General features: G+C 41.3%; 1 protein-coding gene and 1 non-coding gene across 2 annotated transcripts; both read right to left on the bottom strand.

Annotated features, from left to right (window-relative positions):
* Positions 1 to 16,016: 16,016 nt before the first annotated feature.
* On the bottom strand, positions 16,017 to 120,146 carry LOC136875629 (inactive pancreatic lipase-related protein 1). The gene is made up of 10 exons (XM_067149170.2): positions 119,992 to 120,146; positions 75,702 to 75,825; positions 67,913 to 68,072; positions 56,983 to 57,086; positions 49,566 to 49,693; positions 41,452 to 41,595; positions 37,038 to 37,148; positions 31,816 to 31,936; positions 29,654 to 29,805; positions 16,017 to 16,313 (listed from the first exon to the last, which is right to left on the bottom strand). Exons 1-10 carry the CDS (start codon positions 120,047 to 120,049, stop codon positions 16,147 to 16,149), a joined length of 1,269 nt encoding a protein of 422 aa, XP_067005271.2. The 5' UTR covers positions 120,050 to 120,146; the 3' UTR covers positions 16,017 to 16,146.
* A 20,396-nt stretch (positions 120,147 to 140,542) lies between these two features.
* Positions 140,543 to 140,646, bottom strand: LOC136876607 (U6 spliceosomal RNA). The gene has a single exon (XR_010860637.2). It is a non-coding gene; the product is annotated as a U6 spliceosomal RNA (small nuclear RNA).
* Positions 140,647 to 144,179: the final 3,533 nt, after the last annotated feature.

Below are 144,179 nucleotides of genomic sequence, written 5' to 3' on the forward strand. Positions count from 1 at the left end.
ATAATAATAATAATAATAATAATAATAATAATAATAATAATACATTCCGTTCAGTGACATTCATGCATAGATCCACGGAGGTTTTATAACTAGAATGTTCGTCTCAAAACTTGAAGGGGGAAAATGTATAATCATTAACAGTAATGAGTTGTTGTACTGGCCATGACACTTAAGAGTTAAAGTAAATGACTATCTTAAACCTCCAAAAGTATAGCTGCTCTCGCGGTTTTACTTTAAATATTGAACAAATGAACATAATTCCACACAGCTATTCTTGGGGAATCGGATCATGTAGTCTAAATATCTGCTGTTTAATTTAGGCCCTGCCTGAGAAGAATCATCCATTCATACCTGGTAACTAGTCAATATAATTGCAATTTGTGTAAGGGACAAACTGACGATAATGCACCTGATAACCGCACTAATAGAAAACAAGTTGCTAGCGATGTGACTTACCGTCGTCCTCTGCAGCAACAATGGCGAATAGAGCCAGTGCTAAGAGGTGCTTCAGCATCTTGCGGAGGTTAGGGTTACACTGCGTGCTACTGTTCAAGAGCCGAAGCGCAGTGAATCAAAAACAAGTGATGCACAAGAAATGTTGAGGAAAAGCCAATCGCAGTTTCAAATAGTCAAATATTCTGATAATATCTGGTTCCGTTGTAGGTTATGCATGAATGACCATAGGGAACGGACGGATGTCATGATACAGTCAAATACACGACTCAAAGTACTGCAAGCTGTTTTTGAACTGATTTATAGATAGGCATGAATTCACGATATTATGTTATGTGAATGTAGATTAGGGCTCCCGATTGAATTCGTACTCCTGTAATATATCGTCCACTAACTAAAGAAATTCACTTTCGGGTGGTAGAACTTTGACTGTACCATTAATATTTGACTTAACCGGAAACACTCGGTTTGATTCCCTGACAGACCAGGGTTTTCTTTACCTGGATCTGAAGGGTGGTTCAAGGTCCACTCAGCCTACGTAATTACAGCTGAGGAGCTAGATGACGGCCCCTGTCTAGAAAGCCAAGAATAACGACCGAGAGGATTCGTCGTGCCGACCACATGACACCTCGTAATCTGCACGCCTTCGGTTTGAGCAGCGGTCGGTTGGTAGACCGTGTGCCTTCAAGACTGTTACACCATGGAAATTGGTTTGGATTAGTATTTGGACATCATTACACCCACAATTACGTAACAGACATATTTTGCTTCAACGCCACGAGATCAGCATAAGTGAATGGCATCGCCATGGGCTTCTCACCAACACAACCGATTTTTAAATCCCGGTGAATACCAATGGGGTTTTTCAATTGAATATCCATGCCCTTAACGTTCTGATTCCACATAAAACTAGCTACCCTTCGTTATGATTGCGGTATCAACAGTGATGTGAGACTACAATTGTGCTCATTTACTCTTTTATTCGCCTCATAACATCCCGAAAAGGTAGCTCCATATAATATGTTAATTTCTATCTTAAATTTTATATTTTCATTTCATGTACACTCCTGCCATTGTTCCTACCTGTCCGTTCGGCATATTATTCGTAATTAACCCCAAGTCCCGTAATTTTTTCCCAGGAAGCAAAGTGTTGCAGGGATCATTTGGTCTGCTAAACCATTTCCTTTTAGAATACAACTGATAAAACTGAAAAATAATTAGTGGCGCATCAATTAAATTTGGCCGTCACGATCCTTTCTTTTTTCCTCTCGACATAGGCAGGTTTTGTGACGACGATGGGATAGGATGATAGGGAAGCTAACCTGCCCTCAATTAATGTACAACACGAGCATTTACATGATTTGAAAATGGGAAACCACAGAAAACCCTCTTCAGTGCTGCCGCCAGTGAATTATCTCCTGAATCCAAGCTCACAGCAACGTGACGCAAGCCGTGTACCCAGCTCGCTCGGAAACTTCCTCCTGACTCCAGACAGATTCTAGCTGAGGACAGTGGTTAATTTTTTTCAATATGTTTTCCTGTTTTGCTGCTGTATTGGTTTTACGTCGCTCCGACACACACAGGAAGGGGTCGTAGCCTTAATTAATGTACATCCCCAGCATTTGCCAAGTGTGAGAATGTAAAACTGCGGAAAAACCTTCTTCAGTGCTGCCGAAGGTGGGGTTCGAACCTATTACTATCCGAATCCAATCTCACAGCTACGTGACCCAAACTACTTCGGCGACACGCTCAGTGAAGTCAGTGGCGTAATTAATGTGAATGAATGAATGAATGAATGAATGAATGAATGAATGAATGAATGAATTTATTGAACTGAACATAACAGGCTTTCGCCCAGTTACAATGTTCCAATAAAATAAACACTCACAGACTATTTATAGCTAGACACTAACTACTTACTACTTAACTACTTCTAAATCTACTTTGTAGCATCCTGCACATGGGCGGATCGCCAGCTCCACATGCAGCACACCACCTAACTAAACTAACTACTTTACTACATGAATATACTACTTAACTACTTCTAAATCTATTTTGTAGCATCTTGCACATGGGTGGATCGCCAGCTCCACATGCAACACACCACCTAACTAAACTAACTACTTTACTACATGAATATATACTAAATCTATCCTAAATCTGTCTGGCCGCGACATCACCCCTGGTGAGGAACTGCTACCACCCTTCCCTGGGATGTCACGACCAGACATGTCTCATGAGGCTCGGAAACCGATACCTCATAGACCCTTTAAGCTGTCAATGTTATTTCCTCACCACTCCTTCCTGTAACAACCCACATGTGAGCGGATTGCCTAGCTCTACATGTAGGCTATCACACCTATATTTCACTGCCGAGACGGATACCATAACTCGGCTCATCTTTCACTGTCTCATTGACAACTTACTTCCTCTAACCTAACACTATTCACTACTTTACTCTACTTTACATGTGCAGACGTACCGAATCAACACTTTAGCTTGAGATAGGTCAGGCCTATCCCCGCCTCTTCCAACTCCACTGTACGCCATCAGTCAAAAACAAATAAACTAACAAAACCAAACTAAAATAAAACCAAAATAAAATAAAATAAAACGGGCAGACAAACAACCAACAATCTCATTAGAAGGTAGCCAAAACAAACTAACTAACAAAACCAAAGAAAATAAAACAGGCAGACAAACAACAATACCTAAGGAACAAGGGAACAAAACTGAACAGATATGAAAAACGAAAATAATACTAAACTTATAATTATTGTCGCCCTTAGTTATTAGTGAGTTAAACTCTATAATGTTCCATCTCTGTGAATCAAAGTTGTTTTATGTACATACATGATTACAAAACTTCGTTATTATTAACCCATACAGAGATGATACTTCAGAGATAACTACTCTCCGTATGTTTTCTTCTACTGACTATAATCAATTTTAAACTTCTTATTCATTTTACGGATAACTGGTCGATTTGGAGTCTCCCTCTTCCAACTTCGGTCGTCCGAAGTAGGAGAGCCGAGACTTGGTTCATCCTGAAATACTAGCATGCATTCCTGTATGTGTAGCTTAAGTGTCCCATAATATCATTTTAACCATGTGTACTCGTGCTGATTACGCTGTTTCATCATATATTTTTTTCAGCAGCATGTACCCCTTCCCTCATGCACTAATTTAATTTTTTTTTCTCCCACAAGCTTTTTATAGTAATTAATGTGACAACACCATTAGAAGGCTGTCACATTTAAAGTGCTTAGGATGCTGGCAAACACAAGAACGAGATAAGGACCGGAATCGGCATTGCAAGAAGTATACAGTTGGAAGCTCGTTGGCGTGTCGTCAAGGTTTAAGTGTTACCAGTGCTGATTTACGGTGTCGAAGAAAAGGCTTCGTCAATGAACAGAACCGAATGTCCTTAAAATGTGGACTTATCGAAGAATGTTGAAAATATCACCAACAAAGATGTACTCCTTCCTGATCCTCGCAAAACCTAGATTAGCAGCCAATTTCGCTGAAGGCAAGAAGGGAAATGAGGGTATGGTTATGCTGGATGCGCAACTTCCGATAGTGATGCGATATCCATGAGAAGCGTAAAATAGAAACATTATTCCCTAATTATCTGTGAAAAGAAACCATAAGTAGAAGAAGAAGACCAAACCATCTCGATTCCTTCGTTCCCCCATAAACACCGTAGTCCATGGCAGTGTAATGTATATTTATCACTTAGTCTCGTTTCCTGATATAGGTAGGGGATGATATGAAATGAAATGAATATGACATTTGTTTGTGGCTGGCTGTCCTTCCTGACGTCAGCCTCAGTGCAGGAGCTAATGAAGATGAAAAGAATTATGGTGAGTGAAACTGCATAAGGGAGTGGAAGAAATCGGCCTTGGCCTATGAATGGGTACTGTCCCAGCATTTGCATGGAAATGAAAATTGGAAACCACAGGAAACCATTCACAGTACAATGCACAGTGGTCACATAGAATGTAAGATATAAATTCTAGAACTACGTCGTGCAGGTAGTATTGAATAATATTTCTTCTTCTACATACGTATTTCTGTAGAAGAGTATACTTTATTACAATAGAACACTCCCATCCTCTAGTTCCGTGTTGCCAGGTACTGAGGAGGGAGTTATCATTTATTGCAATCCAACTTTTTTGATTCATGCATGATTCTGTAATTAATTTATCTATTACTGCCTTACTCTAATACACTTACTTACTAATTACACCCAGTCTCTAAATTGTAGTTTCTAATATGTTTATTTTTGTCCTAGACGTTAACATTTTTATTTAGTCTAGGACAATATGTATCTTACCCCTATCAATTCTTCTTAGGTAAGTGTTTATTTGTGTCATAATTCTGAACAATGTTATCCTTAGCTTGCAATAGACATTATGAATGAATGAATGAATCAATCAATCAATCAATCAATGACAAAATGGATGATTTCCCTGATTGGATTGTACTGCACGACTCACTGCATGATGAATGAATGAATGAATGAATGAATGAATGAATGAATGAATGAATGAATGAATGAATGAATGAATGAATGAATGAATGAATGAATGAGTGAGTGATTTAATGACTTGAATGCTCTTCGCCTGCAGCAGGAGAGTATGCTACTTTGCTAAATCCCAGTAATGTAGCACTCCCTGCCTCAAGTTGCTGCAGCGTGAGAAGTTAAATAAACAGTGAAGAGATTGTCACATAGTCTTGTCGTGAGAAGACTGCTCAGAAAGCCGTCTTATGAGCACAAGATATTAAAGATGCATGCCAAAGCATCTGATTTCTGACCAGGTATGCTACCTCTGCTATGTCAGCATGAGAAGAAGATCATATAACTAGCGTAGAGAATACTGGATAGCCTTCTAGAAGAACGCTGTTTTGGCAGCGGTTTATTATAAACACGGAATACTATTTCGCATCTAATTCCTGTCTACGAGCTCCTAACGTAGCATTCTTCTTGTACAGAATGAGAGTGTCTCTGCTCTTCTAGATATTATATATACTTGCAGATAGTCATAAGCTTTAGTCTATCAACCCACCATGTTGAGCTACGCGGACAAGCTTGCGCGAGCATGCTACTCGGTTGGGAGCGGATGAAGCTATCGAGAGGATAGCATTTGCCCAGAAATATTTCCTCTTCAAAGAGTTGTCCGACGTAGAGATGCAAAGACTCCTCTCCCAACTTACTGAACATTTGTCAGTAGAAGAGAGTGTAAATATAATTATCGCCATGCTTACCTTCTGAGCAGGTACGTGACGTATATCGTACATCCTGGATGGCAGAAGATAGTTTGGATGTGCAGTCGTTACCGCAGCACAATTTTTTAGAATCTATCAGTTATTCTAGTTCTTTTATTTCAAACCATTAAAGATGTTTTCTTTGTTTAATATTTTTTTCAAAACTTGACAAAAAACATTTACTGCTCATTGGACTGTGTTGGTAAGAGTAATTTTAGTTCTTCTATTTCAAAATGTTACAGATGTTTTCTTTGTTCAATATTTTTCAAAACTGATCCGGCTCCATAGCTAAATGGTTAGCGTTCTGGCCTTTGGTCACAGGGGTCCCGGGTTCGATTCCCGGCAGTCAGGAATTTAAACCATTATTGGTGTTTATGTCGTCTTCATCATCATTTCATTCTCATCAGGACGCGCAGGTCGCCTACGGGTGTCAAATCAAAAGACTTGCACCTGATGAGCTGAACATGTTGTCGGACACTCCCGGCACTAAAAGCCATACGCCATTTCATTTTCAAAATTTGACAAAACGTTTTCTGCTCTTTAGAGTGTGTCAGTGGCAGTAATTGTGATGCTCTCCAGGAAACCATACCTTAAGTCGCGTGACAAAATATTACGCTACGAAGGGAAAAGGCGGAAAAGGTGAGAAATGTCGACTTTTAGATTTGAGCGCCATCTGTTAGCCTGAACCTTGAACTACGTGAGGAAAGGCGCAACAGCGACGTGACGATACGAACAAGTCTTCAAAACCTTGGAAACAAGCTGTGCAGTCTAATAAAACCATACATTAAGTCGCAATGGGAATTTAACTTTGGCGACTTAAGGTAAGGTTTCTTAAGTGAAGTTCCTGTATTGTTTTTTGTAACAAAATATGAAATAATCAGCTGTGTATCAAGATAAGGTATAGTTACAATTATATACATTTACCTGTCTGCATATTTTATAGACAACTTTTCGCCACTTAACTAAAACTAATAAACCTCTTCCTACATACCCCATACTACACCCTCCTAAACATCCACGCACTGACAAAGACAAAGCTAGCTGACCTATTTGCAGATTATTATAATAATAATAATAATGTTATTTGTTTTACGTCCCACTAACTACAGACTATTATAAGAACATATTTCCCCATCCTCAAATCCTGACTTTGTCCATCCTGCAAATCTGTAATTAATTAACTTGCCCTTCCTGATTTAGCTGAACCTCAACCCTCATTCCCACATTTCCCCCATGTTGATTATACGCACCCTTTAAACGCTCCTATTACACCTAACGACATTACCCACTTTCTGAAACATAGATAAAATACCTCCCCTGGCTCCTATCATATATACTACCGTCATATTCAAGAAGCCCCTCGTATCCTAATAAATCTCCTTAGTCTCATCTATACGTTATCCTATACACCGGCGCTTTCCCCCAACACTGAGGTAAGGCCAACATCCTCCTCTTCTCAAAGCCCAATAAACTACCATCTGACCTTCGATCCTACAAACGTATACCCCTGCTTCCTGGCTTTAGTAAGATTCTAGAAGGAATTCTGTATCTCAATTCCTTAGGTCTTCTACCACTATCCCAAGACGGATTCCACCCCCATCATTCCACCCATGACCATTTATTCCACATCTCTGCCTCTCTTCATTTCTTCTACGTCCTCAAAAATCCGCCGCTTTAGTATGCCTAGATGTCGACAGGGCCTTTGACTCTGTCTGGCATTCTGGGCTGTTATTACAACTTAGACACTTTCCCCTCCCTATTACAATTATTCAATCCATTTACAACTATCTAACATATCGAACATATCATCCACGGAATACGCTCCTACCCCTTTCCTACGACGGCGGGCGTAGCACAGAGGTAGCCATTATCTCCCCCCTCTTATACTTCCGTTATTTCTCACCCTGACCTTCCCCTCCGTCTATATCAATATCCGGATGACCTTGCTATCTTGGCTGTAGCTTCAACTACTACTAAAACACTGCAGAATTATCTCTCCACTCTAGAAACCTGACTCATTTCCTGGCACATCGCAGTTAACCCCTTCAAAACTCAACTAACTGTTTTCCGTAAACAAATCCCACCTCTATAAACTTAGAAACCGTATCCAACTATCCCTGTATAATATTTCACTAACAGAGACTAACTTGCTAACTTACCTTGGAATTAAATTTCAAAACAATCTTAAATGGAATCACCACATTACCCATGTTTGCAAAAGGCCCCCTCCAACGCTTCCGACCCCTGTTTATACTTATTGGTAATACGTGGGGTCTCAAACCTCCCCAAGTCCTCGAAGTTTACAAATCCTTTATCCGTCCGATAGTTACTTACGCTTCATGGATCTGGCTCACAAGTGACAGACGACTGCATACACAATTACTCAAACTGGACAGGCATGCTAAAGTATTGCATATCACCTACCTCTCGTCTCCCTCGAAGATTTACATAGTCACGATGTTAGGGCTGCAGTGGTGCATGCCCCCATTAGCTGAATGACTGAGGTTTTAGGGCATTAGCGTGCCACCGCTATCACCTTCACTTGCTGTACTATTATTTTTATTTCCCATTACTTATTTTATAATTCAATGAGTTATTCCCAGATCGTGTAACTCAGAAACATATTCTCTTTTCGTACTACTAGAACTCTTTCAGTATATACCATTATTATTTTATTTATTTATTTATTTATTTATTTATTTATTTATTTATTTATTTATTTATTTATTTACACTGACTGACAGAGCAAATGCAACACCAAGAAGGAGTGGTCAGAACTTTATGCCAATTGCAGGGTAGACTGACGTCACTGAGGTATGCTCATGATGTGAAATGCGCCGCTGTGCTGCGCACGTAGCGAACGATAAATGGGACACGGTGTTGGCGAATGGCCCACTTCGTACCGTGATTTCTCAGCCGACAGTCATTGTAGAACGTGTTGTCGTGTGCCACAGGACACGTGTATAGCTAAGAATGCCAGGCCGCCGTCAACGGAGGCATTTCCAGCAGACAGACGACTTTACGAGGGGTATGGTGATCGGGCTGAGAAGGGCAGGTTGGTCGCTTCGTCAAATTGCAGCCGATACCCATAGGGATGTGTCCACGGTGCAGCGCCTGTGGCGAAGATGGTTGGCGCAGGGACATGTGGCACGTGCGAGGGGTCCAGGCGCAGCCCGAGTGACGTCAGCACGCGAGGATCGGCGCATCCGCCGGCCGCCAAGCGGTGGCAGCCCCACACGCCACGTCAACCGCCATTCTTCAGCATGTGCAAGACACCCTGGCCGTTCCAATATCGACCAGAACAATTTCCCGTCGATTGGTTGAAGGAGGCCTGCACTCCCGGCGTCCGCTCAGAAGACTACCATTGACTCCACAGCATAGACGTGCACGCCTGGCATGGTGCCGGGCTAGAGCGACTTGGATGAGGGAATGGCGGAACGTCGTGTTCTCCGATGAGTCACGCTTCTGTTCTGTCAGTGATAGTCACCGCAGACGAGTGTGGCGTCGGCGTGGAGAAAGGTCAAATCCGGCAGTAACTGTGGAGCGCCCTACCGCTAGAAAACGCGGCATCATGGTTTGGGGCGCTATTGCGTATGATTCCACGTCACCTCTAGTGCGTATTCAAGGCACGTTAAATGCACACCGCTACGTGCAGCATGTGCTGCGGCCGGTGGCACTCCCGTACCTTCAGGGGCTGCCCAATGCTCTGTTTCAGCAGGATAATGCCCGCCCACACACTGCTCGCATCTCCCAACAGGCTCTACGAGGTGTACAGATGCTTCCGTGGCCAGCGTACTCTCCGGATCTCTCACCAATCGAACACGTGTGGGATCTCATTGGACGCCGTTTGCAAACTCTGCCCCAGCCTCGTACGGACGACCAACTGTGGCAAATGGTTGACAGAGAATGGAGAACCATCCCTCAGGACACCATCCGCACTCTTATTGACTCTGTACCTCGACGTGTTTCTGCGTGCATCGCCGCTCGCGGTGGTCCTACATCCTACTGAGTCGATGCCGTGCGCATTGTGTAACCTGCATATCGGTTTGAAATAAACATCAATTATTCGTCCGTGCCGTCTCTGATTTTTCCCCAACTTTCATCCTTTTCGAACCACTCCTTCTTGGTGTTGCATTTGCTCTGTCAGTCAGTGTATTTATTTATTTATTTATTTATTTATTTATTTATTTATTTATTTATTTATTTATTTATTTATTTATTTATTTATTTACACGCTTGTTCCCTTTAAGGAGAGCGATTCTAATTGAATACGTAATGTCATCTTCGGACGTTTGTTCTCTTTTCTTCCCAAGATCTCATCATCCTCTCTGAATGCTTCCTCTTCCGCTCCTCTGGCCACGTTTTCCCAGGTTATCGTGATATTCTTGTCTCAAATTTTACATTTGTGATTTTATTTCGGAACTCGGTGCGGTCCTCGAGACTCGCTATGTTGATCTATTGTAGGTCGCTCTGAACCTCTTTTAGCCATTCCGCACCGCATTTATTCTATGTTACAATGTTGAGTAGTTTCTTTGCCGTTCTAGATTTGTCCGTTCTGTAAATATGTGTGTAAAACTTTGCTCGGCGTTTTCTGATTTCATCCGTAATGGTGTTTATATTTTCATAGAGGTCGTTCTAGGGATTTATTTTCTGGACGTCTTTCGATATACTGGATTTTCTCGTAAGAGATTTGTAGTCCGGTTTTATGCGCAATTTCATGTAGTTTTTGCACTGCGTGTGTCACTTCAGTTCTGTTGTCTGTAATAATGGCAATGTCGTCCGCAAAAGCGAGACACTTGACTATAATTCGGTTCTCCTTTCTGATACCTAATTGGATGCCCTTCACATGAGGTTCCCTTTCTCTAATGATCTTTTCTAGGACAATATTGAAAAGGATAGCGGATCGTATGACGCCCTGTCCGACTCCAGTTTTTATTTCAAAGGGCTCCTATATTTCGCTCAAGAATTTCACTTTCGACACTGCTCCTTTAAGTGTCTCTTTGATTATATTTCGAATCTTTCTGCCAATCCCGAATTTTTCCATTATTTTGAAGTGGGTTTCTCAGTCTACTGAGTCACATGCCTTTCTGAAGTCGATAAATGTAATTACTGTATTTCTGCATTTCCTCATTTTTGTAGTATCGTCTAAAAGCTCCAGATCTGTTCAGCACATGATCACCCTTTTCTGAATCCGGCTTGGTAGTCACCAATTAGTGGAGTCGCTTGCGGATCTATCCTGTTTAAAAGTGCTTTGGAGAGGATTTTGTAAGCAATTAGAAGCAAGGAGATACCTATGTAATTGTTGATGTCCGTCCTATCATTCTTTTTGTGTAAGGGGTGAATTAGAGCACATTTCCAGTCTTCTGGTATACACTCTGTAGTCCATATGTCCGAAATTATGTTATGAAGTTTCTGCGTTAGTGTAGGGTCGTTTAGTTTTCAAAATTCAGCAATGATCCCATATTCTCCTGGTGCTTTGTTTGTTTTTAAGCTGCTTGATGATCTCTTTAATTTCGAGGTCGGGGCTTTTGAGTCCGGGTGTGTGAACACAGAAGAGATGAACACAAGTTTACTTGGGGTGGTTCGCAGTTAGTAAGGGATTTGAAGCATTTGCAGTTATTTGTTGTGTTGGTTTCCAATGATCCATCGCGTTTTTTGAAGCACAGCCTAGGCACCTGATATCCCTGTAGATTCTCTCTAAATGTCTTGTAGAAATATGGTGTATTATTTTTGGTGTAATACTGCTGAATTTGTTATCTTATCCTCGTTTTCCTTTCCTAATTATTTTTGAGGCATGTTTTTGAATTTGAAGAAAGTTCTCCCAGTTTTCCTCAGTCTTGTGACTGCTTAACTTCTTCCAGGCAGTTATGCGGTTGTCAATTGCCTGATCGCAAATTCCGTTCTACCAGCGATGTTTCCTGGTGTGAGGGGGTCGTCCTAGTTTCATGACTTCCTGAATTTTCATTGTTATTTTCTTCCAGTCTGTTGATTTTTCCTGATTAATTTGCATGAAGATTTTTTTCTTTGTTAAGTTTTAAGTAATCTGGATCTGGTTTAATAATTTTAGGTGGGCCTTTTTGTCTTCCATTGGGTTGGAATTTCATCTTTATTTGGAGAAGATAATGGTCCGATTCAAAGGATCCTTTTCGAGCTCTAACATTAAGAATTTCTTTTGTGTTTATCTTCGAAATAGCGACATGGTCAATTTGGTATTCACTCTGTCGAAGAATGGATGATCTCCATGTTTTTGCGAAGGTTTCTGAAATTGGGTACTCATGGTTTTAAGTTCGAAGTTTCTGCAAGATATTAATTTTTCACCATTCTTGTTGGTACGCTTGTGCTTGGTATGAGGCCCTGTGGCATCTATGAATTTTCTTCCTTTACCTAGCTGTGCGTAAAAATAGCCTAATAAGATTTTCACATGATGCGTTGTTTCTTCTAGAGTTTCGCAGAAATATTCCACAGTTTCAGGGTCAGTCTTGTTGAGCTGATTTGTGGGGGCGTGCACATTGATCAATATGTAAGCTTTATTAGCTGTTTTAACGGAAAACAGAGAGACTCTTTCGTTGGGAGAAGCAAAGTCAATGACTAAGTCTAGTACGGAATGGTGTATGGCGAATCCGGTTCCCAGGAAAGGTAGTTTGTCTCTGACTTTTATGGTACGTTTGCCCCTGTAGATTCTGAAATTCTCTGTATCAAAGTGTTCTTCATCCGTGAATCGTGTCTCTTGGAGTGCGGTGATTTTTAGGTCAAATTTTTCCAAGACATTGGTGAGTTGTTTCAATTTGCCTGTTTTTGTGAGGGTGTTCACATTAATTGTGCCAATAAAAATTTTACGTCTAGTTTTGAGAGTATGACAAGGTTTTGAGAAGCGCCGATTCTTCTCCGCATGGTGTCCCTGATCCCCCAGAACCCTTACCTGATCAGGTAAGGCCAGTCTGTCGACTGATGCCTGGGGTAGTGTTTCTAAGATCGCCTCTTCCATCATGTGCACAAGTTGAGGTTTGGTTTATGGGGTGATCTCAATTGGGACCACTGGTGTACGACTCGATTTTTGAGCTCGAGAAGATTTTAGTGCAGCCGCCTCAACTAGAGGATCAGACGCTGACTACCTTGCCGCTTGTTACAAATCAGACGCGGTATGGATTTTGCAGGATGGTATGCCTCTTCCGCCAGTTCCGCCGTACCGATACCTACTCTCTGCGCATTCACTACCGTTGAGGTCTTCACCGTAACCCTGGCAAGGGACCCTTACATGGGACTACCAGCCGGGTCAGCTAGACCAAGGAATTTTGAAGATGTGTTACTCCTCTATCACTCGCCCTTTTTCCTGACTTGTGACAGGCAGAGTCTGGATTCGCAGACATTGGGCCCAGGTTGGTGGGATTATTATTATTATTATTATTATTATTATTATTATTATTGTTGTTGTTGTTGGAATATCGTGGATTGCAGAGGTCTAAGAAGGTGCGGGTGTGAATGGGCGGACAGAAAAAAGATGAGAGCATAATTTAAAACACTAAATTCTGAAATCTTATTTCATTCCTTTTTTCTTACTTTAAACGTTGATGAACTACATCAAATAGCAGATAAATAGAATTACTATGATTTCGCCACTTGTGATAACAGGAAAGGCTTAAACCAAACTTCAAGTACACAATAATTTTGAAAAAATGAGCTTGTAGCTCCAATGTTACACTGTTTCAAAAGCACTTTTGCTCCACTCAATTTACACTCTAGGGCAGGGCCTCTCAAACGCCCAAAAACTCACGCGTGCAGATCGAGGCGCAAGAGCTCCGTGCACTGTGCATCGGAGCCGCTCGGTTCGACTCGGGCCAACGCTTCGTCTCTGGGCTACTTGGCTAAGCTCGGCTAAGCTCGGCTCTACTCGGCTCAACTCAGCTCGGATTTGGAGCGCTACGTAGCAAGTGGGGAAGAGGGAGACAGTGGGAGCGAGCGAGACAGGCGTAAGGAAAAAGAGAGTAAGCGCTATTGCTGCAAATCGTGGAGTGGGGGGGAGGGGGTCTGCATTCTGGTCAACCAAGGGAAGTCGTCTTTTGCACCGTGCACAGTGCATGCACCACGTGCATGCACCCTGAGAGGCCCTGCTCTAGGGCACTGAACTCCAAAATTTATTACAGTCCGGCCTCTCAAAGACACAAGTTTCCTATTCAAATTTTATATAGATAAACCTTGAACACAGTGGTCCCTGTCGTTTCAGCTCAACAGTCTATTATACACTCCTCCATAATTACTGACACTTTAAACAGACGCAATAAGTGGCCATTCTAAAATGGCCTTAGTGGTCAAAAGAAATGGTTTAAGAAATCAGCCATAAACAAAATGCTAGGGGGAGAAACAATTGCACTCCTTTTGAAATACACTTTCAAAAACACTTAAGATCCTGTATAGGTTTATCGCCCGAAGTTATAGAGACTAAGCCTATACTACACAGGGTGACTAGATGGTGAAAATATTTAGTTCCAAAATAGAGTTAAAATTTAAAGTTTTAGAAAATCATAGTCACCCCATACCAACTTGAATTGAAATTTAAAGAGGGTGACCACATTTTATTCCCTAAGTTACATCTTTCCCAGCAGGAATTTGAATAGAGTCTTATACTTGCTTGAAAATTTACATTTAATGAATGATATAAAAATTTAGAAATTTACATTAAGAATGATTTTTGAAACCTTCCCCTCAAGTCAGCTTTCTGGAGCTATCCCATACTTAAAAGATGTCTGACATTACCTTGAGCTGGTGGGCTTTCCAACAACGGGCAAGACTTTTCCCTGCCTCCACTAACCGTATGCACTGTAGACTAAAGCGATCAAGAAGACAATATAGCCCAAAATCTCCCAGCTTATATAGCAGAGGGGAAAATTCCAGAAATCTCTAGGCCGAATGCCTGTACACAACCCCGATTCTAATTGGTTACAAAAATATTTACAAAAATATTTACAAAAATTTCTGACTGATAATGACTGAAGGAAGAAGGAAGTGTCGGCACATTAGAAAACAATTTACAAACACATAAGGTTTACCAACTTAAGCACTAGCAATTTCCTTTCAAAAAATTAATTGTGTGTCCTCCCACCAGATAGTCGATAGTAGAGACATCTGAACATTAAAGGTCCAAACTTCTTTCAATACATAGTTTCAGATTGATTACACAGATGGCCTTCTAAAAGGCGGTCAGTTCAAATACACGGAGAACGTGTACCACCGAGACAATTAGTCTTATTATTATTCTTTTTTCTTTTTCTCCTTCTTCTTCTTCTTCTTCTTCTTCTTCTTATTATTATTATTATTATTATTATTATTATTATTATTATTATTACACCAAAAGCAAGAGAAAAAACATACTTTAGCCCAAGTAACATCACTACCACGGAAAACAAGTCTCTTTATTTAAAAAAAAAAGTCTTTCACCAAAGCATGAATGTTTGTTTATAAAATGATCAACGTGTTAAACACTCACTGGAGGGCGGAGTGGATATACAGTACGGTTTGTTCTCAGATGAGAGCCGTCTCTGTATTTCCGAGATGGCCGTAGGTTGGTAAGGAGGAGGCCGCTGTCTGCGGCGTCGACACACTAAATTTACACGAGGAGTTATGGACTGGGGAGGGATTTCCTTTGATAGCAGGAGCATTCTCATCGTTATCCCAAGAACCTTGACAGCGCATTTGAACGTGAGATTGGTGATTCAACCGGTTGTGCTGTCATTCTTTTGCAGTATTCGAGGGGTGCTTTCCGGTAGGATAACACTCGCCCTCATATCGCTGCTGTCACCAAACATGCTCTACAGAGTGTCGTCCAGTTGCCTTGGCCTGAGAGATCACCAGACCTATCGCCCATAGAGGACGTGTGTACATTATGGGATCCAATCCAGCATCATCTGATACCAGCATTAACCATTTCTAATTTGACTAATCAAATGCGACAGGCGTGGAACTCCATCCCACATAATGACACACGGCACCTGTACGGCACAATGCATGCTTATATTCAACATCGTGGCGACTACAGCGCTTATTATTGTACCACTACGTCACATGTCTTCTCGCGTATACTGGAATATGAGACCATAAAATTTTGAACAAAAAATATGGTTAGCCTACATTGCATTGCTCTAAACTATAATCGTTGCAATTTCATTTTCCGCCAATGTATTAACCAGGACATTAACATAAAATTTTAGAAGGATGAATATTAATGGATTTTATGGAGAGGAAAGATGGAGCAAACTCGTAATAAATTCTCGTGCTGCAAAGGGCTATGATAAAATATCAGCTGTGTTACATAAGTTTTGTATTTGTTTAACGTTATTATTTACAAATTATGTCATCAGCACCACATCATAACAAGCACTCCTTTGAGCAGTTCATGTTCATTGTAGTGATGGTGTGGGGAGGTCATCTTCGTCAACCGCTCTTGCTCCAAATGTTGGGGATGTCGGGTTTCAGAACCGAAGGAAATGAGACGGAATCAAAAGAGGGAAGCAATCCTGGTCTCTTGGTGACTTCCTCCTTGTTTTCCTCGAACTGTCTTAAGCTCTTGGCCATCTTCTTGTCCACCTCGGGCTCAGGAACTGAAACACGTGAATACATATGCGTTAGATCAGATGAATAATGATAATAGTAATAATAATAATAATAATAATAATAATAATAATAATAATAATAATAATAATAATAAAAGCCACAGCTACTGACTGCGTGTTTGGTGCCTAGGTGTTTTCTCTCACCAGTAGTCTACGTCACAATAACCAAACGTACGACCAACGAATCAACGTTTCTGTAGCGGAACCGTAACCTGTATGTGGAATGATTAAGGATAAATTTAGTTGTTTGAACGTGTAATGCGTGCATCCGTATATTTTTATATACCGACAAGAACATTAGATTTTCCCGAAACTGATATATTCGGCACCCTATTGGCCATTTGTCCGACAAGTACTGACTTAGCATGTTATTTGCTTTACGTCGCTCCGACACAGATAGGTCTTATGGCGACGATGGGAAAGGGAAGGGCTAGGAGTGGGAAGAAAGCAGCCATTGCCTTAAGTAAGGAACAGTTCCAGTATTTACCTGGTGTGAAAATGGAAAACCACGGAAAACCATCTTCAGGGCTGCCGACAGTGGGATACGAACCCACTATCTCCCGGATGCAAGCTTACAGCTGCGCGACTCTAACCGCACGACTAACTCCCGGTAGTAGTAGTAGTAGTAGTAGTAGTAGTAGTACAGTAGTAGTAGTAGTAGTAGTAGTAGTAGTAGTAGTAGTAGTAGAGAACCCTATGTGGAGGGATGCATTGATGACTTCAAATATTACATGTTTCTGTAATAGTTGGCCGGTCCCGAAGCCTAAAGGTAACAAGGCTGCTCCTATCGCGAAGTCTGTACTGGATTCCCGGTCAGGTTACGGATTTTTTTCGTAGTTTTGAGGGTTGGTTCGATATCAACTCAATCTATGTGATAAACTGAGGAGCTATTTCACAGTGGTCTAGAAAGCCAAGACTAATGGCCGAGAGGATTCATTGCCCTGATCACAGGTCACTTCCTGATATCCAGACCTTCAAGCTAAGCAGCAATCACTTGGTAGGATAAGAACCATCAGGAAGGTAGCACAATGATGTTTGTTTGTTTGTTTGTTTGTTTGTTTGTTTGTTTGTTTGTTTGTTTGTTTGTTTGTTTGTTTGTTTGTTTGTTTTGTAAGTTTATATTGCAGTGTGCAGTTAATTATTGTTTTTTTATATATTTCATCTTTTGCTAGTGGTTTAACGGTTGCACCAACACATCGAAGGTTTCGGCGACGCAGGGATGGGAACGTAGCCGCCATGGCCTTAATAAAGTTACAACCCACTGATTTACTTGGTGTGAGAAAGAGAAACCATGGAAATACATCCTCAATGCTACTGACGGTGGGATTCGAACTCAACATTTTTCTAAATGCGAACTCACAGCTTCACAGCCCTAACATCACGGCCAACTCACGCAATGTGTTTAAATGTTAAGCCGCACACATAACCCAGTCCCGCCACCTAAAGAATTGACCAGACAAGGGCTAAAATTCTCAATATAGCCGGGAATATAACCCAGGAACCTCCGAACTGAGGAAATGAAGACTACGACGCTAATTATTCAACCAAGTAGTAGTAGTAGTAGTAGTACTAGTAGTAGTACTTAGAGGTGGTCGATAAATCAGAGTCTGTTACTTTGTCACCGATACTTTTCTGTCCCCGATATATATCAGATACGCTGTCACGGAAGTATATGTGACAAAATATTGTTTAAGGCGACACTCCGTAGATAAAAAGATATGTTACCTAATGCATGGATTTTCACGAAACTTTGTGGGAATGTCACCTACATAAAAGTAGAGATATCACGAACATTTTTTTCATATACAATTGATAGTTTTGCAAGATATTCTTTTTACATTTTTAATTCCATTTTTTCATGAAATGCAATTTAAATGTTAATCTAAATTCGTAATTAGGTAGATAATACTTCTTTTAAAGGCACTGCATATCGATTTTTCTGCACGTAATTTATATAAGGAGATATATTTGTGTAAATTTTACGTTCTAAAATTTTGGACTTAAAAATCCCTACTACTTGAAAAAATTCTGCAATAAAAAATTCCATACGCAGGTTTATTAATATAACTGTGATAGATTACCACACAAATGTTGTTACATTTGGCAGAATATTATGGGAGAATGGGATTTAAATGTAATGGCAAACGAGGCATTATTACAGTGATAAATTGTTTGAATTCAAGGAATAACTTCGTGACAAGAAAAAAGAAACTCAACCCTTTCAGTTTCAGTCATTAAAAGATTTTCAATTTTTGTCTCCGGAGTGTCGCCTTAAGTTGTGTACTTGGATCACGTTCACAGGGCTATGTTACCCGCTGTAGCTCAAGGTCTACATCCGTTTTTCATTTACCAGTTACCTACGGCGATATTAAAGGTGTTAAATCTACATTTTATCATAGTGTATTTATAAGCAGAGTAGAAAGAATACCCGTCTAGCAACTCTGCATATTAACAGCTAACTCCTGTTCCATACGCAGCGCGAATCGAACAGATCAGTCCTCAGCTGGCAAATGAGGCATGTTTGAATACATTTTTTTCGAGAATTACTTGTCCGATTTCGAAAGTAATCACGGTGCTGAATTTGCAATGTTTGTAGATTTAAGGCTATGTGTACATAATAGTGTGGCACCGTTTAAGAAAAGCGAAGTTAGTACCATGATCACAGAAAATATTGTCCGACTCGTTGGCTGAATGGTCAGCGTACTGGCCTTCGGTTCAGAGGGTCCCGGGTTCGATTCCCGGCCGGGTCGGGGATTTTAACCTTCATTGGTTAATTCCAATTGCCCGGGGGCTGGGTGTTTGTGCTGTCCCGAACATCCCTGCAACTCACACACCATCCATAACACTATCCTCCACCACAATAACACGCAGTTACCTACACATGGCAGATGCCGCCCACCCTCATCGGAGGGTCTGCCTTACAAGGGCTGCACTCGGCTAGAAATAGCCACACGAAATTATATTATATACAGAAAATTCATGACACAGTACTTTTAGTCCAATTATTAGCCCTTTGGTACCATAACTGAAAGTGCAAACAAAATATCAATATCCTTAACCGTTCACGAGTTATTTGAGGTGGACAGCTTTGCTGAATAGCCTGTATATGGGAGGAATCTTTGCATTAAGTTCATAAATTTATTATTTTTAGTTATTTTATTTTTAAACCTACATTAAGTACTGTACCATTACAATACAGTTGAGGCGATCGTACGCACAGAAAAGTAGCGGACAAAATGGCACGCGGCAGCTTCATGCAGCATAAACACACATTTATGAAGTATCATCGAGGTGCAAATCATTCTCGGTTAGAAGGCGGAGACTTATAAAAGACCATCGAAAAGGAGATTCAAGATGGGACAACTATTGTCTTGAAAAATAATTGAATTCAATTAATTCTTACTACCTTGAGAAAGAAGATCGCTTTTAAGAAAAGTAATCCACTTGGAACCAAGAAGAGGTTGTTAGTCAGCGAACAGTAAGAGAACTGTGAAGTACAAATATAAATATTGGCGAAGAATTCAATCATTTATGGCTAAAGACTAAGTCAAGACGCGGAGAAACGTATGAATTTCAATTTTAAAATACTGGAGAAAAGGAATATACGGACCGTTGTAAGATTGAAGAGAAAGGGCGAATTCTAGCACTATAAGTGGCTGAATATAATCAAGAATAACGGAAATATTAACTAGAAACACTAGTCAACGTGAAGAAAAAGATCTATTTAATGAGAATAAGCCGCATTTAAATCCATATAAGGGCGCAATTTCGAGATATAAGAGAAAACATTAGCATTTTTTTCATATCTGTTAAAAGGCTTAAAATGAAAGAATTAGCTATTTATTCTGCCCGTATAATATTGTTTTCTTGCATGGACACGTGCAATATGATGACAACTACGTAAGCGGATGGAGAAAGTGCCCAGGCTACCATGACGAAGACCTGCGCAGTAACCAGCTGTGACGTGTCCGGAGGTGGAATCTAACTACACAAAGATGGCATAGCATACATGCAGGAGCCAGCAGCTGCCACAGATGAGACGAGATAAGAGATAAGTTTCCGATGTATATTAAAATTAATAGTAGTTTTTGAAGTAAATTAAAAGCAGTGGAGTATTACCTATAAATGAATTATATGTGCCAAATTGTGAATGTCAGCGGTAGATCTTAAGCATTTAACCGCGAGTGTGTGCCAATTTAAGTAACAGATATACTCAAAATGAAATAATAGGTTATTGTCAACATAGGTGAAGTGTGTATATCGATTTTAACGTACCAATCTACACGGAAAGTTTATTTAGCTATGAATTGGGGGAAATGCGAAGAGTATACATGAATTGCAGAGTATAATCTAGTTTTTGAGTAAACCAAACGACAGACATGGCCGTAATAACTTTATTATACGAAGAAATGGATCATATTGGGAATACGTGTTTATTAAGAAGAATAGATCGTCGAGGGAGTATCGAACCGTAACAAAGATGTTATTTAAAGGAAGCGAAATGAGAATATATATATATAGGAAGGCTATAAGGTTAGGTCATGTTGATGTGAACATAGAGTTACAGTGCAGCTGATTTAATATCGATTGGTGATATAACGTGAAAGATTATGGATAGTTATTGAGTTTCAGATACTTATTGGTGTAGATGTAGGGACATTAAGAATTATCGCCCTACGGAGAGTGAATGTCTCCCAAATAAACAGTAGATTGAGGAATTGAATTACGTCGAAGTACTGGCAGAGCGGTAGATGAAATGAGGTTATTCATCATTAATAGTAGCACATATATGAATGAGTGGCACAATTGCAGAGTTAATATCGATATATTATTTTATGAAAGGCACTTATTGATTATATATATGATTTCCACTGTCGTGAGGTAATTAATATAACAATGTCTAGTTAATATTTCTAATTATAATAATATTTTAGAGTGTGGTAACAGTTTAAAGCCACAGTGAGGAAACTTGTTGATTATCTCGTATGTCGTAAGGTGAATACGAAGCCCCAAATGTGAAGAATCCTCCATATCCCAACAAAAAAAAGAAAATGACCTTATAAAAAATGACCCCATGACCAATTATCAAATTAATTAAGCAGTTCTGGAACATTAAATGTTATTATTCGTGTTATTGACAAGGTAAAACTTTAGTTTTTCGTTGCTTGTACTGCATCATACGTTAGGAAGGCGAAATGGTGGATTTTATTAATTCAGTGAAGCAATAAATGGCAAATAATGAATGTAAGAATACAGAATACATCTATGTTGACAGCAAGAATCACTCTATATAAAATGGTTAATTATCATATACCCATTTTCGTTTCTCTACAAGAAGTATTTCAGTTTTATTTTATCTAAAGTTGCCATGCTAATAAATTAGTGTAAGTATTATTTCTGAGTTTTTATTATGAAATGTAGGTAATGATATGTAGCTGTAAGGTAATATAACTATTAATGACAGGAATTATTGATGTGATATAAGGAATGATGGAATGCATTGGTAGAGTTTGGGAGTAGAATAATATTTTAATATATTGTGACCGTGAATATGTCACATCTGACTGGACAGGTGTTGGTGTGTGGCTTGTGTTCGCTTGTCGGCGAGATGGGGTGTGCGCGACCTTGGGCGAGGACGAGAACAAGTTTTTTTACGTGAAGAGGGCGGCCGGTCGACTAACAAAATAAAAAAAAATGAAGGTTGGCGAGAGAAAAAAGATGCTAGCGCGTGTCACTTGTAATTGCGAGGAACGATATGAATGAAATATTTATATCTTTGGTGGCGTGACATGCATAATTACGGAATGCTCAAGGATTAAATTAAAATAAACTGGATAAATAATAGCACATTCAGAGGATATAAATTAAAAACTAAAATTTTTGAACTAATTTACACGACCTTTTGGCTAAAATGGTGATAAAATTATGTATTCATACGGTAGAAGAATTTAGTACCTAAATTGACTTTACTTCCGTGCATGAGCACCAGACACGATATTTAAGTCATGTGATAAGAGTACTCACTCTCACATACTGACGTGTTCCCGAACTATCATCTTCAGTAACTCAGAGTCCTTTTCAACGTAGAACATCGTGAATACTGTCGTCAGGAACAGTGGCTTCACTCCTGTGCTGTACCCTTCTGATAACTGTCTACAACGTAGAACAGTGTTGTGATCAGACGTCGAATGTGCAGATATTAATCCCTTAAGTACGTGTCATTTCCAAAATACAGTTACGTGTATGTTTGGAGTTTATTCTAAAGCACTTTGTGTAAGTTTCAGCTTTCTCACGAGTGAACGTGGAAGACCTGAACGTGATCATTTTCAGAAGAGGACGGAACGTCGCATTATGGATTACCAGTGCTTCACCATGAAGTTCTAAACCATCGACCACCGTCGGCGGCGTCGGGATGCAGATTCTTTCATCCTAGCATGGCTGATTGAGAATCCAGACTTCCAGACGTGAAGATATCTCCTTAAGTTAAGTCGATTACGTCTCATTTATATCTGTTCTATGTAGTTTTGTTCTATTCTTTCTTTCTTCTTAGTAATCTATTTTGACATATTTTATGGTTGTATATTTTGCTCGGATATGTCGTAAAATTAACACATGCGATTGTTTACTGACCATGTGGCCATGAATTTGACAGCGAGGGTTCTGAAAGAGTTATCCATGTGTTATCGACACCATATTTGCTTATTGAGTGAATTTCGTCACGAATATGAGTTAATTTATGTCCGATGGATTTAATGATTGGATATTTTGTCAGTATTTTCAATATTTTCCTTGTAATGGAACTTCTACTTGTACCTCGTGTTTGAGATAACGTGTCATCGGGATATTAAGTCTGAATTCTATGTATGAATTTAATGAGAATATGTGCATTGGAGCATGTGATAATTAATTGGAGTAATTAATCACCGAGACACATTTAAGTGGATATTATGTATTTGTAGGACGATGGTAGGTCCTGATATTTCGTGGCTACACATATTTGAGATCAGGATGCGACAAGTTAGAGTCGTCATTGTGGTATACTGTACGTGTAAAGTATATGGAATAATTGCGCATGATATGAATCTTCGTGAAACTGAGCTTTTCACATGTTAATGTCGTAATGTTATTAAGCCTGATGTTGATTAGGTTGTAAGGTGAATATGGATTATGCGAGACGAATGCAGTGTAGTCTAATATTTGTGTCTTCAGATGAAGAAAATGAAAGTCCATGTTAATCGATGTACTTCTTAATTCGTAGGAATATCCCAATTTTTCTCAATAATTTCAAGTTGAAGGTACAGGTGAATGTTCGCGAAGGCCTTAGGTCTGAAGGACAGATCTTCGATTAAATATCTCAATAATATTTGATTCGTGACTATGCAAGTTCATTCGTGAATGCAATTTTTCGCTCTCATGAGGTAACTCGATCTTGTTGAAACGTAATAAATCGGTTAACAGGAGAGGGATGTAGTTGATCGACACTCGTCGACATGTAAATAGTGTAGATATTTTCTTCTTGGTAATCACAGTCTTCTTGATCATTTCCGTAGTTAGCTGTAGATGTAGTAATTTGCTAGTAGTTAGAGAATTATTTTCTATGTGTTTTGTTCTGATAATGTGTGACACTTTGATATTATCGATGGATAGTGGATGTGATTTCCACATGGATGATATTCTCTCCATTTATGTATGCTCGTAAGCTCAGAAGGCGTTTTATTTTGTTCAATTATTGATCAGATGCTTAAAGTTCAGTATTAATTCTCACGAAAAGAGATGTGAGACGACGTGAACAGGTACATCCGACGTCTCGGATTAACTTAGAGAAAACCAAGGCACATTCAACTTTTCATTTTATAACTACAAAATTGTTAATATAACGAATGAAAATTTTATTTTTGCTATAACTGTTAACTTATTGAATCTTGGATATTTCTTTATTATACTCGTTCTTACAATTATGCATTTTTTCCAGATTGTCGATGAAGGCTTGGCCCAGACCTCATTTTTCTGAATAACAATTTTTGATTCAACTTTAAATAAATAATTTAATGATTTTAAAGACGATAAAGAAAATTAACAATGTAAAATACTCTGTTAGAATATTAGGGAGAACAACTGCCGTGTACCATCCCATTTGTTTGCATTTAGGTTTGTTACATCAAGAGCCATATTGAATTACATAAAGTAGTGATCATAGTCATAATCACAGACTTCAGGATGGTTAATATTTCATTTAATTAAATAAAAGTGTCACATCTGTTCTATACCTTGAACATGCTTATTCGATGAACCCTATGTTAATCCTGCCACATTCATTTATTTTTATAAGCCTACAGCCATCGAACTGAGCACCCCTGGGCTGTCTCGTGTTCGCTGACTGACTACGTCGGGGACAATATATACTAGCTGATGTACCCGTGCTTCGCTACGGAATTTTACATTGTATACAGAATTCTAGGGGGCTGCCTGGCCGAGGAGGTAAAGGCGTGCTCGGTTCTCCCGGAAGGACGTGGGTTAGAATCCCCGTCAGGAAGTCGTAAAATTTAAGAAATGAGATTTCCACTTCCGGAGGTGCATATGACCCTGAGATTCACTCAGCCTACACCAAAAATGAGTACCAGGTTAAAGGCAGTCGGACGTGAGCTAACCATTCTACCCCATCAAGTGCCGAGGTTACGGATAGTGGAAACCTTTACCTTCCACCCCTCCCAGGGCCTTCATGGCCTGTACCGAGAAGACTGCTTTCAACATGATTCTAGGTTAGGTAGTGTACACGTTGTGAGCAAGAAGGTATTAAATTGCAAAGCTCTTAACGTTACCCAAGAAACGCGACGGCGATATCACCAAACATATTTTCTCATATAAAGACTGAGTTAGGGAATTTTCACTGTAATGCATACCGCTTGCATACCATCAATCACAATCAGGTTGGAAAGCTTTCAATTTAATGGTAGACACTCACTCTCCACCTGCCTTTTTACATCCTCAGGAAGACTGTCTTACTGGTTTTCCCAACTGAAATGAACAAACATTACAATGACGTCAGTAGGAATGGCGCAGTTAAAAGCAATGCTTTCATATGAAATACGCGATCAAATCAGAAACCACACATTTTCTCACTTTTAACGAACAGGTCTAAGCTCCCGATATTACAGTCCAAAGTTCCAGAGCTGGGATGACCAAGCCGCAGACAGCCGTGATCCGTGAACACACTTCGTCTTCTTTTAGGCGGGGAAGAGGTCGAATAGTGGAGACTCCCAGGGCAAAAACCATGCTCTTTTACTAATCTGTTTCCTAGAACTACACGATGAGTCGGTAAATATCAATTTAATACACTGGCAGCGGAAAAATCTATCTGAATTGGAGCCAAATTTCTCCTCCAAGCCAGAGGAGAAACCCACTCTTCAGTGCTAATTTGGAATAAAATGAATGTAGAATTTAATAAAAGTCAAGAGGAAGAAGCTTGAGTAACGGCTCTTTTCAGGGTTGAATTTTGAGTCATTTAGTGAATTGTGGTGCTATAATTTGAAATAGGCCTAAATTGTTATTCTAGACTAGGCCATACTACTACTACTACTACTACTACTACTACTACTACTACTACTACTACTAAAATGAGCTTCTGCCGTAAGTATGCACATTGCTCATACAAAACAGTGCATCATAGTGGGGATCGAACAGCTGGAATACTATGATGAACCAGTGTGTTACGTACCAGCTGTATCAGAAAATGTATAAACCAGAGGAATGGCATGCTAAAGAAGAAAGTTTTCTAACTCCCAGGCTATTTTCCGTCAGTGTTGTCAGGCTATTATACTCGGTACGCAGCAGTAATCCCATCTATCGGAGTTGAGAGGCAGCATAAGAGACAAAGAACCCCGCCACAAACAAGGGTCAATGTAATGTTATTGTTCACCAATGTTATGCGCTTTCGATATTGTAGGCCTTCACAGTTAGTTTTCTTCATACTTTGAAATACCACTCTTATCATAGTCGGTACAGTAAAACTGAATAAAATATACATGATCGGAAACTGTATTCTCTGTAACTTGTGTTATGTAGTACTTTTCGATAGGACCAATAACATAGGTATTTAAAAATTAAATTTTAGGCGCCTTCCCCTAAACTACATTCAATCCAGTTTGAATAAAATTGTTTATAGCTTAGACTGTAGTTTCTTATTCCCCGTCTCTATATACTGATTTTCATTAAATTCTGTTAACCCATTTTCTCGTGGCTCGGAGTTGATATGGACTTAGCAACAAAAATACTAATTCATGAATATCTGTGTTATCATAGCCGGTACGGTAAAAATGTATAAGACATAATTAGTCGGAATTTTAATTCTATATAACTTTCGTTATGTAGTATTTATCGATACGACCACTAATAATATAAATATTTGAGAATTAAATTTTAGGGCTTCCCCCAAACTACCATTTCACTGAGCGTGAATAAAATTATGTATAGCCTAGATTTTAGTGGCTCATTCTCCGACTTTGCATACGAATTTTCAATGAGATTTGACCACTAATAACGTGAATATTTAAGGAATAAATTTTTGACCTTCCCCTAAACTACTATTTCACTCAGCGTGAACAAAATTATTTATAGCCTAGATTGTAGCGACTTATTTCCCAACTTTGCATACTAATTTTCATTAAGATAGAACCACTAATAACATAAATATTTGAAAATTAAATTTTAGCCCTTCCCCTAAACTACCATTTCAATCAACGTGAATAAAATTATTATAGCCTAGATTGTAGCGACTTATTTCCCAACTTTGCATACTAATTTTCATTAAGATACAACCACTAATAACATAAATATTTGAAAATTAAATTTTAGACCTTCCCCTAAACTACCATTTCAATCAGCGTGAATAAAATTATTTATAGCCTAGATTGTAGCGACTTATTCTCCGACTTTGCATACCGATTTTTATTAAATTCTCTTCAGCCGTTTTCTAGTGATGCGTGTACATATATACATACAGACAGACAGACAGACAGACAGACAGACAGACAGACAGACAGAAATTACGAAACAGTAAAAATTCCATTTCCTTGTTACTGTGGACATGGCCGATACAGAAATACCATTCTTTCCAAATTCTGAGCAATGTACAGACAAAACTCTTATTTTATATATATAGATTGGAAGTGCGCAAAAATGTGCATAGTACAACAAAAGAAATAATTTAAATATTATATCTATTAATACTTCTGCGTATTCACTTATGGTTTTTGTTCGCTGTGATAATATTTTAATGCACATGCTTTTACTCTTCAATGGAACCTGCAATAATATTATTATATTTTAAGGACGATGTTAATATCTTTCCCTGAGGACCTGACGGGAACTTATACCAATCCTTTACTTGCATTAGGGGAAGGGTGTAGTACTGTAAATGTACAAACTGTTGGCTGAACGGTCAGCGTACTCGCCTTCGGTTCAGATGGTCTCGGGTTCGATTCCAGGCCGGGACGGGGATTTTAATCGCTTCTGATTAATTCTTCTGGCTCGGGGACTGGGTTTATGTATCCGTCCCAACACTCTCCTCATCATTTTCAGACAACATACCACACTACCAGAGAAACACGCAACAGTGACTACATCCCTCCATATAGGGTTGGCGTCAGGAAGGGCATCCGGCCCTAAAACAGGACCAAAGCCACATGTGCGACGCAGATCGCACCTGCGAACGCACAGGTGTGAGAAAAAGCGGTAGGAAAAGAATAAGAAGTACTGTAAACAATTGGTATCCCGGAAACACGGCACGGGTAATCACATTCCGCTTGTTAATTTATTGTGCAACCACTTTTTCCCTATGCATTATTAAAACTTCAAATTACAAATGTGAATATTATTTTTCTCACTTCTAATGCCCCGAATCTTCCGAAAACTACTGCCCGACATTGTCATTATTTCAACTAGAAGTATTTCCATACTGGCCGCCCGTGACCAAAGAGTGACCGTGACGATAATCACATGCTCGTACTTCCTGTGACTGAATAACAGAAAAAGTAAGATATTTTTGTATCACAGGTATTCTTAAATATTATTTAAGCTTATCTCTAACTGTGACCCGTGACGATAATCACATGCTCGTGCTTCCTGTGACTGAATAACAGATAAAAGTCACAGATATGTTTGTGTCACAGATACACCTGACAACGATATTCTGAAATATCTGTTAAGCTCATCTCTAGTAGTATTATGTGCTTTGTGAGGGTGTTTAAATGCGACAACTCCGCGTTCGTAGTTTCCAGCACGTTACAGAGCAAATGTTATCATCAACAGCAATCTATCGTAATCCAAGTGACATGGCGTTTCGCAGTCCCCAACATTCCTGCACTCACACACCACATAGACACTATTGTTGGGAGATCAGAAGAATGCACATGCCCAGTGAGGCACGGGGCGAAGGGGTTTTCACCAGCAGAGCCCGTGACGCAATGGTTACCATAGTAACTTCGCTACTACCCAGGCGACTTTATATTATCGTCTACTAGTAGCTCTTCACTCTTGTCAGTTGTAATCCAGCAAACTGCAAAGTGTGAGTCAATGTTTTCGTGTAGCAGATACGAGCAGATAAGAGCCGATCTGTCTAGGCAGAACAGGAAGTTCGTGCTTGCAGACCACATTCCTCATTCTTGCATTCTTCTCATCTCCACACAGTACCCTCCACTGCAAAAACACGCGGTTCCCTATACATGGCAGATGCCGCCCGCCCTCGTCGGAGAGTCTGCTTTACAAGGTCTCCACCAGTCCTGCAATAGCAACTCAAAACTAAAATTTCGAAGTGCCATTAATAAAATTACAGATATGTCAACGTTTCCCACCTAGCGAGGTATCTTCGAGGTACGAATTACGTAGCTTTGAGTATGAATTCGATAGGATTTTACCCTCCATCGGTAGTCCTGAAAAAGAATTTCCATGGTTTTCCATTTTATTCCGAGATTGTGCCTTGATTAAGGCTACGGCTGCTACCTGCTCAGTCTCAACTATTTCCTATACAACGTCACCGAAAATTTGTACGAGTTACGGTGGCGTTAAACCGCTAACAATAAAAACTTTCAGAAACATCATCCGCTGTTGTCAGCCGTTTGTAAACTCATATACAAAGATATAATGAGGGCAAAAATAGAATAATGCTCCCACTATCACAATATGGTCAAGGTCTCAATGACTGACTCTACATTATGTTGATTATTGTCTGCCTCGGTGTGGCTCGAGAATGTAACTAACGGGCTCGAGTCCAATTGACGGTTATTACAAACTCGAGAGTGATGGAAACACATCTATAATTTATCAGTACGTACTACAGAAGGGCTCATCGCTGGTGGTGGCTACGTTGAATGTTCCGCGTGCAGGATAGTTTATGGAGTCCAGACCAAGTGGGGAACACAGCTTCACTGTGCAGTCTTCGTTAGAAGGTGTCAGGAATCTGTGGAGATATCCGCGACTCACCAGCCTGGAACACAAGAAAATAATGTTGAAAATAGCAATAATTACAATCAATCAATCAATCAATCAATCAATCAATCAATCAATCAATCAATCAATCAATAAATAAGTACTGATCTGCATTTAGGGCAGTCACCCAGGTGGCAGATTCCCAATCTGCTGTTTTCCTAGCCTTTTCGTAAATGATTTCAAGGAAACTGGAAACTTATTGAACATCACCCTTGATACGTTATTCCAATCCCTAACTCCCCTCTCTATAAACGAATATTTGCCCCAAATTAAGCTTCAGTGGAATAACCTTTCCTAAACCCAAACTATCTTCTATCAAACCAATTATTAATTTCGCAAACATGTCTAATATAATCAGAAAGAATGCATTCCCAAAGCTTACACGCAACGCATGTCCAACTTACTGGCCTGTAATTTTCAGCTTTATCCTTTCCTTTATACACAGGGGCTATATAGCAACTCTCCATCCATTTAGTATAGCTCCTTCCTACAAACAATAATCAAATAAGTACTTCAGATATGGTACTATATCCCAATCCATTGTCTTTGGTATATCCCCAGAAATCTTATCAATTCCAGCCACTTTTCTAGTTCTCAAATTTAGTATCTTATTTATAGTTCTCAAATTTAGTACCTTATTGTAAATATCATTGTTGTCATATGTAAATTTTAATATTTATTTAGCATTAGTCACCTCCCCTATCTGGATATTATCCTTGTAACCAACAATCTGTACATAGTGCTGACTGAATACTTCTGCCTTTTGAATATCCTCACATACACACTCCCCTTGTTCATTAATTATTCCTGGAATGTCCTTCTTGGAACCTGTTTCTGCCTTAAAGTACCTATACACACCCTTCTATTTTTCACTAAAATTAGCATGACTGCCAATTAAGCTTGCCATCATGTTATCCTTAGCTGCCTTCTTTGCTAGATTCAGTTTCCTAGTAAGTTCCTTCAATTTCTTCTTACTTCCATAGCCATTTATAACTCTATTGCTTTCTAATCTGCACATCCTTCTTAGTCTCCTTATTTCTCTATGATAATAAGGTGGGTCTCTACCATTCCTAGCCACCTTTAAAGGAACAAACCTGTTTTCACAATTCCTCAACAACTGTTTTAAACCCATCCCAGAGTCTGTTTACATTTTTATTTTCCGTTTTGCACTGTACTATTACGCATTCCACACACCGACTACTTCACCAAAATCCAAAACGGTGAAATGTCGAGACCTCCATAGCACCATCTACCTATAAGACAAGCATTATCACATAATCTCTGGCCAAATTAATGTCGTATATTTATACAGCCATATTCCAAGATAACGTAATTAATTTCTTACATAAATCCTATTTGTAATTAATGAAAATAGTTTAAAAACGAACATATAACTTAGCCAAGAGACCAAACCGCTTTTTCTCTCACCAGTTCTCAAATCATTCTTTACCCAAAACATTCCATAAACTTAGCCTATCTCCTAGTCAGAGCCGTACCCACACCATAGGAATAGGTGAAATACTAAACATTAAGAACAGATTCTATGTAAAAATAATTTCAATAGCAGTGAACTAAATTGTAAGAATATGTTCTTCCTTCCAATCATATGAGGACCAACATTAAAGTGGATTAAGTCCAGTTTATCGGCCGGATTCCCTTCCTGGCGCCAAATTTACGTGAGAGGAACTACAGAGTATAGTCCATTCTAGAGAAATCTCACTGCGTTTCTTCAGTGAGTACACGGGAATGTATACCAAGAAACCGTCACAACTCTGTCTCGTTCTTTACATTTACTTTTAAATTTCCAAAGGCCAGTTTGATCTGATATTGTAACTGTTTGAGTTTGGGATTACGACAGGTGCTCTGGATTTTGAGATAAAGTATCATTCACCTACAGAAGCTACCAAAAGTAGCCGAGGCCTACAATTTAATAGTTCAGTCTGAACTTCCTTCCTCACACAAGTAACATTCGGCTACAAACAAAGGTTTATTAAATCCAAAGACTCACCCAGCGACGTCGTTTAATATAGAGACTGGATGACCCCAGAAGGTGCAGTTGGAGTTTTTGATAGAAGCGGTGAAGACCCCATAGGAGCGGCCATGAGGACAAGAAACGATATTGCTGATCACTGCCAACATACAAACAAAAACATGAGCGAAAATGTTAGCATGGCAGCTTCTCACCATCACAGACTCAGATTCACTCTCCTGTTCTGCCACAAAATTAAAATTCTCCATCTGGTGGTGGTGGTGGTGGTGGTGGTGGTGGTGGTGGTGGTGGTGGTGGTGGTGGTGGTGGTGGTGGTGGTGGTGGTGGCGGCGGCGGCGGCGGCGGCGGTGGTGGTGGTGGTGGTGGTGGTGGTGGTGGTGGTGGTGGTGGGCCGAAGGGAACCAGAGTTGATCATGGGAGAGAAATGAAAGCTTAGCCTGTAGCATAAGTAAATTTAAACAAATCCTGTGGAAGGGGGCGGAATGGTTAAATGTCCATAACTGTAATTATATGTAGACAAAGGTTGTGAACTATGGTCGCGCTCTGTGAGAATACAACAACCATGTGCATGGTACATTTGAAAAGAACAACACAGAATCAACCAAGACAAAACGAACGATCATGGCGCTGATATACTGATGGATCTTGACCAACCAAGTGACCGCCCTCAGCCCGAAGGTCTGATGATTACGAAGTGACATGTGGTCTTCTCAGCCGTTATTTTTGACTGACTAGACGGGGGCCGCATTCTCCCCGTCAAGTAGCTCCTCAGTTGTTATGACGTAGACTGAGTGGATCTCAACTCAGCCCTCACTCTAGGTAAATATTCCTCACCTAACCAGGAATGTAACCCTCCCATTAGCAGGCAGGCTCACTATCCCCAGACCACGGGACGGTATAGTGGTTAGTGTGATGAGTCGCCACCCCCAGAGGTCCGGATTCGGTTCCCGGCTCTGCCGTGAAATTTGAAAAGTGGTACGAGGACTGGAACTGGGTCCACTCAGCCTCGGGAGATCAACTGAAGAGGGACTTCGATTATGCTTGTCGTTTAAAGGGGCCTAACATCTAAGTTCATTCGAGGGGTTTAGATTCCCACCTCTCCAATCCTCGAAGTGGTTTTCCGTGATCTCCCATTTCTCCTCTTCCTTGTCTATCCCTTCCAATCTTCCTATCCCCCACTTGGCCCCAGTTCAGCATATCAGGTTAGGCCCCCTGGAAGAGGTACTGATCATCCTCCCCAGTTGTATCTCCCCGAATCAAAGTCTTACGCTCCAGGATACTACACTTGAGGTAGTAGAGGTGGGATCCCTGGCGGAGTCCGAGGGAAAAGCTAACCCTGGACGGTATAATAATAATAATAATAATAATAGTAATAATAATAATCATAATAATAATAATAGTAATAACTGCAAAGCTGCCTTCCGTTCAGAGGGACCTGAATTCGATCCTCAAGGATTCTAGTCGCGTGTGGTTAATTCCTCTAGCTCGAGGCCCTGGTGTTTGTGCTTACAATAACACACATATTAACTTACAAACAGTCCACCTCCGTAGTTTAACAGTTAGCGATATTAGCTGCCGTACTCGGGGGCTCGGGTTCGATTCCCAGTACTGTCAGAGATTTAAAAGCCGTGCGCGTAGAGGCGCGCGGCTGTGAGCTTGCATCCGGGAGATAGTAGGTTCGAATCCCACTATCGGCAGTCCTGAAGATGGTTTTCCGTGGTTTCCCATTTTCACACCAGGCAAATGCTGGGGCTTTACCTTCATTAAGGCCACGGCCTCTTCCTTCCAACTCCTAGGTATTTTCTATCCCATCGTCGCCATAAGACCTATCTGTGTCGGTGCGACGTAAAGCCCCCAGCAAAAAAAAAAAAAAAGAGAGAGAGAGATTTAAGAATGGTAGAAGGGCTGGTATGTGGTTAGAAAGGTACTTGTATATCGCTTCCATTGGAGGCGTGTCTACAGTAAGAGCTGCACCACCTCGGGAGGAGTACACGTGTTTTATTACATACAATGCATCATACTACCAAAACACGTTATGGTGAAGTCAACCCTACACATAGGGTTGGCGGCAGGAAAGGTGTCCCGTCGTAAGATTGGGCTTAATATTAAAGGGACCAAGCCCTAAATGAAGAAAAAATGTCAACTTTCTTGTTGTATTTGTTCCTTCGATCGCCTTATAATATTATAGATCACATTTCGAAGTGTTATTCCATGAAATGCACTAAACGTGCGTTAAAAATAAATATGTTGTTGTAAGCAATTCCACTCCCGCTTTCATTCTTGTGGATCACTGTGCGGTTTGGCTCTAAACAGAACTTTAAACAACACAATCTGAATGAGGATTTCGATCAAAAATGGTTTGTGATTTGTGTGCCTTAAGTGTAAGTTCATTTTTCTCTTTGTGATTTTAGCTCGGAAATTCATGAAGGTTTTTTTAAAATGTTAAGTACGTATACCCCTTTTAGACCTGAAAGAAAACTGGAGGTGTGAATTTTTATTTGTACGTCAAGAACTGACTAAAATGCTCCTCAATACACATATTAATAGTTTATTTTACAAAATAAAAACTAACATCCGAAAAACAGGACCCACACAATTGTGCGTATCAAAATTCAAAACCCCGTTGTATCACGTACGATGGTGTAGCTTCAAAATTTACGTTCACTAACCAATGTACACACTTCATTGAATATATTCCAGTATTCAGTAAAGCTTCTAGATTAATATAAACGCAGTAAATAAATACTTACTTTCGGCACTACTGCTTCCTGCCATCTCGCCGATCAACTGTGCTTTTTAAACTCTTCTTCCTTCGCCCTGGTGGTCAAGCGCATACTAAAATCAATTGAAATACACGCCACGTGTCCTGCACAATCACTGCAGTCCGGTGTAGCGCCGAAAAAACATCAAATACGGTCAGGGATAACTAAAATACGAACCCGCACAATTGTGCGTACTCGGTCTGAAAGGGATACACTTACTAACTTCTTATTCATGTTTGGTTGTAACTTATCCAATATTCTTACAAACACTATCCCTTTGAGAAAATCAAATGATAATATATATGTCTTTCGATAAATGAAACTAAAATTGATAAGGATTAATTTATTTGAACCTAACGAATCGTTTTCAGGAGCCACCTTGGAGTCGACTAGTGTAGGATTCAGTGCAACGAAAGGGGGAAACAGACTCAAGGCCTATGAAACCACCACAAACAAAATAATCAGTTTACTAGGGAATGATCAGATGAGGCCTCTTTGATAAGAGCACCTTCTACATGTCTGTCAGTCATGGCCGTCCATTAATACTTCACATCACAGCCTGCAAGATCACAGTAACCATCTGTACTCTTTGATCATTTGTCTCTCAGTCGTGGCCATCTAATAATACTTCACATCACAGCCTGCAAGATCACAGTGATCATCTGTACTCTTTGATCATTTGTCTCTCAGTCATGGCCATCTAATAATACTTCACATCACAGTCTGCAAGATCACATCGACCACCTGTACTCTTTGATCATTTGTCTCTCAGTCATGGCCATCTAATAATACTTCACATCACAGCCTGCAAGATCACAGTGACCATCTGCACTCTTTGATAATATGTCTCTCAGTCATGGCCATCTAATAATACTTCACATCACAGCCTGCATGATCACATTGACCATCTGCACTCTTTGATAATATGTCTCTCAGTCATGGCCGTCCATTAATACTTCACATCACAGCCTGCAAGATTACATCGACCATCTGTACTCTTTGATAACATGTCTCCCAGTCATGGCCATCCACGGTTGCCTACACGGTTGCTAGGTAACATCGCGTTACACATTTTGTATTGCATGGCACAAATGTTCAGGTACCTCAGCCATACGATACATCTATGTCAAGAAAGAACACTGCTGAGTCCGAGTTGGCCACAAGTTTTGACGGAGAATGCGTACCGCGTGACAGGATTAGTGAGAATAATGATCTAGTCAGTAATGGTTCGAAATATTATTTTGTTCATTTTAAACAAACTACTTTCCGCTAGTGAAGCAGTAGATGTGCTCGGCGCACAACTCACGTCACGAAGCTCGGTCATCTTAAATTTAAGACGCTCCCGAAAAAACTTTTGACTTTGATTTAGGACGTATTTGAAATTCTGACAAGCCCCTCTATGTATTTCAATCATTTTGAATATATCTATATATTTCCACATTTTACAAAATAAGTCCTTTTCCCACTTATTCCCTTTACAAATTTCCCTACTATTTGAAGTTTTTGTTTTGTTTTTGCAAAGAATAAATGAGACAAGTCCAAAAACACATCAAACGACGTGCTTCCATGCCAGAGTCCAGAGCTACATGAACTGATAGCCGCGTCACTCGCACGGCGAGTTTAGTATCTCAAGATCGCAGCACTATTACACCACCCGATTTTAAGTCGATTTTTTTAAACTTTATTTGGCGAAATTAGTGTATAGAATTATTATTATTATTATTATTATTATTATTATTATTATTATTATTATTATTATTATTATTATTATTATTATTATGCTTCTCCTGCCTCTTTTCCCCCACCTGTGGGGTCGCCGATGCGACTGTGTCGTACACGTTTACGGCCGGATGGCCTTTCTGACGGCTAACCTTTGTGGAAGGACGTAACCACAATTGCTGTAGTAGAAGGTAGTGTGGTGTGTTATCTGAATATGAAGAGGAGACTGTTAGGACAAAAACAAACACCCAGTCTCCGGGCCAGAAGAATTAATCAGACTTGATTAAAATCAACGACCCGACCGGGAATCAAACCCTGGGCCCACTGAACGAAAAGCCTCAACAGCGGCCATTCAGCCAAGGAGTAAACTATGGTATAGAGATAGTCTAACTAAAAACATTTGCGTTTGCAAAATAAATCCACACAATCCTACCATCATTTCGGTTTCAATACAACGTTTTATTTAGGTTACATGTTATGCTAACAACAGGAAAATAATCATTCACCTGGCTTCAGTGGTTTATCAGGTGATCGTACCGGAAATTGAGCAAGTTAACATTGAATACGTAGGAAAGGCGAGGCTTTGGGAGTCCCATTTACTCGTATTTCACACACCGTTCCTGTCCCCTTCCCTGACTCTTCCTCTTCAATCATCGACGATCAATATCAACACAATGATCATCACGGGCACACAAAAATGCTGATTCATAAGTACTAGCAACTTCACGAACAAAAATGTATATAATTATGAGCACTTACCTTCAACGGGAATACGGGCTAAATCTCCCAGCGACGTAATATTTGGCATATCTTTCGGAATGATGCAGCCTGGTTGCTGGTAGCCTCCATTTAAGTAATAATCGGTGTCACCTGGAACAATAAATAATAATAATAATAATAATAATAATAATAATAATAATAATAATAATAATAATAATAATAATAATAATAATAATAATAATAATAATAATAATAATAATAATAATAATCCTGGCAAGCAATTTGACTTAATGCCATTTAGACTGCCAACGTATGCTTTGACGCTCTGTTTTTGACTACTATTGCAGGCAGAGAAATCATTATTCCATTAGAGTTTTAATTAATTTTGTTGGGTGAATTCCAAATGTGCCACATCCACCAATGCCGATATCGTAGGACGAATAGTCTGTTTCCGGGCTTCATAAACCCCGCTAGGACCACCGGATTTGAGTCAACACTTGTGAATCAATAAACCGGTATTCTGCCACTATCGAAATTCAAATTATTATTATTATTATTATTATTATTATTATTATTATTATTATTATTATTATTATTATTAAACATTATCCGAAATAATCACTGTCATTATTAATCATCATTGAACGCTTTGTCTCTGAAATCACACACTATATTTCAGGATTTTTATCCACTTCTTATCGGCACCACTAAAACTAAAATCAAAACCCATGGAGCAACAGCCGCTAAGGGCCATAACCTACCAAGCGGCCCCTGCTCCGTCCGTACGCCTGCAGATTACGAGGTGTTGTGTGGTCGGCACGACGACTACATCCCGCCGTTATTCTTGGTTTTCTAGAACGGGACCGCTATCTCGCCGTCGGATAGCTCCTCAACTGTAATCACCTAGGCCGAGTGGACCTCGAACCAGCCCTGAAATCCAGATAAAAGTCCTTGGTCTGGCCGGGAATCGACCCGAGTTCCTCCGGTTAAGAGGCAGGCACGTGAGCCCCGCTGTCCACACCAGTCTACATACATTATTATCCAAGAAAGCATTCAATTAAGTCACAATAACAGACGATTCCGACCACTACCCACAACTCCAATATACTGCCTGCTAGGTCGGAAGAAAATCTCTCTACTCACTTCAAAAGTGAGGTCACATTGTGAGGACAATCGACACAATTAAACGTTAATAAGTTTCTATAATTCCTTAAACGCATTTTAGAAAATGTCGAACTGTTGTAACAAATAATATTGTTGGACATGCAACCTATTAAACGGTCCTGGTCTTCCAAGAAGGCTGCTGCCTATCCAAATGACCTACAGATTTTGGTGTGTCATGTGGTCAGCGTAACGACCGATTGCTGACGTTTCTCCACCTATTTGATCCATTTTCAATATTCCTGCAGATCATGACGAGAACCTTCAGAGGATCAAACTGCAAGGCGAAACTCCAATTCCGAGAAAATAGATTTTCAGTACTTCAAGAATGCTTCACAAAACTAGGACACGACACATTCCTATAACGAAAGATAAGCGCAAGGAAGAAGCTTTCCCCTCCACTAGGTTGTGATCCACGGATCGAATCTGCCTCCGTAGTGCTTTTGTGGATTTGTTTGAACGTTCAATTGGTACGTTATTTGAATTACAGGCACATGGATAAGAGTCCCGCTCCAGTCAGTTTCTTCAAAACTCAATAGCCGCAATGGCCTCGCAATTGACTTCAAAGATACGGTAACTCGTATAGTGCAAGGTACACCTCGTCTTCTGAAAACAAGAATATGTGCGAGAATCTGAATGTCAGACCATTCTCACAGTGTGTTGATTCCCACAGATAACATTCCCCACTGCTCAAATTTGGTTTTACATCTCAAGACCCCTCTTCTCAGGCGATTCAGTGGCCTGTATTCTGAATAACTGAGATTTTTTCCCAGCTACAAGTTCTTCGCTGAGGTCAAAATGCATGTTTGTGAGTTCGGCCTTCCGTTTAGTGATGCTGTTGGTTTCTTGGAGACCTTGGAGGGGTCGTGACCTCCTTCTCTATCTTGGATGACGTCCGGTGCGTGATGGTCGTACAATGGATGTCGAGGGGTTTCTTCTTGCTTTCCAAGTGTACTGAAATCGATCAAATCGGAGAGGACATGTTGGCAAGGTTTCGTAATGACCAGATTCCCTTCTAAATATCATATAATCCAGCTTCTCAGATTGCCACGCAGCATTAAAATTCTTGGACGAGACTGGAATTGAACCCATGGCCTCAGGGTACGGAACAGCAACGTTAACCATTGGCGTGATGTCTTCTCCATTTGGCTCACAGTTGAGCACCACGTTTGACCTCTCTACACCTTTGAGGTACTGAGTTCTTCAGGAATTCTTAACCTCCTCCATAGATCAGGATCTCAAGATCTTGTGGCACGGCAGAGGAGGTCGAATTTGAAGGGCAGATAAAAGTCGGTTCTGCTATGTATGCCCTGCGATATCCATAGGTAAATGCTCTCTGGTGACGCATTTCGTATTTATCTGACAAGATGATATAAAACTCAGCCACAGATCGCCCAGCAGAGGTCCGGTTGCTCTCCCATCTGATAGAGTAAAACAGAAATTGGAAATTGCTACTTAGGCATAATAAACCTCAAATTATCTGCACGTTGTAGCTGTGACAATGTTATTATTAGGAAATGTTTTTATGAAGGGTTTCCTGGATTTTCTCCATGGTGCTTGCCTTATGTAGTTCACCTTGGATCACTTCTTTCATCAAACTGTCAGGCTGTAGCGTAAGACCTACCTACATTAAATGTCTCTTCCTAACGTACTCAGTAGGTAATCCGCCTGGTGGCTGTGATCGTCTGACACCGTGGTTAGCCGGTTCGAGTTCCATTGATGGAAATTTATTCACCATGATAATGCTAGCCAGGAGGGTAGGAGAGGTGGCAGTATAAAGTTTCTAATCACTAAATCGCGTGCCAAAAGCCTGGATTCAATTCCAAAACTTTCCGCAGTGTTCATATCGAGTGAGGGCATAAAAGTGATTCATTCGTCTGATGTGGACGTTCAACCTTGGTCGGACTCCTTGGTGTTACTCGACAGGTGAAGGTTATCTCCCGACTCCAAGATTCACCCTTTCCCTACCTCACTATCATCATCATAAATCCAGAGACACAGATCGCCATGGACGTCAAGTAGATAGAACACTTCCAGGCCTCTTTGGATGCCAAAACACATCATACCACATCACATCACGACACCTTGACTAGTCATCAGAGTGTTAAGGAATGTATTCACGAAGGAGTTTCTTGGTCTTTCTCTTCAGTCATCAGACATTCTGAAGACAAAGGCTTTTCCGCGTGAGCTGTCACTCACTAATCAGACTTAACTACTGTCCCCTCTCTTGTACGCTATCTAATAATCCCCTAGAAGTTGTCACCAACTTGTCAAATTTGCACTCGGTGCAAACACCACAATCTAAATAGAATCCAGTCTCCTAATATACTGTATATCTTATTGAGCGTTCAAGTATTGGCACAGCACAACGTAACCAAATTAACATATGATTTAATGTATTTCTTTAAATACTGACATTGGTATTTGTGTTTGTAAGACACTGTGTACACCTTACACAAAATTCCTCCAGACAAGAATTATGTAAATATTATTACTTCATCTTATTCTTATTCGTGTATCATCTCCTGTTATAAGATTAGCAATCATCACATCTCTTTCGATTTTGCAGTACTGAATAAAGAAAGTTTTCAAGTCATCCAGCCAGCACTTTATCCAACTTAGTTATGATACAAATATCTCTCTCCTCCAATGTAAACACAAAAGCTGCAAATACACTCAACATAATAATTATATTTAACGGTTCTGTGGTTTCTGAGGGAAGGGTACCTACGAGTAACTTATACAACACCTGCACGTCTTCTAAGCTGTGGTCAAATTAATAATTGATCAAGTGTCACAGATGTTGGAATTTCTTGATCACTGCATTCAAATATTCTTTCCTCTTTCCCATTCTCTTTGTAACCATTTCAATTGTGACCCAATCCATCAAAATCAACCGCAGAACTTCGTACGTCCATCATTCAAAGATACAGATTTTCCTCCTTGTGTATTCAGGATCCATGTTTCCATTCTAAATAAAAGTGTTGAAAACACAAGTCGTTCCTGTAGAATATTTTCCTCGTTTTATTGTACTAATGCCTGACTTGACCTAGTACAATCGCTGTTCTCATTCACTACTGTTCCTAAATATTTGCATTTTCGGACTGTTTGGACTGCTTTCTGATTAATCATTAGGTTCCCTTGCTGCTTTGTCTCATTACAATAAATCATACTTTAGTGTCATTCGTAGTAAAGTACGACACCTTAAAATTGGTGTAGTTATGACAGTCACCCGATAGAAGAGTAGTGTGATTGTTGAACACAGGTGTGGTACATCGAATGTAAAACTTACCGAATGGTCCAATCATTCCGAACCCAAGGAATGGAATCACAGGTTTTGCATCTGAATGGATAACGTCCACATATGTGGCATCGCTGGAGTCAAGACGAACATCTCGGCTGAATCCTTCAAACCCAGGCTGAGCTGGGTCCAGAGCTGAAAAGGAAAGAAAGAAGGATGTTTACAGTTTTAAGTTTCCTGTTACATTGCTAACTTAATATTCAGCCCTAAGGCTATGTAGATGGCAAAACTCGAAATTGTCACTGCCATTAAAGCTGAGAAGCTAAATAATATTTTTGTTTCAAAGGTAGGGTATTATTCAAGGTTATTAAAGCGGAAATAAATTATATATATATATATATATATATAATAATTCAACTATTTGTAGAATAAATTATAAGTTCGTGGCTGAAACATTACAACAGATATTTGGTGCTGAAGTTACTGACGCTATGCACTAAGGAATTACGGACCGTATGAATGTTCTTTTATCCAATTAACTTTTACAATATCTGCTTCTATAGCACATTAGTATATGGAAACGGTACGGGGACAAATAATCACACGGTCTGTTATTACTACATGAGATATCGTCTTTTGTGTCACTAGGAACTGAGTGTTTATGTAGTGATCAGTTGAAATTTAAAATGTGGCGAATAAGAAGATTCTGATTCTAAGAGAAAGAGCTGAAAATGTGACCGCTATCAGGACCCGAATCCGATCCCCTGCCCTGTGGAAGAGGAGTTGATCATTTCTACAAGTGGTTTAATGTAGCACTGACTTAAAAAATATTTCAGCGGCAATGTAATAGGAAAGGTGTAGGACTGGGAAGGAAACAGCTGTGGCCCTGGTATGAAAATTGAAAACCTACGGTGGGATTCAAACCGACTATCCTACGAATGCAAGCTTAAAGCTTCTCGTCCCATACTGCGCAGCTAACTAGCTTGGTGGTTCTTTGACCAGTTCCCTTAAGACGACCAAGAACGCTTGGTTTATTTATACTACGGGGCAAATACCATGAAACTACTTTAACCAAATTTAGAGTACACTTTGTCGGCCACTGTCAGAACTGACTTGTTTTAACTTAGGATAGCTTGTCTTAAATAGACTGTCCAGAGTATGTCCCCAAAGACATAATAATTTCAATTTTTTAAATTCTCAAGTATTCCTAGTGTCTTGATTAACTTGGAATGCAAAACTCCTATTATTTACAAAGTAAGAACAAAAGAACACTTCTGTTTTATAGTGTCCTATTGTGTCTTCAGTACCGCTATACTTCTGTCCTTTCTTAACAAGGACACTAAAAATGATTGCTGCAGTATGTCCTCCGCCACTTTTTACTGCGATGAGAAGTACTTATGTATATACTATATCTGATAGCATGAAATTGACCAACTTCACGAAATAACGCCTGTGGTGTTCAATGAGTGCAAACAGTCGAACCGCGGAGGTTAACGGGTTGCCTATAATTTAGTGTTTGCCATAACCCACTCTATTCTCGCTTTCCGTCGAACTTCGAGGTCAACTATTCAGTAGAAAATAGAAAGAGACAACGAACATGTCAGAAATGTCTCCTTTCAGTCGTTTACACCTACAAGACTCTAATAGTCTAAATAGAACAGGCTGCATAGTGGTGGTTAGGAGAAAGGATAACCGAAGTGACACCAATGAGACTGGCGTATGAGTTTCCCACCTATTTAGGGTGAGTTTTTATTCTCGAACCTACTGTCAATTTAAGACCGGTTTGATACACGAAGCGAAACACATGAAGTTATCCTAGTGCTCCCTTCTTAATATCCAGTTCAATATCCAGACGTCAATTATTTTTCAATCCTGGCCGTAATTAATTAGTTAATTATAAAAGTAAGCATTGTTTACTGGTGGTTTAAGGTCACATTAACACATCGAAGGTTTATCGGCGATGAAACTGTTGCAAAGGGCTAAGATTTGGAAGGAAGTGGAAAGCCTTAATTACGGTACAGCCCCAGTGTTTCAATGATACTGTATTGAAATTGATAACCATGGAAAACCATCTTCAGGATTGCAGGCGAAGGTGTCCGAACGATTTTCTGAACGCTGGCCGGTCTCTGCTAAACGTCAAGCTGAGCATGTTTTGGAGATGTGCACGCTGTGTTTGGTGCCCACTCTCACGCGACATGATCACATTTTAGAACAGTGATATCCCAGCCATAATGGGAGTTGGGCCCGTAACGGAGATAATCCAAGAAGTTCGTTTGCACTGGTATGGCTATGCCATGCATAGTGACGAACAATCAGTCGTCAAGACAGCTTCGCCTCAAAACTGATGACTGAGAAAAGCTCTGTGAGTGACGAAGGAAACACTAGCTAAAGGAAGACATACAATACATTGAAGTCAATTCACATGATGACTTTGATCAGTAGAGTTGGCGATAGGCATACAAAAATCAGGCTTGCGGCAAGGCGGGAAAAGAGCTATAAGGAAGAGTACATTTACACACCTACTATAACATGGCAAATTGAGCGTCCCATTCATTGCCCGAATGAATTCAAAGTAATTCATCCCTTTCCCAGATAATAGCTCCCTCAACTCAAAGAGCTGGAAGCCAATGTCAGTAGAAATGGCTGACACATCCTTCCGGAATACAGCGGAATGTGGATTGAGTCCCAAGGCGGAATTTCAGCTGTTCTACGTGTCTTCCCTATTTTTATTTATTTATTTATTTATTTATTTATTTATTTATTTATTTATTTATTTATTTATTTATTTATTTATTTATTTATTTATTTATGTATTTATTTATTTATTTATTTATTTATTTATTTATTTATTTATTTATTTATTTATTTATTTATTTATTTATTTATTTATTTAGATATAGCCTATGTAGGGCCAATTTAGACTAATAATAAGAATTTTAAATAAGTATAAAAAATAACACAGGTATAAACAACAATATTATCAACAATAAATTAACATTTATTAACAATAAAAATGAAACAACAGTGGCAACGATAACTGGCAAGTGTCAGTTACAGAAATTAGGAAGAAGAAAAGTCGAGGGTTGGATGGACGGAAGAAAATTGAAAGCTGGAGAGGACTTCAAAGGAATCTTTTCATTTTTTGTTTGAAAAATGCGAAAGGTGTGAATATGTCGATATCGGGTAGTGAATTACCAAGAGTAGGGAGACGGTGGAAAACAGAGCATTGCTGTAAGATTAAGCGCCGGTTGCGGGTAGGGCGGGGAGGAACGTGTATAGGGGAGTACGCCAGAAGTGCATTACATTTGGTGTAGCCATTGATTATTTTATGGAGGTAACGTAGATCGGAGAATTGCAAACGGCTTCTCAGGTCAAGTATACCCAGATAGTTCAAAATGTCAGATTTAGTTTTGTTCTTAAAAACAGGATTGCGAGTTTTAACAATGAAAGTGAAAACGTTAAAAATATTACTTAGTTGAGATATGTTTGTGATAGCTGGTGAGGACCAAATAGGGGAACAAAAGTCAATAATGGGGAGAACATACGAGACAAAGTATAATTTTAAGGCGTTAATATCATTAATTTCAGTGAAACTGTAAAGAATGCCTAGGGTACGCATAGCACGGGATTTTATAGACTAAATATGAACAGAGATGGTTAGTTTACAATCTAATATAACACCTAGGTCTCTTGCCTGAGAAGTCGATTGCAATATAATTCCCTGGGTGGTATAGGCAGTGTTCATTCCTTGCTTTAGCAATGAAAAGGAGATTGTGTTGCATTTCTTAACATCTGGAGAAAGATTCTTTTTCTTAAACCAGTCACCACACGAATTGACTACAGTCTGTAATTCATCACAATCATCAGGCGTAGACACTTCTCTTAGGATTTTCAGGTTGTCGGCGTACAATAGGAGGGAACACTGACTATTTTGGGTGCAGATAATTATGGCATCGATATAGATAACAAAGAGCAGTGGTCCCAGAATATTTCCCTGAGGTACACCTGACAACACAGATATCCCTGATGAGGCAGATTCATGGCGTACCACTCTTTGTTTTCTGCCTGAAAGAAAATTTGTTATCAATGACAATACGGGTCCATGGATATTAAATCTGGTAGCGAGCTTATGAAGAAGAAGTGCGTGATCCACTGAGTCGAATGCTTTGGCCCGATCTATGTATGTAGATTACATCTAACTGAGATTTATTGTCCATTGCTGAAATGATGTGGTGATTGAGAACTGTGAGGTTGGTGGGGCATGATTTTGCGGGAGTGAATCCGTGTTGTTCTTCAGATAGGTACTTCTGGGTGAAAAAGAGGAGTTAGCAGTGGATAATTCATTCAAGGACAGAGGATAGTATTGGGACGAGAGATATTGGGCGGTATGATGAGATATCATGTTTGTTGCCAGATTTATAAACAGGTGTGTTTTCAGCTTGTTTCCAGCTATCGGGGAATGTACTAGTAGCCATACAAAGGTTTAAAATTGTAGATAACGGTGCACAGAGAGATGCAGATGTATTTTTGAGGAATATAGGGCTAATATCATTGGGCCCGGTGGAGTGGTTTGTTGGGATACTATTGAAAATATTTTGAACTTCGTTAGAGGTCGTTGATATTTGTGACAGAGAACAACTGCAAAATCTGTGGTAGTTATGTGATAGGTGCGGAAGGGGTAGAGGTAGAGTGAAAGAACTTATTGAATTTTCAGACCTTAATTCCGTTGGGATGTCATCAGTATGTAGTTTAAGATTCAGTTGTATCCGGGGTGACTTTCTACGTGATGAAATGAGGGTAGAAAATTGTTTAGAGTTTTTTTAAGGTTTCCAGTTATAGAAGTGATATACCGGTTGTAGTCATTCTTAAGATGCGATTTTGGAATTTTCCTGAGTTTTTTAAAAGTATCATACGTGTGTGAACTGGGGATACTCTTCCAGAGTGACCACGCACGAGTTTTGTTCTTTAGTGGCAGTTTAGATTCGGCACTTAGCCAGAGGTGATATTTGTGTGTTCTGGGTTTGGAGAAAGGTACAGCTGTTTAACAGTGGTCAATATTAAATCCTCAAACAGGGAAACCGCACTGTTGACGTCACGCTCAGCTGATAACCAGCACCAAGGGAGGGATGACAAGTCCTGATTGACAACTTTACTCCATTGAGGAAATGCTTGCCTCGCAGCGGGTAGGTAGTCTTTATGTCGATAAGCAGATAAGCTGAGGGTTGCTTCGATTGAGTCATAGTCAGCGCTAAGAATGTTTCTGCCAACAGTCACACTAACATTAGTTACTGTAGAGAAGAGGAGGTCCAATGTTGCCAGATTTTTGGTGGGTTTTAAGTAAACTGATGTAGATGAAGACCGTTTATGAAATTTGACAAAATAAATGAGTCCGTTGGGTAGGTTACTTTTCCAGTGGTTGTAGATTGCAAGGATATGTGTGAATTGAAATCACCGATTAGCACAATATCGTTGGATTTATTCAGAGCCAAAACCATTGAATTAAAGCAATTTTCTAACAATGTGATATCACCGGAGGGTGGGCGGTAGAAGCAGCCAACTAAAAAGTTTTTTACTTCTGGAGATTGTAATTTCGACCCAGGTTATCTCATATTCGGTTTCTGGGTCGGGTATGTGACGGGCTTTAAGTTTATTACTAACTGCAATCATTACACCACACCCACGCTTACCGGTACCTCTGTTTTTACGGAACACTGAAAAGTTAGATGAGAATGTAAGTTCACCGTCCGAGACAAAATCAGGTAACCAAGTTACAGTGAAACATAAGATATCAACCTCGCTAAATTCAGCTTCACTGAGTACACAGTCAGTTAATTTGTTTTTCAGACTCTGAGTATTCTGATAATAAACATTAAGCTGTCCTGGATTTAAATTAAAGTCACCAGAAAGAAGTAAGAAGAAAACACAGCACATGAGGAAGCATGGCAACCTTTCGTCCTTTCACTGGAAGAGACAGGGGCACAGCGAAGCAAAGAGAGATCAGAGACGGACAAAGCGGAGAAAATGTAATGCCGTTCAGCGGAGCACCATTGTATTGTAGTATTGAATCACACGACACTTCACTTGCTTCGGGGATGGTTCTAGATACGAAAGCGCAGTACGACACATTCCTATACACAAGGAAGACTAGAGAAAGAAAGTAATATGTCGGAGGTACAAAAATACGACTGTTGCCAGTTGCCGCCATCTTTCCAAGGACCATCTTCTTTTCATCTTCTTTGATATTCCTTGATATGTTTATATTCAATTACATGCCATATGTTCCTTTACGAATCGCAGACATGCTAGTCTGTACTCGGTACAGCCAGACGAGTAATTTACGTGATTTTTCTTTACAGTTTGAATATATCGCACGAGCACTGAAAGGTCATATGGCGACGATGGGATAGGAAAGGGCTAGGAGTTGGAAGGAAGCTATCATGGACTAAATTAAGCTACAGCCCCATCATTTTCCAAGTGTGAAAATAGCAAACACCGGAAATCCATCGTCAGGGATGCCGACAGTGGGGTTCGAACATACTATCTCCCAAACAGTGTGGCCACTTGCTCATTTATAAGAAATTTCTATCGTGTATTGTAATTAGATATAATAAACAAGCTGAAATATTCACGTCGTATTATTTATTTATTTATTTATTTATTTATTTATTTATTTATTTATTTATTTATTTATTTATTTATTTATTTATTTATTTATTTATTTATTTATTTATTTATTTATTTATTTATTTATTTATTTATTTATTTATTTATTTATTTATTTATTTATTTTTTCATTTGCACAGTTGTCAGAAATCGACAAAATGTTATGGAACAATGGTAAGTGATATGTGAAATACGAGATGTATGATTTACAATGTCGTCAGTTTTTGCAAGGGGTCAGCACTGCAGGCTCATGTTTGCGACGCTCTCGTAGCTGTCTCATTCGAACTAAGGATCCTTTACTGAGTCTAGTTTCCTCCCCCATACGTTTACTATACACTTCTACCCGCTCATTAGTTACATATATCGATTTTTTGTAAATTTTACCAAAAGAATCAATTCGCAGTCACAATCCATTCAATATATTTTTAGGGGGCCGATGACCTTCGATGTTAGGTCCCTTTAAACAACAAGACATCATCATCATCAATATATTTTATTCACAGTCACATTTTAATTTGATGGTGCCTTCCCGGGATCTGGTCGAGGCAAATCAAATTACATCTCAATTGTCTCTGCGAGAGATCCACATGGCAAACATATTTTACTATTTAGTATTTAGTATACGTCCAGCCCAAATACATGCTCACAATGCAAACAACTTGTAACAAAAAAGCACTAGACTCCTTGGGCATGCCATGAGGTCCATCAGATACTCCGGAAACGTGACACACCCTAGGGAAGGTTACCACAGCAGTCATCCTCAGTCCCTACATGCCACGTCCTGCAACCTACTACTACTGCTGTCCGGCCGTGTCATCACCCCTGGTGAGAAAAAGGCCGCCCTCCCGGTGATGACACGACCGGCTCAATCCGTGGAGCCTAGAGGAAGACCCCAACAAACCCTATCAGATGACATTGCAGCTTTCTCACCCTTCCTGTTGCGGCCGGCCATCTAAGGCTGAAACCGCTTTCTTCCTGTACCCCGCCTCTCTCACTCCTCATTGCGCATTTACATATATGGGGTAGGCCCGTCCTACCCCATCCTCTTACGGGTATGTCCTGCTCTTCCTTCCCCATAACTCCTTACTATCTCTTACTGTCCATACGTAGTGAAAAAACTGCACATAACATGGCAATCATGGCGCCGTAACTGTCCTTCGTCCGCAAAAAGCGTACCTTAAATGGGCAGCCATCTTGTGATGACGTCATAGGCCTTAAGTCAGCTATTGAACTCACGTCTTGTGCACTCACCCATCTACTTCAAAATAATATTTAAAGTATTCCTATATATGAAATACTTTTGAGGTATAATCACTTAATACGTTACATGAAAAACGTTAGATCGCTTTTACACCGGACAATCCCATCCCTAATTAGATTGAAGTTTCACATCCAAAAAAAGATTTAAAAGTGAGTGTCAAAAGATTATTATTTATCCATTGAGATAAAATCATCATATGCAAGTTTGCCTTATATTATTTAAATACAGAAAATGGTCATACCTGTTATTCTCCCTATTCCATTGGTGTTTTTAGCGGCATAGCTTGAGATCTGCGCACCCAGGCTGTGTCCTATGAGGTGGACGTTCCCAGGTGAAAGATTATGGTCCTTTATCAAATGCTCAAGAAGCCTGTAAAATAATAATAATAATAATAATAATAATAATAATAATAATAATAATAATAATAATAAATGTTCTTCTTAAATTATAAGAAGGTGTTTTCTAAAAAAGAAGGATGTTTGCAGACAACTGTATATTATCGTTCTATGTTCAATACAATTTTACTGCACGTGAGTGTGGACTCGGAATCTCCTTTACACAAGATGGAGATACAAGACATTAATGCAGCGAGACTTAATGTGTTATAAATAGGTGTGGACAGTCCGACTCATTGGCTGAATTGCCAGCGTTGAGGTCTTCGATCGAGTCGGACCCGGGTTCGATTCACGGCCAGGTCGGCAATTTTAATCGTGTTTGATTCATTCTTCTGGCCCAGAGACTGGGTATTTGTGTTTGTTCCAACACTTTCCTCTTCATATTCGGACAACACACTACACTACCAACCACCACAGAAACACGATATAGTGATTACATCCTTCCATATAAGATTGGCGTCAGGAAGGGCAACGGGCCATAAAACAGGGCCAAATTCCTATATGCGGCGCGGGTTTGGAAAAGCGGTACAATAAGAAGAAGAAGAAGAAAAAAAAATGATGGGGACAATTTCAGAAGGTATACGTAACGAACTCATAAAGCCTAATATAGGAACGGAGACGTTGAGTGAATGCAGGTATCTGAGACAAGGGGAGTAGGACACGTTCATGTTTTTATTATTTGTTTTACCTCGCACGGGACAGACGAATGGTGACGATGCGATAGCAAAGGAAGCAACCGTGGCCTTAGAAAAGTTGAAATGTATATCTCTGGAAAGGTAAGAGACACCGATAATCTGTAATAATCTAAAAGAAAAGAAAAGTACATACTGATAAGATGTCATGTAATAAGAGGACACATCCTTGGAAGGCAGCGATAAAATGAGTACATCGATCACCTTACGAACTGATTAAGTAATGGAAAGTAACGAACAAGTAACAAATCAAATCAAATGACAGGTGAACATGGGAAGAATAGAACGATGGGACAATGAAAAAAATGAAACCACAAAAGGACAAGGACAATATCCGTCTTCGCGTAGATTAGTTCTCTTTCCAGCGCTCTGTATCTGTCCTTACTTTCTAGCATGTTATCACCTTTGATTATCTGTATTGGTACCTTTCATTGCTGAGTTTATCCAGCTTTATTCTTGTACTCCACTTCTCACTTGAAGAGTGAACGTTGAAGCCCGCCTTCTTGGTGAAGCTAGGAATCGGAGATCGTCGAGGTATGAAAAGAAATGAATGTAGAATAACTGGAATTGATGAGGAGGGAGCTCGTATATCCGAAGATGTGGAGATTGCCTTGGTGCATCAGTATTTGTTTGTTTTTGTTTTTCATGTTTGTCCTTGCCTCCTCTTTGTGTCCTTTCCTCTTCCAAACTAACATCTCATTGTGTTTATCCTATTACGTGTTCTTATAAACAGATTGGCTATGCTTTGATCAGTTTACATACTGAGAAATAAGCAGGTAAACTGCGCTAATATCATTGTAGTTCTTAAATATTTCTACTCATCAATCCCATGATTTTTCTTCCCCTGAGAAAGTTATAGAATGTTATAGAAAGACATAGAAACAATGGTTGTTAGGTGATAGTGAATGTAGAGATCAGGGTTACTGTGACTGGTCGGAACTAGAATGGATCTTAAGCGAACGTAGGCGCATTCATGGTCAGAACAGTATTTAAATATGGGCCTCCACGCGGGGCGGCAATTCTTTTCAAATCAAGTATGTTTATTACGCTATAAGGTAGAAATGTAGAAATTTAGTCTTTGTGGTAATGAAACAACTCCTAGTAAAAATGGTCAGTAAATTAAACAATGTTTTAACTTCAAATACGCACTGATGTTTGATGTCAAACCAGACCATATCGTCGCGTCAGTTGCATCACGTTTGTAACTTCCTTGTTGTTACGGTGAAAATCAAAGGCAAATAACAGCTGTTTCACGCATTTACTCTGAAAAAATACACTCCAAATGTATAACAATACGTGGACATAATATGATTGTATTTGTATCTATAGAGCCTTAGTAGTATGGTCGCTGTGAGCTTGCATCCGGGAGATAGTAGGTTCGAATCCCACTATCGGCAGCCCTGAAGATGGTTTTCCGTGGTTTCCCATTTTCACACCAGGCAAATGCTGGGGCTGTACCTTAAGGCCACGGCCGCTTCCTTCCAACTCCTAGGCCTTTCCTATCCCATCGTCGCCATAAGACCTATCTGTGTCGGTGCGACGTAAAGCCCCTAGCAAAAAAAAAGTAGTATGGTCAACACCGATTCTAAAACAATGGGTGCTACGTAAGCATTTTCCTACGAGGTCACTGACCCCTGTCAAGGTCATTGACCCCTAGTAGTATGCCAAGGGGGTTTGTGACTCGAGGTCATTGACCCCTAGTTGAGTAGTAGGACAATGGTGGTTCGCGGATTTTGCGTACGAGAGCAAGCCTAACCTCACAAGCGCCATTTTGGAGGGGCCTAACCTTACTGGGCCAAGTTTTACAGTCAGATGCCCTTCCCCTTATCGGACCTAGTTGAACAGCAAGATGCCCTTCCCACCTCGCGGATTTTGCATGCGGGAGCAAGCCTAACCCCACAGTCGCCATTTTGGAGGGACAGGGCTCAGTCTTACGGCAAAATGTCCTTCCCACCTCAGTATTTTGCGTACGAGAGCAAGCCCAACCTCACATTCACCATTTTGGAGGGACAGGGCCCAGTCGTACGGTCAGATGCCCCTCTCTCCTCATCGGGCCTCGTTTTAAGGCTAGATCTCCTTTCCCTCATAGACGCTCTTTTGAAGAGACCTATCCCCACAGGGCCCAGTTTTAGGTCAGATGCCCTTTCCCCCTCACACACGCCATTTTGAAGGGGCCTAACCCCACAGGGTCCAGTTTTGCGGTCAGGTGCAATTCCCTCCTCCTCCTCCTCCTCATCATCTGACCTAATTTTACTGCTACGTGCCCTTCCCCTTATAGACAGCATTTTGGAGTGGACTAACCTCAAGGGCCCAGTTATGCGGTCAGATGCCCTTCCCTCCTCCCCTACCATCCTAGTAGTGTACTCCTGCTGATCTGGCCTCGTTTTACAGTCAGATACCCTTCCCTCCTCATCTGACCTAGTTTTGCGGGTAGATGCCCTTCCCTCCCTCGGGCCCAGTTTTACAGTCAGATGCCCATCTCTCCTCAACATCTGGTGTAGTTTTATGGCTAGATGCCTTTCCCTCCCCCCAACCATCCTAGTAGTGTACTCCGCGTGATCAAGCCCAGTTTTACGATCTGATGCCCTTCCCTCCTCCTGATCTGAAGCAGTTTCACGGCTAGATGCCCTTTCCTCCTCATCATCGACCTAGTACTGTACTCCTCCTGATTTGGCCCAGTTTTACAATCATATGCCCTTCCCTCCTCATCTAGCCGAGTTTAACGGTCAGATGCCCTTCCTTCCTCCGCCACGTCATCCTCGTGGTGCCCTCCTGATCTGGCACAGTTTTACGACTAGATGCACTTCCCTCCTTCTCATTTAGCCCAGTTTTACTACTTTGGAGGAGCCAAATCGAAAGGACCTCCCCCTTGTTTCGGAAAAGTAGATAAATTATACAAATACATGCCCTCCTCATCAACATCCTACTAGTGTACTCCTCCTGACCTGGCTCAGTTTTACGGTGAGATGCCCTTCCCCTCCTCAACGGGCCCAGTTTTACGGACAGATGCCCTTCCCTTCTCTTCATCTGGCATTTTTAATTAATATAGTTTATTTTGGTTTAATTAAACGGATTCATATTTGATTGATAATTAGCATTACAATTGAAGAGCTATCTGATGGTATGTTGTCGGGAATTCAACCCGGGCCATCGGTCGTGGCAGCTAATCACATTAAGCGCTACACCCCAGTAAAGGAAATAATAACAGTGTAGACACAAAAATACTATTATTGATTAATCGGAAACATAATTTTAGTAATTAACATTACAATACGTCTTTTTTGATGATTTTAGAAGGTATAGCACACACGCACACCGCGCTCCTAAGTTGTGAGCCCCTGCGACAGGCAGGGATACTGTATGCTTGATATTCTACCGCTACTGAGATGGTATCGTTACGAAAGACTGTTGATTGTAAAGCTGAACTTAGTGAGAAACATTTCTCAATGTTGTGTGGTAACCTAGCAAGTCTAGCTGATTCTGGCATACTGCAATGCGTGTGTAGCTTTCCTCACTAAGCTCAGCTTTACAGCCAACAGTCTTTCCTAACGATACTTTCGTAGTAGCGGTAGAATATCACCCACACACCGTATCCCCTGCCTGTCGTAGTGGCTCGCAAGTTGGGAGCGCGGTGTGCGTGTGTGCTATACCTCTTGAATTCAACAAAGAAAAGACGTATTAATCCATTTCTTGTCTTCAAAGTTTATATTACGTTAAATGAAGAAAGTGTAGTGTGTATAATTACTTCAATATGATCTAGGTTTATACACCATTAAACGTCTTCAAGAATATTTAAGTAGTGTTGCGTGCTACACAACAGTAAAAATGCGGCGTTTAATATGTATTTCATGGCAATAGCCACAAGTTACCGTTGCTTTCATTACACAGCCAGAAGATGCTATTACATATGTGCATGTAGACTATTCTTCTCAAATTCATCATAGTAAAAGAGTAATTATTATGTGTATAACAGTATGATCGATGAATATATTCATCCATAACCGTGTTCGTGGTAAATTTATGTAGTGTTATGCACCGAATAATAACAATATATAATGTCTAAAGCGTAAGCTATGATCGCTTTCTTCACTGTGCCAGATGCTGTTGCATCCGGGAGATGGTGGGTTCGTAATTAGCTGCCAAGACCGGAGGCTCAGGTTCAATTCCCGACAACATACCATCAGATAGCTCTTCAATTGTAATGTTAATTACTAATAAATTATGATTCCGTTTAATCAAACCAAACTAAACTTCTATATCATCCAAAGTAGTAAAACTGGGCCAAATGAGAAAGAGGTAAGGGCATCTAACCGTAAAACTGTGCCAGATCAGAATACCACTAGGATGATATGGTGGAGGAAAGAAGGGCATCTGACCGTAAAACTGAGCTAGATTAGTAGGGAAGGTCATCTGACCGTAAAACTGGGTCAAATCAGGAGGAGTACAGTACTAGGACGAGGGATGGCCATCTGATCGTAGAACTGGGCCCGAGGGAGGGAAGGGGCATCTGATCGTAAAACTAGGCCAAATCAGAAGTTCACTACTAAGATGGTAGGGGAGGAGTAAAGGGCATCTGACCGCATGACTGGATCCTGTGAGGTTAGCCCACTCCAAACTACGTCTGTGAGGGGGAAGGCATCTTGCCGTAAAACTAGGTCATTGAGGGAAGGACATCTGACCGTAAAACTGGGCCCTGTGAGCTTAGGCCCCTCCAAAACGGCGTCTGTGAGGTTCGGCTTGTTCCGTACGCAAAATTGCCTTACTACTCAACTAGGGGTCAATGATCTCGGGTCAGAACACCCTTGCCATACTACTAGGGATCAATGACCTCGTGGGAAAATGCTGACATAGCACCCATTATTTTAGACTCGGTGTTGACCATACTAGTACCCTATATCCAACGGTTTATATTAACGTTATTTTTTGCTGTCCCCCGCGGTGTAGGGGGCAACGCGTCCGCCTGTCACCCGGCAGCCCTGGGTTCGATTCATCGGGTCGGGGGTTTTTAATTGTAAATGATGAATATCCCTGGCCTGGGGACTGGGTGTTTGAGTCGTCCTTAACGTTCCTTACCTCACATTCAACATACTACACTTCTGCACTTCCACTTACACCCAGGTTACTCTCATATGTGAAAGTAGTGGCAAAAGATCTGTAGAGGTCGACGCCACGAACAAATATCTTTTTTTTTTAATGTTATGTTTCGTCACAACATCGAAACATACCTCCATTCGTCTCTTTCTAGTAAATGCTTGCAGAACTCTTCTCTAGATTGAAAGTGAACTTTTTTTAGTTCGTAAACTATACTGATGTGACCAATGATTTTTGCGCTGTAGAAAGTGCGAAGAAGTCGTTATCTCACATCGGTAAGTTAAATCAAACAGCTTTATTGAATCACTTTTATATTGATTATTTTCATTGCCTACATGATTATTTTCATTGGTAACTTGTTAATAGACCGCGGTGTTACATATGTTAAATACGGCCCACTTCAGTTTTACTGTATAGAGTGGAGAGAGCGTGATATGGTGAAGTAAAGGGAGAAAAAGACCACCCATAAAAATATCAGAGTGGCAGTTACTCGTGTGATAAATAAATGTGATGAAGGTTTAAACTCTTGTCATCTCCCTAGAAAAATACGTTCAACATCAAAGTATGGCGGTTATACCCCACCACCGTCAGTGTTGAAATATCATCTACTTAAACTTTATGTACTATCGCCATGGACAAGGAACTCGGGCAGTATTATAAACATCGTAACATGAAAACTAAAGAGTCTCTTGAACAGAAGAAAGCTAGCAAGTTTGTAGTTTTATGTGACTGTTGATCTCGTGATAAAAGCCATGGGAACTCCAATTGTATATGGAATCCGAACCACAGAGATGTGACGTAACATTTCAAAAATCTCATGTGTGTTGATCGGGATTCAAACAACGGTCGCCTTAATGAGAATTCAGTAGCAATGTCACTTTCTACCACGTCCCATTGTACTGTACGTTGAAATCAGTATCATACTTCATATACCTCTCCTTGTGTTATATTCTTTCTTTTCGGCAAGGAGATCAGTGTAGCTGGGATATTAATTTCTAAATAGAATATTCAACTTTTAAAATACCCAATTAGTACACGATAAGTCCCGAAGTACAAGCATTAGTATTTTTCATAGAGCTTACCAAACCAAACCAAACCCCATGGCACTACAGCCCTTGGAGGGCCTTGGCCTACCAAACGACCGCTGCTCAGCCCGAAGGCCTGCAGATTACGAGGTGTCGTGCGGTCACCACGACCTAACCTATCGGCCGTTATTCTTGGCTTTCTAGACCGTTATAGAGATTACTTGGACAGTTAATACATGGAAATTTGTGTATATTTTATTGATTAAAGGGTGCTCATAGCTGCCGTTAGAAAGAGTTTAAATGATGACATTCGCTACAAATTGCCTTACACGCTGCCTGTCGCTTTCCGTACATGGCAGAACTATCCAGGTCATCGACAGTGTGCGTACTGGACAAATGTTTATTAGAAAGAAAAGTAAAGAATGTCTTAATTTCCAGCATTAAATGTGACTTACCTGGTCATCTCTTTGCCCACCACTCGAGTGTTTGATGCTACTTGAAGATAGTTCCAAGTGGACGCACCCTTACCCCAGTCGGTGAGGAAGACGTTACCGTCCATCTACAAGTAAACAAATAGTTGAGGAGTTAAACTAATTATTTTGAGAAAAACAACTGCGTTCCTTCACAATTCACATCAATAAGGAATGGAAAATATTTTTCTTTTAATACAACTACTACTAATAATAATATCGATTGGCTATTACGCCTTGTAAGACAGACTTTTTCTGATAAGGGTACGTACGAAACTATGCGCCAATGTAGTTTGAGAGTTTCAAGAATATTAGAAAGTAGCTCTTTTCAGGCACACCACCGTTGGAGGTGAGTTGCATGTATCATTTTAACCACTTACCAGACCTCCTACCATTCTTAAGTTTCTGGCAGTACCAGTAATTGAACTCGGGCCACCGAGGACGGCAGCTAATAGTCCTAACCGTTATGCTACGGAATAAGCCACATGGCCGTAGTTGAATAAGAAGAATGTGAAGACTAGCTAGAAACTACTCAGTTTGGATTTCAAAATAGTTATAGGCTCTCTTTGGATTACCAAATCTTCTCCAAAAATGCTGGGACCAACAGAAAGACGTATTTCCCGCTTCATAGATTATGAAAAGGCATTTGATAGAGTAAATCATGATGAGCTCATCAGAATACTTTTACTAACTGGCATTGATAGTAAACATAAAAGAATCATCAAAAACCTCTACTGACATCAGAAAGCTGTGGTGAACATTAATGATGCTACATCAGACTCTATGGAAATTAAGAGAAGGATTCAACAAGGCTGTGTTTTGTCCCCATTATTATTCAACATCTACACGGTAACAATATTTAAGGCAGTAGCTTATACGGAAGTGGGAATCAGAGTCAATGGAGAATTAATACACACGCTCAGATATTATGCAGATGACACAGTACTCATTGCCAATAATACTGAAAGCCTTAACTATACTTAGACAAGCTGAATACACTGGGCGAAGAAATGGGCCTCACCATCAACACAAAGAAAACGAAACGAATGGCTTTTCTTTTCTTTCTTTTTACAATTTGTTTTACGTCGCACCGACACAGATAGGTCTTATGGCGACGATGGGATAGGAAAGGCCTGGGAGTGGGAATGAAGCCCCGTGGCCTTAATTAAGGTACAGCCTAAGCATTTGCTTGGTATTAAAATGGGAAACCACGGAAAACCATCTTCAGAGCTGCCGACAGTGGGACTCGAACCCACTATCTCCCAGATGCAAGCCCACAGCTGCGCGCCCCTAACCGCACGGTCAACTCGCCCGCTGAATGGCTTTTCGGTTGAGGAAGAGATAAAGCTCTGAAACTGAAAGGTCAACAAATCCAAAAAGTTGACAAATTGGAATACCTTGGTTGGTGGATATCAGATTATTTAAACCCGGATCACGAAATTAAGACCCATATACAAATGACCAGATTTCCGTTCAAGAAAATAAAGTCGTTACCATGTGAAAACGACTTAAATTTAAAACTCAGGCAGTGCAAGAGTCCACCTCTGTGGTGTAGTGGTTAGTGTAATTATCTGCCACCCCCGGAGGCCCAGGTTCGATTCCCGACTCTGCCACGAAATTTTTCGAGAAGTGATACGAGGGCTGGAAAAGGTCAACTCAGCCTCGGGAGGTCAACTGAGTATAGAGGGGTAGGATTCTCACCCCAGCCATCTTCGAAGTGGTTTTCCGTGGTTTCTCACTCCTCCAAGCAAATGCCGGGATGGTACCTAACTTAAGGCTACGGCCGCTTCCTTCCCTCTTTCTTGTCTATCCCTTCCAATCTTCCCATCCCCTCACAAGGGCCCTGTTCAGCATAGAAAGTGAGGCCGCCTGGGCGAGGTACTCGTTCTCTAACCTAGTTGTATCCCCGCGATCCAAAGTCTCACGCTCCAGGACACTTCCGTTGAGGCGGTAGAGGTGGGATATCTCGCTGAAAAACCAACCCTGGAGGGTAAACGGAGTAAGAAAGAAAGAAAGAAAGAAAGAAAGAAAGAAAGAAAATAGAAATGGCAAGATCAGCGTTCAGGAACATGAAGTCGTTACTGTGTGATAACGCCTTAAATTTAAACTCAGACAGCGCATGGTTGAATCATATGTTTGGTTAATTTTTCTGTATGGATTTGAAGCTTGTACATCGAAAACGACCACTATAAAAAGGCAAGAAGGTCTGGAAATGTTGTTTCATAGAAGAATGTTAAAAGTCTCCTGGAGAGAGCCTGTCTCTCTTGCAGAGAGCAAACACTAAGAGAACGCTACTCTCCACCATCAAGTGAAGAAAAATTGCGTGCCTGGAGTGTGTGTTACGTGGTGAAAGTTATGCAGTACAGTATTGCACCTTATTTTAAAAGGCAAAATTGAAGGCCAGCGAGGAGTACGCAGAAAAAGAACGTATTGTCACAAGAACATTCAAGGCTGTACTGGAATAAGAACTGTCGAACAACTCTACCATGTTGCTGAAGATAGAACAACACTGTTCATACGTCCGGGAGACTGGGCACGGCATATAGAATAAGAAGAAGAAATAATCTTCACCAGATGGGCGGCACCAAGACCATCACTGTACTCCAATATACTGCATAGCGTTAAGTACCTGGTTTCACCTTGCTAATATTAAGTCGTACCGGTAGATGGCTCCGCGCTTGCGTGCCAGTAGCAAGGTCTGTCTAGGGAGGTGAAGTCACGAATGCTACTTATGAAGCCGCCATATTGGGTCTTTAAGAGAGCGTAACCAAAGACAAGTGTATTCGAATTTAGCGGATTTCGGTACCGTACATTGAAATAAAAACAAAATACCAACTATTTTTCATAAAGAATTTAATTGGGCATCTACTGTTCATGTATATATAACTGTATAAAACTGTATAACACTTAAATGATATGAACACATTCACAGTTATTTGAATAGGAAGATAATAAACAGAGCCTGATTTTTTTTTTTTTTTTTTTTTTTTTTTGAGAAACAATAATCAACAGAAAAGCTCATGTCCTACTCCTTTACTTCCTTACAACTTGGTCTTGCTGTGTTTCTTATTAATATCATCTGTCAAATACGTAATCTTATTGACAGAAACATAGACATCTGTACAGTGCCTGTGTCATATGATCACCGGTATATGAAATACTGAACTTGAAGTACTGTACTTAAAGTACTAAAAGACAGTTGTAATAAATTACCTTCAGCGTTTACTTTATTAAGAAAGTAATTACCGATACTGCGTTTCTAAAAGGTTATCCCAGTATGCTGACAAACACTGAATGCCTCTTGAGTTGAGTGCATAAAATTATGTATGGTAACTGTTGTTATCCATTCATGTGATATTTCTTTGGGTTCTAAGGCAAAAAAATTGAGCCTCCGTGGCTCAGGCGGCAGCGCGCCGGCCTCTCACCGCTGGGTTCCGCGGTTCAAATCCCGGTCACTCCATGTGACATTTGTGCTGGACAAAGCGGAGGCGAGACAGGTTTTATTCCGGTACTCCGGTTTTCCATGTCATAGTTCAATCTAGCAACACTCACCAATATCATTTCATTTCATCTGTCATTCATTAATAATTGTCCCAGAGGAGTGCGACAGGCTTCGGCAGCCAGCACAATTCATATCCTCGCCGCTAGATGGGGGCTTCATTCATTCCATTCCTGACCCGATCGAATGACTGGAAACAGGCTGTGGATTTTCATTTTTCTGAGGCAAAAATACTCTGCATGTATGCAACAAGAGTGGTGTTCTTAGCTACTCTTAACTAGTTTATTGATAACCCATGCAGCTATATAGTACAAAGTGGTGGTGGTGATTATTGTTTTAAGAGGAAGTACAACTGGGCAACCATCCTCTATAAACACTAATCAGAAAACAAATGCAAGGGGTCCAACACTTCGAAAAATGATGGTATCGGCAAAAAGAAACAGAAGGCCACAAAGTGCGTGGAAATGAAAAACTCCCTAGGCCTCGAAAGCGCTAATGCCGCCGCGGTCGGAAAAGAACAAGTGATGACCAGGAGAGGTAGGATGGGCTAGAATAGGTGAGAGCCTGACACAAGTAAGTGAAAGCAATGTCAAGACTCAGCTAAGGGCCTTGTAGTCACAACCCAAAATAGATTTCCCTGTGTGTGTAGGTAATAGAATAACACCCACGGTATCCCCTGCCTGTCATGAGGCGACTGAAAGGGGCGTCAGGAGCTCCTAACTAGGGAGCGAGCGTGGGTTGGAGACCACGGGCCTTTAGATGAGTCCTAACATTCATGCATATAATAATAATAATAATAATAATAATAATAATAATAATAATAATAATAATAATAATAATAATAATAATAATAATAATAATAATAATAATGGTTAAGAAAATTAAAGCCATTGATAGACACGATTCCATAAGAAATAGAAATTCAGTCACTATTAAGTTGAGTTAACCTAGGTTAGGCTATTTTAGGGATTACATTAGATATTATGTTAGGCTACGGTACATTAAATTACAGTAGTTGGTTAGTGCGAATGAAGCGAGTGTATTTAAGTATTCGTCCACCCATATAATGTACTCTAGAGAGCATTTCAGATGAATGAAATATCTTCTTCTCAATTCTCAATCCTAAAATTCCTTGGCAGCAATTCTTCTCCACTCTTCTCTGTAATCCGCTAATCTCTTCATTTCCACATATTAGCCTGTTCCTACGTCATCTCTGATCTGTCTTGAATATTGCAGTCTAGGTCTTCCTCTTTTACCTTGAATCATTCCTTCCGTGACATTAACTATGAAACCATTGTGCCTAAAGAGATGGCCAATTAATTGGTCTCTTCTCTTTCTTATTGTTGCTAAAAAGGGTCTTTTTTCTCCTATTCGTCTAAGATTTTCTTCATTGGTGAGTTTTTTTGCCCATGAGATCTTTTCCATCCTCCTCTAGCACCACATCTCAAATGCTTCCAGACGTGTCTTATCACCTGCACTAATAGTCCACGTTTCTGAACCATACAAGGCCACACTCCAGACAAAGCACTTAATAAATCTCTTCTTGGTCTCCACATTTAAATTCCTTGATGTATGTAGTATCCTTTTCTTGTAAAAAGCAATCTTTGCTTGGGAAATTCTGCTCTTTATGTCGACTGAACTTTTGCCATCTGGAGCGATTTTACTTCCTAAGTAGGTAAAGACATTTACTTGTCTTAGTTGTATATCATTAATTCTGATGTCGACTGCAATATGCTGGCGGTTGCATACCATAATTTCGGTCCTTTTTTGTATTAATTTTCATGTTATACTTGTCTCTCAATATCTTATTCATTCTTATTAATGCACTTTGTAGTTTTTCTTCGTTCTCCTCTATGATAACTATGTCATCAGCAAATCTTATCATTTTGATTTCTACTCCATTTACCTTTATCCCTTCCATATTCTCTTTACATTCCTCAATGCCTTTCTCAATATACAGGTTGAACAGCACTGGTGACAAATTACATCCCTGCCGTACCCCTTTCTTTATTTAAGCCTCCCATGCTTCACCATTTATGTTTATGATGCCTCTTTGGTTGTTATAGAGTTCATATACTATTCATCTATCTCTAAAATCTAGACCAACACTAGTCATAATCTTCATTAACATATTCCAGTTCACATTATCAAAAGCTTTTTTCTAAATCCACGAATGCAATGAACAAAGTTTTTCTAACGTCTAGCATTTTGTCTATAACCTGTCGTGACGTTAGAATAGCTTCTCGTGTGCCTCTATTTCGTCTAAATCCAAACTGATCTTCAGCCAAACGTGGTTCAGTTTTATTGCTTATTCGGTTATGTATTATTCTTGTCAATTTTTTTGACATGTGCGTCAATAGACTCAAAGACTTCACATTTTTGAGTTCCAGGTTTCTTTGGTATAGGGATTATGAGAGACTTTTTAAAATCTTCTGGAATATAGCTGTAAATAATTGCTGTAATGATGGCAAGCTGGACACAAATTGTTGGTTTGAAGTGATAGGCCTATTGTTTGTTGTGATTGTAATTGCACAGGAACAAGCATTTCAAATATCTGTGAAACATTAGGGTTAGAAAGATACTGTCTGTAGTTTACATGAAAAGGAATGGAATGAAATGGCATATGGCTTTTAGTGCCGGGAGCGTCCGAGGAGGACAAGTTCGGCTCGCCAGGTGCAGGTTTTTTGATCTGACACCCGTAGGCGACCTGCGCGTCCTGATGAGGATGAAATGATGAACACGACACATATACCCAGCCCCCGTGCCAGCGAAATTAACCAATTATGGTTAAAATTCCTGACCCTGCCGGGAATCGAACCCGGGACCACTGTGACCAAAGGCCAGCACGCTAACTATTTAGCCATAGCGCCGGACACATGAAAAGGAAATTTTCATAAACATCATACATTTCATGTTACTTTTCTTACTTGTTTTGAAAGACAATTATTCACTTTCTTTGGGAGGTTTCCTATTATATGTCCAGGACTTGGGTGGATTAGGGACGTTGAAAATTGCGATGGAATTCCACTTGAGCAGTTTTCGTCCATCTGCCCCCTTTAGTTCATTTTGCGATTCTTAAAAATGATGCTAGATAAAAATACATAATAAGACCTATACATATAAAACATCGTTCATATAAACATATTATTATTCAGGAATAATACGAATGTATAACTTCACTACACTCGCACAAGACGGAATTATCTGTAGGTTGCCATTTGTCACGTCTACAGTTTTGTACCCGCGGAGCTCTCCTTTGCTTATCTCTCGGGAAGCGAAACACTCTAATTCCGTCAGTTGTCTTATTTTGACAATTTGGTGCGGCGCAGTATCCCATTTTCTTTCAAAATAAAAGTAATAACTCACATCCTTACATCGAGGACGCCCACATAACATTGATATTTAAGACCCAATATGGCCGCCACCGCAAAGGATTGTGGTAGCGTGACCAGACCTCCCTAGACCGACCTTGGCCAGTAGCAAATAATCTGCTTTTGTTCAGTCAGGCCGGTGCAGAGGACGCCACCGTAGTCTAGCCAAGTACTTGTAACAGCTTCGTAAATGGCATTTGCAAAGTAGTTGAAGCTCGTATAAAATGGTGGTCGCTCTCACCAATAAAGGTCCATTAAGATATCTTTCCATTAGCTTCATATTTTTCGGAATGACTATCAAGTCACACTACTTTGCTGGCAGGACGTAGTGCTTACAGTGCCCTATGTCTTCTAGTATGGGCTAGAGCAATATTGTTACTTTCATTGATCTGTCTCAGCTTTATCCTTGGCTTTGACAAGATGAAAGTGACTGAGGTATGAGTGATGCTAGTAATGCCATTCCTTATGCAGCCAGTCCCTGCTATGAATGGTGTGAAAATGTTGCTCATAGGGTCAGTTGGTGCATGCATTTCAGTGGGCTTGGCAGACTGATATGTAATAGCAACTTCTGGCTCGGTGAGGAAAGCAACGGGAAACTACCTCACTCCTCATTTCCCTAGCACGCCTCTTCAGTGATGCCTAGGCCATTTATGACAGCTGATGGCGGAGCTGTTGAGGATCCAACCAGCCTTCGGGCTGAGGACTAAACATACATACATACACACAATAACATTGCGCAACGAAATCATGCGATCGCATTCCGACATATAGCCCCGGATGTGGAGATTACATTCAATGTTTTAGGTACCGTTTGTTTGGAAATATGAGACAAGAAACTAGACACCTGGTTGGCTCAGTTTAACGTAATATAAGGCATTTTTTTTGTTTTTCCACAATGGGGTGTTCAAGTTCTTGGCTGAATGATCAGCATTAAAGCCTTCGGCTCAGAGGGTCCCGGGTTCGATTACCGTCCGGGTTGTTGATTTGAATCGCGTCCGATTGATTATTCTGGCTCGGGGACTGCGTGTTTGTGTTTGTACAAACACTCTCCTCTTAATATTCACCTCACTACCAATAGCCAAAGAAACACGCAATAGTGATTACATCCCTCCACAGGGTTGACGTCAGGAAGGGCATGTGGCAGTAAAACTAAGCCGAATTCACATGTGCGCCGCAGTTTACATTGGTGAGCCCACAGGTGTGGGAAATGCGGTGGAAGAAAAGTTATTGTTTTTTCTTGTACTTAGGCCTAGTGTCTCAGGCCCGTATTCACGAACGCGAGTAAAAGCTTTTATCTTAGTTTAAAGCTACGTAAACCGTAATAACAGTTTAGTTTGTATTCACCAACATTATCTCGGTATAAAATCTTACCGGAGATTGGTTGGCCGGTAAAATGGGAAATCTAAAATAAAAGCCTTCCAACGTGGCAGCTCGTAGACAGCTGCGAATACTCAATTGAAAAATAAAATCACAGCGTTTTAGATTATGCAGTTAGGGCCTAATAAACGTTCTAGGTGAATAAAAGAACGCGCGACATATTACGAGGTCTACTACGACACTGATTTTTTTAGACACATTTCAGGTTATCTAAAGCACCGACACTGTCGTGGTTGAACATAACCTGGAATTCTTCCCACCACACAGGTAGGCCTGAGATGAATTCTCGATTATAGCTTATATCTTGTACGATGCACGAATGGGTGACTTTTTAATGAAGAATTAAGGAATTCTGCCTTATGTTTTGAGTGAAATACACTGACTGACAGAGCAAATGCAACACCAAGGAGGAGTGGTTCGAAAGGGATGAAAGTTGGGGAAAAAACAGAGACGGCACGGACGAATAATTGATGTTTATTTCAAACCGATATACAGGTTACACAATGCGCACGGCATCGACTCAGTAGGATGTAGGACCACCGCGAGCGGCGATGCACGCAGAAACACGTCGAGGTACAGAGTCAATAAGAGTGAGGATGGTGTCCTGAGGGATGGTTCTCCATTCTCTGTCAACCATTTGCCACAGTTGGTCGTCCGTACAAGGCTGGGGCAGAGTTTGCAAACGGCGTCCAATGAGATCCCACACGTGTTCGATTGGTGAGAGATCCGGAGAGTACGCTGGCCACGGAAGCATCTGTACACCTCGTAGAGCCTGTTGGGAGATGCGAGCAGTGTGTGGGCGGGCATTATCCTGCTGACACAGAGCATTGGGCAGCCCCTGAAGGTACGGGAGTGCCACCGGCCGCAGCACATGCTGCACGTAGCGGTGGGCATTTAACGTGCCTTGAATACGCACTAGAGGTGACGTGGAATCATACGCAATAGCGCCCCAAACCATGATGCCGCGTTGTCTAGCGGTAGGGCGCTCCACAGTTACTGCCGGATTTGACCTTTCTCCACGCCGACGCCACACTCGTCTGCGGTGACTATCACTGACAGAACAGAAGCGTGACTCATCGGAGAACACGACGCGACGTTCCGCCATTCCCTCATCCAAGTCGCTCTAGCCCGGCACCATGCCAGGCGTGCATGTCTATGCTGTGGAGTCAATGGTAGTCTTCTGAGCGGACGCCGGGAGTGCAGGCCTCCTTCAACCAATCGACGGGAAGACGGAAAATTGTTCTGGTCGATATTGGAACAGCCAGGGTGTCTTGCACATGCTGAAGAATGGCGGTTGACGTGGCGTGCGGGGCTGCCACCGCTTGGCGGCGGATGCGCCGATCCTCGCGTGCTGACGTCACTCGGGCTGCGCCTGGACCCCTCGCACGTGCCACATGTCCCTGCGCCAACCATCTTCGCCACAGGCGCTGCACCGTGGACACATCCCTATGGGTATCGGCTGCGATTTGACGAAGCGACCAACCTGCCCTTCTCAGCCCGATCACCATACCCCTCGTAAAGTCGTCTGTCTGCTGGAAATGCCTCCGTTGACGGCGGCCTGGCATTCTTAGCTATACACGTGTCCTGTGGCACACGACAACACGTTCTACAATGACTGTCGGCTGAGAAATCACGGTACGAAGTGGGCCATTCGCCAACGCCGTGTCCCATTTATCGTTCGCTACGTGCGCAGCACAGCGGCGTATTTCACATCATGTGCATACCTCAGTGACGTCAGTCTACCCTGCAATTGGCATAAAGTTCTGACCACTCCTTCTTGGTGTTGCATTTGCTCTGTCAGTCAGTGTATACAATGTGCAGGCTATGATTTGTTTTCTTATTCTCTACGTTGCTAATGCTTTCTGACACCAAATTCAAAAACAGTTCACTCTCTTGGAAAAACATATCAGGCTTATTTCTTCGTTTCTACTCAATAGCGCACATAATTTACGCAAATTATTTTCAAACCCCGAATGGAATCAAATACTTGTTTACACTTCGATAGTGGCGACAACACGTACTCATTTCATTTCCGTGCATCAGTATGAAAGATTTATGGTTCAAATTCACACTGCAACGAAAACGTAGTTATGGCAAACCGACATTATAAATTCTGTGGTGAATACGGAAGTGAGCTTTATCCGAGATAATGACATAATCAGAGTTTTGGAAATCTAAGATAACAGCAAAAGTAATTGACGTTGGTGAATACGGACCTTAGTAATGTAACATTCAATGGTTTCCGTGTCTTCGTTTTGTCTTACTGTATCAATGTTATATAGTAGTGTAATTAAATAAGGTGTATATCATGTTTTATTCCTTTTGTCTTCACGGTTAGATGCGTTTTATAACCGAGTGTATAGCGTTAGAGCATTGACATAAATGGTGTTATAATTAATTATGTCTCACAGATTTGAACAACTTTTCATGAGGACTGTCCAATGGCATCATATGGCGTCACTGATCTTTCTGCATCGGGATGTCTAATAAAAATTAAATATTGCTGGTGATGCTGAGGACGCGAATTTAGGTTACGTTTAATATAGGCCTAAAAGTGAGAAGTTTGGTTAAATTACGTATGCTTGAACCCATACTTACAACACACTAAATGGCTCCTAGAATTTGACATCTACTAAGCTACGTGAGCTACACAGCATTGGATACTTACCTTACCGAGAAGAGCATCCTTCATGTCGGATAACCACGACGAATTTCCGTTGCTGGAGAAACCGTGAGTGATGAAGAAGGTCGGTTTACTGCCATCGAAGTCAGAACCGTCAACAGAGGGATCAGGTCTCGTGATAACATTGAAGCGTTCTGGCGAGTTCCTGTAAAATATTGCTCGTTAACAACAACGACAATAATAATAATAATAATAATAATAATAATAATAATAATAATAATAATAATAATAATAATAATAATAATAATAATAATAATAATAATAATAATAATAATAAATCATCATCATCATCATTATATATATAAAATCAGATTTTTGTCTGTACATTGCTCAGAATTTAAAAATAATATTGAACTTCACTATAGGTACCTCTGCGGAGGTTCGGACCTGCCTTCGGACAGAATAACCCTTACCTTCACTATAGGTCGTGTCCACAGTAACACGGAAATGCTCTTTTTAATTTTCCGTAATGTCTGTCTGTCTGTCTGTCTGTCTGTCTGTCTGTCTGTCTGTCTGTCTGTCTGTCTGTCTGTCTGTCTGTCTGTCTGTCTGTCTGTCTGTCTGTCTGTCTGTCTGTCTGTCTGTCTGTCTGTCTGTCTGTCTGTCTGTCTGTCTGTCTGTCTGTCTGTCTGTCTGTCTGTCTGTCTGTCTGTCTGTCTGTCTGTCTGTGCATCGCGAGAAAACGGCTGAAGAGAATTTAATTAAAATCAGTATTTAAAGTAGAGGAATAAATCACGACAATCTACGCCATAAATAACTTTATTCACGCTGAGTACAATGGTAGTTTATAGGAAGCCCTAAAATGTAATTCTCAAATAATTATGTTATTAGTGGTCCTACTGATAAATACTATATATCTAAAGTTATACAGTATTCAATTTCCGATCAGTTATGTCTTATACATTTTTACCGTACCGGCTATGATAACAGAGATATTCATTAATTTGGATTTTTGTTGAAAATTCTGTCAGCCTCGAGTCCCGAGAAGATGGGTAAACAGATTTTAATGAAAATCGGTGTGTAAAGTCGGGGAATAAGGAACTCTAGTCTACGCTATAAATAATTTTAAAAGTTCCGTAATATCACAGAGTCGGAAGAAAACTAAATGAGAAAGCCTACAATATAGAAAGCTCATAAAATTGGTCAACAATATCATTACATTGACCATTGTTTGTTGTGATGTGCTTTGTGTCTTGTGCTGCATTCATCTTTGATAGATGGGATTACTGCTGCGTACCGAGCATAACAGCATACCATTCCTCTGGTTCACAAAATTTTCTGACACTACTGGTATGTAACACACTGGTTCATCATAGCTTTCCAGCTATTCAGTCCCTACTTGGAGACACTGACTAGGATGAGCAGTGTGCACATTTAACGGAATAATGGCAGAGGAGTGTTCGCGGCTGTCTGCAGCCTGGTCATTCCAGGACTGGAATTTTGGACTGTTAGATCGGCAGCGTAGTACTGTTCGTTAAAAGTGAGAATATGCGCGGTTTTTCATTTGATGGGTCGAGTAATGTGTATGATAACATTACTTTTAATCGCTACATTCCTACTGAAGTCATTGTAATGACCTATGTTGACTTCAGTTAGGAAAACAACAAAGACAATCCTTCTGAGAATTCCGTAGCAAAGCACGGGTACATCAGTTAGTGATTAATAAGAAGAAGTATCAGAAAACGCAGGAAGAACAGTATTTAGAAGTAAATCCAGAAGGAAAAGTGAGTAAGTGTGTAGAAGGGAGGGGGTGCAGGATGCCCAGAGAAATCTACGGCACGCAGAGATCTGAACATTTTAAGATAGGTGGATGGAAGGGCGTCTAAATGCACTTCGAAGACGGAGTTTTAATTTTTGCGTTCGTTAGTGAGTTATGCACGAAAAACTAGTTAAAAACATGTGTTGGGGATATGATATTCCATAGTGCTGTCACCAAGATTTAAATGCATAGATTCACTCTCGCTACGTAACGTGCATGAGATATGTAATACAAGTCAAGGAGCCACTTCAACTCCATGGCGTAGGAAACCATTTTCGGTCCACGACACGAGGAGTCATATTCCGTCTGTAATATCCGGAACTGTTTTGTCTGCATATATGTGTGCGATGCCCAGCCAAATCTGAAATGTTTAATATAGGCGTATTTTATAGATGAATATTTATACAAATAAAGACCTCCTTTCATTAAGTAGTATATTACTTGTCGTTTTCTTTTTTATTTACTTATTTCATATTTATCCGATATTCATTCATTCACTTAAAAGTCTAGGGAACACGAAGTTTTGGCTATACCAGCAGCAAAACGTGAACATTATTTTCTTTCAACTAACTTAAACATGGTTTATTTAGAGGAAACATACAGTAGACATAAGATAGATAATAAACAAGGAATAGTAATACGTATATCAGTCAAGGTGCCATTTCAATTCCATGGCACAGGAGAAGCCATTTTCGTTGAGTCTGTGATATCCAGAAATGATTGTCTGTGTGTATGTGTGCGATGCCCATCCAAATCTAGCAGGCAGAGATCTGAAATGTCGGTCATAGGTGGGCACAGAATTTCACCGATCACGGATGGCTGTGTCGAAGAGCAATTCCTGCTCCGAGAAATGAAGCTGTCAACGTCATCGACAAGCAACTTTTACAAGAATTACCCGGTTTTCTAGAATTTGACCAGTCTGTCGACACGACATGTAATACTAAGGTCGTCTTACGGGAAGTCGTGAGGACGCGGGGTAAGAGGTGCGAGGGTTAAGCTTGACTGACGCGCATGCGCGTATCTCAAGTCTCAAGGCCTGACAATAAAGATCTGCTCCGTCCGCGGTGACTTCCGAATGGAGGTTCTGTCGTGAAATTTCAAAGTGGTAGTGCCATTGTACCTAGTTACACATTTACTTTATGAACTGCATGATGAACAGTTTGATAATTAATAAATATACATTGATTTAGAGAACTCTGTCCCAGTGCGCGCCGCGGCCTCTCGTGCCAGACAGTTATGTGACGAGGAGTCCTCAGCGCAGAAATAAAGCCCTTCCCATTAAGTGGTACGCACGCTACCCCTACACCACGGAGCTGACCTAGAATGCAAACTAGTTGTATTCGTATTCCATAAATCATACACAAGTTCTGTGACAGCTGGAAATAGGTTGTGATATTTTTAAGTAGTTTTATCTCAGAGCTGTCGAGTTCCTCCCCTGCTGTTTTTTATCTAATGTATTTCCCGCAGCATTGTGATTATTTTAAACCGATAAATTGTGACAGCTGTTCTACATTGTTCAAACGCTATCATATTTTTCTTGTAGAAGACATGTGGTATTCTTCTGTAAGAAAGCATTTGTTTATAAGAAACTAGCGGAAATAACCATCTTTCGCACGAGTATTCCTTTTTTAAAGAAAATAATAAAGAAAGAATACATCGCCTACAACCAGTTCACAATTTGTATGAACATGCTATGCCTAGACATCTCCGTCAAGAAATCGGCCATGCTCTTACATGAATCACTAGCCGGTGTTGTAGACTACGGCTTGAATCTTGGGAGACGTATCTAACCTCACGGCCACGCGTCATTGTGACGTATATTAAATAAGAAAGCGCAGAAGAAAGACAGCTACCACCGCCAAAAATGAGGAATAGCCGTTCGTTGAATACCTACACAATATACACACTTCACAGGCTTATTTCAACAATGATTGAGTCACATTCTTGCGTCATCAAACACATAAAATCTCTCATTTTCAACGAACAGAACAGAACAGAACAGAACAGAACTAGAAGGAAAGCTGCCGACTGCTCCATTTTAAAATATTGTTTGCCTCCCACAACCCAGATAAAGCCACGGCATGAAAATATGAGCGAATAGTACAAAATATAGCAGACTATTATAGCAGCCCGTAATCAATCACTCCGACACGCTGCCCCCTTTACTCCAGTATTTTTTCCCATTAGGACTGATTATTTTATAAAGTTCTTTTTTTCTTTCTTTTACAGTCTGCTTCACGTCGCACCGAAACAATTTATCTTTGACGATGAGATAAGAAAGGGCTAGGAGTGGAAAGGAAGCAGCCGTGGCCATAATTAATGTACAGCCGCAGCACTTGCCTGGTGTGAAAATGGGAAACCACAGGAAACCATCTTCAGGGTCGCCGACAGTGGGGTTCCAACCCACTGTCTCCCGAATACAAGCTGAGAGCAACGTGACCCAAAACACGCAGTCACTCGCTCGGTATATAAAGTTACTTATGACCTAATAGCACAAACCGTTACACTACGGAGGTAGACTATAAAATTAAATAATTTGGTATATTTAAAGTTATATTATACTTTTCATTTTCTCTAATGGTTTAATCCCAGCTGTACAGTGGCATTCTCATGCTATATACGACACACTACCCATCTCAAATAATAGATGGCATTGTTCGCCCTACACGCCTGTACCGCCATCCGCGAGCCGGCTCCATTCAGTCACGTGTGTGGAAGTCCTCTGTCGACGTTATAAACTTCCTCCGTTTACCCTTAAGTAACCTGTTTTAAATTATGTTTTTAACCACAGATTTCGGAAAATCCGTTTCTATAGCGCATTATGCAGTTCAGAGCAAAGGTGAACTAATAGAGACACGAGATTACAGTATATTCACACTTACTGTTCTTCTTCTTCTTCTTTCCCGTATCACATCTCTTCATTCATAACTTCGGAAACACAAAGGAAAATGTACGTGGAATAATGAGACGGGCTAATATAAATCAATCGTTCGTCCTGTAAAACAAAATTCACCGCCTCCAGACTTAATTTACTCTAACTGATCAAAAGTGTCCGGATACCTTCCGTAAACATTGCGGCCACAGTCCGGCTCCGGTTAGCATGCTGGCCTTTGAATTAGAGGATCCCGGGTTCGATTCCCGGTCGGGTCGGGGATATTAACCTTCATTGGTTAATTCCGATCGCTCGGGGGCTGGGTGCGTGTGCCCTCTTCATCGTTAGAATACATCATAGGTAGGGTCCCATCCTCACAGACACGCAGGTCGCCTATAAGGCGTCAACTTGAAAGACCTGCACCCGGCCTCTTCGGAGGCCACACGCCATTATTATACTGCGACCACAGAAAGGTGGCTCAACGCTCGATGTTGTGAGATAATTGCAGATGGATTGAGCGAGGTAATTTAGATGGTTATTGGTTGCCCGCATCGGCAAGCAATCAGTCTCATAATAATAATGTTATTAGCTTTACGTACCACTAACTACTTCTACGTTTTTCTGAGACGCCGATGGGCCGGAATTTAGTCCCGCAGGAGTTCCTGTACATGCCATTGAATCTACCGACATAGGGCTGACGTATTTGAGCACCTTCAAATTCCATCGGACTGAGTCAGGATCGAACCTGCCAAGCTGGAGTCAGAAGGCCAGCGCCTTCTTCTTCTTATTCTTCTTCTTCTTCTTCTTCTTCTTCTTCTTCTTCTTCTTACCCCTCCCCCACACTTATAAGGTCTCCGGGGCGAACTGTGTCGCACACGTGGATTTGGCCCTGTTTTACGGCCGGATTACCTTCTGATGTCAACCTTAAGTGAAGAAATGTAATCACTATTTCGTGTTTCTGTGGTGATTGTTAATGTTATGTGTTGTCTGAATATGTAGGGGAAGGTGTTGGGACGAAGACAAACACTCAGTCCCCGAGTCAGAATAATTAATCAGACGCGTTTAAAATTCCCCACCCGGCCGACGGCAATCGAAACCGGGATCCCCTGAACCGAAGGTCTCAGCACTGACCATTCAACCATGGAGTCAAGACGCAAAGGATAAGACATAACAATAGCAAAACCATGGTTGGGAAGTCCACGTGTTCTGACTAACAGGTAGCTTCAAGCGATAAAGGAGGTAGTCCGAGAAAATTCCACGACGTCTTGGGATACGATCTCCCGTGAATTCCCCTGTGCTAATAATTGTGTTTGAAACGTGCTTCTCTATGGGACTGAAAGGTGGACATTGAACGAACAAGAAATAGGAAGTATAGAAGCAGTAGAAACGTGGATAAGGGAGAATTTAATCGCACTGGTATGACAGAAAAGAAATGCAATAATAAAGTATGAGAAAGAAGTCTCATTAGTAAAATCGAGTGAATGATGATAAGATACAGCGTCTTCCTCTGCAACATCTCCGAGGGAAGAACGGCTGGGAAGAGAGCTTCTGTAGTACCTTACGCTTCTGTATCAGCTGCAGGCTTTACTCCGAGTTGAAAAGACTAGCTCAGGACAGAAACCCAAGGCTGCAAGCGACAAGGCCTGGTCTTTGGAATATGGTGGTGATGAGCACCATGATAGATACAAGGGCTGGCGATAAAGGCTCAAACACTCGCGCATAAACCGCATCACCGATGAACGCCAAGCGCCACGTTCTGTGGTCCAAAGAACGTCGTCACTGGTCCGTGAACATTCATAGGCGCGTGATTTGGAGAACTTAAACACCCTGTCAGATGAGAGGGTTTGGACGTGGTGAACGCCAGGCGAACGATGCATGCCAGTCGTTATGGTGCCCACAGTGATGTTCGTAGGACGTGGGATGAGAGTGTGGGGATGTTTTCCATGAAGGAACTTGGTCTTCTGGTAATATTACAGAACACCTAAAAGGCGAACAGTTATAAAAATGTTCTTACCAGCCGCGTATTGTCGATATTATAACACCAGTTCAGTGATGATCACAGTGAGTTTCAGTATTGTAATGCTTCCTTTCATAAAGCGGGGTCTGTTCATGAGTGGTTTGTAGACAATAAGATTCCGGAAATGGACGGGCCAGTCCAGAGCCCCGAATTTAGTCCTATCAAGCGCCTCTGCGATAAACCAGAGCAATGACTTCGGTTCAGAACCCAAAAACTACGGCACAAACTACGCTTCCTACAACGTTGCAGGAAGAATAGTCTGCCGTTCCCTCGGAGACGTCCCGACACGTGGTATGGGCCCTACCTTTAATAAAGGTCATCCCCGTATCAATGCCTCCTTCTGAAATAGTCTTCCGTTCCCTCGGAGACGTCTCGACACGTGCTATACCTTTAATAACGGTCATCCCCGTATCAATGCCCCCTTCTGGAATAGTCTTCCGTTCCCTCGGAGACGTCTCGACACGTGCTATACCTTTAATAACGGTCATCCCCGTATCAATGCCCCCTTCTGGAATAGTCTTCCGTTCCCTCGGAGACGTCTCGACACGTGCTATACCTTTAATAACGGTCATCCCCGTATCAATGCCCCCTTCTGGAATAGTCTTCCGTTCCCTCGGAGACGTCGCGATACGTGGTATACCTTTAATAAAGGTCATCCCCGTATCATTACCCCCTTCTGGAATAGTCTTCCGTTCCCTCGGAGACGTCGCGATACGTGGTATACCTTTAATAAAGGTCATCCCCTTAGCAATATCCCCTTCTGGAATAGTCTTTCGTTCCCTCGGAGACGTCCCAACACGTGGCAGACCTGTAATAAAGGTCATCCATGAATCAATATCCCCTTCTGCAATATTTAGAGAACAGTTTTAAGTACGTGTCCGGATACTTTTAATCACGGAGTGGATATACGAAGCAGAGGGATGTGTTGACCATGATGCCACACAGCTTATAGATCACGAAGAAAAACCAGTGTATATTTGCACAGGTAAATATACCGGCGCGAGCTGGCGTATTTGAGCACCCGCAAGTACCACTGGTCTGAGCCAGGATCGAACCCACCAACTTGAGTTCGGAAATAGCTCTTTACCTTCTGAGCCAATGATAAACATATGAGTGGATAACTCACCTGGTGTATAGGTAGAAATTAGTCTCGATCTCCTCTGGACTCATGGGGGAGGGAAGTGGTCGTAGTAGAGTTTTCCACGGTTTCTCCATGGAGAAACAGCCAAGGGGCTCGAAGCAAACTTCATCTGCAACAAGAAGAACATCGTTCGTTATAGATCGCAAATAAATTCCACAGACTACACAGTGAAGATCACAAGTTGGTTTTATAACCCTCCAACTACTTAAACGGTTTATGGACACGCCGAGATCCAGGAATTTATTTCCGCAGGTAAATATACCGGCGCGAGCTGGCGTATTTGAGCACCCGCAAGTACCACTGGTCTGAGCCAGGATCGAACCCACCAACTTGAGTTCGGAAATAGCTCTTTACCTTCTGAGCCAATCAGCCTAGCAATTTTGTCAGTACACTGCAAATCTTTGCCTCATATTACGTTTTTATCTCGGATTAGCGAAACAAAAGTCGAAAATACGTCCAATTCAAGTAAGTGTAGTTGTTTGTTTGTTTATTTGATTGATTGTTTTGTTTGTTTTGACATATTGGAGGAAATGGCTTTAAAATAATATCTCGAAACTTGATATTTAAATTTGGGAGCAGCTGGGCTATGCACCGGAACTTATATATTGTAATTCGTATGCAGTGTCATAGCAATATCAAGGGGATGAAAACAGAAAATGTATTAACAGCTGCAAAAGACGTGTAACGGTATATAATACAATTGCGGCGTTTAATTTCATACGTTATTGCCGTTCGAAGAATAATAACAGAGACATTTATCCCCATTCATCATGAAATTGATTTCTTTATTCATTCATTCATTCATTGATTCATTCATTTATTTATTTATTTATTTATTTATTTATTTATTTATTTATTTATTTATTTATTTATTTATTTATTTATTTATTTATTACATTTGTGGCAAAGTTAGAGCTCATGGCCCTCTCTTACACTTAACCACTTTAAACAATAACATGTAAAAATGTAAAAGATATAATAATTCCATAAAAATTAATACTACGGACAGATGTGCTAAATAGTAGTAGTAATAATAATGACTGAAGTGCGTAATAGAAAAAAAGAAACCCCATTCACACAACATACACACGATAATTCACACAATTCAGTTATATGTTCCCAGGAAAACCTCTCGGCAGACAGATTTGAGAAGGTAAAGAATAATGAAGATGAAATGAGAAGAAAATCGTGAAAAGCGATCACTCCAATGATTATTGGATGGGGGGAGGTAAGGAATCACAGAATGTGGAGGGAGGGGATTGGAAGCCAAGAATATCTAATATCAGCGAGTCGAAAGAATTCGAAATGTTATGACGTACAATATCCTAAGCCCATAAAACTTATCAATAACTAGTATGTAAGCCGTCTTCGACAGCTAAAACTACAATGTGAAAATTAATTTAAATTTTGAAATGTACTTGTTAGTGTATCTTATGAATAAAAGTTTCACAGGTTCGATAGTTAATGTTGTTACTTGCATCAAATTGACAGTGTCACCTCACTGAATGATATATTATCACTTCCTAGACCTTTCTTCTATCCCTTCATCGTCGAAATTCTATTACAGTTAGTAAGACGTGAAATTCTTAGCAAGAAAAGACATAGTTAATAGAGGGAAATTTAACAGTACTTTCTCAATAAAAGGAGGTACATTTTCATACTTTTACAGCGAATTGAAATGACTATTTAGTACATGGCTCCAGTGACTGATCTGGTATAACATTATCAACAACTGTATTTCACGGCAAACTTTTAGGTTTTTAAAAATTAAAAATTAAAAAGTTTCGATTTCGAATTGTCGCACCTGCGTTGAAGAGTTGCGGAAGTGAAAGAGGAACTTGCAAATATTGCTACTCGATCCATAGCATTGGTTCAAGGATTTCCAGTCCCACTCAAACAAACGTGACTTTCAATTAGTAGGCAAAGGGCTTACGTGACATAGTTCTATGATTGCTTTGTTTATTTAAGATTACTCTAACAGGATCTAGTTCAGGGTTTGGTTATCACACCTTTTTGACGTAACTTTTGTCCTTCTAAAGGCTATCGATATGCAGTGATAAAAGTGGCATTTATTAGTACGATAAATGCAAGGGCACTTTGAAACCATCGGTAGGCTTTCTAGGAAACCATAATTTTCACTGTTGCCTAGTGAGGGATAACATGGATCTTTCATCAATGATCTACGCAAATGTACCAGTTAGTTAGATTTTTTTTTTTTTTTTTTTTTTTTTTTTTTACGTAGACACGTTCCTCGGCAACGGGTACACGGAAAGAAAGACTTTAAGACGCATTTAGTGTTTGAATTGAAGGCGTATATCGCCATGAGTATTTAACTTACGAGTATATTTAATATCTCAATCGACAGATGAACGAGGAGGCTACCTGTTGCGAAATAATTAATATTTGAAACCTACTTTTCATGAAATAGCGCTTCAAATTAAAGCAAAATTGTGCTAAATGCGTAACGTCACACGTATACTCTGTTATAAGATGGCGCTGTGTTGACTCGCTCGCTAATTTGGAGGTTAGCTCTCGTTGTGAATACATCGTGGTAATTTGTACAGAATAACAAATTTAATATTGGAATTATTTCCAACAAGTAATTCTACGAAACCCTCAAAACCCTGCGACCGTTACAATAGTGACAGCCTACCACCATTTTTGTTTCAATTTGCTCTCCGTTGCACCGACACGAATATGTTTTATGGCGACGTTGGGATACGAAAGGGCTAAGTGGGGAGGAAGCGGCCGTAACCCCAATTAAGGTACATCCCCAGCATTTGTCTGGCATGAAAATGGGAAGTCACGGAAGTATTCAGGGCTGCCGACAGTGGAGTTCGTACCCACTATCCCCCGAATGCAAGCTGACAGTTACGTGTCCCAAACCGTGCAGCCACTGGCTCGGTCCAAGTTACTACATTAATCAATAGAACGGAGTGCTTGGAAAAATCCTCTCGCCTTGCTATAACACTTGTCTGGAGAATCTAATGCCCTAGTACACAAGCTCGGTAAATATCAGTCTTTACGTCCGGCTCCATAGCTAAATGGTTAGCGTGCTGGCCCTTGGTCATAGGGGTCCGGGGTTCGATTCCCGGCAGGGTCGGGAATTTTAACCATAATTCGTTTAATTTTACTGGCACGGGGGCAGGGTGTATGTGACGTCTTCATCATCATTTCATCCTCATCACGACGCGCAGGTCGCCTACAAGAGTAAACTCAAAAGACCTGCACCAGACGAGCCGAACTTGTCCTCGGACACTCCCGGCACTAAAAGCCATACGCCATTTCATTTCATCAGTCTTTACGAAACCGTGGTAAAACTTTCACCGTGATATTGTCATATAACATCTGCACCATTGCTAACACTCGGTTTCAACACCGCTTGTTTTTCTCACTATTATTCCCCTCTGAAGCAATTCAGAGTAGTATTCAGTAACCAGTGATGATTTCTAGGCACTTGTTGTTTTATGTCAAACTCGTCCACCACGCAGCGTATATGTAATGTCCGGATGCGCTTGCCGCTTCTAATTTGTTCCGACTGTTATTTATATGTAGACTAGTATCCACAATTTGGAGATATCAAAAACACTTTAATTTTTATGTTTAAAAAAAGAAAGAGAATGGATATAATGTAGATGCGATACAATTGCTGATTTGAAAACAGAAATGAAGACGAAGAGGCAGAATATTAAACAGAAATAAGCAAGAGATGATAGCATGTGAAGTATAAAACATAGCGGCCATGTTTAAATGAATTTAACGTTTAATTCTGCAGCGCAAATGGACTTTTCAAAAATATGCCTGATTTTTGTTAGGTTTTTGTTTTAAAGTCAGAACCTCACGAAAGGCAAGTACAACATTGGTAGTACTGCAATAACAGTGAATATTACTAGTTGGTATGAGTAGGATATTCCTTCAGCTCTTTGCGAGTTTTAAGACCTTGATTCAGTTAAGGAAATATTTCAAACTTGGAATCAGTTAAGTCTGAAAATGAATATATCCCAGTTTCAAGTTCTAGTCGCATCTTTGATTCGGGATAGAAAAGTTTATCGGGTACGTGAAGTGCTCAGTAAAATCCAATGCAGCATTTTATAGAAGAGTCCAGGCTCGAGCAGACCCTGATATTGCGCGTCTCACCTTTTTTTAGGTTTTTCCTGTGAATCGCACGCTCGTTATGGATAGCCTATAGCTGACGTTTACTTTGGCCCACTGGAACACAGCGATAGACAGGAATTGCAGTTTATCTACTTTTCTAAATGATAAAATCACGTAAAACTTGCAGCCGCCCACATGGACTCAGCGCTTGTATCTCCCTTGGTTTGCGTCCAATCTCAACAGAGAAAACAGCATTCTTAACAACAATGGTGTGGCAGTTTCATTTTTTAAATATTTTCCTCATAATTAACATGTATATGTGTGACGTCATCACACTGCGAAAATTATTAATCCGCAATATTGAAGCACCATAACTTCTAAAGCTGAAAACGTATAGGAACAAACTAAGGCTTCAATTGTGTGCCTTAAGGCACTCCTTAAATACGTTTTTCTTCATAGTCGTTTTTTATTCAAAATTAAACAGCGCAGAACATAGTCTGTCAACGGAGAACCTCCAATTAGAAAACAGCGAAATATATGGCGAACGAGGAGCGCATACCATCTTCTACTCACGAGACATCAGCCGGAGACATCTGTCGGTCGTGTTTCAGTACATCCTTATTGTAACCTTTGATCTAGAACTATCAGTTATCTTCAAAAGTAAAGACGACTAAAATATTCAGAAGTCCAAGCGCTCCTATGTTTAGCTCCCATCAACATTTCATCCTGCTCGATTTAGTTGAAAAATGCTTCATAAAACCTTCCATAACCTCTCTTTATTCCCGTTTTGTGAGGTGTTTATTGAACTGTGGTGATAACGAAACTATAAAATCTGAAACCTTACGTATTTTGCAGCGATCCCTCCACCCCACGGCACTTAACGCCCTTGAAAGGGCCTTGGCCTGCCCAGCGACCGCTGCTCAGCCCGTAGGCCTGCAGATTATGAGGGGTCGCGTGGTGAGCACGACGCATCCTCTCGGCCGTTATTCTGGGCTTTCGAGACCGGGGCCGCCATCTCACCGTCAGATAGCTCCTCAATTCTAATCACGTAGGCTGAGTAGACCTAGAACCAGCCCTCAGGTCGAGAGAAAAATCCCTGACCTGGCCGGGAGTCGAACCCAGGGCCTCCAGGCGAGAGGCAGGCACGCTACCCCTACACCATGGGGCCGGCTTATGCAGCGATCACTGCTTGAAAAATGTTCCAATTTCTTTGAATGGCAGCGCTAATAGAAGACAATTTCTAGCGATATCGTATGTTTTCTCGCAGTCGAGAACTGAATTTATTCACCAACTAGCGAATGTACCCGTGCTTCGCTACGGTATTCTACATTGTATTCGAATATCGAAGTAAATAGTGTACATGCAGTAAATAAGATTGTTTTAAAATTGCATGTCTCTTAGCGTTATTCGAGAAAGAGCATGGGGAGGTCCCCGTACGTTGTTTCCAATGTAAAGTGTTTGTTATGGATTTGTGATATAACGGCAGGCTCACTTGCCTACTGCCATTCACAATCGAGTTGGGAAATTTACATTATAATTGCAGGCCCCATTGCCTACTACGCGGACGGAATCGATTTGGGGAGTTTTCGTTAAAATGGCAGCCCCCTTTCCTACTTTCAGACAGATTACAGTTGAGGAGGTTCTATTATAATGGTAGGCAATTACCCTTCTATCACTCGAAATTGAGTTGTGCAGTTATCATTATAATGCCAGGCCCATTTTCCTACTGCCAGCCAGCTTACTGCCAGTCACACCAAGTTGGTGAGTTTCCATCAAAATAGCAGGCCACTATGCCTAATGCCAGTCACATTTTAGATGAGGACATTTCTTTATAATGGCGGGCACCCTTGTCTACTGCCAAACACAATCGGGTAGGGGAGTTTTAAACAAAATTGCATGCTCACTTGCCTTCTGCAAGTCAAATCGAGAAGGGAACTATTCATTACAATTGTAGGCCTTCCTTACTAATGACAGTTACACAGGAGTTGGAGAAGGAACCCTTTCCTACTGCTAGTCAAAGTCGGTGTGGGGAGTACTGATTACAATAGCAGACCCACCCTTTCTCGATCGCTAAAAATAGACATCAGTGAATATACACAAATCGACATACGAAAGCATATGCATGTTTACAATATTGAAGACCTTCATTTACAGATTAACTGCTACTAAACGTACGTCATATCGACAAAGGATTATACCATAAGACACGCCGGATTTAGTGGCCTGAATGGCTGGTCCTATGATATGTCATCTATTCTTGGGTCAGATTGAGTTAGAAACGTGGAACAGGGTAAAGAATTTGTAAGATTATCTCACATTACATTACTTTTCGGATAATTATGTGACAGCTACATACATAGCATTTGGCTGACATATGGCTACTGGGTGGGCCAATTTTCGTGAAGAGTTTGATGATTCTGTATTTCATCTAAGTAATTGAAAGTATGAATTATGCATGTGAAAATTCCAAATTGACTTAACATCGATTAATAGAGAAAAATCAAACGTAAAAGGGATACAGATACGGAAAAAAGTCATAAGACCAAGGTTGTAGATCATTCCAAATTGAACGGAGATTGTGCAATCAGTTATGTGATAGGAATTTCCGAAGTTCTGCACTATCATGAAAATTGCCTGCATATTTCGATATTCTTCGGGGATAAAAAGTGAAAAATTTAATGATCTAGGATGTTTTCCGTTCGTTACAGGCTAAAACGTATAATTTTGTCAAATTTCAATTATCTTCTTTTTCTTCTGGCAGATTATGCCGCAATCTGGATTTTGGGCGAGGCGGGTAAAAATTAGGACTTTCAGGAAACTAAACCAAAAATTATGGAGATGGTCATTATTAACCCTTAAACGGAAAGCTGTACGAAAATTTCGCCAAAATAGTCAGTGTAGAGGCACACAGTCGTTACGATTTTATTTATATAGATAAGGAATCTGCTCCATGTAAAACACCTTTTGGGCTATGTCCGCTGGATTTAACCTGCAAAAGTGACCATTCATGATATCTCCCTTATTAATCCTCCTGACGAAAAAAATGCACATGAAAAAAAAAAGGTTTAGAGGTGAAATTCCATCACGTTTGGTCGATTTTCAGCCAGGTTGGTCTTGTTCTGTATATACACTGAATGACAGAGCAAATGCAACACCAAGAAGGAGTGGTCAGAACTTTAGGGCCTATGCCAATTGCAGGGTAGACTGACGTCACTGAGGTATGCTCATGATGTGAAATGCGCCGCTGTGCTGCGCACGTAGCGAACGATAAATGGGACACGGCGTTGGCGAATGGCCCACTTCGTACCGTGATTTCTCAGCCGATAGTCATTGTAGAACGTGTTGTCGTGTGCCACAGGACACGTGTATAGCTAAGAATGCCAGGCCGCCGTCAACGGAGGCATTTCCAGCAGACAGACGACTTTACGAGGGGTATGGTGATCGGGCTGAGAAGGGCAAGTTGGTCGCTTCGTCAAATCGCAGCCGATACCCATAGGGATGTGTCCACGGTGCAGCGCCTGTGGCGAAGATGGTTGGCGCAGGGGCATGTGGCACGTGCGAGGGGTCCAGGCGCAGCCCGAGTGACGTCAGCACGCGAGGATCGGCGCATCCGCCGCCAAGCGGTGGCAGCCCCGCACGCCACGTCAACCGCCATTCTTCAGCATGTGCAAGACACCCTGGCTGTTCCAATATCGACCAGAACAATTTCCCGTCGATTGGTTGAAGGAGGCCTGCACTCCCGGCGTCCGCTCAGAAGACTACCATTGACTCCACAGCATAGACGTGCACGCCTGGCATGGTGCCGGGCTAGAGCGACTTGGATGAGGGAATGGCGGAACGTCGTGTTCTCCGATGAGTCACGCTTCTGTTCTGTCAGTGATAGTCACCGCAGACGAGTGTGGCGTCGGCGTGGAGAAAGGTCAAATCCGGCAGTAACTGTGGAGCGCCCTACCGCTAGACAACGCGGCATCATGGTTTGGGGCGCTATTGCGTATGATTCCACGTCACCTCTAGTGCGTATTCAAGGCACGTTAAATGCCCACCGCTACGTGCAGCATGTGCTGCGGCCGGTGGCACTCCTGTACCTTCAGTTGCTGCCCAATGCTCTGTTTCAGCAGGATAATGCCCGCCCACACACTGCTCGCATCTCCCAACAGGCTCTACGAGGTGTACAGATGCTTCCGTGGCCAGCGTACTCTCCGGATCTCTCACCAATCGAACACGTGTGGGATCTCATTGGACGCCGTTTGCAAACTCTGCCCCAGCCTCGTACGGACGACCAACTGTGGCAAATGGTTGACAGAGAATGGAGAACCATCCCTCAGGACACCATCCGCACTCTTATTGACTCTGTACCTCGACGTGTTTCTGCGTGCATCGCCGCTCGCGGTGGTCCTACATCCTACTGAGTCGATGCCGTGCGCATTGTGTAACCTGCATATCGGTTTGAAATAAACACCAATTATTCGTCCGTGCCGTCTCTGTTTTTCCCCCAACTTTCATCCCTTTCGAACCACTCCTTCTTGGTGTTGCATTTTCTCTGTCAGTCAGTGTATTATGAAGAGTAAAATCACCTTTTGTGTTCCCTATAAACCACCAGTCCATTCCGGAACATGAAATGTTATTTACGTTTAAAACCTACCTTTGGACAGGTGGATGCTAAATATAAATTTTGGTTCGAATGTCTTCAGTAGTTTTCAAGTTGTATGGAATACGCTTTACACGTACCCGCTCGTGAGTTAAGTCCGATGGGACTTGTACAGAAAAACGGTCCGTTAATGATATCTCCCTTATTAATCCTCGTATCGAAATGATGCACATGAGAAAAAAGGTTTAGAAATTAATTTCTACCGAGGTAGGTAGATTTCCATTAAGTTTGGTTGTGTATATTTTGTGGAAGTGCAAAATCACTGTTTCGGTTTCGTATAAACCCCCAGTCAGTTCAGGGATTTAGAAACAATATTTGCCCTAAAACCTATCAAGGACAGGTGTATTCTAAATATGAGTCTTGGTGGAAATACATCCAGTAGTTTGTAGCACTCGCGTACATCATCATCATCATCATCTGTTTACCCTCCAGGTTCGGTTTTTCCCTCGGACTTAGCGAGGGATCCCACCTCTACCGCCGCAAGGGCAGTGTCCTGGAGCTTCAGACTCTTGGTCGGGGGATACAACTGGGGAGTATGACCAGTACCTCGCCCAGGCGGCCTCACCTGCTATGCTGAACAGGGGCCTTGTGGAGGGATGGGAAGATTGGAAGGGATAGGCAAGGAAGAGGGAAGGAAGCGGCCGTGGCCTTAAGTTAGGTACCATCCCGGCATTCGCCTGGAGGAGAAGTGGGAAACCACGGAAAACCACTTCCAGGATGGCTGAGCTGAGAATCGAACCCACCTCTACTCAGTTGACCTCCCGAGGCTGAGTGGACCCCGTTCCAGCCCTCGTACCACTTTTCAAACTTCGTGGCAGAGCCGGGAATCGAACCCGGGCCTCCGGGGGTGGCAGCTAATCACGCTAACCACTACACCACAGAGGCGGCCACTCGCGTACATACGGCGTAATTAAGGAAGAAATGTACCGGGCGAGTTGGCCGTGCGCGTAGAGGCGCGCGGCTGTGAGCTTGCATCCGGGAGATAGTAGGTTCAAATCCCACTATCGGCAGCCCTGAAATGGTTTTCCGTGGTTTCCTATTTTCACACCAGGCAAATGCTGGGGCTACACCTTAATTAAGGCCACGGCCGCTTCCTTCCAACTCCTAGGCCTTTCCTATCCCATCGTCGCCATAAGACCTATCTGTGTCGGAGCGACGTAAAGCCCATAGCCAAAAAAAAGGAAGAAATAATACAGTTAAGAAAGTTGAAGGTAATAGAAAATGCATTATAACTGAGGACAGCCGGATAACGACAAATATGTAAATGCCAAGTGAATATATTGGAAAATCAAATGCCCCTCAATAAATTATGCTAGTGTGAGTTATGGATATAATAAAGCGGTAACAGAGGAGAAATTTAGGTCCAGTGATTCTTAGGTAAACAAATAATAAGAAGATGACTAATGGTGTTATTACTTAATCTATTCGAGGGCGGTTATAACATCCAACGATATTCCACCAATATCCCGCAGATAGGCCGATTGACGCCTCTCTTGCCTTCTACCCAAGGAACAACCACGAATTTAAAAGCATGATGAGGAAAATGGCAATACGTTACTTCCCTGCTGGCATGCAGTCAGAGACGTTGCCATGGTAACCTGTAGGTTCGTTGTCGGTCTGTCGGTCACTCAATGCAGAGCATGATACCAGCGGAAAATTTTAAATTTCTCCGTCATGTGAAGAGTAAGGTAAATTATGAACATAACGAAAGTTGTTTATAATGAAGAGACGTTTAACGTACGGTAAACGAAGTTTACAGATAATAGTATAAGAGAAAATGGAGGAAAACCATTCTGATTTTCCTATAAACCGCCCGTCTATTCAAAGATTTTAAAATGATATGCATATCGAAACCTTTCCCCGGGATGAGTATACTCTAAATATGAAGTTTGGTTGAGATCTATCCAGCCGTTTCGAAGTGATGGTGGGAAAACCATTCTGGTTTTCGTATAAATCCCTGGTCTATTCAAAGGTTTTAACATAATATGCATATCAAAGCCTTCCCCGGTATAAGTATACTCTAAATATGAAGTTTGGTTGAGATCTATCCAGCCGTTTCGACGTGAGGGTGGAAAAACCATTCAAGTTTTCCTATAAACCCCCCGTCTGTTCAAAGATTTTAAAATGATATGCATATCGAAACCTTCCCCGCAATGAGTGTACTCTAAATATGAAGTTTGGTTGAGATCTATCCAGCCATTTCGACGTGATGGTGGAAAAACCATTCTGGTTTTCCTATAAACTCCCCGTGTATTCAAAGATTTTAAAATGATATGCATATCGGAACCTTCCCCGGGATGAGTATACTCTAAATATGAAGTTTGGTTGAGATCTATCCAGCCGTTTCGACGTGATGGTGGAACAGACAAACAGACAGACAAACAGACAAACAGACACGAAACGTAAAAACCACCGATTCGGTCTTAAGTTGACCTAAAACGGATAAATATCTGAAAAATTGGCAAAACAAAAGAAATTACAGACAGCGGACCCCCTACAATTTTATTTATATAGATTATATCTCAAACATAACTCACTGGGTTTTTTCTTTTAATCATTTCTTTTTCTGAAACGGAACATTGTTTAGCTCTTCAAACGGATCTCTCCTTCCATGTTCAGCTCTCCCTTCCTTCAGTTCAAATTGATTAAGATATGAAGATATAACACGTAACTGTAAAGCTTCATTTTTTAACTCTTTATTTCCACGGTTTTCGTAGAAAATCGCTCCCTCACAAAGGGTAAATATTGTACCTCGGTAAATTGTCTGTAGGCTCGAAACCGGTCTTGGTGCGACAAAAATGCAACTTTACCCACGTAAAATATACATTTTGAGGCCATACGTTTATTATTATTATTATTATTATTATTATTATTATTATTATTATTATTATTATTATTATTATTACTAGCGAATGTACCCGTGCTTCGCTACGGTATTCTACATTGTATTCGAATATCGAAGTAAATAGTGTGCATGCAGTCAATAAGATTGTTTTAAAATTGCATGTCTCTTAGCGTTATCCGAGGAAGAGCATGGGGAGGTCCCCGTACGTTGTTTCCAATGTAAAGTGTTTGTTATGGATTTGTGATATAACGGCAGGCTCACTTGCCTACTGCCATTCACAATCGAGTTGGGAAGTTTACATTATAATTGCAGGCCCCATTGCCTACTATGCGGACAGAATCGATTTGGGGAGTTTTCGTTAAAATGGCAGCCCCCCTTTCCTACTTCCAGACAGATTACAGTTTTTATTATAATGGCAGGCAATTACCCTACTATCACTCGAAATTGAGTTGTGCAGTTATCATTATAATGCCAGGCCCATTTTCCTACTTCCAGCCAGCTTACTGCCAGTCACACCAAGTTGGTGAGTTTCCATCAAAATAGCAGGCTACTATGCCTAATGCCAGTCACATTTTAGATGAGGACATTTCTTTATAATGGCGGGCACCCTTGCCTACTGCCAAACACAATCGGGTAGGGGAGTTTTAAACAAAACAACATGCTCACTTGCCTTCTGCAAGTCAAATCGAGAGGTGAACTATTCATTACAATATTGTAGACCTTCCTTACTAATGACAGTTACACAGGAGTTGGAGAAAGAACCCTTTCATACTGCCAGTCAAAGTCGGTGTGGGGAGTACTGATTACAATAGCAGACCCACCCTTTCTCGATCGCTACAAATCGACATCAGTGAATATATATAGATCGACATACGAAAGTATATGCGTGTTTACAATATTGAAGACCTTCATTTACAGATTAACTGCTACTAAACGTACGTCATATCGACAAAGGATTATACCATAAGACACGCCGGATTTAGTGGCCTAAATGGCTGGTCTTATGATATGTCATCTATTCTTGGGTCAGATTGAGTTAGAAACGTGGAACAGTGTAACGTTCTTGTAAGATTATCTCACATTACATTAATTTTCGGATAATTATGTGACAGCTACATACATAGCATTTGGCTCATATATGGCTACTGGGTGGGCCAATTTTCGTGAAGAGTTTGATGATTCTGTATTTCATATAAGTAATCGAAGGTATGAATTATGCATGTGAAAATTCCAAATTGACTTAACATCCATTAATAGAGAAAAATCAAACGTAAAAGGGATACAGATACGGCAAAAAGTCATAAGACCAAGGTTGTAGATCATTCCAAATTGAACGGAGATTGTGCAGTCTGTTATGTGATAGGAATTTCCGAAGGTCTGCACCATCATTAAAATTGCCTGCATATTTCGATATTCTTCGGGGATAAAAAGTGAAAAATTTAATGATCTTGGATGTTTTCCGTTCGTTACAGGCTAAAACGTATAATTTTGTCAAATTTCAATTATCTTCTTTTTCTTCTGGCAGATTATGCCGCAATCTGGATTTTGGGCGAGGCGGGTAAAAATTAGGACTTTCAGGAAACTAAACCAAAAATTATGCAGATGGTCATTATTACCCCTTAAACGGAAAGCTGTACGAAAATTTCGCCAAAATAGTCAGTGTAGAGGCACACAGTCGTTACGATTTGATTTATGTAGATAAGGAATCTGCTCCATGTAAAACATTTTGGCTATGTCCGCTGGACTTAACCTGCAAAACTGACCATTCATGATATCTCCCTTATTACTCCTCCTGACGAAAAAATGCACATGAAATAAAGGTTTAGAGGTGGAATTCCATCACGTTTGGTCGATTTCCAGTCAGGTTGGTCTTGTTCTGTATATATTGTGGAAGAGTAAAATCACCATTTCGGTTCCCTATAAACCGCCAGTCCATTCCGGAACATGAAATGTTATTTACGTTTAAAACCTACCTTTGGAAAGGTGGATCCTAAATATGAATTTTGGTTCGAATGTCTTCAGTAGTTTTCAAGTTGTAAGGAATACGCTTTACACGCACCCGCTCGTGAGTTAAGTCCGATGGGACTTGTACAAAAAAAAAACGGTCCGTTAATGATATCTCCCTTATTAATCCTCGTATCGAAATGATGCACATGAGAAAAAAGGTTTAGAAATTAATTTCTACCAAGGCAGGTAGATTTAAATTAACGTTGGTTGTGTATATTTTTTGGAAGTGCAAAATCACTGTTTCGGTTTCGTATAAACCCCCAGTCAGTTCAGGGATTTAGAAACAAAATTTGCCCTAAAACCTATCAAGGACAGGTGTATTCTAAATATGAGTATTGGTGGAAATACATCCAGTAGTTTGTAGCACTCACGTACACACGGCGTAATTAAGGAAGAAAATAATACAGTTAAGAAAGTTGAAAGTAATAGAAAATGGATTATAATTGAGGATAGCCGGATAACGACAAATATGTAAATGCCAAGTTAATGTATTGGAAAATCAAATGCCCCTCAATAAATTATGCTAGTGTGAGTTATGGATATAATAAAGCGGTAACAGAGGAGAAATTTAGGTCCATTGATTCCTGGGTAAACAAATAATAAGAAGATGACTAATGGTATTATTACTTAATCTATTCGAAGGCGGTTATAACATCCAACGATATTCCGCCAATATCCCGATGATAGGCCGATTGACGCCTCTCTTGCCTTCTACCTAAGGAACAACCACGAATTTAAAAGCATGATGAGGAAAATGGCAATACGTTACTTCCCTGCTGACATGCAGTCAGAGACGTTGCCATGGTAACCTGTAGGTTCGTTGTCGGTCTGTCGGTCACTCAATGCAGAGCATGATACCAGCAGAAAATTGTAAATTTCTCCGTCATGTAAAGAGTAAGGTAAATTATGAACATCACGAAAGTTGTTTATAATGAAGAGACGTTTCACGTACGGTAAACGAAGTGTACAGAAAATCAATAGTATAAGAGAAAATGGAGGAAACCATTCTGGTTTTCCTATAAACCCCCGTCTATTCAAAGATTTTAAAATGATATGCATATTGAAACCTTCCCCGGGATGAGTATACTCTAAATATGAAGTTTGGTTGAGATCTATCGAGCCGTTTCGACGTGATGGTGGAAAAACCATTCTGGTTTTCCTATAAACCCCCGTCTATTCAAAGATTTTAAAATGATATGCATATCGAAACCTTCCCCGGGATGAGTATACTCTAAATATGAAATTTGGTTGAGATCTATCAAGCCGTTTCGACGTGATGGTGGAAAAACCATTCTGGTTTTCCTATAAACCCCCCCCCGTGTATTCAAAGTTTCTAAAATGATATGCATATCGAAACCTTCCCCGGGTGGAGTATACTCTAAATATGAAGTTTGGTTGAGATCTATCCAGCCGTTTCGACGTGATGGTGGAAAAACCATTCTGGTTTTCCTATAAACCCCCCGTGTATTCAAAGATTTTAAAATGATATGCATATCGAAACCTTCCCCGGGAGGAGTATACTCTAAATATGAAGTTTAGTTGAGATCTATCGCGCCGTTTCGACGTGATGGGGGAAAACCATTCTGGTTTTCCTATAAACCCCCGTCTATTCAAAGATTTTAAAATGATATGCATATTGAAACCTTCCCCGGGAGGAGTATACTCTAAATATGAAGTTTGGTTGAGATTTATCGAGCCGTTTCGCCGTGATGGTGGAAAAACCATTCTGGTTTTCCTATAAACCCCCCGTGTATTCAAAGATTTTAAAATGATATGCATATCGAAACCTTTCCCGGGAGGAGTATACTCTAAATATGAAGTTTAGTTGAGATCTATCGAGCCGTTTCGACGTGATGGTGGAAAAACCATTCTGGTCTTCCTATAAACCCCCGTCTATTCAAAGATTTTAAAATGATATGCATATCGAAACCTTCCCCGGGATGAGTATACTCTAAATATGAAATTTGGTTGAGATCTATCCAGCCGTTTCGACGTGATGGTGGAAAAACCATTCTGGTTTTCCTATAAACCCCCACGTGTATTCAAAGATTTTAAAATGATATGCATATCTAAACCTTCCCCGGGATGAGTATACTCTAAATATGAAGTTTGGTTGAGATCTATCCAGCCGTTTCGACGTGATGGTGGAAAAACCATTCTGGTTTTCCTATAAACCCCCCGTGTATTCAAAGATTTTAAAATGATATGCATATCGAAACCTTCCCCGGAATGAGTATACTCTAAATATGAAGTTTGGTTGAGATCTATCCAGCCGTTTCGACGTGATGGTGGAACAGACAAACAGACAGACAAACAGACACGAACAATTTTATTTATATAGATTATTATTATTATTATTATTATTATTATTATTATTATTATTATTATTATTATTATTATTAAGCAAGCCTCGGACCTGTGGGAGTAATGGAGTCCCAGTCCCATTTGACAGGCGAGGGACTCCTTGGAAACAACTTGGCGAACGATGGTTAGACTCGGTTTCTAACGATTTAAAGATGAGAGGTAGCCTATAGAAATAAATGAGGCCACAACACTAGTTGCAAATCGAGGATTGTGGCGACGTTTTGTAAATTCTCAGAGGCTTGCAGACTGAACGCTGAAAGGCATAATAGTCTATAATGATAATGTGTGTATTATTATTATTATTATTATTATTATTATTATTATTATTATTATTATTATCATCATCATCATCTGTTTACCCTCCAGTTTCGGCTTTTCCCTCGGACTGAGCGAGGGATCCCACCTCTACCGCCTCAAGGGCAGTGTCCTGGAGCTTCAGACTCTTGGTCGGGGGATACAACTTGGGAGTATGACCAGTACCTCGCCCAGGCGGCCTCACCTTCTATGCTGAACAGGGGCCTTGTGGAGGGATGGGAAGACTGGAAGGGATAGACAAGGAAGAGGGAAGGAAGCGGCCGTGGCCTTAAGTTAGGTACCATCCCGGCATTCGCCTGGAGGAGAAGTGGGAAACCACGGAAAACCACTTCGAGGATGGCTGAGGTGGGAATCGAACCCACCGCTACTCAGTTGACCTCCCGAGGCTGAGTGGACCCCGTTCCAGCCCTCGTACCACTTTTCAAATTTCGTGGCAGAGCCGGGAATCGAACCCGGGCCTCCGGGGGTGGCAGCTAATCACGCTAACCACTACACCACAGAGGCGAACTGTTATTATTATTATTATTATTATTATTATTATTATTATTATTATTATTATTATTATTATCCTGAGGTTAGTGCATTCGGGCGTAAGTCCATGAATACAAGAACTCCTGCTGTTATATTGAGAACCCTTCCATAACCATTTCCTTTCTTTAGCCATACTCTCGCTCTTCTAAGATGTGGAATTTATCTCCTTCGATGGCATTAACAGCTGTCCCATTAAAATAACAATGAAGTTAACCTTGACAAGTGAACGCTGCTTGCATTTGAAGACCTTGAAATACAACGATCCGCAGGACATTTGAGAGGAAATACGCGGAATGGAGCTGAATAGTAATACGTTTATCTCAGAGAACGATCTCTTAGAATACGTTTGATGATCCTGAGAAGAGACGTGATGTTTTATCTCTCTCTTTTAGAAGCCGAGGTTGAATTCTCATCACATCTGTTTGAAATGGTTGAAATTACTTGCTCATGCAATGGAAATTGAACATCGTGATTTACCGTAGTTGGGAGAGGGGAGGGGGCAGCCTCGTAGTATAGGAGTGGTATGCCTGGCCTTATTAGATTCCCGACCAATCCAGGGAATTCAATTCTGGACTGAGGGATGGAACAGGGATCACTCAAACTCGTGAGACTAATTGAGGAGATGTCTTATGCGAGAGGCAGTTGATTCACTCGCGAAAGATAAGTAATTTTGTTTTTGTTTTGGTTTGGTTTGGTTTGGTTTGGTTTGGTTTGGTTTGGTTTGGTTTGGTTTGGTTTGGTTTGGTTTGGTTTGGTTTGGTTTGTTTTGTTTTGTTTTGTTTTGTTTTGTTTTGTTTTGTTTTGTTTTGTTTTGTTTTGTTTTGTTTTGTTTTGTTTTGTTTTGTTTTGTTTTGTTTTGTTTTGTTTTGTTTTGTTTTGTTTTGTTTTGTTTTGTTTTGTTTTGCTGGTTACAAGCATAATGTTCAGATAGAGGAGGTGACTAATACTAAAGAAGTACTAAAACTTACCTATAATAACAATGACATTTACAGTAAGATATTAAAGTTGAAAACTAGAAAAGCAGCTGGAATTGATAAGGTTTCCGGGGATATACCAAAGACAATGGGTTGGGATATAGTACCATATCTGAAGTACTTGTTTGATTATTGTTTGCATGAAGGAGCTATACCAAATGAATGGAGAGTTGCTATATTAGCGCCGTGTATAAAGGAAAGGGTGATAGACATACAGCTGAAAATTACAGGCCAGTCAGTTTCACATGCATTGCATGTAAGCTTTGGGATTGCATTCTTTCTGATTATGTAAGACATGTTTGCGAAATTAATAACTGGTTCGATAGAAGGCAGTTCGGGTATAAAAAACCAAACCCAATGGCACTACAGCCCTTGAAGGGCCTTGGCCTATCAAGCGACCGCTGCTTAGCCCGAAGGCCTGCAAATTACGAGGTGTCGTGTGGTCAGCACGACGAATCCTCTCGACCGGTATTCTTGGCTTATTCCACCGTCAGATAGCTCCTCAATTCTAATCACGTAGGCTGAGTGGACCTCGAACCAGCCCTCAAGTCCAGGTAAAATCCCTGACCTGGCCGGGAATCGAGCCCGGGGTCTCCGGGTAAGATGCAGGCATGCTACCCCTACACCACCGGGCCGGCTCAGTTCGGGTATAGGAAAGGTTATTCCACTGAACTTCAACTTGTAAGATCCCAGCAAGATATTACAGATATCCTGGATTCAGGTCAAATAGACTGTATCGTGATTGACCTATCTAAAGCATTTCATAGGGTAGATTATCGGAGGCTACTGGCAAAAATGAGTCCAGTTGGACTAGACAAAAGATTGAGTGAATGGGTGGCTATACTTCTAGAAAATTGAACTCAGAGAATTAGAGCAGGCGAAGTTTTATCTGACCTTGTAATAATTAAGAAGGGAGTTACTCACGGCAGTATTAATGGACCTTTATGTTTTGGCTCTTTGCAGTTGATGTTATTCTGTACAGCATAATAAATGTGTTACAAGATTGTGAGTCACTGCGAAATGACCTCCATAATATTGTGAGATGGACAGTAGGCAGTGGCATGATGATAAATGGGGTTAAAAGTCAGGTTGTGAGTTTCACAAATAGGAAAAGTCCTCTCAGTTTTAATTACTGCATTGATGGGGTGAAAGTTCCTTTTGGGGATCATTGTAAGTACCTAGTGTAGGTGTTAAAATATGGAAAGACCTTCACTGAGGCAATCACATAAATGGGATTTTAAATAAAGGTTACAGATCTCTGCAGATGGTTATGTGGGTGATTAGGGGTTGTAGTAAGGATTTAAGGGGAGAACATATAAGTATCTGGTACGACCCCAGCGTATGGGACCCTTATCAGAATTGCTTGATTCAAGAACTGGAAAAAACCCAAAGAAAAGCAGATCGATTTGTTCTGGGTCATTTCCGACAAAAGTGTATCGTTACAAGAATGTTGCATAGTTTGGACTGGTAAAACTTGAGAGCAGGGAGACGAGCTGCTCGACGAATTGGTATGTTCCAAGCTGTCAGTGGAGAGATGGGGTGAAATGACATTAGTAAAGGAATAAGTTTGAGTGGTGTTTTTGAAAGTAGGAATGATCACAACATGAATATATGGTATTCAAGAAGACAAATTGGGGAAAATGTTCGTTTATAGGAAGGGGAGTTGAGGGTTTGAATAGCTTACCAAGGGAGATGTTCAATAAATTTCCAATTTCTTTGCAATCATTTAAGAAAAGGCTAGGAAGAAAACAGGTAGGGAATCTGCTACCTGGGCGACTGCCCTACGGTTCGTCCTGGGATGCGCTACGAGACGGTTCACTCCTGATAGCCTATCGAGTTTAACAAACATAGTATTCTAGTGAAGTGGTGCTGTGAATCGAGGTCTTCTTGACTGTACCCTAGTATTTTCACTAAAGTGCGACAACTCACGTAAAACAATCTGTAAATATGCCACAAAAATTATACGACAAAACACCTTGAAATGTCTTTTCGAGAGAGAGACGAAACAGGCCAACAGCGTGGGAAGTTCACAACTGGATACAGACTTCCTTGAAGCTGACGCATGACCAGCTGGAGATATCCAACTGCAGTCTATATAAAGGTAATATCATCTGTACATTTTGAAAGACATATTGACAAATACCAGGGCTCTCACAGGATAATGTTTACTGACGATCGGGTGCGAAAGGCAGACATTAGTGCAGCAGATCCGATACTGAAAACAGTGCGAGAGTTAAATTTACCCCCAGAAATGCCAAGTAATTCAATCAAGACGGTCTTAAACAAGTATGTAAAGGTTATTGATCTTAGGCAAGAAGACTGGCAAGTTCAATATCCCTTCAGAGTGAAAAATGGCATTCGCGCAGCTTTCGTATAATCCTGGACCAGTAGTGTCTAGTGTGTGTAAGGGCTCAAGCATCTTGGAACACGACAACATTACCCGACGATAGAGTGTGCTCAGCTATTGCTGATTTGTCTGGCTGGTTGAGACGAATATTTCATTAATGTTCCTTGATACGTGTACCAATGGATCGGCATGTTTGGCCAATGTATACCTTGCCGCAAGTACAGGGAATTTCGTATACCCCAGGGTGTAAATGTGGGTATAATTTGTCCTTGGGTTTACCCAACTGTGAGCAATTTTAGTGACGGTGCCAAAAACGGTTCTTATATTGTGTTTGCGGAGGACCTTGGCAATTCGATCTGTGGTGTTGTGAATGTAAGGCAGGTCGGTAGTTCCTTTCACTTCTTCCTTCTGTGAGCTTTTCATGGTCGTTTCTCTGGGATGCAGGATTCTATGAATCTGCAAATCGCTGTAACCATTACCCTTGAACGTGACTTTGAGTGTGTCCATCTCCACCTGGATATCCGATGCCTCACAAATTCGTCTCGCCCTCTTGGTGAGTGTCGTGTGAATGCCTTGATTTTGTGCTGGATGGTGGTGAGAATCTGCATGAATATAGCGATTTATAAGGGTAGGTTTCTTTCTTACTAGAACATCCAAGAGGAGATGGCATCCGTCCGACTCCACCCCCATAGTGAATTTAATTGAAAGATGTTGCTGATTTAGGTGGTTTAGAAATAGTGAAGTTTCGCAGGACCTTCTGTCCAGACCACAAATGTATCATCAACATACCTCCACCAAAACATAGGTTTGACGGGCACTGAAACAATAGCCTCCTTCTCAAAATGCTCCATAAAGAAATTAGCCACTACGGGCGAAAGTGGACTCGAGCTCTTACCCACACTAGACACTGTAGGTCCAGGATTATACGGGAAGTTGTGGAAATACGTAGAATTCCTAACAATTTCAACAGGGAGACTGCCTATCAATTACGTAATACGTGGTTGCCAGACATTAAGGATTTACGTAGGTAGTTCCCTTCCCTGTTCCTTCAATATTATATCGTTTCGGTGTTTCCCAACTTTATACGTTCCTCGTCGCTAGATGTTGCATTCCAGGCTTGTGTCTATGTCATATTTTCATGCGTGTGTACTGCTGTTATATTATGTGACTCCCTCTCAGACTGATTCTGATGGCTTCGTCAGCTACCGCTTCGAACGCAAGTTCGCAATACTATAAAGAATTCTAAGCCATATACGCCTCTCGTCTTAAGGTAAACAGATGCTCTGTAGCAACGTGTCGAATGCTTGGTCGCTGTCCGCGTGAGGTACTCCATGCGAGTTGCTGACTTCTCGTTAGTATTAACACTGCGATGTATTCAGGAATACGTAAGTATTAAAGACTTTGGTTGGCATTCCATAGAATGTGTTCTAGTCGTGTACAGCTTTATCAAGGCCACACTTCAACGAATTACGTACAAAAGTTTCCTGGGGTCGGCAATTTATGTTAATTTGGCCCAGTTTTACAGCCAGGTGCCCTTCCTGGCATCAACCACATGTGGAGGGATGTAATCACCATTAAAATATTTCTGTGATGGTCGGTAGTGCGTTGTATATACCATATGTGAAGAGGAGGGTATTGGGACAAATACAAACTTCAAGACCCCGAGTCCGGGGAATTACTCAGATGCAGTTAAAAACCTTGATCCTGCCTGGAATTGAAGCTGAAGCTCTCTGAAATGACGGTTGCTACACTGCCATTGAGCCCGAGATGGACAATTACGAGATGTATGTATGTACAACCTGTGTCTGAAAAGTTCGGTAAATGGTCGCCTAGTTTGTACATCGTGCTAGTTCGAACGATGCGCTCGCGCACACGCTTTGCGAGACATGACGCTGCAACACATCGCACGGAGTCAGTGTGAAGATTCGGGTCATTGCACATTGAGTGCAAAACGGAGCAACGCGTTAATATGAAGTTTTGTTTCCACCTAGGCAAAACGGCAACGGAAACACACGCAATGATAGTGCAAGTTTACCACGCTCAAGCAGTGAGTAAAACGTGCGTTTTTGATTGGTTTAAACGCTTTCGAGATGGAAAGGAAGGTGTTGAGGACGAGGCGCGTTCGGGTCGACCAACCACAAGCACATCTCCAGACAACATCGAACGAGTGCGACAGATGCTTGCAAATGATCGGCGACTGTCCTTACGAATGATGGCAGATGAAGTGGTGTAGACAGTGTAAGGACCATTGTTCATGAACATTCGAAAAAGCGGACGATTTGTGCCCGGTTTGTACCGCACAACCTGACAGACGAGCAGAAGCAAACTCGGATGGAAACGTCGGGAGATTTCATTGATGTTTGTGACCAAAATCCGGAGGTGCTGAAACCATCATTACAGGAGATGAGTCGTAGTGCTACCAGTATGATCCGGAGACCAAAAGACAGTCAATGGTGTGGTGTTCAGTCTTCTCCACTTCCCAAGAAAAGTCGGCGCACAAAGTCCAAGATTAAGACAATCCTGATCGCCTCTTTCGACAGCAATGGTGTCATTCATCATGAATTTGCACCCCCAGGGTACACCTATCAACGCGGAATTCAATGAGGGAGTTTGGAAATGGCCACTGCAACGTATCAGTCGGGTTCGGCCTGAACTGTACCGGAGTGGACAGTGGAAGCTCCTGCACCACAATGCCCGTCCGCACATCGCGATCCGCGTATCCCAGTTTCTTGCTGAACGCCAGGTGACTGTTCTTTCACACCCTCCATATTCTCCGGACTTGGCGCCGGCAGATTTTTCTTGTCCCTCCCCCCTTAAATTAGTCCTAAAAGGCCACCAGTTCGACAGTGTAGCAGGTATCCAACAACGCGTGACAAGGGTTCTCCGGGAGATTCCAAAAGAAGCGTTTGCTGCCAGCTTCCAGCAGCTTTACAATCGATGTCAAAAGTGTGTTGTAGCTAACGGAGATTACTTTGAAGGCCAGTAAAGGAGTTTTGTGCGTAACTTACGTTGTCTTTATTTCATGAGACAATTCGCCGAATTTTTCAGACACAGGTTGTATGTAGGTAGGCCTATGTATGTATGTACGTATGTATGTAGGTACTTTTTAAAATCATTTATTAAAACATGCTCCTTTACAGAAAGTAATACTGTATGATTAAGGCATATACTGTATATATAGATGATGACAGTACTGATCAATACCCTAACTCGATACAATTAATTACATATATCCTTTGCCAATTATTAACCGCTTGCTCATCAACTCTGAACTAACTCACCAACTTAGGTTCAAATTATATAACAGACGCCCAAATAACCAGGATAAGTAAGTTTCAATACTGAAGGCACTTGAGGAGTTATAAGACATAGACAATATACATGAAAAATCTGCAGTAATACACACTGATAGTAAAATAACCTTGCATCTTTTACGAAACAAGCACAAGATATTGATGGAAGAAATACAAGGTATTTTCTTCAGCAAAAAACTGGATCATACATTTTACAAGGATCAAGGCTCATGTTGACAATGAAGGAAAGGAAATTGTAGACCATTTGCCCGAAGAAGCTGCAAACAATCGAACATGTATGAGTGCAATCAAACAAGAACCGTGGGAGGAAACCATTCGATTGTGGGAGAGCCAACGAGAAAATACTATAAACGGAAACATAACAAAATCATACTTTCCTAATGTACGGAGTATGTATGTGCCCATATAGAGTATTCAGAGAGAAGAATGGTTGGAAATTCATTTTGTCATAAGCTGTCATAGACTGCCAAGGCGTCACTGAAGAGGTGTACAACAGGTAAAAGATTTCCTGGGAAACAAAAGTCCTTTCACCGCGGCCTCTCCAAAAACCGAAAAATTATTTAGTGGCTTATAAAACCAAGAATATTATTATTATTATTATTATTATTATTATTATTATTATTGTTATTATTATTATTATTCTTTGCGTTTAGGCCATCTGTGGACCACGGTGCTTGTGTTCTAGCTGTATTTTTGTCGTCGTCTGCCCCTTTTAGCGTACTGGATTGTGTTCTTAGTGGCCTCTTGAGCCTTCCTCTTGGCCCAGTATTCCTTCATTTTCTCGCTGAATTCTTTCCTGCGCTCCTCTGACCAATTCCCGGCTCCTTTGTGGCTAGCTGATGTAAGGGATGTTAGGAAAGGTTTAGTTTTGACAATTATTATTATTATTATTATTATTATTATTATTATTATTATTATTATTATTATTATTATTATTATTATTATTATTATTATTATTATTATGATATGTGTGCTTCGAATTCCACCTAAAGTCAGAAGTCCCTTCAGTCGTGTAAAACTGCAAATTTGCTTGCAAATTTATAAACCTAAATTTCGACCGGGGCTCTAAGTTCCGGCCGCAAGTTTTATCGCACACTACCCACCACGAGACAGGTAATTTCGAAATAAATCTTCTTGTCACCTAGCGAATAGCTCTGTGGTTTGGTTCACGTAGCCGTCAGTTTGCATTCGGGAGATAATAGGTAACCCCCTGAAGATGGTATTCCGTTGTTTCCCATTTTCACACCAGGCAAATTCTGGGGCTGTATCTTAATCAAGACCACGGTCGCATCCTTCCCCTTTCCTATCTATCTCGGCCATAAAAACCTGTCTGTGTCGGTGCGACGTAAAGCCAATTGTTAAAAAATCATTTTGTTGGCATTTTATTTCTTAATCAGTTTACCCTCCAGGGTTGGTTTCTCCCATGGACTCAGCGAGGGATCCCACCTCTACCACCTCAAGGGCAGTGTCCTGGAGCGTCGGCGATACAACTGGGAGGACGACCAGTACTTCGCCCAGACGAATTCTGACAAGCCGCTCAAACATCTCGAATGCGTGTCCGATCATTTTATATCCATTTATTGGCCATCTGTCGTGACTTGTTTTGCATTTCTTCGTACCACTTTTATCTCAAATGATCTCTATTTCAACATTTTTCACCGTATTCTTGTAGAACTCCCTGAACAAATCAAAAGACACTTCACGCGACGCGCTGCCATACCATAGTCCAGAGCCAGGCTAATTGTTAGCTGCGCAGCACAGTCATTTTAGTACATCAAGATGGCGATGCATTAGCATACTCATGACGTTATTCCGTGTTTAGAATCTTCTTTCCAAACACGTTTGTCCTTCCTATTTAGAAGAAATGATACTGAAAACTGTCATCGCGCGTGTTGAATACAGGCATAATTTTCGGGTATGGGTCCTGAATTGCGTACTCTCTTGGCCTCCGCGATCACCTGATCTGAACCCTTTGTGAGAGGTTACTTAAACTCTTTTGTGTACGTTACTGCTGTAGAGGTTTTGAGGCAAGATTTCAAGGCAGAATTGTAAGGTCGTTTCAAACAATACGTACAACAACGGGGCATTCGAGCGTGTTCATATATTCATGCTAGGACGAGCACAGGTCTGCAGTATGGCGGGAGGCATTCATTTTGAATACATCTTACAAGTTAATGACCGGAGTACATCAGTACATACAAGCTAGCCCTCAACATTTGATATTCTAGCCCATGGCAGCATATGTCTCGGAAAGTACGCATTTCCGGACTCATATTTATATACACTTTTTTCCTCAGTATGTGAGGAATAAAGCTCTGAAGTAATGACATGGATTTTTGAAATAATTGTAATTTGTTTTGCATCCCACGAATTACTTTTACGGTTTTCGGAAACACTGAGGTGCTGGAATTCTGTCCCACAGGAGTTCTCTTACGTGCCAGTAAATCTACCGAGACGAGGCTGGCGTATTTGAGCACCTGTAAATATCACCGGATTGAGCCAGGATCGAACCCGCTTGGTTGGGGTCAGAAAGCCAGCGCCTCAACCGCCGGCATAGATTTTTCAAACACCACGTATAATGTCCCTCTATTTTTTTTTTATTTTTTTTGCTAGGGGCTTTACGTCGCACCGACACAGATAGGTCTTATGGCGACGATGGGATAGGAAAGGCCTAGGAGTTGGAAGGAAGCGGCCGTGGCCTTAATTAAGGTACAGCCCCAGCATTTTCCTGGTGTGAAAATGGGAAACCACGGAAAACCATCTTCAGGGCTGCCGATAGTGCGATTCGAACCTACTATCTCTCGGATGCAAGCTCACAGCCGCGCGCCTCTACGCGCACGGCCAACTCGCCCGGTCCTCTATTTTTAATGTGCCATGTTTCTTGTAACGCTCACCGGCCCAAGAACGGTTCCTAAACTACAGACGTATTGCACGGCAAAACCTAAGGCTCTATACTTCTCCAATTTGCGATATCAAGTTCATACATCACCATATTGTTTCTTTTTTGTATCGTAACCGTTGGCACTATTAGCTACGGTCCTTGATGGGCCGACTTTGATTCCCGGTACTACCAGAGACTTAATAATGAAGCTCTTATATGGTTAAAATGGTACATGCAGCTCACCTCGATTCGGGGTGTTCCTGAAAAGAGCTGCGCAACATCGGGTCGAGGACACGAGTTTATTTTACTATCGCCATATTATAAGGGACTGTATTAGTTTCGAGTACAGTAGTGCGGTAAACTTCACACCTTCGACCTTCAATATACCGCTCATCCTACCATGACCAAAACACAAGATCCGGCTCTTCTCTCACCATATCCATAACCGCATTAGAGTATACATCCGCTCCTTCACATTATCACAGCTTCGAGGTCACAGAACTGTCTTCCTGTAAACATTAGGGACGTTCCTTCCTCTTCGCAAATTTAAGATGCCTTTCCACGAGCACTTGTTCATTGGATTGCATGGACATGTTAGACATATTATTGAAGAAATTAATGAACGAACGAATGTTTTTCTAATAGTTCCGTTTAACGGTACACTAGTTCTTCTTTCTTCTTTTCTAGCCTATTTCAATCCACTGCTGGATATAGGCCTCTTCCATGTGCTTCCGTCGTCTTCAGTCTTGAGCCACTTGGAACCAGCGTGTTCCAGCCAACAGCTTTATGTCGTCGAGCCATCTCTTCTGGGGTCTTCCAATGCCTCTCGTGTGTCCCCATGGTCTCCAGTGAACAATCCTAGAGATCCACCTGTTGTAGTCTTGTCGAGCTACGTGTCCTACCCATTGCCATTTTAGTCTTGCTAGGTAGAGGTAGAGACCCTCCTTGGAGGCAGCTCTACCCAGGGAGTGGCGCCCCTGCCTATGTGAGTCCCAGAGCACGCTGACCCGGTGTGTAGTATCTGGTAAGGGTCCCAGCTCAGGGTTACGAGTGAAGACCTCAACGACATCAACGGCGGAGAGGGTGACCTTCGGTACGGCGGAGATGTTGGAAGAGGCAGCCCTGTACTTGGGAATTAATACGAGGACAACACACAAAGGGCACGACGGTTCCACATGTTAGTGGCGGTACCTCGACCCCCATGTTAGGGGCGGCTGAATCACAACTCACCAACACGTCTGGCAAGTGTGGTGTTTTATTGCCGAACATCTTCCATAAACTACACTAGTTACAACGATGAAATTAAAGACATTATTATTGAACCTCTATGATGATGATGATGATGATGATGATGATGATGATGATGATGATGATGATGATGATTGTGCCGTCTGTTTATATTTTAGTCCCCTTCTTGATACTGGATCAAAGATAAGGTGAGATAAAGTTACATGGCATGTTTTACGGCAGGATGTCCTTCCTGACGCCAACCTCAATTGAGGAGCCAAGGAAGGTGAACGATGGTGAATGAAATTGGGTCAGGGGGTGGAAGGAATCGGCTGTGGTCTATGAAGAGGAACTGCCCCAGCATTCGCCTGGAAATGAAAATGGGAAACCACAGAAAATCATTCTCAGGACAGCCGACGGTAGGTTTCGAAACCACGCGTCTTCCGAATACAGAGCTTGGCTCCATAGCTCTAGCGCGATGACATGCGCGGCCACTCCGCACGGTACGCTCATGTGCTTATTATTATTATTATTATTATTATTATTATTATTATTATTATTATTATTATTATTATTATTATTATTGTGGGGTAGTACTGATTCCTCCATGTCGTACCTCTAGATAGGTATTTGATAACCAGATACTGAAATGAACGTCAGCACTTCGCTGCCAGACTATCTTCTTAAGATCTCCTGGCATATTTAATCATGCACACTTCACAGATTCCAACTACTGCCCCCAATGGTTATTTTCGGAACTCCAAGACAAAGAAATTTTGGAGATGGCATTAAAATCTGCCAGCTTAATTATTGAAGGCGCTATTCGCTCCAAAGGTGAATATTTCTCCAAATGTGATAACAATATCGATTTGGTAACCCTTCAGGAAACACATGTAGCAAGTGAGGAGGAAATGAAGAAGACACTAAATATTTATAGCTATGCTGTAGTTGGTGCGACCTTTTTTGTGCATACGAAGTCACAACGTACGCCTCCAAAAGCCTGGAACTTGTAGAGGTAGTCTCCTATAATACAGATAACAGCACTCATATAGTAGTAGTGACGTAACAGTAATAAATGTATAGAAACCTCCTACAATCTCCTGGCCTATCCCAGTCCTCCCAGCGTTTAGTCATCCTACAATCTACGCTGAAGATTTCATCAGTCGTCACAAAACTTGGATGTATGCAAAGAATGATGAGTGCGGTAATGCTGTTGCCGCATGGGCTGAAGATCTTAATTTAAAACTTAGTTTCGATGCAAAGGACAGGGAAACATTCAAATCAGCTAGTTGGAGACATGATTACAGTCCAGATCTCTGTTACGTCTCCTTTAGCTGAATTTCCATCTCGAGAAAGGCGATAGGAAATTTCCCAAAACGTCAACATAGACCAGTACTCTTAGAAACCGATATCTCCTTCCATCTAATCAGCTCATTTCCCTCTCGTGGAGAGGACTTCCAAAAGGCACATTGCACAAAGTTCTCTGCCGTACTCGACAAATGTATTAAATAGATTTCTGCACACAGCAGTAACCATCATAGATTTGTGCGACTCGTTACATCAGTAGCCTAAAAGTATATTCCAAGGGGATATAGAAATGAGGGTGGAATGACGGAAGTGATACCCTCTACAAAGAATTCCTCAAAAGAGGTGACCATGAAACTGGTGAAGAGTTACTACGTAGCTTCGATACCTTAAACAAACAAAAGTGGTTGGATTTCCATCATTCCTGTAGAACAGCTTGGAGTCCTTTGAGAAAACTTACAGGAAGCACAGGAGCGATTAAACTGAACTCTGAGATCTCAGCGAATAACACTGCGAGCCACACTGCATTAACTTATATGGTTCTAGAGATCACACTACGTTAATAAAACAAAGTAATCTGGAAGCTGTCAAAGCATTATCTCCATCATCTTCAGCATATTCGGAGACATTCGCTGTAGAAGTGGTGAATTATTCAGTGAAGAACGTGAAGTCTGGCAAGGCTCCAGGCTTCGATGACGCACATCCTGCGTTCCTCACACATATAGGCAAAATACTTGGAAATGGTTAGCTTGCTTCTTCACAAAGAAAGTGAAAACAGGTATTCTTCCAAAGCATTATAAAAGGACGAAAATTATTGACATCTTAAAGTCTGGAAACCAAAATATTTATCTGAAACCTACTGTTACAAACTTCTAGAAAGATGTATTCACAACTTCACACGTTCCTGCAGACCAAGCGGGTTTTAGACAGAACCAAATTCTTGCACTCGCAGCATTCACAAATAAAAACGTTTGCTATCTTCCTAGATCTGATTTATGATACAGTGTTGAGAGAAAGGCTGCTGTACAACTACTTTAGGTAATACCTTTTAATACAAGTGAGAAATGAGAAGTAATAGCAAACGATTCTAGTCTCTGATAAACAGCAGGAAAAATACAAAGCGTGTGCCAGACACAGTGACTTGGGGTGATAATTTAGCCAGTGGTAGTAATAGATCGGGAATTTTCAACGATTACTTCGCGTCTAATTTGGTTGCACCTGTTCAGTTCCCAGATTTTCCGTGTATTGATTGTGTTCCTTCTCATAGTCTCAGCAATCTTTCCACCTCTGAGTCAGAAGTCTATTCTTTACTTTCCTCCCTGCCAGAAAATAAACCTACTGGTCCCGATGGCCTCAGTCCTGTCTTTCTTAAGAATACCGCTACGAATCTGGCCCATCTTATTGCTGTTATATTTAACCGTTGCTTCTTAGCCGCCTACTTTCCTGACGACTGGAAAACCGCTAATATCACTCCGGTTTTTAAAAGTGGAAAGAGGTCTGATGTCAGAAACTATCGCCCAATTTCTATATTACCAAACCTATATTTCATCTCTGAAAAGATTGTCCACCAGCGTCTTCTTTCTTTCACCCTTCATTATATATCGTCCCAGCAGCATGGTTTTCTTCCTGGTAGCTCCTGCTTAGCTAATCTGGCTGTTCTTCTCCATCGTGCAACATCTGCTCTTAATGCCGGTTCTCAGCTCTACGTGTGCTACATTGATATTGCAAAGGCTTTTGATACCATAGACCACGCACTGCTTTCCTATAAACTCTCAGAACGTTTTAATATCCATGGTCGCTTCCTAACTCTCCTGCAGAGCTTCCTCAATATCAGAACTCAGCGTGTGGTTCTAGATGGGTTCAGTTCGACTCTTGTTATGATACATTCTGGCGTCCCTCAAGGCAGTGTCCTAGGCCCCCTTCTTTTTGTCCTATTTATTGACGATCTCATTAATATCCACCGTTTCGTGTGAAATTCTATTTGGATATGACTGTAAAATATTCAAACAAATCGATTCTTTATCAGACGTAAACTCCATACAGAGCGGGCTTAACTCACTCTCTGAATGGTGCTCCACATGGCGTCTTAAGCCTAATCCTACCAAGTGTTCCTCTATTTCTATCACGCTTCGTAAATCCCCTATTCTTAATAAATACTCCCTCCTCGGTAACCCGTTCCCAACTCTAACAGAACAAAATGACTTAGGAGTGCTGTTTGAAAGTAAATTGTTATTTGAACCCTATATACAAAAGATAACATCACGAGCAATGTCACTTCTCGCTTAGTTGTATAGATTTTCTGAAATCACCGATATCCACGCCCTCAGAGCCTACTATGTATCTTGCCTCCTACCGATTATTGAATTCGCTTCTCCCATTTGGTCTACCTCTTCATCCACTAATCTGAATCATATTGACCGCGTGCAGTCATTCTTCTGTGCTCCTGTTAGAGCCAGAGTATCTTATTGTCGAAACTAGAGCAGTAATCAGATACTGGATAAGTTAAACCTTCGCCCGTTATCTAGTCGCAGGAAAGTAGCTGATCTTAGATTCCTATATAACGCTGTTAACGGTTTATTTCATTCTCCTGAACCTGCATCCTTCCTTTCCCTACATGTTCCAACTCGCAAAACCAGGATTAATCCACCCCTTCATATTCCGTATTCCCGCCTCTCTTTCGTTCAAAGAACTTTACTTATCCGCATACCAACCTTCCTTAACTCTTCTAACAGGAACTTGAACTTTTTTCTTCGTATGCCTCCTTTAATCGATTCTTCCTTAACCTAACCTAGTTCATTTTTTTCATAATTCTATTTTGTACATAATGTAATATTTATTTATTTTTTACTGTACTATACCGTTACTTATGTGTTATATCTGTAGTTATCTTAGTGTGCCTAGCTATAAGTTCTTCCTTCGTTTTACGTTCAATCTTTAATTTTCCTCGTTGTTCCTTTTGCCTTCATGTTTTGTTATATCTACAGTTTTGTTAGCTTTTAAGTTTTTCCTCTAATTTTTTCATTAGATGCTTTTCCTTCATTGTTCTTCCACTTATTTTTTTATGTTGCTATGTGCTATTCCATTGTATTGCGGAACTCTGTAATTCGGCTTCTCGCTGTTTCGGTTTCCCAAATAAATAAATAAATAAATAAATAAATAAATAAATAAATAAATAAATTACACCTTACTAGGAACATACTGTACAATAGACTCTTCAAAGTTGTTTTAGGAACCAAAATGAGCACAGCGGCTTCCTACAAGAATCAGTATTAGCTCAGTGCTCACTAGTTACCTAACCACGTTTGTGAACTATTTCAAGAAGTAGAGACCACAACTAAGCGCAAGCAGAAGAAAATGACAGATAACGGTCTCCATGTATTATTCGAAGGTCAGGTTTTCATATGCAATACGTTCCCAAAGTATTTAACCATAACGTGGGACCACACCCTCCCTTTTGAACAACACCTTTTAGATATAAAAGCGAAAAGAAAAGTCGCAGGAACATACTACAAAAGCTCTGTAGAACAACATGCGGTATCTTTGCTACTAAGTAGAGGTGCAGCAGAATATTGCTCTCCAGTGTTGAATAACAGTTATCACGTGAAATTAGTTGATGCCCAACTGAACAACACTATGAGAATGGCCACTAGGCTTAATAACATCCACCTGCTCCCATTGGCTTCCTATACTTCTCTTCGGAGACAATAAGCACTCACAAGTGAATATAATCCTAGAGAAGTATGTGTTGCCCATTGATGATGACATTCCTCACCTCGAAGTAAACAGGCTAAGGTCCAAATTTCCACAGAATCCCAATACCCAGATGCTACTAGCAAGCAGTTTCAACCCTTTTGCCCAGTGGATGGAAGAAAGGTCATTAAAAACACGTCCTCAACTAATGCTGCTTCCTGACCATGAAGGATCTGTGGCTGAAATCCCAAGAAGAACTTAGGTTACACTCAACAGAATTCGTCCTGGGCATGGAGTTTGCGCCTACTCGCAGTTCAAGTGGGGGCGGGGTGGGGAAATAACTTCTCCTCAGAGTCACTGTGATGTCCTTGTCCAGACAATCCAGCATATTGTGAGTGATTGCGGCTTACGAGCTTATGATGAAGTCTGGTCAGACTCACATCAGAGGACATAAGGATATGATTGACCTGTTTCATATTAGCATGTAATTGTGAAACCACATTGCATATATATTGAGCCCTTTGTTTGTTCATATTTTTACTTATTTGGAATAATGATCAGCGACGCAGCCTTCAGAAGAGGGGTCCAAGGTTCGATTCCCGATCAGGTCCAGGATTGTAGCCGCGTTCGGTATATTCGTCAGGTTCGGGAACTGGGTGACTGTGTTTCTCTCACTGCACACCTCTTCTTTTAAACAAAACACTCCACAATATCAACCGCTACGGAGACGCGTAATAATGAATACATTCCTCCGCTTCGGGCGGGACAAGGCCCATTAGCCTAAGCTAATAGTAGTTGTACATTCTTAAGTATATATAGATGTCTAGTGTAAGTGTAAGAGAACCTTGATCCCTAACTTTTCCACAATAAAGGCATTATGTATATGTATGTCATTATATTCCTTAAAAAATCCTATTAGTTGAATTTATCAGTATAAAGTCAATTAACGAAATTCTGGGAAAACTTCATTTGAACTATCACAGAAATGTGATACATAAACTTACTTATGACGTCAGTGATGTATCTATAAGATAAAGCACCATGTTTAATGTTACCTGGTAACATTTAAAAAGTCAACAGACACCTTCACGCCAGTATTAGTTATTTTCTGAACATACGAGTGATAACAGATCTGTACCAATATAATACATAACGATATGAATTATCTAAACGCGTGAAAATTATCTTTAATAAGAGGGCATAGCTACATGAGCCCTTTAAAAGAAATTAGACTAGAACATCATCGATAAAGCAATATATAACAACAATGTGGGTATATTTTGGAAACATACAGGGGACTATGTTAAACCACAATTGCAGGGTATGCCAGTAAGAAGACATAAATGAAAACTTCAGTCATAAGAATATCAGTCTTAAAATCTTTTTATGACAGCATTATATTTGCGAGGGCTAGAGAATCCTTACACTTCCGTCTTTTTTTTTTTTTCGAAGCGTCTAACCTCTTCGTTTTTCTCTTCTTGTTAGTTTTAAGGGATGTTGGTTGCCAAACGGCAAAAATAATTATCAGCACCATCTCGTTAAATCGCTTTAGCGGACAGTTTCTACACGAGGAATTTCTGAGCAAAGAACCACAATCGGCTAACGTCGACTAAGTAATGTTAAACTCGCACCTCGGTGAATCTGCTTTAAACCAACAATTTAATTACCTATTTTGAATTTACTCTCTCGGACCTAAGCATAAAAAAATGACTCGAAGGCGAATTGTTCACGCTCGGGTTAAGGGTATTTATTTATTTATTTATTTACAAACATTTTAAACACACGAAACGGTCCGTTAGCAGTATTTGTTAGTTATGAATGACCTCAAACCACCCCTGTCTGTCTGTCTGTCTGTCTGTCTGTCTGTCTGTCTGTCTGTCTGTCTGTCTGTCTGTCTGTCTGTCTGTCTGTCTGTCTGTCTGTCTGTCTGTCTGTCTGTCTGTCTGTCTGGAATTGCCGTCAAGGGTGACGACGAGAGCTATGAAGGGAGGAATACACATTTAAGATTTAAACATTCCTTATAGAATATACATGCACCTTTAACTTGAAGGAACACAACAGCAAGCAGGACTCGCTTTGCGTCGAGGTAGGGTTGAGAACCTTGGACAATGGAAAACATCTCGTGAAGAATTACCGGCTCGAAAATGGAGTACTGGACGACTTGGAGACCTCTAAATAGACTGCGTATTCGGTGGATTCTGTTTTTTGTGGCTGTGGTGAAGTGTAGACTACGGTCCATCTGCTAGAATGTCATCTTTGTCCTGCCACATGTGCTGAGAAAGAACTGCTTGAGGCGACTCGACGTTGGTAATTTATGGTGCACCACAATATCAAACTTTGATGCGCAGTTTACTTTTATTTATTTTCATTTTTCTGTAGACATTTTTTTTGTACATCTTTATATACTGTATGTGTCTAACTGTGCTTCTGACTCGATATAAATAAATAAAATCTTAAATCTGGTTACTGTTGCTAATTGCTTTACGTCGCACCGACACAGATAGTTCTTATGGCGACGATGAGATAGGAAGGGTCTAGGAGTTGGAAGGAAGTGGCCGTGACCTTAATTCAGGTACATCCCCAAGCAATTGCCTGGTGTGAAAATGGGAAACCACGGAAAACAATCTTCAGGGCTGCCGACAGTGGGGTTCGAACCCACTATCTCCTTGATTCAAGTACACAGCTGCGCGCCACTAACCACACGGCCAACTTGCCCGATCTTTTCTATTCTCACTAGGTATTTCATAAGATACGTTTGTAGACGTCGATGTATATCACTCACTACGTCCCACTCAGTCATATGTTTGCTGCTCATTTTCGTAAATTCCATTTCATTTGTATGCATGGTTTTCATTATAATTCAAAATCTATTCAATATATTTGCCCGAATTTTGACATGATAATCTATTTTATTTATGTAAAAAAGATGTTTCTGGCTTTTCCGTTTGGATAGTATGGTCATGACTTCCACGTTTCTCTGAATTTCTTTGCTCACTGTCGGAAGCAGAACTTAACATGCCCTAATGAAGGCCAATGCAATTTGGATGAAAGCTCGGCTTCATTAAATAAATATAGTGGCTTTAGTCCAGTATTCATTTATTTATTTGAGTTAATACCATGAGCCACGAAAACCTACGTTCATTACTTAAGTTAATTTATAGTTCAAAAATTAGAAAAACTTATTAAAGACGTGATGATTAAAAAATCAATATTTTCCATATCGTATAGTTTCTAGAGTTTGTTGATATAGGTCTTTAAATTAGTGTACATAATAAATGTAGGCCTAATAATGTTATAAGGCCTCCGCAGGGGCCTGGTGCAGATCTTTCCATTTGACGCCCTATAAGCAATCTGCGCCTCTGTGAGGATGAACCCTTCCTATGATGAATTCTAAGGATGAAGATGGCACAAACACCCAGCGTCCGAGGCACAAGAATTAAACTATGAAAGTTGAAATCCCTGACACGGCCGGATATCGAACCCAGGGCCCCTTGCACAAAGGCCTGCATGCTAACCATTTATCGGTGGAGCCGGACTTAAATAACGTACGATTTGTAATATTCAGAATGCAGACCCCATTTAGCTGTATAAAACTAACTGGCATGCTTACTTTCAAGTAATTCCTAAGCTATTTACAAATATCCGTCGGCGGATCAGTGGTATAATGTCGGCCTACGCAAATCAAGACCGCGGGTTCAAGCCTGGGAGTGGTGACCAGATTTTTAGAAGGTGGAAAAACGTTCAATTCTCTCTCCATATCGTACGATGTAGGCACTTAAAATACCCCTGATGACACAATTGGTGTTTACTTCACAAAATAAATTAAAACTCATCCACAGATCACCCAAATGAATTCCGTTTCTCTGTAATCTGGTAGAGTAAAACGGAATGTCGAAACTGCCATGCAGGCAGCCTAGATGTCATCCAATCAAACTCCCTGCTCCCGGTAAGAGAGATCATATGATTATTACTAAGAAATTTATTGGTTTAACGTCCCACTAACTACCTTGCTGGTTTTGGGAGACGCCGAGTTTCTGGACGTTTGTCTTTTAAGAGTTCTTTTATGTACCAATAATCCTACCGACACGAGGTTGGCGTATTTGAGCGCCTTCAAATACCACCGGACTGAGCCAGGCTCAAACCTGCCAATTTGTAGTCAGTAGGCCAGCGCTCTTCCATCTGAGCTACTCTGTCCGGCACGATTATTATTATTATTATTATTATTATTATTATTATTATTATTATTATTATTATTATTATTATTATTATTATTATTATTATTATTATTATTATTATTGCACATCCGCCTCCATAGCGTAACGGTTAGTGTTACTAGCTGCCGTTCTTAGGGGCCCGGGTTCAATTCCCGGTACTGCCAGAAATTTATGAATGGCAGTAGAGCTGGTATGTGGTTGGAATGGTACATGCAGCTCACCTTCATTAGGGATGTGCCTGAAAAGAGCTGCACCACCTCGGGATGAGGACACAAGTTTACTTACTTTATTATTATTATTATTATTGTTATTATTATTTGCATGAATGGTAATGGAAGTATATTAAGCATGTAAAATGTTATATAGCTTTATTACGTTGCACCGACACAGATACGTCTTATAGCGACCGTGGCATTAACGTACAGCCACAGCATTTGGCTGGTATGAAAATAGGAAACCACGGAAAACCATCTTGAGGGCTGCTGACAATGGGGTTCGAGCCCTTTATCTCCCCAATACAATTAAAAAATGTGGAGCTACATTAATTTGCATTTTACTCAATTTAAGCTAATAAAAGGCACTCCCCGTAAACTCACTGAGTTAACCAAACGAACAAAATGATAAATAGAACTGAACAATAATCCAAAATGTAGATGAGTTCAGTTAACATATATTTTTATATATTTTTGCAATTTGCTATTCGTCCCACCGACACAGATAGGTCTTACGGTGACGATAGGAAAGGGCTAAGAGTGAGAAGGAAGCGGCCGTGGGCTTAATTAAGGTATGCCTGGTGTGAAAATGGAAAACCATCTTCAGGGCTGCCCACAGTGGTGTTCGGACCCACTATCTCCAGGATGCAAGCTCACTGGTGCGCACCCCTAACCTCACGGCCAACCAGTTATCTCGAAGCATTAAGTGTAAATAAGACTGATATTCATCGGAGGTTGCCGACTGTGTGACCAGGAAGTTTGATGTGCGTATGTGCGTGGGGCAACAAATTCCGAGGTAGTGGGACGGAACTAAACGATGACCTGGAGCAAAATATGGACAGACCAAGGACCTCACACACAGATGAAAGTTTCCTCCTCATGGTCCGTTCCAGAGCTCCTAATCAGGAAAAGAGATCTAAATACCGAAATACATTTCAAAGAACAGTTGTGTTATATTTAGGATGAGTAACTATATTTCTACTCGTGTTGGTGAAAGGAAAAGGTTTTAGGCTACTTTCACATCTAACTATGACATACATTAAGGAAGACGGTCCGAAAATTGACTCAGTTCACAATTTTATCTCAAAATCTAGACGTAACAAACACTCCTCTACAGTACATAAACTACTCTTTCAACATAGTTACTGCGAACATGGAAACTTCTGTATACTTCCTAACACAATAAGTATCGGCCTGGAGATTTCTAGTTCTCCTAAAGCAGGTGCTATCAAAAATAAAGAGCACATTACCATAGATATTTGAGGAGTGTCTATTCAAAAGACGCCATTTCCACCCTAATAAAGTTTTGTAAAAATGTAAGGAAGCGAATGAATAAAGGCACATGGATCATACCCATGATCGTTTATATCTTTCTGGTCTGAATTGCCCGTGGCATTCGATAGTATTCAACACTGCTGGAGTGCGTGTGGATGAAATACTAACAATGGTGGTAGGCTGTCATTACTGTAACGGCCGGAGGGTTTTGAGGGTTCCGCAAACTTACTTATTAAATTATTTTCACTATTTCAGCCAACCTCTAACTGAGCACGCGAGTCAACACAGCGCCACCTTATAACAGAGTATGCGTGTGACGTCACATATTTAGCACACATTTTGCCTTACTTTGAAGCGCTATTTCATGAAAACTACGTTTCAGATTTTCAGTTTTTTTTTTTTTTACGACATTAAACATATGTATGTTGGGTATTCAGCCCGAAGCTTGGTTGGATCCTCAACAGGTCCACTATTAGCTGTCATAGATGGCCTAGGTGTCACTGAAGAGGCGTACTAGGGAACACAGGAGTGAGATGGTTTCCCGTTGCTTTCCTCACTGAGCCAGAATTTGCTATTGCATATAAGTCTGCCAAAAACCTAATCAAACCAAACCCCATGGCACTACATCCCTTGAAGGGCCTTGGCCTACCAAGAGACCGCTGCTCAGCCCGAAGGCCTGCAGATTGCGAGGTGTCGTGTGGTCAGCACGACGAATTCTCTCGGCCATTATTCTTGACTTTCTTGACCGGGGCCGCTGTCTCACCGTCAGATAGCTCGTCAATTCTAATCACGTAGGTTGAGTGGACCTCGAACCAGCCCTCAGGTCCAGGTAAAAATCCCTGACCTGGCCGGGAATCGAACCCGGGGCCTCCGGGTAAGCGGCAGGCACGCTACCCCTACACCACGGGGCCGGCTATAAGTCTGCCAAGCCCATTGAAATGCATGCACCAACCGACCCTACGAACGCAATTTACACTCCATTCATAGAGGGGACTGGCTGCATAAGAAACGGCATTACTAGCGTCACTCATACCTCAGCCACTTTCATATTGTCAAAGCCAAGGATGAGACTGAGACAGGTCAGTGAAAGTAACAGATTTATTCTAGCCCGTACCAGAAGACATAGTGCACTGTAAACACTACATCTTGTCAGCAAAGGCAATAATCGTAAGTTAAATATTATCGGCGATATATGCGTTCTACCCGAACACTAAATGCGTCTTATTTTTTTTCCATGTACCTGCCATCGAGGAACACAAATCTACGTTGCCTATCAGGTGCGATAATCTCATTTCGGTAATATTTCAGTGGGAATCATAAAGGAGCTAGGCTCCATGCACACTTTGCATTACTTAAGGACATTATTTTAATTAAACTGTAATCTCATTAAACCTCTAACTGATGTCGATAAAGTAGCAATATCACGCCGAACTAAAGACGCGTATAGGTACATGTAGCACAGTGAAAAGAATAGTTCACCGAGTAATGACAATAATAGAACCAGTACACTGCAGATCTATAGGATGATTATTCTAGCAATACGGTACCATGCATGGTTTCCCTCGTACTCATGTGAAAACTTCGTGTCGGTCATGCAATGAAAGTTAGAGCGAGGCCATCTCTATATTCAAAACCTCGGCTTTTAGTGGGATAGAGTGATTAGCCCTTCGCCTGGCTACATTTGTCCCTGCTACTCATTTCTGGTGTAAACTGAGTGTACCCCCGTGGCCATGTGAAAATGAAAATCCACAGCATGTTCCCTGTTTCAACTGAGTCACGCATGGAATGAATGAGGCATCCCTCCAGCGGCCAGGATAGGAACTGTGCCGGCTGCCAAAGCCTGTCACACTCCAATGGAGCAATGATTAATGACTGACAGATAAAATGAAATGATATTGGGAAGTGTTGCTAGAACGAAAGATGGCAAGGAATAGCGGAGTACGCAGAGAAAAAAACCTGTCCCGCCTCCGCTTTGTCCAGCACATATCTCACATGGAGTGACAGGTATTCGATCCACAAAACCCACTGACAGGAAAGCAAACTCACATCCATACCACGTCATTCCTGGACCACGCCTTTACACTAGTTGCCCAGCAAACAACATTAATGCACGACCTTACAGATCGAATTGTCATACACATCTAATTGTAAGGTGTACGCATAACACTAAAAAAGGCCAAGGGACTGTAACTCTGGGTGACTCAACCTTGACAGACGGCACATCAATATAGTCGTCCTTGGTATCAAGTGCAACAGAAAGACGTAACAGCAGGGTCAGGGTTCTGACAAGCGAACAACCCCAAATGAGGAATCGATCTACCGAATAAGAGTCATGTAAAATTATGTCTATTTACGAAATATTACCTCCTGAATGCAACAATAATTGAACCAGTTAACCGCAGGTTGTGTTGCTTAACCAAATGCATTGGATGATCACTCTGAGCATTGCGGAACCATGGAAGGTTTTGGAAGTTGAAGAACCGTGAACAATGCAGAGATTTAATTGAGGAAGAGTATTTCTAAGAATTAGAACATATTGTAGTAGTGCTAGTAGTAGTCCTGGCCTTTTCTCAATTATTTGAGGTCGATATTACCAGTAAATTAAATTCAGTTTTACGGCCGGGTGACTTTCCTGACGCCAATCCTGAGGTGGAGGAATATGTTCACTATTGGACGTTTCTGTAGTGGTTGCTATTGTGCTGTGCTTTGTGTAAATGATGTATGTATGATAAGATGGTCACGAACACTCAGTACTGAGCCAGAGAAATTAGCCAGGCAGGGCTAAAAACTACGAGGTCATCTGAGGGCCACAACGCCCGGCATTCAACCAAGGAGCCCGACAACATAATGACGATTATTATTATTATTATTATTATTATTATTATTATTATTATTATTATTATTATTATTATTTCTGTCCAGTGACATACAGACAAAAAAATCCGTGGAGGTTTAATAGCTACAAGGTTCGTCTCATAAGTTGAAGGAGGGAAAATGTTACAACAACTGACAGTAACGAGTTGTAGTACTGGGGCCTGTTCCCCGACCGAACTTTGCAACTTTTCAACTTTGCACTTTCCACTTTTCAATTCTTGCAAAATTCAAAGAATTTCTGTTCCACCATGAACTAGGTTTTACTTTTCAATTTCTTCGCAAAGTGAAAAGTCTTTGCGAATGAGTGATCCGATCGAGTTGTATAGGCCTAATATGCTTTACATTTCCCGGTGAACTTGACGGAATAATTGTCGTACTCTTAAGCTGGCTGTGCTGGAAGTTGTTAAGGAGAAACGTGACATCCTTTTTGGCAACTTCAAAAATAACCTCTCAAATGATGATACACATCAATGACGAGAGTACCGTCAACACATCCAGAAATTCACCCTTCATTAGAAATCCCGTCGATATATTAAGTGGATTATCAGGCCAAAGTACTGTTAGGAAACATTACATTTACTATAACATCTACGACTTTGATAACAGTTCTGCAAATAATTGATTTTGATGTCCCATGCATTGCCGCTACACCGTGCAACTAGGCACCATTTACTAACCAATGTAAGCATATAAGAATTCGTTCTTTTTAGGAAAGGAATTGACTTCTCTTTCTTGCATGTTTCAATAAATTATCGATCATTTCAAGAATATAGTCAGCCTATGTTGAGGTAATACAAAATCACTCGTGAACTTCCGGCGAAGTGAGGTTATGAAAATTAATCCTGTCTTTATTCGTTCTCTTATTGGATTCTTCATCACTGTCCTCACTTGATGCTAACAAAAGCTCACGTCGTAATATGTTTATATCACTAAATCAAATTCTACGCCGAGAAACTAGTGTACATACTTGTTAATTAACAGATGAAAAGGGAATCATCTCTTTGCAAGATTTATGAAAACTTTTCACTTCATTTCTTTGCACTTTGCATTTCTGTACCAATGGAGGAACATAACAGGCTTGAAATGTGAAAAGATTTCTAACTTTTCACTTTGCACTTTGCAAGCTAAATCTGAAAAAGTGATGGTGGAACAAAATCTGAACTGAAAAGTGCGAAGTGCAAAGTGAAAAGTTGCAAAGTTCGTTCGTGGAACAGGCCCCTGGTAATCTGTCACTCATGAGTTAAAGAAAATATGGAGCTTAAACCCCCAAAAGTATCGTTATTTTCGCAGTTTTTTTTTTTACTTTAAATATTGAACAAATAAACAAAATTACACAAATAGCTACCTTTTGGAATCGGATCCTCTAAAATTTGATACCCCCATTTCAAAACTCTTACATTAACTAGCATTGAAACAGTCTCATTTGTGATACGTAAGCGGTGATGTCTCAAAACTATCACTCCACTATTCTGTTTACGTCCCTAATAAGATTTCATTTCATAAAATTATTGATATCTTATTTACACACCTGTAGTCTAAATATCTGCCGTACATACGATTATTTAACTTGGGCCCTTCCTGACAAGAATCACACATCCATACCCGGTAAATAGGGCCCGGGTTTTATATAATAACAAAGTGCAAAATATCAGTAAAATATGTCATTAAATATGTAATATTCATAAAGTAGGTAGTCGTATTAATGCATTAAATTTACCAGAAAAAGAGTGTTCGCATATTCCTTTTATTATGACTTACTGTTAAAATATGACAGAATAAAATTGTTTTAAATACATCCATATTTAACGACAAAGTTACTGTTGTCGCTTTAGATAACCTCCATATAGTCTACTCTTCTGTAATATTAAAAGTTAGTATAGTCACTTATTAAATAATCACATTAAAAACATCATCAAAAAACTTCAATTTCAGAAATAGTATTATGCTGTGTAAATCGCGTGCCGTTTCTTTACGTAGTCGGGTATCGTATGAGATAAGTCTTCGTAGCGAGATTTTAAGACCGGATGCCCTTCCTGACGTCAACGTCATCAGAGGAATTCATGAGACGAAATGAATGACTTGATATAATATATGGTAGGCAGAGGGTGAAACATTGTGTCGGCACATAGCCTACTCCTGTCGAGTAACAACAGGGGGCCTGCTCATGGCTCATCGTCTCCATCCGACAGACGGATCACCAACAACAGTATCATATGCCCTCACTCCATATGAACACTGCGGAGAGGTTTGCAAGTGAATCCAGGCTTTTGGCACGCGATTAGAAATTTTATACCACCACCTCTCGTACCCTGCCGACCAACAGGACTCGAACCCGCTAACCATGGTGTCAGACCTTATAGACTTGACGCCTTAACCATCATGGCCACCAGGCGGGCTGCACTGTAAATCGCTGAGTATTTTACACAATTTATTGTTGTAGCCGAGTTCCTGTTGCCCTCATATCCTAAAAATGAAATAAATAACAGTTATTACTAAACAAGGCTAATAATGTTTCTTCTTCTCCTACCGCTTTTCCCCACACCTGTGGGGTCGTGGGTGTGAACTGCGTCGCACATGTGGATTTGGCTCTGTTTTACGGCCGGATGCCCTTCCTGCCACCAACCCTATATGGAGAGATGTAGGCTCTATTGCGTGTTTCTGTGGCGGTTGGTATTGTGGTATGTTGTCTGAATATGATGAGGAGATTGTTGGGACGGACGCATACACCCAGCCCCGAGCCGGAAGAAATAGTCAGAAACGATTAAAATCCCCGACCTGGCCGGGAATCGAATCCGAGACCCTCTGAACCGAAGGCCAATACGTTGACCGTTCAGCCAACGAGTCGAACCAAGGCTAATAATGTTTATACGTACAAAAATGATTCCTCTTCACATAATATGTAAACTATGTAATAGTATTAAAAATATGAAAAAGTATGCAAAATGAAACCAAAGTATAGCCACATCAGACCCACAATTCGTCGATATTTTTCGTTGTCAGTGGTCTACTAGTAAGTGAATGAAATGTGTAATTACATAAGATTCCGGCCCCTACTATTAAGTACTCAAACTAATTGATACGATGTAAGAAAAATACCAACGAAAATGTACCGTATAACCGCACAAATAGAAAGTAACTTGCTAGCGATGTGACTTACCGTCGTCCTCTGCAGCAACAATGGCGAACAGAGCCAGTGCTAAGAGGTGCTTCAGCATCTTGCGGAGGTTAGGGTTACACTGCGTGCTACCGATCAACCGGCTTCTTAAGTAGTAGTGTCACACCTGCGCACGCAGTACTCGCCCTTGGGGGAACCCACCCACTCCATGCCGCGTCGGTCGCGCAGCGCAGTGAATCACTCTAATAAAAACAAGCGATATACAAGAAGTGTTGATTGGAAAAGCCAGCCGCAGATTCAAACTAGTCACATGTTCTGATAATATCTGCTTCCTTTGTGGGTTACGGATGAATGACCATACGGAACGGTAAGACATGGCTGCTGGTACTAACTGCAATCTCCTTTTAAATTGAAATATAGACACCAGTCCCTAATCTTATGTTATGGGAAGATAGATTAGGGACTTCCGATTGAATTCGTATTACTACCGTCCACTAACTGAAGAAATGAAAGAAGAAATCCACTCTCAGATGGTAGAACTTCAACTGAACCATTAATATTTGCCTTACCCGAAGGCCCCGAGTTCGATTCCGGGCCAGGTCAGGGATCTTTACTTGGGTCTGATAACTGGCTCAAGGTCCACTCAGACTCCGTAATTACAACTGAGGAGCTAGATGATGGACCCGGTCTGGAAAGCCAAGAATAACGACCGAGAGGATTCGTCGTGGCGACCACATGACACCTCGTAATCTGCAACACATCGCGTTGAGCAGCGGTCACTTGGAAGGCCATGCCCCTTCGAGGATGTTGCGTCATGGTGTTTGGTATGGATTAATATTTGGATATCATTATACCCACAATGACGTATGAGAGCTCCTTTGCTTCAACGCGACGAGAACATCATTACTGGATGGAATCGTCATGAGCTTCTCATCAACACAACCGATTTTAAATCCCGGTGAACACCATCAGGAATTTTCAAATGAAAATTCAGGCTCTTGAGTTTCTGTTTCCGCATAAAACTGGCCTTAATTAAGGTACAGCCCCAGCATTTGCCTAGTGTGAAGCGGGAAACCACAGAAAACCATCTTCAGGGCTGCCGACAGTGGACTATCTCCCGAGTGCAACCTCACAGCAACGTGACGCAAACCGCGTAGCCAACTCCTTCGGCAAGCTTTGTAGTAGCCTAACTTTTAACCGGAGATCTCGGGTTCGATTCCCGGCCAGGTCAGGGATTTTCACCTGAATCTGAGTGCTGGTTCAAGTTCCACTTAGCTTACGAAATGACGACGAGATTATGGCCCTGGTCTAGATATGCAAGAATAAAGGCGGAGAGGATTCGTCCTGCTGACCACACGACACTTCGTAATCTGCAGGACTTCGGGCTGAGCAGCGGTCGCGTAGTAAGCCATAGCCCTTCGGGGCTGTTGCGCCATGGGGTTTGGTTTGGCTATATCCTCTCTAATGCCTTTCAAATCATTTTGAAGCCATTTATTGTCCATCAATAGGATATTTTGCGAAAGATATCTTTTTGCTCTATGTATTATTTGTTGTTGCATACTTGCATAACTCACTACCTTCCCGTCGTCCAGTCGTGCCACATGGTGGTTATAGTACCTCAAGATGGCGCTGCTGAAACAGACTCTTCTTGCTAGATACAATGAGATTTTGAACACTGCCGTCGCACGTAAAGTCTAGAAATTATCAGACAGCGTACTCCACTACGATTTCACCAATGTTAGATTAGATTACGTATTGCCTTCATTCGTTGTGAAGTTGTTGTCGTGGGCCCTTTCTTGCACTTAACACACTGTTTCACAAATTCACTAAAGTGCTAGTGAATTAAACAATAAAACAACAACAACAGCAACTAATAATAATAATAATAATAATAATCAGAAAAAGCTAAACCTAATACAGAATTATATTCTAAATTAGGGCCCACAAGAGTTGGAGTCTGATGTTTAGCGCTAGCAACGAGAAAAAATTGACTAACGCTGCTCAAAACTAGTCTGTTACAATGGTGACGATCAGAGTGATGCCAAATTTTTAGGGATGCTATCCTCCACGTGGCTTGGCTTATTTCCAATCATTTTTATAATACCATTTACAATGATACTGGGTTAACTGTGTTGTGTCCGACTTGTTGGCTGAATGGTCAGCGTACTGGCCTTCGGTTCAGAGGGTCCCGGGTTCGATTCCCGGCCGGGTCGGGGATTTTAACCTTCATTGGTTAATTCCAGTGGCTCGGGGGCTGGGTGTTTGTGCTGTCCCCAACATCGCTGCAACTCACACACCACACATAACACTATCCTCCACCACAATAACACGCAGTTACCTACACATGGCAGATGCCGCCCACCCTCATCGGAGGGAATTCCATGCCCTTGCAGCAGAGATTGCGAAAGAACGGTTGTAGTTAGCTGAGCGGAACCGTAAGAGCGTATGTCCCATTTACGATCATAGTAAAATTAGTCCCTTTTGCAATCACTCAAATTCCAGAGGTAAAAAATGAATGCGAAGAAATACTAATTCGTATCTCATTTGCGATCACTGTAAAATTATCAGCAGCCCAGCGGGGTTTTCGAACGTCCATACAGCAGGGGTCTGCTAATTACGGTTGTACTCCAGATAACCGGGTGATAAGGCTAGGTTCAGGGATCCTCCCAACCCGCCGCCTCTCTCTTCAACTATTTTGAGCTAATATTAGTCTATATGGTAGTAACACTGAAAGGAGCGTTCTGACATTTCTTACTGCCTGCCTGGGTTGGAAGAAGTACGGAGTATGGTTACCATTGAAACATAGGCGGGTCCACTGTCGTTGCCATAGAGATAAGCCTGCTGGTCGGTAGTGTTGGCTACTGAATGCATGACTCGAAGCAGTGTATCGATTCATTCAAGTGTCCGAGTGAATCGATTCACAGGAACGGCGAGCTCACGGCACACGATTCAGCTTACTCCCAGCGGACAGTGCTGAGTGGCGCACTCACTGGACGTTGACTGGGAGACGAGCTTCCGCTGCAGCGAGACAGTGAATCATGGCACATCGAAAGAATCGTGAACGAGCGCGGCTCAGTGAGACACATGATACACACGGCTCCTTATCAGCTCACTGGACACGCGGAGAGCCGAGCTTCCGCTGCAGCGAGACATACAGTGAGCCATGGCACACGGAAAGAATCGTGAACGAGCCGGCTCAGTGAAACACAAGATACGCACGGCTCCTTATCGGCTCACTGCAGCGAGACATTCAGTGAGCCATGCTACACTGAAAGAATCGTATGCTATAATGGACTCTCGAGCTCAGCTCATTTGAAAATAATACCCACTTGCATTCACTGTCCTCTTCTTACAGAGAGGTTTAAATAATAGATGGATTTATTTGCAGTGTTAAAAAGGTAGTCACAACATAATTCTGAAGTAGCTAGTAAGTAGATAGGCTATTAGGTTATACTATTTATTAGTTTAATGAATCTTAGTATTATAACTTAGTTGATATTTGACAATTAAACTCGACTCTAGCCTGCCCTATGACTATGAGTCATGCTCATGACCACTCAAAAGTACCTGTTTTATATTAGGAAGAAAGGCTCAGTATTTTTTCAGTTCATATGTCACATCGTTGCACAAGACTTCAATCATATGTGGACAGATGCAATAACAGTATGTTGAATCAGAAAACCAGCGGTCTACTGTACATCTCGGGTAGCCTATACAAAATATGACGATTTAAAAAAATCCTCAGCTGATAGAAAAATACATATTTTCAAAAATGACTGAGCGAGTTGTCGTGCGGTTAATATCGCGTGGCTATGCGCTTGCATTCGGGGGGTGGTGGGTTCGAATCCCACCGTCGGCAGCCGTTAAGATGGTTTTCCGTAGTTTCCCCATTTTCACACCAGGAAATGCTGGGACTGTACCTTAATTCAGGCCATGGCTGCTACCTTCCTAATCGTAACCTTTCCCATCCTAAATGGTTAGCGTGCTGGCCTTTGGCCACAGGGGTCCTGGGTTCGTTTCCCGGCAGCGTCGGGAGTTTTAACCATGATTGCTTAATTCCGCTGGCACTGGGGCTGGGTGTATGTGTTGTCTTCATCATCATTCATCCTCATTACGGCGCGCGGGTCGCCTATGGGCGTCAAATCAAAAGACCTGCATCTGGCGAGCCGAACTTGTCCTTGGGCACTCCCGGCACTAAAAGCCATACGCCATTTCATTTCATTTTACCTTTCCCACCCTGCGTCGCCGGAAACCCTCGATGTATTAGAGTAACTAGCATTTTTTCTAAGAAAGGAGTTCATAGTATGAAGACCAGATGGCAGCTGCGAGCACTGAATGCTGTTGCTGCTGTCTTACCAGCACATACTACACAGATGCAGTAGGAGCGGTGACCAATGAGCCGTGAATCGGATCACTGTATCGATTCAGTAACGCGAACGGAATCAAATGAATCGATTCAGTAAAATGAATCGAATATCCCATCACTACTGGTCGGCTCGTGTTGCTTGCAGTTGCCAAACCTCTCACTTCTGAGCGGTCTGAACGAACGTACAAGTGAACCGAAAGAGAGGGGAAGGAGAAAGGAAGGCAGGAATGTGGCAACACCATGCAATGGCATGTACATAGCTCCTCCCTCCAGACCTAACTATAAGAATTTTTTTTTTTTAATATTACGGGTATAGTTTTCAATATGTTTATTCCACAGCTGTAGACACCCATTAGAGGCAAGCCTTGATGGGTCTCGGCCTACCAATCGACTGCTGCTCAATCCAAGGTCCTGCAGTTAAACGACGTGAGGCATGGTTAGTGTGACGAATCCTCTTGGCCGTTATTGTTGGTCGGTATATCACCCTCAGATAGTTCCTCAGTTGTAAACGCGTAGTCTGAGAGGACCTCGAACCAAACCTGACCTCCAGGTAAAAATCCCCGACCCGGTCAGGTATCACCCCCGGAGCCTCCGCGTAAGAGCCAGGTGCAGGGCCGGCTTTTACTTCATTGTAGGTATATTTTAATTGTTATTGTCTCTGTGGTTTAACATCGCAGAGTTTCCTTATAAAAGTACAGTTTATTACAACTAACGCTATGTATTTCTCGTATTTACAAATTGTTCAAATATTTTCACATACAGGATGGTCGGCAACAACGTGAACCGGATATATGACGTTAGAGCGTTGGCCATACTGTTTGTAATTTGAAAAAATTACGTCGATATCCCGCGCCTTTCTTATTTTATCAGCTGCTGAAGTTAGCCAATCGGGTCGCTTCGTGGGCGAATTCAGACGGGCTTTGCGAGGCGGTGTAGTTAAATCTGAACGTGGCTTACTACTGCCTTGAGAGCGCTAATAGAAGAAATAAACTCCTCCAGGGGAGGGACTTGAACAAGAACCTCCTTGCTGATAGGCTCGGTCCATAGCAAGCACGCTACCGTGTCATTGGCTGGAACCCACAGTGCGTTAGTGTTTAATGCTTATTTCTCTCGAGCCCGAACAAGTCACGTGCAGATTTAGCAACACCGCCTCGTGAAGCCCATCTGAATTCGGCCACGAAGCGATCTGATTGGCTAAATTCAGCAGCTGATAAATTTACAAGGACGTGAAATATCGATTCAATTTTATCAAATTGTTCATTAATATGACCAACGCTGTAACGCTCATATATTCGGTTCACGTGTTTCCGACCACTCTGTATATACAGAAATATAAAGGTTGGTGGACTTTTACTTCAGTGTAAGTATACGGTGTCATCTGTGTCTTATTAACGCTAATATGTCTCATTTCAACATCGAAGTAGCAGTTGGCCTACAACATGCTGATTCTTTCTCTCTTTCTTTCTTAATCTGTTTACCCTCCAGGTTTTCCCCTCGGACTCAGCGAGGGATCCCACCTCTACCGCCTCAAGGGCAGTGTCCTGGAGCATGAGACATTGGGTCGGGGGATACAACTGGGGAGGATGACCAGTACCTCGTCCAGGTGGCCTCACATGCTATGCTGAATAGGGGCCGTGCGGGGGGATGGGAAGATTGGAAGGGATAGATAAGGAAGAGGGAAGGAATCGGCCGTGGCCTTAAGTTAGGTACCATCTCGGCATTTGCCTGGAGGGGAAGTGGGAAACCACGGAAAACCACTTCCAGGATGGCTGAGGTGGGGATCGAACCCACCTCTACTCAGTTGACCTCCCGGGCTGAGCGGACCCAGTTCCAGCCCTCGTACCACTTCTCAAATTTCGTGGCAGAGACGGGAATCGAACCAGGCCCTCCGGGGGTGGCAGCTAATCACGCTAACCACTGCACCACTGAGGCGGACTGCTGATTTTTTCGTAATATGAATTACCATAAGAGCACATCTGCATACACCTATTTGAGTATCGAAGATTATGCATCATTGATGTATTTATGGTAAATATACTCCTTCAATGTCAAATTTCATTATCTTGATGTCCGCCTGAATGACTAAATGGTTAGCGCTTTGGCCTTTGATCCAAGGGATCCCGGATTCGATTCCCGGCCGGGTCGGAAATCTGATGTTAAAGTTCGTCCGCCTCACGGTAAGGGACGGAGGGTATGAACGGTAGCATATCATAGATCAGTGGTAGAATGTCGGCCTCCGGATCCCAGCATCATGGCTTCAAACCCGGCAGAGGCAACAGGACTTTTGAAGGGCCGAAAATAGTCCATTCAACACTCCGTGTCGTTCGATTTTAGCACGTAAAGGATATCTGGTGACATACTTGTTTACCCGACAAAATGAATAAAAACTCATCTATCGATCACCCAACACAGATCCGTTCCTCTGCTATCTGGGAGAGTAAAACGGAACGTCTAAATTTACACGCAGGCAGCCTAGTTGCGCCCAAATCAAAATGTTTGCACTTAGTAGCTGAGGCTATACGATTATTATTATTATTATTATTATTAGTAGTAGTAGTAGTAGTAGTAGTAGTAGTAGTAGTAGTAGTAATATTATTATCAAGCAAGTGGCCATGCGGTTAGGGGCGCGCAGCTGTTAACTTGCATTCGGGAGATAGTGGGTTCGAACCACACTCTCGATTGCCCTGAAGATGACTTCCGTTTTCGCACCAGGCAAATGCTGTGGCTGTACCTTAATTAAGGCCACGGCCGTTTTCTTCCCATTCCTAGCCCTTTCCTTATTCCATCGTCGCCGTAAGACCTATCTGTGTTGTGCGACGTAAAGCAAATTGAAAATCAAGAATATTATTACGGGCCAGGATCGAACCTTCCAATTTGGGGTTGGAAAGACAGCGTCTCAACCGTCTGAGTCACTCAGCCGGTCAAATTATTATTATTATTATTATTATTATTATTATTATTATTATTATTATTATTATTATTATTATTATTATTATTATTATTATTATTATTATTATTGTACCGGGCGGTACACCTCCACGTCGCTAATTCAAACTTTGCGCCAGTTGAAACTCCCCTACTGGAGGAAGTCTGAACTTTATCTAATGTGTCAATTTTCAAGTTTCTCAGAAGATGTCACTACTTGGAAATTTTGAAGTTTCTGAACTGGGTCGTTTTCGATGTATTTTTGTTTTGCCTGTAGTAAGAAGTGTGAACATTCTCTTCCAGAGGACACTACTGAAGAACTACAATGGTGCACCCTAGTGCGAAGTGAAAGAACTGTTTTTTGGAGAAATTTTTATTTCAAAAGTTTGTTCCTTGTTAAATTTCTTTCTGTTATTGTTTAAGTTGGCTGTATAACCCTTTCTTTCCCCTTGTTTTGAATTTAGCCAATCCCGAATTTCTTTAATTAGTTTATGACCAATCAGGTGTATCTTCTCCAAAGGGGATATGTTGCTTAACCCTAGCCAATAAAGTTTTTGTGGGAGGGTGTTCTCATTCCTGAAACGCCTCGAACTTTCCGCGAGAGTATATAAACTGCTGATTTTCGGGTCTCCGCGCCACTTCAGTAACATCTTTCAGTGTGTAAAGTACGTAGCAGGGGGCGGGAAGCGCCTCCTTCTTCGGGCAGCAGTTCAACAACAAGGTAATGGCCTTTTAACAACTTCTTTTCTTGCTAGCTCAGCAGTTTAACTCTCGGGGCAGGTCCGAAGCCTTTTCCATGTAACTTTCCTTTAAAAATGTAAAGACACTCGGTGTCAATTCCTTCTGTTTAACTACATATTGGGATAGAGAGTGCTTAACCCTCTCGAGCTTCCACTCATATTGCATTGAGGTGAACTTATTTTTCACAACCGTTTCTGCCTTAACGTAATGTAAATTGTTCCCTTTTAAAAGTCACCTCTTTAGTATGGGATTAGCCCTTGCAGTAACGGCCTAGTGCCAAGTAGGTTTTATATAAAATGTGTTAGGAGTGCAAGATCGCCTCCTCTCAAGTTGGTATTTTAGAGGCCACGTAATTAACCTTTCCTTACTTAATAGGCCTCAGTAGGTTGGGTATTTTACCCCTGTTTTCGTGTCCTTGGAGGACAACTTGAATGTGGAGTTTGGTGTGGCCTTTGATAGGCTTAAATTTTGAGAGCGAGCTGCTCTTTCTTGAAAACTGAGTTGTTGTGTCCCTCGAGGAGGCTTTACCGTGTAAAGAGGAGCAAGTGCTCCTAGGCATGATTGGGGTCTTCTGCCCCTTTGTTAAAATGTGTATATCGTAATGTTGGGCTAATTGCTCAAGAGTTGTGAGTCCGGGGCTCGAAGCCCAAACCCTGTGAATACTGTAATTGTACATTTGTTACCTTGCTACTCTGTACCTGCCATGCTTGTTATTTCTTGATTTTGAAAAGAAAATATAACCTTGTTAAATTTTATCTTAACTTTAATTTCGTATTTTGAGGCCCGTTCACCCGCGCACCTTCTTTCACCTCTGCTGTTCCACATATACCTCGGAACAAGTGGTAGCAGAGCGTGGTTGAATGGGTCTCAACTTAGCCCCTTTTGACGGCTAAACATTGTTTTGATCCGAACTCTAACAATTTTCTCAGTTGCTGGAATTTTTGATTTTTCTTTTTTCAAAATTGTTCTGTCATCATGCCCGGCCCTCGCGATGTTCTCCATCTCAACTATTTGCGCAAGGAGGAGTTGATCTATGAATTAACTATTAGAAATGTGCAATCTGGAGGCACGGTTGCGGTAGACACAAATAAGCTTAGAGAGTCCCTTGATTTGGCCATTTCCATCCCCACTTTGGAAGAGAAAGAAATTGACGACTCTCTTTCCACGATCACTGACAATACTACTGAGCTAGCATCGGTAGTTAGTTTTTTTGAAGAGAATGATCCTTCTCCTAATTAAAATTAAACATGTGCAAGCCAGGTTATTTCATTTTTCTAATAGAGTTAACGATCTGTTGTCTCTGAAGTTGAATGACGTTCAGAGGAAGGAAGCTAGTATGGTTCTTGAAAATCTTTCTGAATTATCCAGTAAGGTTACCCAATTGTTAACTGGGGAAGTTCCTCCCAAAACTGATCAACCCACCACGGTGCATGTAGGTAGCGAGGAAGAAACTCCTAAGGGAGAAGTCAATAGGAAAACCGTTGCAGCTCAAACAACCTCTGCCCCATTGGACAACGAGTCTGAATGCCGTACCTCGTTGAATAATGTACGTTCTGAATTAACTTCTTTGGCACTTAAACCTTTACCTACTATGTCACCTGGGTTCAGCAGCTTGCCTCACCCATTAGCAATGTTGCTCAGAGGTATCTCTAAGTTTTCTTTTAACACTACCAGTGAAGTTATTTCTTTCTTAAGGTTTTTAGTTGAATTTCAAGATCATGCCCTTGTTTTTTCTCTTTCTCCATGTCAGATTTTGCAAATCATCTATCCCTATGCAATTGGTATTCTCTCAGACAAAATAGTAAGAGCCATTGCCGAGCAATCATCTATTGAAGACTTCCACGCTCACTTGCTAGCTAACTTCATCCCGGCTAGGGCAAGGTCCTCACTTATTCAGAAGTACTATTATCGTGTACAGCGGTTGGATGAAAACTTGACAGATTTCATCCAAGATATTAAGTTCTATACTAGGGTGTTCGCTCTTCACTTCCCTGAAGATCAGATTGTACAGGCTATTGTGGAAGGCATTTCACCATCCTATCGGTCATATTTGTATTTCGCGGCGTGCCCGCAAACCTTCTCGGAACTTGAAGCATTGGCCGTCTCAGCGGAAGGAGTTAGATACGCCGATTCCTTGCGTGTAGCGAAAGAACCCCCTCCTTCTTTTAGTAATCCTCGGCCTCCACCTCACCAACCAGTTACACCCCGTAAATGTTATGCTTGCGGGTCGCCTGACCATCTTCGCAATAAATGTCCATTGGTCAAATCTAGTAGGGCAAATAATGGAGCTGGTTCATCACAAGGTTGTTTTAAATGTGGGGCTTTCTCACATATTGCCAAGAATTGCCCAAATTCGAATAGCACCCCCTCCTGCTCAACTTCTGGCGCAAATTCCACCAATGCCAATAATAAAAAGTGACTAGTGGCTTCGGCTGAGTCGACTAATCCATCTTCCCGAGGCTCAGCCGCTGGTAAACAGGTCGAAAATTCAGGGAAAATTCAGTCCTCAAATTCATCTGTTGAATGCCCCAAAGAATGTCTTAGGATTGCGGCGGATACGCCCGCACCCGTACTTTCTCTCAAAATTGAGTTAAATAATGAGCCTATAACAGCTCTATTAGATTCAGGCAGTGTTTGTTCTATTATTTCGGCTGAATGGTATTCAAAATTGAAATCTGTTTGTAAGCTTCCTGACTATTGTTTGTCTTCGCTCCAATATGTTTCGGCTAATTCATCTCCATTAGAAATTCTAGGTTCATTGAATGTCAAAATTCGTATTTTTAAATTTACATGGAAAATTAAATTGTTTGTGGCCAAGCACTTGTCTTGCCCCATAATATTGGGAGCTGACTTCATTTCTCACTACGGTCTAGTGCTCGACCTTCAGAGTAGGTCGTGCACTTTCAAATTTGCGTCTAATTGTAAAATCCCATTATTAAAGTGTAATTCTGCATCATGTTCCTCTATTTCGCCTACCCAGGATGAGATGTTGTTAGACCTTAGACATCTACCTGAGGAGCAGGCTGATAGTATTCGTAAATTGTGTCAGTCGTTTCCAGAGGTGTTCTCTGATACTCTTGTTGTTACTAACCTTATTGAATACAAAATTGAGGTCACGGATTCGATTCCGGTCCGTTTTCCACCTTATAGGCTATCTCCACCTAAAATGAAGGCTCTGAAAAAAATCATCGCCCAGATGTTGAAGGATGGTATTATTAGGCCCTCTAAGTCAGCGTATTCTTCGCCTATTTTTCTAGTCCCGAAACCCCAAGGTGGCTTCAGGCCTGTCATTGATTATAGGGCTCTCAATCGGAAGGTGGTGTTACAATCTGTGTCCCTTCCTGATCTTCATTCTTGCTTTTCGTGGTTTCGTAAAGCTAAATTCTTCACCATCTTGGACCTGAATCAGGCCTACAATCAAATTCCCCTTGCCGAAGAGTCTAAACATCTTACAGCGTTCGCCACGGATTGGAATTTGTATGAATACAACCGCGTGCCTTTCGGGCTCCCCACGGTAGCAGATGTACTCACTAGACTACTAGATAGGGTCTTCTCCGACATAAAATTTGAGTACTTGTATCACTACCTGGATGATGTCGTCGTTTTTTCGGAGACCTTTGGAGAACATCTAGATCATCTGCGAGAAGTTCTCAATCGCCTTCGTAAGGCTGGGTTAACTGTGAAGTTGTCCAAGGTTGCCTTTGCTAAGCCCTCCATGTCATTCCTAGGGCATATTGTGTCACCTGATGGTGTTGCAGTCGATCATTCTAGAACACAGGCCATCCGTGATTTTAAACCTCCTAAGGACATCAAAGGTATCGCCAGGTTTATTGGTATGGTCAATTTCTTCAGGAAGTTTATTCCTAACTTCGCTAATAGAGCGGCGCCCTTAAACCTTCTTCGTAGGAAAGGCATCAAATTCGAGTGGGGACCTTCTCAACAAGCCCCTTTTGAAGATCTTAAATTAGCTCTCTGTAATGCCCCTGTCCTCGCTATGCCCGATGTCTCGAGGAAATTCATCGTCCAAACTGACGCGTCGTCGTCGGCGGTAGCTGCAGTCCTTCTTCAAGAGACTGAACTAGGGAGGCGACCCATCGCCTACGCATCTAGGACTCTGTCGGCTCAAGAAGCCAAGTATTCCATCTATGAGCTCGAAGGTTTGGTAGTCTTATTTGCCTTAGAAAAGTTCCGTCTGTATCTGGAACATGTCAAATTCGACCTGGAGACAGATAATCAAGCCTTAAGCTGGGTCTTAGGTAGGCCGCGTCGTACTGGTCGTATAGCCCGTTGGGCCATCCGTATTTCTGCCTTCCAATTCGATGTCAGGCATATCAGAGGTACCGAAAATGTTGTTGCTGATGGACTCAGCCGTATGTTTTCCAACGACGTCAAGACCCATGAACCGATCGATAGTTCATCTCCTCCCGAGTCCATGCTATCTGATGTTAATGCCATCTTAACAGATGCTCCCATGATCTTTAGGGATATCGAGAAATACCAACGTGAAGATCCGACGCTGGCTCCGATAGTGGAAACCCTTTCTTCTGGGGAACATGTTGTCCCTTATGTACTGAGGAATGGTATTCTATGTTGCCCTTCGAGGCATGATAAGATGATGAAGGTTGTCGTTCCAGCTGTTCTTGTACCTATGATCTTCAAGTACTATCATGAGACCCCATTAGGGGGGCATCTTGGAATCTTTAAAACTCGTGAAAAGATTCGTGAAAGGTTCATCTGGAAGGGTATGGACGGTGAAATCCGTGAACTAGTAAAGGCTTGTAAATCCTGTGTGCTTAGTAAACCAACCATGTCCACCAAGGTAGGCCTTTTGTCTTCTCATCAGGCTTCGCGCCCTATGGAACGCCTGTATATTGATTATGTAGGACCCTTCCCCCCAGTCAAAGGGAAATGCCAACAAGTTCATCTTTGTATGTGTAGATGGTTTTACAAGATTTTCCTGGTTCTTTCCGACTAAGCTGGCTACCGCTCAGTCCACCATTACTTGTCTAAATTCAATCTTTGCTTCTTTTGGTCCGTGTCAATATATCGTGTCTGATAATGCTAAGGCTTTCACATCTAATCTTTTCCGTAAATTCTGTTTTGACCTGTCCATCTCTCATGTGACAACTTCTGCTTATTACCCTCAACCATCTCTGGCTGAACGGGTTAATCGTAATCTCAGGTCCGCGCTTATTGCCTATCATCATGAAGATCATTCTAGGTGGGACACGTCCCTGCATTGGTTAGGTTTTGCTTTGAATTCGGCGGTTCATGAATCACATAAATTTACTCCAGCTTCTTTGATGTTCAAGTTTGTTCCCAACACGCCGCTCTCTAACCTCTGGTCTCCGAGTGACATTCTACCTGAGACAATAGACCCAGATAATATTAAAGATCTTTGGAAGAAGGCTAAAGCCAATCTTAAAGTGTCTCATGAAAAGGTTAGGGAAATATATGATCGTGGACGGAGACCCACCAATTTGAAGGTAGGCGACCAGGTGATGGTCAAGAATTTTGTTCCCGCGGGCAAGCTTGCCCCCAGATTTCATGGGCCGTGTATCATTCTCGATTTCCTTACTCCCGTTACCTTATTGTTAAGTAATCCAGCCACCGAGAGGATATTTAGGGTTCACCTGTCACAGGTGAAACCGGTGTAAATTCTGTGTTAACTTGCTTCATATAATTTTGAAAGAAATAGGAAGGTTATATTTTTTTTGAGGGGTGTCACTTTTAAGGCCTTCTGCCCTTGGAATCTGTTTCCTTTGTGTGTAATTATTTTTCGTAAACCTCCCCCGATCAGTTAAACTGCCATCCTGTCCTTACCATGGCCATAACCACGCTCCCGTCTCCTGCTCCACAACACACAGTGGCTTGCTTATGAAAAGAATTTCTCCACGCCTCTGACCCCTCAACCTCACCACAATGAATGTACCCTACTATCATTCTGGTTCAACAAAATTCTGCCGTCGAGCTTTAATGTTTCAGTGCCCCCGCAGCCGCGCGGCGCCGTGCCGCGACTGGGATAGCGGAAGGGTCCCCTCTACTCCAGCGAGATCGACCTGTGCACGGCGAGCCGGAGCCCTCCTCCCGGCCAAGGCGGATGTGCGGCGCACAACTTGCTACTTGCCCGCAGCCTGTATATGTTCGCCGCGGGCGCGGCGTGCTTCAACACTTCTACTCCTCTCATAGTGCGGGCGAGCGGTATCTCAGGGTACTTGAGGGGTCCGAGCGGCCTCCTCTGGACTCAAGCAGCGGCGGCTGCCCTGGCCGTCAAACTCATCGGCAACTGATATATTTAGTCAGTTACATGGAAGTTTCACATCAACAATTATTACTTTTTTGGATTTTACTGCAATATCTGGTGGACTTAGAAAATTTTCTTCTCTTTCAAGAATTTAAAGTTTTTCCTTCTGAATTCAACTTCTACAAACATAAAGACATTACATCAGCAATATCTATAAAGAATTTTGAAACTGGATCAAACCAAATTTAGAAAATTTTTATAAATACTTCTGCAATATCTAAAATAAGATCTGTTATCCCCCATAAGACCTATCTGTGTCGGTGCGACGTAAAGCAACTAGCAATGTTATCCCCCACTTTCAAGTGTTTACGATGATTGGTAAACAAATACAAAGTTTCCAAAGTTGTAAAAACTAGCTGTGAAATATTTATGTACACCAACAACAACAACAGTATTTTCTGAGAGACTGATTAACACGGCAAGACTCATGTGTGACAGAAAAAAAGAAGTAGGATCGACCATGACAGAGTGAGAATGCTTGTGTTTTTTTAACAAAAACTGATATTACTATTAAGTTGCTCTTTTATCATTCATTTCATTTTGATTTTTAAACAGTGTCGAATACTTTTTTAACATTTGATTTGTGGAAAGATGAGTAACTAACTACTAACTAGAACTACATACCACAATACATTTTAATTTAATTTACAATTATACAAACACTGAAGTATTAACAATCGAGCGAGTTAGCCGTGCAGTCAGGGGCGCGCAACTGTGAGATTGCATTCGGATGATAGTGGATTCGAACCCCAATATCAGCAGTCCTGAAATTGGTTTTCCATGGTTTCCCATTTTCACACCAATCAAATGCTGGTTCTCTAAGGCCACGGTCGCTTCCTTCCCACTCCTAGCCCATTCCCAGCCCATCGTCGCCATAAGACTTATGTGTGTCGGTGCGACGTAAAGCAACTTGTAAAACAAATCAGTGTTAACATATAAATGGCTATTTAATAAATAATATAGTATTTAGTAATGTTCATTTTACCATCTTATTTCAAGAATGAAAGTATCAGAGTCACATACCGAAAAAACATATGTTGATATCGAGTATCGAGAAGTACGGTATCGAAAAAGACTGGTATCGACCCATCTCTAATTTAGTAGTAGGAGGAGGAGGGGGAGAAGGAGTAGTATTTTGGTTTCTTGTCTTTTCGTAATAATGGTTGCCAATAAACGTGCTTAGTTCTATTGTATTAGGAAAGTGACATGCAATGTTAAAGGCAATTAGAACCTAATACCAAGTATTATCGTTTGGCTCCTTGGCTGAATGGTCAAGGTACTGGCCTTTGGTTCAGAGAGCTCCTTGGCTGAATGGTCAAGGTACTGGCCTTTGGTTCAGAGAGTTTTGAGTTCGAGGATTTTAGCTGCGTATGGTTAATTCGTCTGGTTTGGCGACAAGACACCACCGTAAAAAACACAACAGAAACACACAATAGTGAGTGCATTCCTCCACAAATGGTTGGGGTCTCGGAGGACATCCGGGCGTAAAATTGGGCCAAATTTATATCAAGGCCAGGAGGAAGAAGAAGATGAAGCTATTCTTATCAATTAAACTCGTTCTAAAAGAAATTCCTTAATGGCAAGGTGTAGATAAGCATTATCACTACGATAAAGTCCTTCTTTCGGTCTTAGTACTGAGGACCTTAAAACTTTTCAGCTAACCACTTTTCCCATCCATTTATTGAATGATGATTTTTATTTATTTATTTATTTATTTATTTATTTATTTATTTATTTACTCCGACATCGTATGAGGAAACCAGACTAAGGGGAAGATATACATAAATTCTTCTTTCTTAATCTGTTTACCACCCAGGGTTGGTTTTTCCCTCGGACTCAGTGAGGGATCCGACCTGTACTGACTAAAGGGCAGTGTCCTGGAGCGTGAGACTTTGGGTCGTGGGGATACAACTAGGAAGGTGGACCAATACCTCGCCCAGGTGGCCTGACCTGCTATGCTGAACAGGGGCCTTGTAGGAGGATGAGAAGATTGGAAGAGGTAGACAAGGAAGAGAGAAAGAAGCGGCCGTTGTCTTAAGTTAGGTACCATCCCGGCATTTTCCTGTAGGAAACCACATAAAACTTCTACGATGGCTGAAGAGGTAATCGAACCCACCTCTACTCAGTTGACCTCCCGAGGCTGAGTGGACCCTGTTCCAGCCCTCGTGCCATTTTTTCAAATTTCGTGGCAGAGCCAGGAATCACACTAACCACTATACCACAGAGGTGGACAATTTATTTATTTATTTATTTATTTATTTATTTATTTATTTATTTATTTATTTATTTATTTATTTATTTATTTATTTATTTATTTATTTATTTATTTATTTGCTTTTAGACAGAACTGATTCAAACTCCTCAACAATGCTGTATTACCATAAATAAGTTTTTATCGTACTCGAAAACGTCAGAGATTTTCTGCTTAGCAAGCTTTAATATAAAGTACTAATGAAAGAGAGAGAAATTACTTAAATAAATACGGTATATTAGTTCACCATATGTTCACCCCATAGCCACGTACGCTGCTGTATTTATTCAAAGCGCTGACCCTGACATTGTGAAGTACAGAAGTCCTGGTCGCGTACTTTTCCAAATCATCCGTACTACACAAGGTCCCTCTACACAAGTGTGTCGACTTTAAGTTTATTTAGATTGGTACACTTGTGTAAATACATAGATGGCAGACCTTAACCTTGTGAAAGAAATACTGATCGCTTCGACGAAATCAATTTAGATTAAATCACGTGAGACGAACTGAGTTTCATAATGACGTCAGTTATATTTTGTTGTCTCATAGACAAAGGAAACGGTGCTTCGGAACTAATTAGACACTAACGTAGTTAAATCCTGTAGGCATATGTAGTCCCTGTTTAGATCACTGATTTATCTAAGACACTAAATTGATTGTACCACTGGAGGACGGAAAGAAATCAAAAGATGGATAGCAAACAAGAACATTTAAAACCTACCACTAAAATAAATGTATTGCGTTCTGTTTCTCCGGCAAGTTAATGAGAAACTATAGCTTGCAAATTAAATAAAGAAAGGAATATCAACAAGAAAGGGGTACATATTGTGACATGGTGGCTTAATCATTGTAATACTTGATGGCAAATTACCTGAAAAGCACCCCCCTACCTTTGGGTGACAAAGAAACACATTTATTTATTTATTTATTTATTTATTTATTTATTTATTTATTTATTTATTTATTTATTTATTTATTTATTTGTTTATTTATTTATTTATTTATTTATTTATTTATTTATTTATTTATTTATTTATTTATTTATTTATTTATTTATTTTTCAACAGGCATTTCTATCCACTTAACAGAACATTTCCGTTTCTTACTTCTAATTTTATAAATAACATGCAATAAAAATTAAAATATGAACCCTAATACTGTTTATGAACTATCGATAGTGGTGAGTGTGTGTTTCAACTTAATAATTTCTCTTAAAATATACATTGTTACTCGAAATTAATATAAGGACTAAACTATTCAAGGTACACAAGTATCGCACTCTATTTAATGTAAGTCTTCTCACTGTGTGAGTTCCCTTCTGACTGACCCTAAGGAAACACAATCCACGTGAAATATACCCACGTATGACATATTATTAACAGACTGGCATATGGTGTACAATGGTGAATTCATGGGGTGATTTGTATTTGACCTTTTAATTTAAAAAAGTTAAATTATACCTGTTACATCCAAACGGTGCATACAGGTTTATTTAGTGGAGTAACTCTCGGTTATCTGCTTTGCCTTTGAGAATTCTATGTACTGTGTGTATGTATTTTACACTCGTTCATATTCTCCTAGTATGTAGCGTATCCGGAATCGAACCCTGATTCCCCGTTACCCGTTACAACCATGGGCTATCCCAAAAATTTGTTATTAAGTCATTACATGCCATACATTATACACTAGTTTTAGAGATACAGAAAACAACTATCTTAGTAATTTAGCTCGAATATTTTCTATTTCTTTTATATGTTTATTACATGATGGATTCCAGGTTATAGGTGCATATTCCATTACTGTTCTAACTAGTGAATTGTATACCTTTATAATGGCTTTGTCAGCCGTACTGGTCTAACAAATTATGAAGAAGCTAAATAACAACCCGAAATTGATTCATTTGGAGAAGGCTGATCATAAGGACAAACCAACTGCAAGACCGTAATAAGAAGTCATGAAAGCACTTTTTTTCAAATAAAGCAGTTACAACAAGTAGGCCTACTACCTTGATACAATTTGTTGGCAAAGTGAAATTTCCTGGGATTAAAGTGGAGCCTTACAAAAAAAGTACTAATTACGAGCAAGAATATAGGCTATACAAATTAATCATAAAAACAGTCTGAACACTCATATCGGAGTTCATGTTAATTTTCTTATTTCAAAAATGGTTCATAGGTAGTCTGCCCAGTTTAAGCTTGAAACACCCGAAGTGTTATTAATATTGGGCATAATTAAGTAATGAATTTCATTTTATTATTAATTTTCTATGTTGTTTTCAGTTCAAGTGCGTCTTAAGAGACGTAGCTAATAACTTTCTATGCTTGCTCGTATGACACCAACATTGACAGAAAGTACAGTGAAAAAATCTCCAAGTACAAAGAACTTGCAGAAGAGATAAAGAGGATCTGGAAGATGAATTGTATGAATAATAATAATAATAATAATAATAATAATAATAATAATAATAATAATAATAATAATAATAATAATCAATATACTAATTTGATACCTAAAATAAATACAATTGGTTACCTATATAATACAAACCTAGCCCTATTCTGACCTTAAATTTCTACTCCTAACAGCCACAACAGATCATAGCTGCAAGAACCGCTGACTAATAATAATAATTTTATTTGCTTTACGTCCCACTAACTGCTTTTACGGCTTTCGGAGACGCCGATGTGCCGGAATTTAGTCCCGCAGGAGTTCTTTTACGTGCCAGCAAATCTACCGACACGAGGCTGGCGTTTTTGAGCACCTTCAAACACCACTGGACAGAGCCAGGATCGAACCTGTCAAGTTGGGGTCAGAAAGCCAGCGCCTCAACCGTCTGAGCCACTCAGCCCAGCGAACCGCTGACTACACGTTTCACCATACTAAGCACGTGTCCTTGTTTGGTCAGCTGCTTGTTACGCATACCTTGTTCACTGCCCCACTCTCGCTGAATTCTAGTACACAAAAGGTCAACAATTACATACTATCCTGCCATACCACAATCAGTAAGGCCTCTACACTCGCAAAATACCACATAATTCACCTACTCCACTAACTCATCAACTTAATAGTCTTCGTTATAACTTGGTCATACTTGACCTCCAGGCTAAAATTCTACCTTCTCCACAATTTGCACATCTCCAGTACTCCACTTACCATTAAATTTATCATACAATCTCCATCCACTGAGTCTCACCATACAGTTAAACAAGCCCCCATAAACAAACATAAACACACATCCCCATTCCAAACACATATCCCCTTATTCCCTCTAAACTATACTTCCTCTTAGAATTCACTGCACCGGGCGAGTTGGCCGTGCGCGTAGAGGCGCGCGGCTGTGAGCTTGCATCCGGGAGATAGTAGGTTCGAATCCCACTGTCGGCAGCCCTGAAAATGGTTTTCCGTGGTTTCCCATTTGCACACCAGGCAAATGCTGGGGCTGTACCTTAATTAAGGCCACGGCCGCTTCCTTCCAACTCCTAGGCCTTTCCTATCCCATCGTCGCCATAAGACCTATCTGTGTCGGTGCGACGTAAAGCCCATAGCAAAAAAAAAAAGAATTCACTGCCATACCTCCCTTCCAGTTACAACATTCACCCTATTCCTCTCCTTTCATCTTTCTCTCACAGGAAATTTTTACCGCACATAGATACCTGTTCAATTCTCCTCCGTCTTCCCATTCCTTAATAATCCACCTTATTATAATCTGCTCATCCCCCTTTCCTAATATCTTCCGATGTTTGACACTCAATAAACTATTTCTAATCTTACTTGTTTCTCCACAATTACCTAATAAGTGAAAATCATCGCTCCTACTGTTAAGTCTTCCTTTACTTTAATCGTGCATATCACTTCTATGGTCTTGATCATTTTATTTGACAACCCTATTCTGACGAGCTTCGCAACGACAGCCCGCCTGCTCACTGATTCCTAAGCTTTTTGGAGATCTGTCGCTGCAGTATAACGTATGATTCAGCCGCCACTTCCAATGTAGTTTCATGCAACCCACAACATTCATTCCGTCCTGAAAACATCTGCCCTTGCGCAGGAGCCATGCTAATCTTCTCTGTATCGTTCCAATTTTAGTATATGTACCGCAGAAGCGAGTACCATTCCGTCCTGAAAACATCTGCCCTGCCGGTATGCTCAGACAACAGAACCGGATATCTTGGTATTTACCACCTCACCATGATAGGAGGCCGTAATGTTATACTCGTATTAAACACTGGAAAACATGCGTGTGCCTTCTAGATCATATGAACCTGACACGCCGGCGAAACAGTAAATTGATATTGTGACCGCAGTAAACCTAATACATGTATAAGCTGCACTCTGTGACGTACGAAACCGTAGCGTAGTTGGTAAAGGCGAGACGGAGGGTGACTTACCTGTGAGGTAGGAGGTTTGAGTCCGGGGCGAAAAGTCAATATTTTTGAAATATTTGTTTAATACGTACCCGCTTTCCTGCAAATTGAATGTGAACGAATGTGTTTGTGGCCCTAAGAAGGGCCGATTAGATAGCAGGCCGGACACGGAAATAATAGGAACACAACTGCCCTGACAGTGCTTTATGGCTGCAAATGCTCGATGTGATGATCGTTTTGGTTTATGCACGTTCGGACCCAGTGTCTAATAGATCGTCTTGTGAGCTGAAGCATTCCAGGCGTAATTGCTCGGCAAGCGTCCGTAATGAGTTGCAGGAGTTATTCGGGGTTTTCCGCCGCTTGAATGTAAACGACGTTCGTCAAATGACCCCACTAGAATAAATCTAACGGCGTTAAATCCGGTCATCTGACGGGCCAAGAAACATGACCTGCTCGTCCTATCCATTTCCCTGGCAGTTCCTCATTCAGTTGGCTACGAACGAGTCAAGTCGAATGTGGCTGAGCTCCATACCGTTGCAACCACATCGTCAAACGATCGTGCAAGGGCACATCCTCCAGCAGCAGTGGGAGTTCCTGACGCAGAAAATACAGGTAGCGTGGGCCCGTCCAATGGCCCTCAAAGAAATAAGGTCCAATCAGGCGATTCCCCAACATTCGACACCAAACATTCACTCCCTGTCGTACTTGATCCGCCATTTGTAGCATCCAGTGAGGATTGGCCGTACTCCAATAGTGATTGTAGTGATTGTCCTTCCTATTATTGTGGAAGCGCGATTCGTCCGAGAACAAGATATGCGATACGAATGCTCCATCATTGTCCAGCGTACCCAATAGGCACCCGACAGAACTCCATTTGAGCTTCGAAATCCCGCCCATGGAGCTGTACCAAATGAATTTCCTTCTGTGCTAGTGGCTTTACGTCGCACCGACACAGATAGGTCTTATGGCGACGATAGGATAGGAAAGACCTAGGAGTTGGAAGGAAGCGGCCGTGGCCTTAATTGTACTTAATTGCCTGGTGTGAAAATGGGAAAACACGGATAACCATATTCAGGGCTGCCGACAGTGGGATTCGAACCCACTATCTCCCGGATGCAAGTTCACAGCCACGCGCCTCTAACCGCACGGCCAACTCGCCCGGTACCAACTGAATGGAGATCAGCTATACTAGCCCCAGTGCTCAAGGGAAAGGCTGGTAAACTTAAAGCAAATACACTGACTGACAGTGACAATGCAACACCAAGGAGGAGTGGTTCGAAAGGGATGAAAGTTGGGGAAAAAACAGAGACGGCACGGAAGAATAATTGATGTTTATTTCAAACCGATATGCAGGTTACACAATGCGCACGGCATCGACTCAATAGGATGTAGGACCAACGCGAGCAGCGATGCACGCAGAAACACGTCGAGGTACAGTGTCAATAAGAGTGCGGATGGTGTCCTGAGGGATGGTTCTCCATTCTCTGTCAACCATTTGCCACAGTTGGTCGTCCGTACGAGGCTGGGGCAGAGTTTGCAAACGGCGTCCAATGAGATCCCACACGTGTTCGATTGGTGAGAGATCCGGAGAGTACGCTGGCCACGGAAGCATCTGTACACCTCGTAGAGCCTGTTGGGAGATGCGAGCAGTGTGTGGGCGGGCATTATCCTGCTGAAACAGAGCATTGGGCAGCCCCTGAAGGTACGGGAGTGCCACCGGCCGCAGCACATGCTGCATGTAGCGGTGGGCATTTAACGTGCCTTGAATACGCACTAGAGGTGACGTGGAATCATACGCAATAGCGCCCCAAACCATGATCCCGCGTTGTCTAGCGGTAGGGCGCTCCACAGTTACTGCCGGATTTGACCTTTCTCCACGCCGACGCCACACTCGTCTGCGGTGACTATCACTGACAGAACAGAAGCGTGACTCATCGGAGAACACGACGTTCCGCCATTCCCTCATCCAAGTCGCTCTAGCCCGGCACCATGCCAGGCGTGCACGTCTATGTTGTGGAGTCAATGGTAGTCTTCTGAGCGGACACCGGGAGTGCAGGCCTCCTTCAACCAATCGACGGGAAATTGTTCTGGTCGATATTGGAACAGCCAGGGTGTCTTGCACATGCTGAAGAATGGCGGTTGACGTGGCGTGCGGGGCTGCCACCGCTTGGCGGCGGATGCGCCGATCCTCGCGTGCTGACGTCACTCGGGCTGCGCCTGGACCCCTCGCACGTGCCACATGTCCCTGCGCCAACCATCTTCGCCACAGGCGCTGCACCGTGGACACATCCCTATGGGTATCGGCTGCGATTTGACGAAGCGACCAACCTGCCCTTCTCAGCCCGATCACCATACCCGTCGTAAAGTCGTCTGTCTACTGGAAATGCCTCCGTTGACGGCGGCCTGGCATTCTTAGCTATACACGTGTCCTGTGGCACACGACAACACGTTCTACAATGACTGTCGGCTGAGAAATCACGGTACGAAGTGGGCCATTCGCCAACGCCGTGTCCCATTTATCGTTCGCTACGTGCGCAGCACAGCGGCGCATTTCACATCATGAACATACCTCAGTGACGTCAGTCTACCCTGCAATTGGCATAAAGTTCTGACCACTCCTTCTTGGTGTTGCATTTGCTCTGTCAGTCAGTGTACGTTCGGGCCAGTTAGCCTGGCATGTGTTACATGTAAGATCTACGAAGGTATTCTTTCTGGTTACATTAAAAACTTTCGCAAAATTACTGACTGATAGAAGGCTTATGAAGGGTTACTCCAGTGAGGACTTGAGTAGGTGGTTTCATAAATGGCCATAACTTGGAATGTAACTTACTTTTTGATTCGCCCTCGAAACTAGTCAAATGCTAGCGCATAACCAATTACAAGCTGATTGTTTTGTACCATTGCTGAGATATGCTTGGAAAGCGGGTGGTTATTCCATTCCATTACTCGCAAACTAATTTTCATGATTTGTCTGATAAAAATTGTGCTGGAAATTATTATACCAATTTTTCGTTTATAAGGTGCACACATTGTTTTCTTCTGTTTTGTTATTCATGTTTAATTAATGTTATTTGTTTTACGTCCCACTAACTACTCTTTTACGGTTTTCGGAGACACCGAGGTGCCGGAATTTAGTCCCGCAGGAGTTCTTGCACGTGCCAGTAAAGCTACCGACACGAGGCTGACGTATTTGAGCACCTTCAAATACCACCGGACTGAGCCAGGATCGAACCTGCCAAGTTGGGGCCAGAAGGCCAGCACCGTAACCGCCTGAGCCAC

The sequence above is a fragment of the Anabrus simplex genome, chromosome 6, assembly GCF_040414725.1.
Source record: "Anabrus simplex isolate iqAnaSimp1 chromosome 6, ASM4041472v1, whole genome shotgun sequence".
Taxonomy (NCBI): Eukaryota; Metazoa; Arthropoda; class Insecta; order Orthoptera; family Tettigoniidae; genus Anabrus; species Anabrus simplex.

What these genes read in the sequence shown, in the direction of transcription:
- LOC136875629 (XM_067149170.2), bottom strand. Translation starts at nt 120,049, where the DNA reads ATGCTGAAGCACCTCTTAGCACTGGCTCTGTTCGCCATTGTTGCTGCA. An exon ending in TGTTGCTGCAGAGGACGACG is followed by an intron (nt 75,826 to 119,991) that starts GTAAGTCACATC and finishes TTCTTGTTGCAG; the next exon opens with ATGAAGTTTGCTTCGAGCCC. An exon ending in AGCCCGTATTCCCGTTGAAG is followed by an intron (nt 31,937 to 37,037) that starts GTAAGTGCTCAT and finishes GTATGTTGGCAG; the next exon opens with TGATCAGCAATATCGTTTCT.